A 104,437-nucleotide genomic window follows, 5' to 3' on the forward strand; every position below is an offset into this window, starting at 1 on the left:
GGGGACTGCTGCTCTAAGTTCAGCATGCAGCCCACTAAATGAAATGAAATGGGGTTTTTTTATGAAAAATATCAAAATATACTTCTGTACCAAATGCAAAAAAACCCCCAAAAAACGGCTGTGTATAAAAATATGTGGACAGCTATGTCTATTTTGTATAACCGATAGCAAATTTCAATTGCAAAAGCTGACCCAAAGACTGGAGCCCGTCTGAGTTTGCATGTTCTCCATGTGTCTGTATGAGTTCTCTCCAGGTACGCCAGCTTCTTTCCACAGTCCAAAGAAAAGTGTGGGATCAGGCTAATCGGTGATTCTACATTGCCTGTAGGTGTGAATGTAAGTGTCAGTGTTTGTCTGCCTTTCTGTGTTAGGGCCCAATAATAATATCCTGGTCAAAAACAATTCCAAGATTTCTCACACTATTACTGTACACATAGTTGAGATGACTGTGTCTACATGTTGAAGTCCAAAGTGAGCATCAGAATGATGAAGAAAGTTGATATAAGTCATTTTGAATCTGTCACAGTGGTTGATGACAGACGGGTTGGTCTGAGTGTTTCAGAAACTGCTGAACTACTGGGATTGTCCCACACAACCATCTCTAGGGTTTACAGAGAATGGTCTGAAGAGAAAAAACCCCAGTGAGCAGCAGTTCTCTGGGTGAAAATGCCTTCTTGAGAAGTCAGAGGAGAATAGCTAGACTGCACCAAGCTGATAGGAAGGCAACAATAACTCAAACAACCATTTGTTATAACCAAGCAATGAGGAAGAGAATCCTGAATGCACAAGACGTTGAACCTTGAAGCCGATGAGCTACAGCAGCAGAAGACCACACTGGGTGCCACTCCTAATAGCTAAAAACAGGAAACTGAAGCTACAATCCACACAGGCTCATCAAAATGAGACAATAGAAGATTGGAAAAGGGTTCACTGGTCTGATGAGTGTTTGAGCTACTGTGACATGCTGTAAGCAACCAGCATGTCACAGTTCAACCAGACTGCTGATTTCTGCTGCAGCATTCAGACGGTCGGATCAGAATTAGATGAAAACAACATAAAAGTGTAGATTCAATCTGCCTTGTTACAATGGCTCTGACTGTTGATGGTGTGATGGTGAGTGGGATATTTTCTTGCCACACTTTGGGTCCCTTAGTACCAAATGAGCATTGTTTAAATACCACAGTCTATTGTTGCTGATGATATCCATCCTTTTATCACCACAGTGTACCAGTGTACCCATCTTCTGATGGTTGCTTACCATCAGTAGCTCAAATCATCTCAAACACTTTTCTGTAACATGACAGTGAGTTCACTGTACTCAAATGGCCTCCAGATTTCAAGAGCACCGTTGGGATGTGGTGGAACTGGAGATTCACATCATGGATTAGCAGTTCAAAACCTGCAGCAACTGTGTGACGCTGTCATGTCAGCATGGCCCAAAATGTCAGAGGAATGCTTCCAACACCTTGTTGAATTTATGCCACATAGAAATAATGCAGTCCTGAAGACAACCCAGTGTTAGCAAAGTGACTGATCAGTGCATATCTCTTTAGTATTACAGCTGCTGCTGATTTGAATTTCTTATATATTTGCTGGAAAGCTTGATCTGTGGGAATGCATTTTGTCAGCAATAAAATAAGTATGGATACTTTCAGCTGCTCCCTTATTTCCAGTGTGGTTGCCACAGCAGATGGATCCTCATGCTTGAGTTGGCACAGATTTGACACTGGATGTCCTTCCTGAAGGAACCCTCCCATTTATCTAGGCTTGGGACTGGCACTAGGAATACAATAGTTTGCGATCCACTGACGCTGAGTTTTGTGTCTATTTCCAGCCTCGAAATGCAGATCTTTTGCATATAAGGTGAATGTGTTAACCATTAAAGCTTTACAAAAATGGTACGGAATACAAACTACAATATTTGCATCCAAAATTTAGTAGAGTAAAAGCAGAAAGCAAAACACAGAAATACTTAAATAAAATGGAGCACTGGAGCACTGTAACAAAAAATAATTTCCCCCAGGGATCAATAAAGTATTCTGATTCTGATTCTGATTCTGAAAATACAAGTACATTAAACCTGTCCTTCAGTAAAGTAATAATTTTTTTTACTTAGTTACAATCTTACTGGTTCTATCCATGCTCTAATCCAGTGGTTAGATTAATGGAACTGTAGTACAATGATATTGTTTGGAGGAGGGGCCCTGCAGGGGCCAATCATTTCGGGGAGGTATGTGATACTGCAAATTTCACTAACAATCCAATACCAAGTAATCCAGGTCCAGTATTGCTGATACAAATACTGATACTTTTAAAATGTAAAGGTAGCTTATGGAGGGCAGAGCAGCGTGTCATGAGTTATGAAACGACCACATACCCCCTCTTCAGACATGCCATTGCTGCACCATATTTATTAACAATTCATCAACACAATTCATCCTGGGTCTGCCCTGGGGTCTCCTCCCAGTGGGACATACCCAGGAGGCATCCTTGTCAGATGCCCAAACCACCTCAACTGGCTCCTTTTGATGTGGAGGAGCAAGGGCTCTATTCTGTGTCCCTCCTGGATGGCTAAACTTCTCACCCTATCTCTAAGGGAGAGGCCAGGTACCCTTCAGAGGAAGCTCATTATCGCCGCTTGTATCCCGTTCCCTCCGCGAATCGCTACCTTATCGTGGTGGAGGGGTTTGTGTGTCCCAGGGGCTATGTTGTCCAGGGGCTCTTCTGGGATGATCTGATATCTTCTGTAGGGTCTCCCATGGTAAATTGGTCCTGGGTGAGGGACCAGACAAGAGTCATTCAGAAGACCCCTATGAGTAGAACATCAAAGGGACAGTTCACCCTGCCCGGGATAGGGGTACCAGGCCCCCGCCTTGGAGCCAGGCCCGGGGAGGGTGCCCAAGGGTGAGCGTCTGGTGGCCGGGCCTTAGTCCATGGGGCCCGGCCGGGCACAGCCTGAAAAAGGGACATGGGCCCATCCTCCTGCAGGCCCACCACCCACAGGAGGCGCCGTAAGGGTCTGGTGCATTCTGTGTCGGGCGGCGTCCAGGAGCGGAGGCCCTGGCTGACCGATCACCGGCCACCAAGACTACAACCACTGTTGCTGTTAATATTTCTATTAATTTGCTGGTTACCTTTGTTACTTAATTAACTTATTTGCAATAACTGAGAGGAGACTTTTCATAAATATCCCATCCTTTAAAAATGGGAAAACATAAAAAAATATGACTAATACATATATATATGAGGCCTGTCGAGCTCTGCGTGTTAAAACAGAGACAAGTGTTTAGATGTGTAGGTCAATTTGTTTACAGGCCAACTCATTTGTTTCTACTTCAGTGCTCACACAGGGAGTGACTTGGGTACAGAGAGTAACAACTGGTGACACAGGACCTCGAGGATTGCGCTGGTACATTCAGAAATGAGCTGCAGCTGTGAGCGCTGCTTGTAGGAGCACTTTTTTTCTTTCACAGTCAGATGAGTTGGTTGTGCATGAGTGTTGTTGAGCAATAGCCCCAGCCACGGCCCTGTCGGTTGAAACCAACACCCACACGTGTTGTTTACCACTCTCTCTGTGTCCCCCCCCCCATCCACATTTGCGTATGGAAATCATTGTTGGATGTGCTCAGTCACGCTTGAATCATGTATTGTAATTGGTCTGACAAACCTTGTGCATTTTCTTATCATGCTGTGGCATGAAACTCAATTACACATGTATTCTGAGATAAACTGCAGTACGACAAAAATATCAGGAAGTTGTGGTGTTTTTTCCCCCAGTCCTTACAATGGAATAGGCAGGTACATTTTCCAGAGAATCTACCCACAAACGCACAGCGCCCCAAGGCAATCTAAAGAAGGAGAATGACTAATTGCCTTATGCCCGATGTATGATTTAATAGTTTTCATGGATTTGAAATTGAATGGGTGCTGTCAGTGGGTTCAGTTTTGTAAGGCATTAAATCCTTAGAGGACCTGTTTGTTGCTGAACTACTTTTAAAAATTACAGCTTTCTTTAAACTACAAAAAGTCCCGAGAAATACAGGAAATAAAAAGCAACAGTTTCATATCTGCTGAGAAAAAGTGCCACAGTCACCTTGGGGCAACAACTAAACAACTGTTTATTAAAGGAAACAGTTGAGTACAAACATACACACTTTAAAAATCAAATGTCCTTTAATTTTTTTAATGAAAAGTCAACTTCCATTTGAGTTACCATTTGTTAGACTTCTAAATATTTAATCAATTGGGCAACACGATGCCTCATTCACATCAGACGAATGCTTCTGGTCACAAATCCTGAGTCACTGCTAACAACTAAAGTGTCTGACCCTTAAATTCATGTAGACCATTTTACTGTTCACAGGAAGTGATGTACCTTTAACCTCTCAGCTTTAAGGACTCCACCCACACATGCTTAACTCACAGCAGTGTCTGTAGATTGTCAGCTCTGCTTCTGGCTCTGTGGGATGGGGGCAGAGCAGATGCTGTGACAGGAAGTTACAAACGTGGTCCAGATGTGAGGACAAAGACCACCTCCAACCCAGCTGGAAAACGTGGACGACTAGAGGCGGTGACTGCAGACTAGATGCAAGATCCACACGTGGAAGGAAACCGAATCACACATTTATTCTTGGGATCTTTTTTTTTTTGCGTTTTTCACAAGTATGACTGAACCAAAGAAGAATTTTTATTTGTTCCGGCTGTCTTGTACATCTCTGTAACTGTAAAGCCATTTTTTTCAAAAACTGAAAGCCACATTTGAAAGCAATAAAGAGAAAAAAAAAAATGAGTCTGTGTTACTAATTCTATACTTAATTCTTAGTTAATAACATGTATACGCCCCCTAGTGGTGCAACACAGGCCAACGTACAACAACAACAAAAAAATCCTGCCAGGAAGCCATTTTTGTATTCTGTCAACAGTGTGGTTTTATTAATCAGTACACTTGAATAGAATTATCAAGTCCCAAGTCAACACTGACAAGAACTTGAAAATATACATAAGACTTGTATGCATGGAACAGCATTCAGATAAAAAGTTTAATCTTAGAGTAAACATGATGCACAACCTTCCCAGCATTGATGGATATCTATTTGGGAACCTTTTAAGAACATATGTAGACTAACAAAATTAAAGACCAGCAGAACTTCTTTAGCAGGAAATGCCAATAAATTGTCCACTTGGAGAACAAAAAGAAGAAGATTTGTTTCTTCTCTTTTTTTTTTTTTTTTTTTTTTTTTTACACACACAGGCTAATTTTCCATATGTTCTTTTGGGTTACTTTTTTTTAGTAATCCATTAATAGTTTATCCTGTCTGGACTTCAGGTCTCCAGCGGGCTGCGTGCAACATGCGGGACTTTTAATGCATCTCCCATCTGAAGTTTTACAGCCCATTAAAGGCCGTCTCTAATCCTCCTCTTCCTCTTCTTCAATTAAGACCACGCGTCTTCTCTTCACAGGAGCAGAGATGTCCTCCTTGTCTGAATCTTCATCGCCATTTGTATCCATAGCCGCTGCAGTAGCGGAGTCTTTGTCTGCAAAGACAGCAACGTGTGAGCAAAATGATGAAATGAAATGAATGAATCAAGCTCTGTCATAATCAAACACCAGTGAACCCTTCAAACAAGCAGGAGCACAATACCGTTCTCCTCGTCATCGTCCAAAACTCTGCTTCTGTTTCTTTTAGTTGAGGTGCTGTCCTGGGAACTGATGTAAACATGGATATTTAAAGAGTTAATCCTCTGAGGATTTTCGCCTTATGTTTACTAGTTAATAAAAATCATAGGATGAGACCTCACCTTTCATTTACATCATGTGTGTCATCGACAGGAGCGGCATCTGACTCAGGAGCTTAAAAAACCCCCCCACAACAACAAAAAGCCCAGTATGAACACAAGTCACATCAGTGTAATTACTGCTCCATCCCCGATTAACGGTACACATGCAACTTCTTAATTTTACCAGCATTGCAGCCATTTCCCATCCTGATTCTAACGCAGCTGTACTGCTTTGCCCAAACTGGCACAGCAGAGGACTCTCATCATAACATGTGCTTTCTGACTTTATATTATGTGCACCCTGCTTTTTTCTAGCAATTTCAGATGCAACTACAACAAAAACATGTTTGGCATAACTTGCATAAATAAAATACAAGGCATAGACAAAATATACCCAATACAACATAGCAGTGCTTCACAGACAGATGATAAAACTGCTAAATAGTATAGGAAGCACATTCAACATTAAAAATTAAACTGAGTTTTATATAGAGAGTAGAAAAGAAGTCCTCATCAGTGAAGCTCTGAGACCAGGATTCACCATGGCAACAGGTAAATAAAGAGCAAAGCCTCCATTTAAAATCTGGTGGATTTATCTTAAAAAAAAAAACAACAACAAAAAAACCAAAAGAAAAACGAGGAAAGAAAAGTGTAATTTTAGTCAGTAATACCTGTTAAGTTGAATTTGTACTAGATGAAGCTGGAATCCTAATTTTACATTTATTTTGTTTTTGTAAATCAAATTATTCAAACATAACTTGACAGGGACAAAGTGTAGGCGACTCAAACTGAGGATACAAATCTGGAGAAACAGCTAAGACAACGTTTACCGTTTGATCTTTGACATTAGTTACCAAGAGAGCAACAGATAGATCCGCCCTCAAGTCCCTTGACCTTGAGATTCGGGGGTCACTGAAATGCAAACTTGTCTGAGATTTTTAGCAGATACAGGATCAAAATCTTTTCAGCCTCATCTTCACTCAAGTATTCACATTAAGTCTGAGATGCAGCTCTTTGACCGATTATAGTACGACACATTATAACCGACGATTGATCGGTTATAAACTTATGGTACAGTAAAAGTGTCCAGTGCAGGGAAACTGGCTGACAGTCTGACAGCTGCATTAATGTCCACAGTCACAAAGATGGAGACTATTTTATTCTGAGCTGATAATAAATCACTGTCTCCTTCTTTTTAGGTATTCTAACAACTAAACGATTAAAAAGCGCTCATGTGAGGGAGTCAGGGAAACTCCGTTTGTTGAAATAAACCTGCCAACAACCAGGTTTAGTTCAGAGTCTGCTAAGTGACTCAGGGATGAACATAAAAGCCAAAATTTCCCTCATCTCACGGTTAATAAACTCAGAGTCGTTGGCCAAACCTGCTTCCTGGCATAAGGCCCAGCTTCCACTTCTTTGGTTTGTTTTATATTCAGTTAAGTTTCCACTGTCTAGACTGCAGACCTCCAGAGGGCTGAATTCACCCCCCAAACCACTTTAGGGAGCTTTTGTTTTTCTCAGCTCCTGTCTATAGCTTTTACAGTATACTAAAGATGGCAGCTAATCCTAATCCTCAAACCATCTTCTGTCTTTGCTTCACAGGAGCAAAATGACCCTCGATTTAATCTACAACATCTGCATTAGGCAGCTGAATTCTTTTTTTCAAACTTAAAGCTTTGTTACTTTTTTCCTAAACTACAGATGCAAACAAACAGTGGTCAGTTCTTCACAACCTATGAGAACAATGCTATTGTAACAGATTAAACTACTACATTAATTATTACTCAAGGTTACTGCTACATTGTTGGCTATGTGACAAGCCAAAGTGCTGTAAGCTGTAATTAAATGGTTTCATCCTAGACAGAAAATAAATCTGCCATATATACCTGCATCCTCAGCGGTGTATCGTTTCCTCTTGCGTGCAAGCAACAGAGCTCTCAGGGCCTGAGCTCTCTGTTCATGAGACGCGTCCTCCTCTTCCTCCCCACGGGGTTCCTCTGCTGGGCTCCTGGTCCCATCTTGCTCATCATCATTTTTAGGTTTGTCCTCCTCAGGGCTGAGAGCTGCAGCCGCACTCCGGAGCTGAGATACACTGATCTTTGCAGGGATTCTCCAGAAGGACTCCTAGTTACCAAAAAACAACAACAACAAAAACCCTTTTCAACAACACTCACCTCAAGTTTTTTCTTTTGTATTTAATGTAGTTCTGTGTCATTTCTAAATATAGATTTCTCTAATTCAGCCCAAACTACAGTCGCACAAAACAGATTAGGAGTAGGACTACAGCACAGAATAATGTCACATGACTCATTTGACAGTGAAATATCACTCGCATACAAGCACACACCTGTTCATTTGCAGGTGCTCGCATTCCCAATTTGCGCAACAGTCGTTGGAAGCTCTTGTTTTCCATGGCTTCTTCATTTGACTCTGTGAACGGGGCCAGTGGAACAGGCTGAGACAAACCTGGGAAACGGACCACAATCATTTCAATATCGCGCCAAATAAAAGTAATTACAACATGCTTTAAACGCACTGTGCAGCATGCATCCATATCTTCCTAAAATCACCAACAGCAGAAAAAAAAACAATGTCTGGAAAATGTTTGTTTTTTTTTTGTTGACAGATGCACTCACCGTCATTTTCACGATCATCTGCAGTTTTGTTCAGACAATTCTGTAGCCACAACAAAGGTCCAGACATGCCTATGGGGGGAAAAAAAAAAATCCAGATTTTAATATCTTACTACAAACATTAAATCCACATCATCGCATTACATGTTATCCATTCATCCTCTCTGATCAGTGAGAACACAGGGGCAATCTGGCCTTTGTCTCACCTTCCTGTTTCAGAGCATACACCATTTTCTCTACATCAGGTCTCCTTCCTCCTGTAGAGTGCATGCCTTGGCTCCTCCTGCCACCATTTAGTGGTCTTTCACTTTCCTGCTCTTCAAGGTCCTCTGCCTCACTCTCCTCAGACTCATCCTCTTGCTCATATTCATCATCTCTGTCCACAGGATCATCCTGGGTGCCTTGTGTGAGTTCAGCCAAGAACTCTTCTTCAGTCTGCATCAAAAAATGAGTTTAAATTTATTAAGAAATTGACATTTCTTCAAATATAATTCACTTCAATTCAATAAAACTTTATTGATCCTGAAGGTTGACCCCGAAACAAATCTTATTTGTTCTGAAGTTTTTAATCTCTTATATTTTAAGTATAAAAGACTAAAGTAGCTACCATTCCTTTTCCAGTGCTCTTCCCGTGAGCACTCCGACTTCTCTTCTTATACAGTTCTCGCCTCTCAGACACCAGGCCCATGCTGAGCAGCTTGTCCACCACACGTGCTCGGGAGCGCTTAGCAGTGAGCTTCTTCATGATGCTACCCAGCACATCTGTGAAAGCAGAGGTTTTATCAGTCAAAACTGGACACACATACTGTGAAGCATTCATGCTTAATTTACTGAGATTGGAACAGAGGACAGATGAAAGGTAAAATTTAATTTTTCTGTCATGCGTTTAAAAATAAGAGAATATCTGTTACCATCAGAGTCTCTGTACTCCTCAAACAGCATCTGCAACTCCAGCTCTTGCTCTTCAGTCCACAGAACAATTCCAGTACCTTTCCTTTGAATATGACAAAAATTCTTTAACGGCAGCCTTGTATTATTAGTTTGCATTACATCCTTCATTGAAAATAAATCAAGTACATACTTGGGTTTCTTCAGTTCTTTAGCATTGCCCACCAGGCGCATATGTACCAGCTGCGTCACTACCTGACGCCGAGTGCGGTTGCTGTTGCTTAGTAATGGCAGGAGAGTCTCCACTATGTCTGGCACTATGCACAAGAGTCAGCAGTCAGAAGCTTCATGTACAAGTATATTTAGTAACTTATAACAAGTTTTGGGTGTAATATACTCTGAAGTAACACATTAATGTGGTCACATTACTTTTTCAGTAACACATCACTTACTTAACTCAGTAATCATGTCACAGTTAGAATTATGTTGTTATGGTGCTCCAATGGTTCAATTATTAATAAGCTGGTTTGACAGTCAAAAATGAATTAAAAAGCTATTTCTATGTGTACATATTTCTACAGTAGAACTGCAGTAACAACTGCTCTAAAGTTACTTTGGGTGATTTCTAAATTTGCTTTGATTTCAAGCAATAAAAGGTTTCATGCGTGTTATTATTAGGATGTTGATTTATGTGTGTGGGACTACAGAATAAGATTTATTTTAACTGGCAATTATTTAACTGTGTATTTCAGGCCAAGTTATAGAGTAACACAAAAGGATGTAACAAATACTGTAACAACTTAATTTCTACAGTCATTAAGTAACTCAATGCATTACCTAAAACAAAACAAAAGAAAAGCCCCAAAAGGAATAAGTAATATTTAACATGTTCCATTTTTTTGAGTAATGACCCCAACACTCCTTATAAGAGACAAGAAAAGATGTGCAAACAGCAAACAAAGCCAACCGTCAGAGTCACGGTGCTCCTCGTAGAGTCTGCGCAATTCCTCTTCCTCCTCTTCAGTCCATGCTGGTCTCTTTTCCTCTCTAACAGATTCACAACAATGACATGCAATACTTCAAATTATGGACATAAATACATATGCATGCTTTACATTGTTACACATATGATATGACACATGAACCGTTTTCACACATGAGCGACGAGAAAGTAATTGGGCACACAAGAGGCGCTGCCTAGAAACATGAGATTATTCTCTGTATTATAATGTCTATAATAGTTCAGGGCTGCAGTGCACATGTGAAAATGACTTTACATGAACACATGTATTAAGTCTATGTAAACAGAACCTGAAAAAAGAAAAGCACCCACTCTTTGGTGTAGCCTTCTGTCATCTCACGCACAGCTCCCACATTTTTCCAGAACAGCAGCTCCACATACGCTTTATTGTTCTGTGCTGCCAGTGAAACGAACCGCTTCACTAAATATTTGCCAAGAGTCACTAGTTCCTGTGATGGAGAAGAGGAAAAAAACATGTAAGCGATTGTGTAATATCTAAGCTTTATATCAACAGCTTGCAGAAGAAAGTGTTCTTTTTAATTGCTAGATATCTGACATGCCAGGTGCCCTCCGGTGTTATCAGTCACAGAAGCTTCCCTCACCTGAATGTAACAGCGTCCCCTCCCTTTAGTGCATGTTCTGGCTGCACACCAGGCAACCTTATTTTCTTCTACAAAGAGCGCTTCAGACATAACTGATTTATTATCCACCGTCAGGGTAGTCCCTGAATGTGGATATTCTGGTATCAGAATTTAGCATCGGTAGGAACCTCCCATAGTGAGCTATCTCACACAGATGTCAGAGAAACTTAACTAGGATTACCAAACGCCTTCCTCCAGTGTTGTTACCCTACCTGGTAAGCAGCTGCAGCAGGGTCATTTAAGATTTTGTTGAAAATGTGGAAAACTGACAACTGGAAGAGCAGGGCGTCCATTTTAAGGTCAACAGCCAGGCGGTGCAGCATTCGAGCAATGCAGTGGTTTGTGTGTGGGGTGTTTTTTGAATAGGATTTCAGCAGGAGAAGGTACGGATGAACAATACCGGGGTTGGCAAATCTGTAAAGACCAAGAGAAGGGGCAAACTTCCCATTAGGAAAGTCACAGAACTGTATGCAAACAGACTCTAAGGCAACATTTAGCATGGATTACAGCACAGATTTGCCACAAGTTACTTCTCACCTCTTGATGAAGTCTAGAAATTTGAACTCTGTTTCAGAAACCTGGACAGACTCCAGCTCTTCCTCTTCCATCTCTGGCCCATCCTCCTCCTCTTCCTCCTCCTCCACCACAGCAGTCTGAGATGACCCTGAAGTCAAAAGCAAAGGTTTGAATCCTGCATGGAGGCTTTTGCACAAGAATGATAAATATACATTTCAATACTTACTTGGCAGTTTGGCATGGAGGATCTGCTTAAGGAGTTCCAGTTCCTCTTCAGGTTCCACATCAGCTGAACCAAACACATCTCCCTCTGGCCACACCTCTCTGAGCATGACAAGAAAGGAAAATGTTTGTGTTTTTTTCCTAACTACACATGCCTGCTTAGAAACTTAGGACAACTGAAAGAAAAGTCTAATTTAATAATTGAATAAACAAAGTAATTTTTAACCTTTAAAAACTTCTTCTAGAAAAGGCATTTTTCGTATCCACATGATTTCAAATTGAGTCTCTATTGTGGTTAACTTCAGAAACTGTAAATTTTAAACATTTTGCAGTGGCCACTATAAGATTTAAATAAAAAAATAAAAAAATAATACTGAGTTTTACTGACCTGGCAGCACGCAGCAGCCCCAGAGCTTCTGGGCCCATTCGAGCCAGCAGAGCATCCTGCACTCTCACCATAGCCTCAGTACGCTGATCCTCAAGGGGAGTCTCAGACGTGGCATCAAACGGCACTAAGCTTTGAGTTAAAGATTCAGACAACTGCAAACAGAGGACAAGAGGAGACACTGAGCGTGAGCAAGTTTGTCACATCGATATGTTTTTGACATTTTTAAGACCTCTTGTCTAAAATCAGCTCTGAAACAAAGCTTTCTCTCTGCTACTCCTGATAATAATATTATAATATACTTACAATGCAACAATATTGGAGTGTGAGTGTGTGTGAATATAAAGCACGTAGACATAGATAAAACAGCTATATGGATGTGAGTGAGATCAGGTGCCTGAGAGCAGAAAGGACTCTGAATGCTCACATGGTGTAGAAAGGTGCTTTTTAACTACCAGTCAGGTCTATAAGTTTCTAGATAATGGTAAATTATTTTGTAACTTTCCAACTTCATGTTTCTACATAACCAAACAAACATCTCGAGGCTGAGCTTCACACCAACCTTAAACCCTGCACCCTTCAGCTCTTCCTCTACAATCTTCCAGGTCTCCTCCAGGGCCTCTGGACTAGTTTCTGGAGCTGCCTCCTTTTTCTTACCATGAGACTTTCTCTGCTTCACCCTCTTCCTCTGAAGAGTTAACAGAGCAAATGTTAACATTAAAAAAAACAAAAAACAAAAGCAAGTGAAAATAAAATAAAATAAACAATAAAAACAAAGGTGAATCAAATAGACCAATACGGCAAGGCCGGGACGGTTCATTTGGTAAAGTAAATCCGTTGTGCATCTTTCTTGGCCTTTAGACAATAATTCTGATGGCAAAAGAACCAAATGGGACAGGCGGAAAAAAAACAAACATTGCAAATTAAGCACAAGAACTTACCTGCACCATCAAGTTTCTGCGGCCTTTGCAGAAGCGCTCTAACATTCGCAAGAAGAGGTGAGTTGACTCTACCAGGTCTTTGAGGTAGGATTGAGGTTGCTTGGTTTCATCATACTTTCTCAGCAAGGTCAGGAAAATCTCTCTGTACTCCATCAGGTAGAATATGTTACCTAGAAAGTAAAAGTAAACAGATGAGACAAACTCAAACACTGGGGATTGTCTTAGTGGTATACACGGTTGTGGACAGAAGTTTACATCGGCTCATGATGGGCATGAATGTTGTGGTTATTTTTGGATTTTAACAATTTCTGTGAGTTGTTCTTGTTCCAGGTTGGAATAATTCTACAGTATGTCTTGGGTGAATAAGTATGAATTTATATTTCAAACATATACCACTAATATCTGGCTCATATTAGTAACGATCCTCTAGCTGCTGATTTGAGGGGAAGGTGAAAAATTTGGAGGTAGTCCTCCTTGTTAATTATTCCATCCACTTTGTGCAATGTACCAGTACCACTGGCAGCAAATTAAGTCAAGTTTGAAGACCTTACCTTCCCTCCTCCATACATACCTCTTGACAGCTCAATCTCTGTCTCATCTGACCCTAAAACTTTTATCCAGAAGGCATTTGGCTTGTCTCTCAATTGATGGTGATGTAAAATCCACTTCACTGTGGACAGTGATGCTGGTCTTTCAGCAGTTTCCAGTTTATGGCAGGCTTGAGCCTTGAGGTTCCTGGGTTGTTCCTGGGTTGTTCCTGACCAATTTCCTCTCATCTGAGGGTGACAGTTTGGGTCTTGTTCCAGACTTTGGCAAAGTCTGAATTACTGATCTTAGAATCTGCAGTTGTTTAGAAATGGCTCCAAGAAATCTTCCCAATTTGTGCAAATCTACAATTCTCCTTAGCACGTCTGTGAAGTTCTTGGGCTTCCCCATTGTACTTAACAATTGTCAATCCAATGAGTGCTATCAAGCAAATCCTTTTCATGCCAGTTGTACTCAATCATGACCATGAGCGAGAAATTAATAGGCCTTGGCGAGTTGAAAGTCACTGTAAAACCTTCAGCACCACTTGTTAAAAGAGTGTATTAGTGGTACATATTTGAGACTGTTTGTATACTTTGACCCTGCGTGGTTCAGAGAAAATCCAAAATAAATTAAAACTTGTGAACTAAAGTCTTCTTTTTTAAAATCATTTAAGATTTATGTTGTACAAAAGCCCAAATTTACCTTGACATTCATGCCCAAATGTCTGATCATAACTATACATATGCTAGAAGACCATGTGAAAAACTGTTCACCTTGAACAAAAGTTATATATAAACTTTTAAACCTACAATCTTACTTTTAATGACGCTGGAACTCTGCCGGATGCTTTCATCCTGCGATCTGTCCATCTCATTCACAGTTAGCAGCAGTTCTTGATATGCCTTTAGTGCCAAGTGCATCCTAAAAGGAACAAATCGCAGCAGTGTTGGGCCGACTCAAGTATTCGATTCCATTAACCAGCTTCTAAACGATCGCCTTACCTGCGGGACCAAGAAGTGGCCTCTTTCCGGTCTGTGAGCAGCATCTCATAGTAGTTGGTAATGTTGCGCTCAATAAAATGAAACGCCCGGATTGACATGGTCTCAGAAACTAGGTCGGCACGGAAACAACTGCCTCTGTTGAAAGCCATGAAAAAGCTGAGTGCCCACAGGTAATAGGTCTCATCATGTTGCTGAGTCTGCTCACGAATGAGGCTTTCCTGTTGAGAAGACAAAGACAAAAATCTGGTGAAAACAAAAAACCTTAGATGCCCTTTTTGGATGTTTTCGATGGTTTTAGATGTCGAGGTAAGAAGCATCTTCCTGTTCACAAAAAACCATTTTAATAATTTAGCTGAGAAAAACTTGTGTTCAGCATGTCACTGTGCATCTATACAAAAAAATAAGACACATAACAGCGGCCGACCTTAACGAGGTACATGAGTCGATTGTAGCAGTTCTCCAAGAAGTCCACACAAAACTCTCGCAGGAAAAGTCGAACATTTAAGGCCGAACGTCGTTTCTCCCCACTTTCTTGGGCCTTTCGATGCCTCTTGGGAACACGTCTCACTGCTTTGCCAATGTCGTGAGTGTAATTTTTGAACTTAAAAAAATAAATAAATAAAACAGACACAATAAATTATTTTCTCTTAACACGATCTCTTATTGGAAAGATTTCATAACGGAAATTGAACAGCTCACATTCTGAAGGTTCCTGTGATAGATCACATCTTTGTCCCCTATTGCCTTCAGTCCTTGAACAACAAAAGACCCTCCGAAGCGAGAGTGTCTAAGAGGAAAACAACAGCATATACATTGTGTCTCAGTACTCAGGATGCTATAGTGTTTTTGGGAACATTTTTGCAAGCATATAATGACATTTATCCATCCATCTGCGCTCATTCTAAACCAACTTGTTGCAACTCCACCATGTGTCTTAATGCTATGCTGACTTTTGCCATGAAACTATTTTTTTACCTCTGGCCCATCACCACTTGAAAATCTATGTGCATTTAAACTCTTCTGTAATTGGCAACGGTAAACTTGGCACTAAAGAACATCTGTGTGTCTGCACCTGGTCCCTCTCTGTAAAGTGCGGGAATGTTTCTCTGCATGCTCCTTCTGCCTCAGTGCCTCCAGCTCATTAGAGTCCTTCTTCTTCTCTTCTGCTGAACGAGCATGGCCGGCACTCACCAAAGCTTCTGGAGTCTGTAAAGAAAGAAAACAACAACAACAAAAATAACAAAACCCACTGAAACAGAGAACAGCTAGAACATTTAGATGTGCACTCCCAAAATGGATCTTTCTGTCTAACCTGGTCTCTGAACATAAGGGAGATGATTTCCAACACATGCATACTCCACTGCTGCTCACTCTGTGCTGAGGCCAGGAACTTGATCAGGTCATCAAAGCCGCTCATGTGAATGGCCCACAGCACTTGATCATGGACACTGGCATCATCATCCACTTTCTGCAAATAAAGGATAAAAAGAGAGAGATTAGGGATGGGAAGAACTTGCACTTATATGGAATCAGCATAACTCTTTTTTAAGTCAAACCTTCTCTTCACTGGGGTTTGCAGGTACATGAAGCACATTTCTAACCAGCAGCAAAATCCTCTCTATCAGCAGGTTATCTTCTTCCTGTCTCTGCTCCCAGTCCTGAGTGACCAAAGGTGAGGATGCAGACAGAAAGGCATGAAGAATCAGAAGCATTTTTACTCTGAGTGGAAACTGCTCAATGAAAACAAAAATCTGAACAAGTGAAATACTCACAAGTTGTAGAAGGTTGTACAATGTCTCACTCAAGATACAAAACACACTCTCACTGGCAAATGCCTGAAAATTAAAGATAATGATAAAGTGGCAACAGTGATACTTTTATTGTGTGCTTTATAAAAACATTGTCTGCAAATATTTTGTTTGTAATTACATAAAAACCACTTTTTATAAAATCCTTGCTTTATTGCTCTTCAAATACCTCCTTATAAGCCTGCAAATGAGATGTCACTTGCAAAAAGTGATGCCTGAACACCGGGTCATCTGGGACTTTACCAAAACAGAGCATGGCAGGCTGCGTGAGGTTGACCATGAGTCTAGAAAAAAAAGAAAGAGAGATTTTAAGTAACAGATTGTTTTTTAAACCAACTGGTATTGACAGAGAATCAAATTTATTAATTTTCTAACAATAATGTGTCACCATAGTAACACATGTTACACGAATTGTATTAAAGGACAATATTACTATTTTTATTTGTCACTGTCACTTACCTATCAATCAATCTTTACTCCAGAATCACAAAACATATCACATAACACAAAAATAAGATAAAAAATATACCCAAACAACCTTCGCTAAAATACAGATGAGCATATTTATATATATACACATATATTTTATAGATGAGACTTCTCAGGATTGGTACCTGATGCAGGCATCAAATAAGGCTTTGTCCTGTCTGTGCTGAATGATAATAGGCAGAAGGTCATTCTGTACAATCTGGCTTTCACCCAACTGCTGCCGGACATCACGGGCGTCATCTTCATGGCGTAAATAGCGAATCAAGTCTTTCACGCTCTCTGTAACATAGAGACACGGCAGCTGTGAGAGGACTGTTCTGGATCAAAACAACAACTACATATATATTTACACTTCAAATAGGACTCACCTAAGCAATCAGCCTCCTTGTGATAGGTGTCTCCCTCCAGATAACCTAGAGCACTGCACGTTGCCAAAAGTTCACAGTTCATCATGAATAAGTCCACACACCATCAGGGTGCCTTGAGGTCCAGGGGATCAGCGTAAGTGACCTAAAATTGTCAGAATAATCACAAAAACTCAAGCTGAAATAATTACTCCTTACAAACAAGGTTAGCAAAAGAGCGTCTCAAACGTGTCCTTGAAGTAGATGGCCTACAGCAGCAGAGAACCACACTGGGTGCCACTCCTGTCAACTAGGAAAAGGAAACTGGAGCTACAATTACCACAAGCTCACCAAAATTGGGCAAAAGAAGACCTGAAAATGGTACCTGGTCTGACGAGCCTCAATTTCTGCTGCGACATTCAGACAGTAGAGTCATAATTTGGTGAAAACGTGGTTCAGGCTGCTGCTGCTTGTGTAATAGTGTAGAGGATATTTCCTTGGTATGCTTTGGACCCTTTAGTACAAACTGAGCATTGTTTAAACAACACATCCTACGGAGTTATTGCTACTGACCATACCTACAGTGAACCCACCTTCTGATGGATGATTACAAGCAGGATAACATCATGTCATAAAGCTCAATTATCTCTAACTAGTTTCTTAAACATGACACTGAGTTCACTTTCCTGAATCTAACACAGCATCTTTAGGTTGCGGTGAAACAGGAGATTCTCATCGTGGATGTAGTGCCACCAAATCTGCAGCAAATATGATGCTGTCATGTCAATAAAGACCAAAATCTCATAGGAATTTTTCCAGCAGCTTGTTGAATACTATGAATTAAGGCTGTTCTGAAGGCAAACGAAACTCCAACCAGGTACCAGCAATGAGTACCTAATAAATAAAGCGACACATTTTTCCATATACCTACTCAGCTGTGTTTGACTTGATGACCAACCTTGTTAAGTGTGTGTCGGTACAAACTGAGTGCAATCTAGCTTTACTACAATTACTACTACTTATTTACAGGACCTGCTGAAGAAAACTGACTTATGTTATTGGTGGCATATTTAGAGCTGTATACTATATACTTATAATACTACTATGCTACTATTTCTGCTAAGACTGCGGTCTTCCTTCAGATCGGTAACCTTGTGTCAGAGCAGCTACCTTAGGTTTTACGTTTCATACAGTATAAAGAAAGTAGAAACAACGTACTTACCTTCCAGGTCGTCCAAATGTTGTTTCAGTCTCTCCTTTTAAACAACCACCAGCGCATTTGGCGCTGTCTTTTCTAACAATATACGGCTGTTTTCCACCTGCAGTCACACAACTGCGACAAACCGGACAAGTCTCGCGCCAAGACCGCGAGCGAAAACTCTGGAGGCGGATGTAGAATGTCGTCACGACGTAAAGTAGCTATGCCCTGATTTTTGCCTTTCAGGTAGCGCCTTTTTAAGTTGGGGACTGAAAAAATAATATACACCGCTGACATGGCTGTGTTAAGTTTAAGTGAAGAAGCTTAATACAGAGATTTGAGGCAGCAGGAGTCAAGTATGGCGGAAGCAAAGTTCGCGAAATGTGTGGAAAACAGCTGCAGTCTGCGATGAAGGTTCGCCTGGGAGGTGTCACTCAGGGAAAAGGAAATATAACAAAGGGTCCTGTGTGATGGATATGACCGTGTGCAAAAATGCTAAGAGTTGCATAAACTAAACTATTAGAATTTATTTTAAGCTGTCATTGACTAATACCTTTGTGGTCTTGCTCCCAACTACACCTCAGCTCTCTTACTACCCGATTCACGTACATACTAAAAGTAGCCAGATCGATCCACATATCGATATCATGGATGCTAAATATTGGTATCGGAACTAGTAGCGTAATAGGATCGATAGTTTGCATCTATCCTCTAATTTTATTATGCAACCCACTTCACACATGAAAATTGCAAAATGCAGGTTATGGAGAGACACACAACAACAACACTGATTTGCATGGATGGCGTTTATTTTCACGGATGACTTTTATTCTCACATACATATTTTTTCCTCAGTGCCAGCATTGCAAAGCAAAATTCATATTTTCACTGTCAGAATTTCCTATTGTATTTACTAATAATCCATGTATTTGGTCAATGGTGATTTGCACAGTAAGAGGACAGCAAAGCTTCTAAAACAAATGCAGACATCTTGATTTGTTCTCAGTCGGTTTTTAAGGTTTGTTGGCCAAAGGGCAGTGTCAAGCAGTTTGTTAGTAAGGCATTCATATATATAGAGAGAGATTTATACAACACAAACAACTAAAATGCTGTACATAAATGATGTAGTTTAGGGTGTGGTTTAATACTCTGCTACAAATGTGAGATCATCTTAGGATTGCACTGTAAACCAAGGCCTCTGCGGTTTGTTTATAAAGGGGTTTTACTGCTACAGAAAGCAAAAGTGTTTAGCAAAAATTTGGGTGGTTTAAATAGCACCAGATTGACACTGTCTAAAGGAATTCATCCATGGTTGCACCTATGCTGAGAGACAATTTGCTAAACAGTGAAACTCGTAACTAGTGAGAACGAGAACTACAGATCGGAGTTTGTTTTTCTATTTTTCATCAACATTTTCAGTTTTGTTTCTATCATGGCACTGGCCTTCATATTATGTAATGAGTTTCTGTCTACTCATCCCTGTCATCCTTGTCAATTGCACCAGAATCTCTATCTTTCTCCCTCCTGGATTCCTTCAGCACCTAAAGAGGAACATAATATCCAGGTTAGTATAACTTTTCTATGCGATGCATACTAATATTGTCGTTGTGTTACTTGCCAGTGATCAGTGTTGTGATCTTTGGTAAGCAACATTTTTCTATAAATTGCCTTACCTCTCCATCTCTAGTCTCCACTGTCTTTATCACGACAGTCCTCTTGCCCATGCTATCCGGAGCTTTTTCATAGTCTGCAAAAAGGTTCCATTAAAATGCTGCTTAGATTTCAACATTTAGATATATGTGCACTCACGAAAAGATGAGTTTTACTTTTGAGAGATTTATTAGAAAAGTTGAATCATCTTGATGAATGACTAAAAGAGTTTATTACTGGACAGTGATAAGAGGCAAAGTTCTGGGATTCTAGGCCCCCTTAATCCTAGAAGTAAAAGAACCCATTGTTTTAAATGAGAATCCTAGATTACTTTTACATCTGCACCCGGCATGAGCCTCTCCTGTTAGAATAATCAGTAAAAAGATGAGCTTTTCTTTTGGAAAATGTTTTCTGTGATAAAAGAAGTCACAACACATTTTTATTTCATTACAATTTGTGCCAGTGACTAAGCCAAAGAGAGCAGGTCAGAAACAAAATGGGAATTCTTACAATGCTGAAGAAAGTGAAGAGTAATCAAATGGTTACAGCTTTAATGGAAAGATGTGAGAGAATTTAATCTAATATTTGACTGTGAAAAAATCCCCCAACAACTGTAGCTTACCTCCAAGGTGATTGCTCATGCCAATATTGAGGATGGGAACAGAAATCCTAAACAGAAAAATAACATGATGGTGTTACAACGTGTAATAAAAAGCTAATTGTTTTGTTGCACTTGAGTTGTACCATTATCTGGGGCTAAGCTTTGAAGAAACAGATGATACTGACCATGTTGTTACTAATGAAGACATGGACGCAGCATGTTCTCGCTCACCTGCTCTCCTCCCCCTCCAGCAGTTTGCGGTAAGTGGCAATCTCAATGTCCAGAGCCATCTTGACATTGAGGAGATCCTGGTACTCGCGAAGGTGGCGAGCCATTTCTTCCTTCAGGTGGCGGATCTCATCCTCCAGCCTGCCTATATTATCTTGGTAGTTGGCTGCCTCATTGCCAAATTGATCCTCCATTTCACGCATCTGCCTCAGCAGAGCTTCGTTCTGAGAAAACAAAAAACCCACATTTGGACATCATACTTTAGACGTCCATCCAAAAACATCTCGACTGCTGATACTTGTGTATAGTACATTATGATAGATTAATGCCATCTGGTACTCCAGCTTACCGTGTTCTTCAGTGCATCAATTTCACAGTTAAGAGACTGAATCTGCCTCCTGGACTCGTTAGCCTCCTGCTTGGCCTGCCTCAGTGCATCATTGTTGCGCTTTGCAGACTCAGTCAGATCAACAAACTGAAAAAAGCAAAAGATGAAGTACACACACAAAAAAATACTTATATACTTGTGTATGGCCCATGTGTCTTTCTCTCTGCCTACCTTGGACTTGTACCATTCCTCAGATTCTTGCATATTCTTTAAGGCAATGGTTTCATATTGGGCTCTGATTTCCCTCAGAGCACCAGTTAGATCAGGCCTGGAGCTGCTGTCCACCTCCATCTTCAGCTGCTGGGTTTGGACGCTCACTTGTACATCCTGGATTTCCTGATGACGAATAGAAGCACATAAAAATTGTGAAAACAGTTTTCCTTCTGCAAAGATGCTTTTCAAATTCTTTTCCTCAGTGAGAAACATCTGTGTAACCCTCCATTAATACCACACCGGAGGCCGGGTCTCACCGATAATGGCTAACTCTTAACTCTCAACACTAACAGGAACGTCTCTCACAAATCCTTGCATATCCAATCCTGGAGTGTATTTGCCGGTCATAGCATATGGCTGCCCCTCATTGAATCTGCTTCTTTCAGAGGTTTCTTTCCTGTAAAAAGGGAGTTTTTCCTCCCTACTGTCGCCAAGCGCTTGCTCAAAGGGGGTCGTTTGATTGTTGGGTTTTCTCTGTATTATTATAGGGTCTCTACCTTCAAATGCCTTGAGGCATCTAATGTTGTGAGTTGGAGCTATAGAAATAAAATTGAATTGAATTGTTTAGTGTTATATTCACTTAAGTCATTTAATCTGATTATGATGATTTAAATGCAAATTAAATCATCATAATCAGATTAAATGATTTAAATGACATTCAATCACAGAGGAATTACTTATTTGGAAAGAATGTTACAATTTTAGATCTCCAGAAAATATTCTGTACTTTGATAAGTGAACCCTGAAAGAAAGAGGGTTCACATTTTTACAAATAGAGAGAAGTGGGGTGCTGTGATAGGACCCCATACCTCATCGTGGATTTTCTTTAGGAATTCAATCTCATCCATCAGAGACTCAATCTTCCTCTCCAACTCCAGACGAGACAGTGTGGCATCATCCACATCCTATAAAACAATGGCAATGACAGACATAAATAAAATGCAATAGAAAACATTCACTGTATGTGTGTTTCAATTGTACAAACATCTGCACCCTGAGAGGATACAATTTTTATATAAAAACATGCATTAACTAAAAAATGTACACAGGCTCCTGTGTGCACTGGTGTGGATCAATGCCATTTTAGGAATCTGCCCTGTAATGTTACTGTGGCAGTATTACATAAGTATGGGAGGTGGAACAAAGCTTGTCCATTGTGACCTGAAAGGGGACACTATAATCAGTCACAGTCCACTGAGCCTGTTGTTTACCTTGCGGAAGGCAGTTAGGTTATTCTCAGCATCTGCCCTCTTCTGGGCTTCTTCATCCAACCTAAGAACAAAATGCAATATTTTCAGTAATGATCGATGACAGGTGGACAATTCCCCCCCCCAAGAATACTGTCTGAGTCAAAGGTTGCAGGAGGGCATCAGCTGGCAAAAAGCTTTCTGGATCAATTTGTTAATTTGTTGTGTTGTAAAAAGGATTTTTGGGAGTGCGCCCACTGGGATCAGCTGCTCTTCCTCTTGGCTAATGTGGCATCTCTGCAGTTCAATAAGGTCATGCACTCAGAAGGGTTATGCACACACACACTTATAATTTTTTAACATATTTTTTAAATCATTACACTAGTGAAGCTAGTTTACTGTGATAAAACATTAAAGAGTAGAATTTGCGTGATATCAGAAAACATTTAAATGAATTATAGGTTTCTGCTTATTCATTGGATTTCTTGTCGAACGTATGTTAAAGTTCTATAGTCCTTGACCTAAATGCAGAACATCTAAGTTTGCTTCTGCTAAGTTCTTCTGGGCTGTTAGTGTCTGGAAGTGCAGGTGAAGGCAGGCCCATCTATTATGTCAGACAGAGGTCTTACCCGGGCTGGACATAAAGTAGATTAGTGGGTCCTGCTCCCTCATCTTTAATTCATGTCGTGTTACACAGGGTCTTTTGTCCTAATGGGGTCTCTGGCACCGTCCCCTCAGCACACAGAGGGACACTGAAAATACACCTAATGGAGTCATTGAGTCACATTGATTTTTCCTGACGCTATCCTCACCACGCCTGACACCCAGCCTCTCTTCCTCTGGTCCCATTTCCCCTCTCTCTTTCCTCGCTGGTCCTCACCAGCCCCTCCCTGTGTCCGATTTCTCCATCCTTCTCCTCCCTCTTCTTGTCTCCCTGTCTGCATGAATTCTAATGTGCATTTGTAAAGCACTGTACAGATTTGGCATTCAAGAAAACTTGACATTATTTGGCATCAATCACAGTGTCACAGATTTTTTTTCCCCTTTGATCTCTTTGCTTTTGTTAATAGACATTTTCACCTTACTTTTAGTTACTCAGTCTTTCAAGACATTTATATATAACCAAATATGAATTGCAGATATGATACGATGCAGCCTCCTGTGTCCTCTGTGTCATGCTGCTGCTTTTGTGCCACGCCCAACCTCACCCTTTACACGAGTCAAGTAGCAGCACAGCAGATTCTCTGTCTCCTTTTCGCTTAAAATGGGAGGAAAGAAAACTAGATAATCCTATCTATCTATCTATCTATCTATCTATCTATCTATCTATCTATCTATCTATCTATCTATCTATCTATCTATCTATCTATCTATCTATCTATCTATCTATCTATCTATCTATCTATCTATCTATCTATCTATCTATCTATCTATCTATCTGTCTGTCTGTCTGTCTGTCACCTTGGTACCAACCTTTGCTTGAGTAGGGCCAAGTCTTCTGCCAGGTTATCCCTCTCCAGCTGGTATTGGTCCCTCTCTTTACCAATAGCATCCATCTGGCGCCGCAGCTCCCTCAGCTCCTCCTGGAAGAGCTCAGATGCACGGTTGGGCTGCCCGTGCTGCTGCTGGCCCTTGAACTGGTTGAGCTCCTGCTGCAATGCACCATTCTGCTGTTCCAGGTATCGCACCTTCTCAATGAAGCTGGCAAAGCGGTCGTTGAGCTCCTGCAGCTCGGCCTTCTCATTGCTGCGGGTGGTGAGGAACTCCTGGTTGATGGCTTCAGCCAGAGTGAAGTCCACCTTGTCATAGGAGAGGCGAGGGGGCTGGGGGCTAGGGCGGGAACGCTGTTGGTGGAAGGTGGTGGATCGGGATGTCACCACAGGTGACATCGAACGCATGTAGCGTCCCGCAGAAACAGGCATTCGAGAGGACACGGGGGTGTAAGAGGACATGGAGTGTGGGCTTCCAAAGGTGCGCCTGTAGGAGGTATGCACTGAAGAGTGGCTCATGGTTGGGCTGGTTCTGCTCTCTGCCGCTGAGGATAGATGGAGTGATGTAGGCTTCAAGAAGCTTGTAAAGCAACAGGACATCAGACTGAAGAGATCTGAGGGTTTTTATGCACTCAGGCTAGTTGCCCTATGAGCATCACACCTCCCCCCTCACTCATTTTCCTCACCCCACCCACATGAAGCCTTCCTTACTCAATCAGTTATCAGCACACCAGCTTTGACCACTCCCTACCCTTCAGAGCCCAGCACAGAAAGACTGCCTCTTTCTGTGCTGTCACCAATCCTCTGCCTTGCTCTCTGTTTCGACGGTACCATCCTTTTAACCAGAGCATTTGGCAGAGAGCCACAGCAGCTTCCACAACACTACTTTAAAAACTAAGGTCTCCTCACTCCTGCCCTCCTCCCCTCTCTGATTTTTGCACTCGCTGACATCTTGAACTCGTGTTTTCTCTGTCAGTTTTAATTTCTTATATCTTGCCAGTAACAGTGCCAGCTGAGGATTTTGTTACCTGGTTCTCAGTATAAGAAAATGTGAAATTCTATTCTTAATTGAATCACATAGGTACATTGATCTGATTCTTTCCTTTCCATTTGTCTCCCTGCCTCTCTCCTCTTTGTCTCTCTCTCCTTTTATAGTAATGGGATACTTTATTGATATTCTGGGCGTCTGGGACAGAGCCATGACTCTGCAGTTATGCTATCCATTTGAAATGCACTAAACCCAGTAATCCCTGTTTGAGTATGTCAGAAAAATCTGGATTTTTGTATCTCTGGATTGTAAGTTCATGGAAACACTGGTCTTGCAGATGGAACAGGTGACATACAGTGACTTTTGTTACAGCAAGCTCACAGAGTCTGTGATTTACCAAGAACAAATGATTTCTATTATACTCTAATGCACCAAGCCAATAAAGTGCAGCTTCCCAGAATTCTTCTCTTTACATTTGCTGTTTTTCCTCCAGGTGCAGACACAAAAATAAGCTACAATAGAACAAATATGTGTTGCAAGTATAAAGTGTAATTGCAAGGTTGCAAACTAAAAAGTCATGATATCCCACTGTGCCATTTAAGAATATTAGCTCAAACTGTGAAATCTAAGTTATAATTGAGGATTACATGATAAGCACATGGCACTGCAACAACTATAAAAAGTATGACTCAGTCTGGCGTAAATATTAAGCATTAAAAGAAGATTTGAGGTAATGCCTTCAGATCTCTCAGCAGTCTCTGTATGTGCCTGTTTGTGTAAAGCAATTTTAAGCGAGGTCTGCAGACAGTCCAGCATAAAGTTGATGTAATACAGAGCATGCTCTGTGTCGACTGGGTGTGGCACTCTTTGTGTCTCCGGTGATGCTCAATACCTCTGATAGAATCATAGCCATTCAAGTGATTACATATGTTACAACACACATGTGACACAGTCTATCATGTTATTTCCTCCTTCTAACACATATACCCACACGCCATTACAAATAAGTCAACAGCCTTTATTCAAACTCAGTATTTTCTGATTAGATTTAAATTTGGGTTTCCTCTTCCTGAAGGATCATCTGCAGCACCCTGTAGTGTAATTAGTCTAATCTCTTTTTTTTTACATCTTTCATTCACACTCACACAAACGCACTCAGTTTTGCTCTGCACTTCAGATCTGCAGCTACTGCCGAGGCCTGGCTCTCTGTGTAACAAATGGCCTGTTATCCTTGGCTCTGTAATCTAATCAACCTGCTGTATGATCAGTAATGCTTTCTTCTTTCCCTCCCCCTATTTGCACAGAGCTCATCTCACTTTCTATTGTTTCCAGATTCTGCTCCAACCAGCCAGAATGGCTTCTGTCAAAGTTTCTTATCCATCCTGAGACTACCTGCATTTTTACACTAGCTTTAACTGTGTTTATGTGAGGCACATGCACTTATGCCCACATTTAAAAAAACATCATAGTCAGTGATTTTTGAGGGCGACTGTATCAATAATACTAACCACCAGCCAGATGCTGCCATTAGCATTGATCCTTCTGGTTCTCTGAGTATTCCCGAGGGGGCATGCCCTCAATGCTTCTTCTTTGACACTGTCAGGATAGAATATCTTTTCCCATTTCAACCTGCTGAACTCAGTGTGTGCATCGTGTTTCAAATGAAAGCAGATATCACACTCATGTGGAAAAATAGGGAGTAAATATACTGTGCTGAGATTTCATTATCGGGGTGAAGGGAGTTCATGTATTGGGTGTGGTCTGGGATTAGATATCAGATCAAAGTTGAACAGCAGTGATCAGTGATAGCAGCACAGAGCACTACAGCATAAAAACCTAACTTATAGAAACATTTACAAATACGCATTTTTTTTTGTCATTTTGTCATTTTAATTTCACTTTTAACTTTTATATTTTGCACAGGAAAAAGTCAGAATTTCTGGATGATTCTGTTGAGCTCATTCTCCCTCAGAGTGGTCGTGTTACAAGCAATATCTGACTTAGAAATGTCCCAAATCAAATATGGTAACACTTTTGGAAGTTTCAGGGTGGCAAAAATCAAAATGTGAAGAACTTTCATACAAATCGAGATACATGTGTAGGTTTAAGAAGTGAAAAATGTAGTTGTGTGAAGAATCTGATAATATCAAATGCCTTCACAACTGGTTAGTCAGTAGTTAAAGGTTTAGTTCGTTTTTTAGGTTATTAAACAGAAAGTTGTTGTTGTACTCATACATATACGTTGATCGGAGTGATGCATTCTTATGAACCGATCCATTAAAAATACATAGGAACAGGTGTTGGTTTCTGGAAACATTAATCTGTTAATGTTATGCCAGCCAGTGTTTGGGTCGAGTGTCCCTGATTGCTCAATTCTAAATACAGTATGATTACATTTTGATATTATGTGAGAATTTATTTGCTAAGTCCAACAATGTTAGCTCTACTTCATAGAAAGTTTAGCTAACAATGGCTAACATTAACAAGTTAACAGCAGGAAAAGTAGCGCTTAATGACAGAAACTTTACGCACATCCTAAACAACTCACTTCACTATTACTGTCATCACATGGAAGTGAACTACACTGACTCCTTTCACAATGTTTTGCAGCCTCTTCCAAAAATATAGAATTCAGTTGACTGCAATCTGCAGTCTACTGACATCTAGTGGTTCAATTTCACACACTGTAACTTTAAAGCAGGCATGAATGTTTGGACTGTTAAAAGGTACAAAAAAGCATTAGAAAAGGTTCAAGCAGTTCTGAATAAAATAAGATGTGGTAATACTGTGTTGTTTAGGATAACATAATGGATGCTGAACATGTTGTTATGAATGCAAAACAGTGTGAAAAATATTTTCCATTAATATTTCCCATTAAACTGCTGGATGTGGTGGGCTGCAGCAGTGCTTATCATCATGTCCTTCTTGTAGAAGATTTTGCTGTGCTGAGGATGGATGAAGGAAACTACATCCATTTCTAGATCTGTTGCTAGGGAGTGGTGAGCAATAAAGAGTGTGTTAAATTAATCAGAGCCGTTTGGCTGCCTGGGTGGCGTCACCTCACTGACTCATCTCTGGTTTCACTGTCCGGAATAAAAGTTTGAGGCCATTAATCTAACAAAGAAAAAATGATATTGGACCTCCTGAATCTTTCAGTGGAGCTGGGTGACAGCACCAAATGTATCTTGCTTTGGGACAAGTGGTGAGATTGTAGTAACAGCTACAATGCTGTGAGGGCTGCGATATATATCATCAGTGAAAAACAATGGCCTCCCAGAAGGGCTATTGGGTCGTGTCTTGGCTGAGTAGCATGTCAGGAATGAATGGGAGTGATTGAACAGGACTGAGAACATGTGACCAGGAGACATGTTAATGGCTGAGCATGATTAATGGCTGCATTTGGTCATTAGTGTAATGGAGCAGCACAGTCGTGAGCAAGCTGTAGGAAGGATATTCATTTGGAATCTTGTTTATGCAATTTAAGTGAGACAGTTAAAGGACATGTGGAGCAGTGCACATATGCACATGCTGCATATGCATATTAACTCTTCCCCTTGGCTTCCCTTTCACGCCATGTCTTTCTTCTATATAAAGCCTCTTCCATTGAAGATTGCAGCCATGACGTCAGCCTTTTCTCCTTTACTGCAGCGTGTCATACATGAACCTTACTATCACCCTTGCTTTGTTCCTTCGGTGCCTGAGTGTAGCCTGCTGTGTTATAGTAAATCATTTTACTCCAGTGGAGAATGATATTGATAGTAATCATTTTTTCAGTGCACTCAGCTACAGCGTTATTACAACCACAGTACTTCCTGACCACACATTTCATAATGTTGTAGTCCAAACAAGGCATCCTGCGTATTTTGTCATAGATTTTTGAGTGCCATGTATTAGTTTCTACTTAAGAAAACTGCTGTTTGGTGTTGGGGAAAGTACTTTGAGTTGATTTTGCATTGTTCCAGGTACTTTACATGCGAGTACCATTTTCAATCAGGGCTTTTTCTTTCAAGCTTAACAGGATGTTTTTTTAATTGTGTGGATTGTAGATCTGCAAATTTAAGAAGCTTCTTATCTTTACACATGCAGCACGTATTCCAGCTCTTGAGCTATCGTCACTGTAGCTTTCCTGACCTACAGATTAATGTTATCACTTGAATTTTGTAAACTCACCTGCCACAACACACCTGTTCAGCTGCTTTTTACTGCAAATATCATTCAGTCATGTGGTAGCAACTCAGTGCACTTTGCCATGTAGACATGGTCAAGCAAATGACCTGTAAAGTTCAAACTGAGCACCTGGATGAGGAAGAAAGTTGATTTAAGTGACTTTGAACTTGGCCTGGTTGTTGGTACCAGGTGTCTGAGTATTTCAGAAACTGCTGATCTACTTGGATTTTCAACACAGCCATCTGGTCTGAAAAAGAAAAATATCCAGTGAGCGGCAGGTCTCTGGGTGAAAATGCCTTGTTGATGTCAGAGGTCAGAGGAGAATGGCTATGCTGTTTTGAACCACAATAGTAACCTAATTACAACCAAGATATACAGAAGAGCATCTGTGAATACACAAAATATCAAATCAGCGCCAGAAGATCAGACGGGTGCCACTGCTGTCAGCCAAGGACAGGAAACTGAAGTTATAATTCTCAAGGACTTAATAAAATTAGATAATAGAAGATTAGAAAAACCGTATTTGGTCCGAGTCCCAAATTCTGCTCATTATTCAGATGGTAAGGTCAAAAGTGGGTATAAACAATCTAAAAGCATCAAGCATCAGTTTCAGAATGACTGAAAAAAATCAGGCAAACAAACAATGGTGATAAAGTTCCATTTTATTAGTTTCAGGGTATCAAATGATGTTCAGTTATACATTTTTTCTCATTTATATTGTAAAGACATTGAATGGAAATGTGCTAGTATTGATTTTCCAATAGGTTTAGTATATGCAGGCCACAAATAAGAGAATATGTTATGACTTCTCTAAACTATCAGGTCCAATTAATACAAATATTATGGATCAAAATAAATATCAGTTTCCACTTCAAATGCTTGAACACCTTAAACACACTTTTACAGTTCCACAGGTACTCCTGGTTCCTACATATCTTGTACATGGGGCTTCTTTTCACCTCATTGGTTCTGGTTTAATGGCAGGGAGTTACAGTGTCGGAGACAGTACAGACAGTATTCTGTTTATAGGCGATATGTTAGCAAATATTGTTGATGCTGAGTGAATTTATTAACGACAGTATTCACACAATCCTTCCCTGAAGCAGTGGACGGCTCTCTCCTGGTGACTGTCTACTCAGCAAGTTCCACAAGAGCAAAGGCACTGATGTTACTGCAGAGATGCCTCCATTATTAGCACGGTCTTCTCTCAGTGGCTGGTACTGCTTGAAACGCCTGTTTAGAAAAATTGCACTTACAGCAATATCACTTAGACAATCAAAATCAACATCAATCAGGAGCAAGCTGACAACTGTCTTTTTACACTGTCGCTAACTTGGTTTACCCCCTCCAAAACAAAACAGGTGGTGGGTCTGACTGTTAAACTGATTGCTAATTGGCTAACAACTTGTAAACCAGACAGATATTCCTCGTTTTTGGAACATAGTGTAACTAAGATTTACGATTACAGATAATAATTTTATTAAATATGGCATGAGCAAAGAAGCCCATAAACTTGGCAAGAAAGTGTTTGCAGAGGTCAGAACAGGAAACTGTTTTCCCATAGACTTCTATAGGACTGGAAGTCTTTGTGTAACCACAGCTATCGCCATCTGGTGGCCTTCAGAGAGAATGCAGGTTTAAGGCACTTAAGCTTAAACCTGCTGTGGTTTCATTTTTCTGGTTTTATAATGCCTGTGGGCTGCTCTCAGTCTTTGTGTCAAACTCAGCTAACACACCAGGCTGGCTAAGACACTTAATGTAGGAGACAGAGGCCTAAAGTGGGTCGAATCAGTTTTCTTATCTAATTCTTGCAAAGAGAAACTGTAACTTATTGTATGATTCCACTGATGAAGGTAAAATTTATACTGGATGTCGTAATATATGATTTATAATGCAATAAGCAGCCACTTGTGATGTTCCAAAGGAATCTATCCTTGGCCCTTTACTCCACCTATAACTGTTTATGCAATATTTAAAATGTAATATGAATATTCAGTTTTCCTGGTCAGCTTGACGTGGCTTTTTAAATTAGGAATGCGTGGTCATTGCATGCACATTGATCTATGATTCCTGCGTAACATGCAAAGAATTGTTGACTGTAAGAATGTTTCCTAAGTTTACCTGTACATCAAACCAATACAGCAGACGACACAGGCGAGAACCATAACACCGAGCACCGTAGCAGCAGTTCCAGCTGGTGAACCACCGGAGGCTGAAAATGAAGCATGTAATGAGAAGAAATGAGAAAAAAACCTCTGTAAATTAGCTCATTTTAGTTTCTGGTTGTTGTTTTTCCTTTTACTCACCTACTGACACACTGACTCTTGCACTTGCCATGGCAAGACTGACATCATTAGTCAGAGAGACATTAAGGCAGAATACTCCAGAGTCATTGAAGAACTGACGAAGGATCATCTGACAGTCTGGAGAGGGTGAGGCTGCATTACAGATGGTTTGCACCGGCGTGATACAGTCAGCGTCAGAGATAACAGTGCAGACCTCACTTGGCAGACTACAGGAAGGAGAGATTGAGGATGCAGAGATGTTGTTTCAAGGAAAAAAAAGATGACTTGATGTATTAACTCGATGTAGATAAACAAAAAAAATAACACATAACAGTATATTATGATAGTTTATGTTTGTTGGACTGTGTTGATACTATAATGTTGTTGTCTGTAAATTTGTACATTGATTCATTAAAGTGGTCGGTTCGAGTTCGACAGGTGTTTGGATCGCATGTGTCTCAAGTTTTAATGAGAAGTCACAATGATTAGAAACTTACCTCACTGAATGTTTTTGGATTGAGTGCAGTGTGAATAGAGATAGTCTTTAAAACTCCAGACTAAACTAAACTTCTATTGATTTAGCTTGTGCAGAGTCTTGATGAATGTTTTACTCACCTTCCCTGACAGGAAATAGTGACGTCCACAGCATTTTGATCCAACGCCGTCTCCAGTGACACAACGTTGGCCACTTGTACAATCTCGACACTTTCGATACCCTCTGCAGGTTTGAAACAGGATGAAAGAGAGATTTTAATATTACTAAAACTCTTTCTGTTAAAGCATTAGTGTCCTGTATATTATAGTATATATATCTGGACATGTGCAGAGGAGGGAAAGTGGACATACTGGGAAAAAGGTGTGGAATATGAGGCTACCAGGCAGAAGGAAAAGAGGAAGACCAAAGAGGAGGATCATGGATATAGTGATGGAGGACAAGCAGAGTGTTAGTATGACAAAGGAGGACGCTAAGGATAGGGACCCACTGTAAAGGGTGCAGGCTAAAGAAGAAGACTGTTGTGACTTACGAACAACATCGACAGATGTAGCGAGGGAGCCGTAGCGGTAGACCATACAGTCAGCTGTCAGCTCTGGTGCTTGTCGTTTAGCCACAACGAGGGCAACCTGAGCTGGATCTGCTTCCATTTCAATCTGAACTTCACCTTCGGCTGGCGCAGCCTCGTCTTCAACTGCTCGTGGAAAAAAAACAGAGGATTGTGTTAACAGTTCTGGTAGAAGAGGAATTGTTTCCTTTCTTTATGGGTGTTTGAATTTACAGTATGTGCTCACCTGCTGCAGTAGCTGCAACTTCATTCTCAGTTTCTACTGCTTCCACTTCTGCATTAACTACAGCTTCTTCTACAGCTGTGGGTTCAGTGGCAGCAGGCGCAACAACATTATCAGCAGGGGCTTGTGTTTCAGCTAGCGCAACCTCTGCAGCAGCAGTAGCCTCTACAGCTTCAACACCATCTGCAGCTTCTTCCTCTGTAGCTCCGTCTGTGATGGGAGCAACAGTGATGATGTCAGCCACCTCGACTTCTCCTTCTGCAACAGGGGCAACTGAGGCAGCAGCAGCATCAATCACAGCTACATCTTCAGTGGCAACTGTAACCCCTGCAGTATCATCTGCAGCAGCCGTATCAGCATCTGCTGGCTCTTCGGCTCCTGGTGCAACGGTGGCAGCAGGCACCTCTGCATCAGCTGCCTCCTGCTCTACCTCTGCGGCAGGAGCAGCAGTGTTGGCGGCAACAACGGCTGTATCTATTGCTGCAGGGGCCACCGAGGCAACTACCACGACCTCTGTGTCGGCATCAGCAGCCGCTTCTCCATCGTCTGTGTTTGCGTCTGCGGGCTGCACAGAAGCAGCCACTGGAGTGGCGTCTGTGGCGACAACATCCACAGCTATTGTATCTCCTCCTTCAACTGGGACAGCAGGGACAGCTGCCTGGCTGGAGGCCATAACAACTACTGCTGGGGCAGCAGAGGCATCAACAGGACCGGCTGAAAGAAAGCACAAAGCTACTGAGCGAAACAGCATACATGTAGAAGGTAAAGAGTAGACTGATGAGTTTTGAGATCTCACCAGCAGTGGGGTTTCCACAGTTATTGGGGATGCTCGCCATCAGAACCACCTGAGGCCTAAAGGTCCCGGCTTCAATGTATGTGTGTGTGACCATGTGCTCCCTGGAGATCAGAGTTCCACTGTTGTCACCAAAGTCCCAAGTGAAGCTGATCTCTGCATTGTTAAGGTACTGGCTGGGATCGTGGATGTTGACGGTGAAGCCAATAGCCTGGTTCTGGATGAAGTTCTGGTCGTTCTGATTTACATCATTGATTTGGGCCAGAGATATGGTAAATGGAACCTGGTCTAATGACGGAGCAAAAAACAAAGAGCTGTCATGATGAGAGCTCTGAAAAGAAAGAAATACAGGATCATTTCCCTCAAATCGGAGCTTAGAGACTGTTTCAGTGGTCACCTGTGATGGTGAAGACTGTAGAGGCATATCCGAGGGGGATAAACCTGTTTCTGCCACGGCAGTGATAGATGACGACTTCCATGTTGTAGGAGCCCAGGGGAATGTTGTCTGTACCAATGGTGAGTGAAGAGGACGGTCCATCTGCCACCTGCCAGTAACGCCCTAAAACACAGTCACATTAGGGTGATTTAGAGGACAGTAGCACAATAATCAGTGAAGCCTGACATACAGGGTGGGGTCGAGGTGATGCTCGCCACATAATCTGCACATGATGAACATGGAAAAATGGGAAGCACTTGGTCCGAAATATCTCTTGTTTCAAATAGTGTTAATATCACAACATCAATTTTGTTTTAATGAAAACATTTAAGCAACTTATTTTTCATGACCTGACTGATACAGATGAGATAAAGAATAGTCCCATACAGTGAAGATTTAATTTTTTACATCTATTAGTAATCATTTATACTTTCTAGCCATCACCTTCATCCCAAAGTTGTGAAAATCTTTGTTTACAACAGTTAAAAAATAAAGTTAAGCACAACAAACATTTAAGTAGCTCAAACAAGCAGGTATTATATGAGGTATATGACTGAATATGGTTTCACAACTCCATACACAGTTCCGTGTATGGAGTTGTGAAATCATGCAATGGTTGTGTAGCAGGCAGAGAGAGGACTCAAATGTAGGACTCTGCAGACAGACGTCAACTCACTGGCAAATGGCAGATATAACTAAAAGTAAAAATGTAAAGTTGGAGCAAGCCGACTGAAAAAAGCTAGGATGAAACAGTATAGTACTAGAACATAAATCACTTCATAAACCAGCGAAACCCCAAACACTGGTTCATCAACCCAGGAACCATGACACAGTTTCTTGAAAATTGCTTAAAACTTTCTGTTTTCATAGTAAAAGTTGCTGCATCTGTTCTTACTCTAACCATATGGAATCACATTATGCCATTTTTTTGTTTATTAAATTTTTCTCCCAAGTTTTGCTAATCAGAAAAAAAAGATAATAAAGATTCTGGGATACTGCAGCCTCGTCATTATGGACGGGCCTCGGGGGTCTGATAAAGTCCCTGTGCCCCCTCAGCAGAGTTCTGCTGATAGACTTCGACTGTAAGTTAAGTTAGCAAAAAAAAACCCCAAAACATATTGCTATAAGTTATTGCAGTGCAAGGAGGACACTGAGCAGATGGATGGAGGTCAGACTTTGGGATGCACCCCTTATGTTTCTTTGAAACTTCAAGCATGACCGTACTCAAAATTTCCAAAACGAGTCAATGCGTTGACGTTACTCCACGCTTACACTCAACAGTTCAACTGTGTGATGAATTCACTGAAGCGCTCTGGCACCCGAGGACCTAAGAAGTATATTTATGCACTTTTATAGCTGTGGCTACATCTCCTTATGAGTCTACTGTGCGTATTTGGTTGATCCCTGTGCCCCTCTGTCAGAGTTGGTAGCCCGGCCAGTTCATTCAGTCTTTTGCAGAGGCTGTGTAGTTGTAACTTACCCCATGTTTTCCACACAAACACATAGTGGGGCTTCCCGTTCTGGCTCCTGTTGAAAGGTGTGCCATCGGGGAAAACTCCAGTCCAATCAGTGTCCCGGTCTGGATACACAGCCTGACCCTCCTCATACTGTTTACCTGACACAGACAGTAACCATTAATCAAACATGCAGCAGGAAGACATATCTGGTACATTACAACTATAAGACTTTAGTTTAACTATTGAAAAAACTACAAAATTGGTTCTGCAAAAGTTAAGTTGCTAATATTACATCTCTGGTACTGGCTAATGCCTCTACTTTAAACCCCCCTTGGTAAGAAGGTTTCCTACCATCGACGGTGCAGTTATTTGCCCAGACCACCTCTCCTCCTGGGAGCACCGTCTGGTTTGGTGGGAAATTCAGATTAATAGTGAAGCCTGCTTTTGCTCCAGTCAGGGTGGGGGCATCATTCTTGAGAGCGAAGGTTACGTTACCACCTGAAAAATAACATGTCTTGTGAGTTAGCATCTTATGATCTTAGTTTTTTTTTCTTTAATGAAAAGAAAAATCAGTGAGCTCACCCAACCAGCAGTTTCTGAATCTTGGGTCTCCATCACTCCACACCGGGTACATGCGGGAGTTCCATGATCGATAACGAGTGAAGTGACTTCTCTGCCCTGTAAGAATTCATTGAAACTCTTTAGAAAAAAAATAGCACCATGCACCAAGTGTTATTCTGCCAGCTCCCACAACTTTAATTATGCCCATTAAATGCAGATACACATTCAGCTCAACATTGTAATCAAGTTAAACTTTTACATTGTAGACATAATTCTAAGTATGTGTATATTTGTCAAGATAAGGTGCAGTCTGCTCATGTTTCTTGGTATTGTTAAGGTGGAGGGGTGTCAGGGTTCTTGGCAGTGTGAGTCACAGGACCTGCAATCCCCCTCAATCCCTTTCATGTGACTATCAGCTGAGCAGCAACATCAGTAATCCCAGTGAGAGGAATGAGGGCTCCCAGACACTGACTCACTGCCCTTTTCTCCCAGATAGTGATGTGTTAGTGAATATGAAAAAGACACTGATATCTTTTTTAGATATCAAAGCCTAAAATATACCCACTGTGACATGATTAATGATTTTCAGAACTTAGAAGATAAAAATACCATTTTAGACTTTATAAATCACCTTTGAAATCCTAGAAGTCTAAAGTCATTAATCAAAATTGGCATAAAACATAGTGTAATGGTATGAAATTGGACTGTGAAAATGTGTTTCGGGCACCTCCTTTTAACAGAGTGGAGAGTGTGCTGGCATGAAACAAGCGTTAAATAGCTATCCAAAGAAAAGCTAAGCTTAAACAAGCTTGTAATCGGTGGGCATGAAGAAATGCGTTGATTTACTTCAGTCACAGTAATCCAGAGTAATCACTTTGCCTCTGCTGGTACAAAGTTCATGCATCACACATAGCAAATCACCCTGTCTTAACACGAATTCATATTTAGCTCCCCAAATACTGTATTTTTTATCCCATCAGGTGAATAATATTTTTTTAATTTATTTGTAGTTTTCCTATTTTTCTCTTTCATAAAAGTGGGCAATGAAATCAGTATAATCCTGCAGGCTAAAAAAAACAACAACATTAAAAAGGTGCTTTTAAAAGCCATTACCCTTTTTACCTCCTTATATGATCTTTTCTAAGAGTAAATATCAACGAAGTTACTTTTTTCTTGTTCAGAGGTATACCTTTAGAAGAAAGAGTTATAAAACACACATTAAACAACAATTTGGTGTTCGTTCTTGTCTGTAATTTTGGATGTATACTCACTGGTTGCAGATATTGTAGTAGCAAATGCTAAAACAAGCAGCACCAAAGTTTTCATCGTGTGTTTGGTTTTCTCTCCTCTCTGAGCCCTGATCCTCGCCCTGCAGTCCTGATCCCCAACTCAACTCCCAGAGACTTAACAAAAGTCTCCTTACCCTCTTTAAGAAGGGCCTGGACCTCAATTACCATAAAGTTTCTTCTACCCTCTGACATCACTCTGCAAATTGGCACCTCCCCCTCTTTAGGAAGAGTAAGTTGAGTTTTATTAGCTTCAGTTGTATTTGGCAAAACTGTGACTTTTATTCATAACTTTTGCTATTGATAAAGTTGTATTATTACATTTTTAATCTTACCTGAGCTAGCTGGTTTATTTCCTTTGAACTGTTGTCATTGGAGAACTTCATGTTAGCCATATTTCATCAGCCTTTTTTCAGATTCTGCTTGTTAGTGTCTGAAATCTCCAGAACTCAAGAAACTGTACAGAGAACATATTTGTGGATAAAGTGCATGTTAATAATTCACATCCTTAATAAGTGCATACTGGAAAAATCAATGGATCCTGTCTGGACATTGTAAATACAAATGTTTGCAATACTTGTTTCATGATGGAGTGTGGAGAGCTGTGTGCAAAGCTCGATGCATGTCTGTGTTTGACATATGACCTTACAGTTATGTGGGTATGGGCATCACAAGATGAGTGTGTGGACTGCAGATCAATAGCATCCTTTTATTTCCTCTGTATCCCGGTGTTCACCTCGGGCTGCTGCAGCTCAGAGAATATGCAGCATAGATGACACACCCAAGCTCAGATCTCAGACGGTGCAGAGTTTCATGCAGCAGAGGATCGCAAATACTTTGGCAGAAATGGCGTTATTCTGGAAATAATAATTTTCTCAGCAAAAATAAGTCAAACATTAAAAGTTCATTCTGAAGGACATCTTACTGTAATACCTAGCTCCAACACTGGGAGCTGTTGTGTGAAAATGCTGTTAAGTACACCAAATTATAAGTTCAGCTTTGCCTGTGATCATTTCCAGGAAGACTCTTGTATGGAGACTGGGCTGCTCAGCTGCTGCTGATTTGTTTGGATCTGTGTGTTGTGGCCACTTGAGCTGTTGAAGTGATGCAGTGGTTTCCTCCCACAGTTAAAAGATAGAAACTAATATCTCACAGGCATGTTGTTTGCAATTTTGAAATCAGAAGATATTAAAGTAATTAATAAGGCTATGGTGGATTTCATTTGGGCAGGAAGAAAACCCAAAATTAAATTGGAGACACAACAGTTACCGAAAGATCTGGGCGGGTGGGGAGTGCCAAACAGGAAATTACGTTCTCTCAATACAAGCGAGGATTCTCTCTTCCTGGATACATGAACATTCTGATCTGCCATGGCTAAATATTGAGGAAGTATTATGTAAACCATCCTCGCCTGTTAACTTTCCAGGGAAACGCCTTAATGACTTACCTCACGTAATAAAGCATAACCCACTGATATATAATGCTATGTGGACGTGGGGAAAACTGAGAACACTTTTTAGCAGTAGTCTTCCGTTTAATATTTTGTCAACGCTTATAAATAATCCAGACCTTCTGCCGCAAAACAAAGGATCGAGTTTTGTGGGATGGCATAAAGTAGGTGTAAAGAGGTTTTATGACCTCTTTAAACATGGTGAGTTTAAATCCTTTGAATCCCTGAAGTCCCAGTATTCTAGGTCAAATACTGAGTTTTATAAGTGTTTGCAATTGAGAAATTATATGTTAAAAAATGCTAAATCATTACAAATCTCAACAGCCTCTTTTCGGTTGGAGAAATTTATACTGGTTAATAGGGAGCATAAACATTTTGTATCAAAGTTTTGTCATCATTGATGTTATGACTCTGATCAGGCTGGGACATTATATTGATGCTCCCGAATTTTTGTGGACAAATGGAGGAAACCACTGGATGTAAAGCATAAGGCCCGAGGGCCAGAATCGACCTGTCAAACACTCCAATCCGTCTCACCTGATGGCTTAGGATATTGTGAAGGAAGGCATAACTTTTGGACTTTTAACTATATTTTCACAAGTTTTACAGCTTTTCCTACTGATAAAGAATTTGATGGCAAGACTTAAAACAGTTGGGACATGGGGGAAAAAAGGCTGGAAAAGTAAGTGTTACTAAAAAGAAACAGCTGGAGGAAAATTTTGCAGCTAATTAGTTTAACTGCCAACAAATCAGTTACATGATTGGGTATAAAAAGAGCATCTTGGAGTTGCAGAAGGGAAGAGGAAAAAAGTAAGCTTGAGGCCAAAAATCAGCACCACTGCATTAACAACATGATTCTGTCATGGAAATGACTGCAGGAGCTCAGGAACACTTCCAGAACTCATTATCTGTGAAGACATGGTCCACAAATGCTACCGTCGTCTCTGGGATAAAGATCACTTAAAATTTACTGACGCAAAATTTCAAACTGTTCTGCAGTCAGAGGAATCAAGATTTGGAAAATCTCTGGACTAAAGAGGAGAAAGGGGTTTTTTTTCACTTTAAACAATTTAATGTTTTCAGTTTTAATTGAAAATAAAACGTGAGTTTATTAGATCTGCAAATTTTCTAAATTTGTTTTTATTTTCATTTTTTACAGCTTCCCGACTGAGGTTGTGTTTCAGAAAACTGTTAAAGAGGAGGAAAAACACTTTTCAGACTAATTTTTTACTTATTACACACGAAATTCCTTCAGGTATAACAAGTAACATGTTAAATCAGTAAGAAGGTAAAGTGTTTTTATTATCCCCCACTTTCAAATTTTCTATTTTCAGTTGTTTTATTAATTGTTTGTTTGGCTTTTTTGTTTTCTTATTTCCACTTTGTGTAGATAAATTCTTATACATTATACAGAGTCATACGGAGTCATTTTGACAGTGACTGGTGGCTTTCCCAGTAATGTTCTCTCATGCCCGTGAGACTATTCAGGCTGCACTACATGTGACCCCTCATGCGCTACTCAACAGAGTTCAGGAGGAGAAAACGGCCTCACAAGGAGCACCTGACTTAACATACCACATACCACAAATAGGCTTATTTAGCCTCCACTTTTTATTATCTTAATAAATTTGTTCCTGGGTTTCGGGGAATTTATGGAATTAACACAGAACCTTGTTTTGTGAAATCTGATCATTTTCTGCACAAATTATTTGACATTATAAATATTTCTCATTTGCACTTAATAACAAGGCCAGTAAAGCCTGGAATCCTCAAAAACTATTTCAGCACAATCAATATAGAGCGTGTCAACAAAACTGAAGTCAAACAGTCACACAGGCTTCTCTTTTCACGCACTATTAGAAACCGAGGGATGTGATTTAGAACTGACCCCCAACCAGATCAATAAAGCCATCTGGTATATGAAAAGTACCAGACTAGACAGTCAAATCAGTTCATGACCACAGCAGCCATCAGTAGTCATTCGGTGTGTTCAAATGGCTTAAAACAAACTCTCCTCATTTTTTTTTTCATCGTTTGTTTTTCTACTAGACACAAAAAGAAGATTTGCCTAAAGAGAAACCACAAACCAAGGTAAACACGTACAGCACAACTACTTCTACAAACACGAAGCTTCCACTGATACATGATAGAGCAGAACAATCAGCAGGCTAATCTGCTGTACGCAGGACCTGCGCCAAGGCTGCTTATGATTCACCATCAGATTATTCAGGCTGTGGGAGATCTCCTGACAGGAAACTTGCTTCCTAATTACCTCTGTCCACACAGATTATGAAACCAACTCCCCTAAACTGCAGGGAGAACAGGGAAAATCTGAATCCTCCTCCTGACAGATAAATATTCAGACAAGTTACATGCGTCACTTTCTGTGGATCAGTCGTAATTTTACTGATCAGTGATCATCTACAGGAGAAACTTAGTACAGCCGACACAATGAAATGAGAACTAACATCTTTGTGGTGCTCAAAGACGTCACTTCACATATAAATATGCAACGTGGAGACGTGTTGGGCCTGCGGGCTTCGATCATGTGCAGTACTGGAATGAATGCTTTCTGTGTCTCTTAGCACCAAATGAGGGTGTTTCTTCATGCTGCAGGGGGAACCTACTGACTTAAACACAATTGCGGTTAAAATTTCAGATCAATATTGACCTTCTTTAAAGCGGACATCTGGCATACCAGAGAAAAACACGGGTGTTAGCGATAACATTAACAATGAATGTGTGTCTTTAAACAACTGCAGCATAATCATATAACACCAGATTAGATCTACTCATAATTTTGCTAATGTGATAAGTCAAAAATACTCTTACCATCACTAAATCCTTACAGATTTAAAGGTTTGTGACATTGGTACTGTGAAATAATCAGTACCAACAACCATGCCACATTTAAATTCACCTTACCCACCTGTTTCTCTCATTCTGATGTCTAGTTTGAATTTCCGCAGGTCGCTTTGAACATGTATATGTGCCCAAATGCACTGGGTTGCTGTTATGTGATTGGCTGATATTTATTTGCATTAATGAGCAGTTCAACCTGTTTGCCAAATTAGGATGATGGTGAGTGTATAACTCTATATAACAAAGTGTTGTATTTGACAGATACTTTATCATAGCCAACAAGTCTGATTTAAAAAAATGGTACAGCTTATCCCCTGGTTAGAGGCTAGCTCAGGGTTCCTGTTCACAAACCACAAGCGAGCTTTAACTGGTACCCAGCAGGTCATTTTGGTCCCTGAGGTGAAGAAAGTGTTAAATCCAGTTGCCCCTTTGAAAGAACACAAAGGATCTGCAGGTGGACACACATTACCAGACCTTTTTCAAAGGTATTATTTGAGTACAGATGTGTCCTATTACACTATATCAGATCCATCACTATGTCTGTTAATTAGTTTAGTTTTTCAATCAAAACAGAGAGCAAGAGAAAAACAGTTAAAAAACAGAACTTGGAAAGCATTGCTCCATAATCTAGTGGGTCATTACAAACACTTCCTGCCACTGAAGAGATCAAATTGTTCTCTTTTATTTATTTATTTATTTTTGATCTCACCATGTTTGAATAACTATAGAAAGTAAAAGTTCTTAGGATTAGGAAAACAGCTTTCTAACTTTTAAAACTGCTGTATATATAAGATGCAGAAGATATATCATAGATGTGAAGACAACTAATGTTTTTATTATGCTATACACAATGTTGCTCATGCTTTTTATTTTGCATTTATATTTTGCATTAGATTGTGTATGTGTTTAAATAATTGTTCATATTTGTGCAGTACACATCTATAAAACTGTGAATTGTGGCTACATTCATAGATAGAAAGACAGCAAATAGTATGCGTTCTGTACACTTTATAATCTGTTCGTGTCTTTCCGACGTAGTTTACGTATAGCGACGTCGCCGTTCAACCATGTGACCTGTGAGGGTGTTTGTTAACTGTTTCCTTGTTATCCCGATACAACACCGCTCTATATCACGACTTGCACCCTTTTGTTAAACAGAAGCTAAGAATTTAAAATTAGCCGATAAAAAATGTTTTAAATTTATTTCTTTAATCGATAAGAGCAGTACCATGCACAACAATTTTTCAAATAGGACCCAAGTGGAAGAGAAAAGCATTTAGACTACCGCCCACCTACAACTATCGGTGTGTCTGGAACACAAAAACGAACTCCTCCAGTCTAACGCGGGAAACGCTGTTGTGTTGCTTCTGATTTTTTTCAAACGAGCCGCCACCGCCGCGCAAAACCAAACATTTTACGGATATTGTTATGAACAGGGTCTGCAAATGACTCTTTCTTTTGTTTTTAGCTACTTCGCGCTGACCTGAGATAGTTTATCCTCAGTCAGAATTAAGTCTTAAACCTGTGGCGCGTGCAGACCGGATGAAGAAGCCTTGAGCAGCAGTTACTTACATGGTTATATGTGAGGTTTCCCTCAGTAGCTACCCAGCTTTCGTTAGCTTCGACACAAAGAGCTAAAAGGCTAATTGCCGCTTAAAGACCTGCGCTTGGTACGAGATGGACTCGTTTCAGAAAGTTGAGAAAATTGGAGAGGGCACGTATGGGGTTGTTTACAAAGCCAAGAACAAAGTGACGGGAGAAACTGTCGCTCTGAAGAAAATCAGGCTGGACACGTAAGTAAACAAACTATTGTTGTTTATCCTCGGGTTACCAGGCTAACGTTAGTTTTCAAGTTTTACTGTGCCGAAGAGTTGATGTAATCAGTTTACTCACCTCGTGGCTCCATCAGGGCATGACTGTTTCATCAGTTAACTTCCTACAACCACACTGGACATAAGAGCAAAGTCTTCATGGCCACAGAAGGAGCAGTTCTTACATAGGACACCTACATAACCTTACAGCTCATATGAGCTTGTTGTGTTGTATTAACGTGTAACTTGTTATAATATAAAAACACAATCCGTAAATAACAGTAAAGTGTCCCAGATCTAAATCGCCATCATTTTCCTCAGGCTGCATCAGAAAACCTTACTGAAAATTCAGATGTGCCGTTAGTCAAAGTTGCTTGCTTTGTGACCTTTGTTTCAAACCAGAGAAAACTAAATCATTAGCGTGTCTAATCTGTGCTAATTTATAAGGTGCGCTGCTTAAAGGTGTAGTGTTGTTTCTTTCAGCTTTCAGGACTTGGATCAGCTGTCAGACTGCCAGGATACTAAAGTACATGCTTGGCTTAGATAAAAACCTGTTTCTTTTACCGTTTGTTCATTTCAGGGAAACAGAGGGCGTACCGAGCACAGCTATCCGGGAGATATCGCTTCTCAAAGAACTCAGTCACCCAAATATTGTCAAGTAAGTGCTTATGTTACAGCTATGTCTAAACCATGCTTGCAGTATTCTTGTTTTACTTGTTTGATGTTGCTTTTTTTTCAAGCCAACTTACCTGTCAACATGTTGCAGATTACGCGATGTTATCCACACCGAGAACAAGCTCTATCTTGTTTTTGAGTTTCTTCACCAGGATTTAAAAAAGTTTATGGACTCCTCCTCAGTCACTGGTATCCCGCTGCCTCTAGTAAAGGTAACCACCACAGCAGATTTGAATTCATACTTTCAGCAGTTAATACTGCTAAGAATTGTACTCTGGAAGTCAGGCTTGACTCAACTGAGCATATTTTGCTGTGTTTGCAGAGCTATCTTTTTCAGCTGCTGCAAGGCCTGGCTTTCTGCCACTCTCACAGGGTTCTCCATCGAGACCTGAAGCCCCAGAACCTCCTCATCAACGCCCAGGGTGAGATCAAGCTGGCTGACTTTGGCCTGGCAAGAGCCTTCGGAGTACCCGTCCGCGCATATACACATGAAGTAAGGCGTTGACAACCTACCTAAGTAAATGTTAGAGTTATAAGATTATAAACGGCTAGAACTTCAGATGTGCTTGCTCTGCTTTCATGTGGTCTCTACTATGTAGGTTAATGGCACCTACAATTTCTTAGCTCAGTGCATGCAACAACTGTTTACTCCTGTGATATTTTTCAGGTGGTAACACTTTGGTACAGAGCCCCAGAAATTCTCCTGGGCTGCAAGTACTACTCCACAGCTGTTGACATCTGGAGTCTTGGATGTATTTTTGCTGAAATGGTAACATACTTTAATTATTAACAGCAAAAAAGAAAAAGCTCCAAAATGAACAAAAGACACCAACCATGTCTCCCTGCCCACAGGTCACCAGGAGGGCTTTGTTTCCCGGTGACTCGGAGATAGATCAGTTATTCCGAATCTTTCGTACTCTGGGGACGCCTGACGAGACCGTCTGGCCCGGAGTCACATCCATGCCTGACTACAAACCAACCTTCCCCAAGTGGGCTCGGCAGGATTTATCAAAAGTGGTGCCTCTTCTTGACGAAGATGGAAGAGAACTGCTCGGGGTGAGAACATTTCTGATTTATTGGCACTTTCATTATATATTCATGGCCAAAGAAGTTGGTCTTCTTTCTGCTTTGCCTATCTGAATATTTTCTCCTGTGAAAGTGTCCCTTTCAGACTAGAGAGTTGACCACTGTGCACCCTGAACAGTGTCATGAACTCCACGACTTGTGTTAGTTTTTGACTGAAGCACGTGGCTGTATTCATTGACTGCTTTTCTTTTTTTTTTTTCGATCTTACAGGAAATGCTGAACTACGATCCAAACAAAAGGCTGTCTGCCAAAAATGCTCTTGTGCATCGATTTTTCCGTGATGTCTCCATGCCACTTCCCCACCTCAGACTCTGAGTCGTGCAAAATAACAGGCTCTTTTAATGCCAGCTATATCTAAGCAATAAAGACTCGCCATGCTTCAGGTTCATGACTCAAATGGACGGGAAAAAGTGGACACTACAGAATACATTGGATTCTTCAGTAACTAAAACCAGCCCTCGAGAAGCAACTTGTCGTGAGAGTTTCACTGTTTCAATGTTTATCATAGTTTTGAGGATTTAACTGTAATTTTCAATATAATTATTTTGCATATTTATATGCAACTTGTCATATTTGATGTATTTATGATGGGCTTTGAGTCAGTGCAGGTTGGGTAGACCCATTCTATTTGTATAACATTATATTTCCAAATTTTAATGGTATGTTGTCTTTAGCATGTCCATCTTGAAGTAATAGGTTAGTTAGAATTAAACGTGATCAAACAAGTTTGTGGGGTAGTGCAAATAACGGTGGGTGAGCAGCAGCTGATTACGATGGGCTGAAGTGAATCGGTCACAACTCCAATGAGAGAGTTGAGATGAAAGCAGTGGTTTTCTAGCTTGGTTTGAATCCCAGTTATCGTTAATTGGTTTTAAAAGTGCACCTTCATTTAATTACTGGTGGGATTCAGGTTTAATGGCAGGATTACTCAGCAAACTCAGTCGGGTATAAAAATGTTCCAAATGTATTGTAATTCAGATTTTATGTAACTGTTGCCTCTTTTCTTACTGTCAATTTTAAGCCATTTTTACAAATGTTTATTTACAGTTAGGAAAAAATAAACTTGTTTAAACTTCTTTACTGGTTTTATTGATACATTATAAACTTGACCAATTTTTATTTTGGACGGGTGAGCGAAATCTTACACTTTGAGACAGATGTAGAAGTTTTACCAAGCGCTTTATAAAACTCAAATACCAGAGTCTCACAGACCGTCTGGTTGTGAAATTATTTTCATGCTTCATTAAGCTTTGGCCAATCAAGCATACAAGACCATGTCTGCAGCCTGCAGATGGACTGAAGTACTTATGATGAATGTGGTTTTTAAAAAGCTTGATTCTGTAATTTTATCATTCTTGGAAATGTCAGGCAATCATTAATGATAAAATTATATGAGAAATTATAGCTCCAAAGACTTTTGGACTGGTTAGGAAAGCAGTCTTACAAATTACATTCGATGTGAAGCAAAACGGAAGTTTAAATATTTCACTGGCCACTCTGTTAGATCCACCTGTTCAGCTGCTGAATCAACCAGTCAAATGACGACAGCTCAGTGCATTTAAACATGGTCAAGATGGTCAAATTGTGCTGCCTGTTTTGTTGTGTTGTTGTCAACACGACAAAATTGGTTGACTTCACATTTTAAACATTCAAAATCAGAGATGTGTTGGAAAGCAGTATGGCGTGACAATTTGTCCCTATTGCACCACTTTGTCCTGTGCGGTCTTCTTAACCCCAGAGGACAACACACGTTACTAAAATCAATAAAGCACTCATAATTCAATTAAATTTCTTCAGATTTATTATAATCATGAATAACATAATATTCAACAACCACTATTATTTTCACACCATTTGATATCTGTGTCTGTGGTCCATCTCATTATGACCACAGTGTACCCAGCTTCTGATGGCTGTTTCCAGCAGGATAACGCTCCACATCGCTCAATGCGGCAACTGTGTAGCAGAGTCAAATCTTACATGGATGCTTAAATATTTCTATATCAATCTTTATATACTGTACATAGAAAAACACTGACAGCCTTGTTTAAAATGGTTAGTCTGCCAGTTATTTTTATAATGAACAGTTATTAGGAAAAAATATGATAGCGGGGGGGAAAAGGAGATATAAGTGTAGAAGAAATGGCAGTAAGAAAGTTATGTTCAGATATAAATTAATAAACATCAAAGAATAGTAATCGCAATAGTGGTGCTGTTTGCTCATTTTTTGGGTGGTATTTAGCAAAAATGCACATGTGCTCAACATGTGGGAAGAGTGCAGATAATGCACAGGGTGCTAGCCTGCTAGCGGTTTCTTGCACATACAGTATCCTAATGTCGGAGTTACATTTTTCAGCTCACCTTACACAGTGGTTGTATTTTATGTTAACAGTGCTTATGATATAAATCTGAACACTAAAAAATATTAAATTAACAAGCTACAAAAGATAACATTTCCTAGGGTGTAATTAATGTTGTGTATTTACTAGCACGGACAAGATTACTGTGAATGCTACACAAAACTGTCATGTTAAAATCCAATGGAGTCAGTACAAATGAGCTGAGAAGGAAGATTCAAGAAGCTGGATTCAGTTGATAAGCACTTGGGGTATAAAGATTCATGTTGATATGACAAATATCAGGTATAGAAGTGGCAGGTTTGACAGAGGTTTTATGCTATTAAAAGGATGTGTTGAATATTTGCCTCATATCTGTGAACACACAAAAGTGCCTGGAGCCACTGCAGAAACTTAGACAGCAGCTAATCATGGGTAAGTACAGTATATCTGTTTCGGTCCACTCAACAGCAGATGGAGAAACAACTCTAAAGATGGAAGCACGGTGTAGTCTCGTTAGAAGTGGGGTTAAGGTAGCCACAAAACACCAGATATCACAAAATAAATCTGAGCATTTTGAAATTAGTTCTGAATTTGTGAAAAGAAAATTATGATGCATAATTACAGTCTCACACTCCTGAATCTTGGCTGTTTTCGTCCTCTTTTTTCATCCTGATCATCTCACAAGCAGTATTTTTGTACCATCTATGTATTGTCGACAATAAAGGTTGAGTATTTTCTTCACTTCATATCCTCAGATTTATTTTTCTTGTATTTCCTTTTAACATTTTTTTTTTTTGTAAATATCATATTGTGGCCCACCAACAGTACCTTAACTGCCCACCAGGGTGCGATGGCCAACACTTGGGGAACCACTCACGTTTCCTTTTTGTTGTAATGAAGCTTTGTCACTTCCTAATAACGTCTATGTAGCATGAAAGAATCATCACAGACTCTTGTTCATTTCTTAGGTTTGTCTCCTGCCTCACAGTCCCTACAGTAAATGTTGTGTTATTGCAGCTTCCAGGTTTTATGAGAAGTGGATTACAATGTTAGAGTCCAAGATTTTATATTTAAGCTGTTCTGAAACTCCCTGAAAGGTGAGAAATGATCTTAAATTCTACAAAATCGTTAGTTTTGAGACCTCATCTGTAGTTTAGAAGCTAAAACCTCTCAGAATACAGCGTTAGGGCTGTTTAGAGAAGCTCAGATCTCTAGTTTCTTCTTCATGGTAAGCTTGTACAGGATCTGGTAGCCATCATCCCAGGCGTAGAGCAGCTTCTCGTGGGGATTGTACTTCAGACTTGAGTGAGATCCGTAGCGTTTTGGAAAGTAAACCAGCGGTGCATCTTCACTGGTCACCATGTCGTTGACGTCGAACACACATTGTACTCGTGAGCGTCCAGCCTGCTTGGTGTTGTACACAACATACAGAGTGCCACAGATGACAAAGGCCGCCTCTGCATTCTCTCTGGGACAATTTGTGTCCCACATCTGCTCAATATCCAGTGAGGTGGTGTCCATTTTAGCCAGAGAGATGTACCTTTCATTCTGCTGTGTGGCGTAAATGGCCCACAGGCCTTCCTCATCCACAGCCAGGTCAATCACCGTCTCTGGGGTCAGACCATACACGGGGACGTGGTCCTGCACAGGAAACACTGCACTGTCAGTCAGAGAGTTATTCTGCAGGTCATGTTTAACCACCTTTAACTCGTCAGCCTGACTCATGTAATACACGTAGTTGTTGTAGACCACGTGGCCTGTTCCCCTCCAGGCTGACGGCAGCTTCACTGTACTGGACAGAGACATGCCCGACGAGCGGGTGAAGTCTTGCACAGAGGCAAACGCGTGGATGATGTCGTCTTCCGTCCCATTAAAAATGTAGACCTTCCCAGAGGCCCTGTTGGTGTCTTTAGTCCAGGTGCCCTTTTGCCCTCCGACTCTCTTCAATATCTTCATGGCTTTTATGCTGGAGATCATGTCGCTGCAGTCTGAAACAGAGAGCAGGACAGGCTTTACTCGACACAGCTGGCAGTTTTCAAATATTCTAGTCACGTCTGTACTATTTATAGCTGTGGTTCAGAAAGAACACCTCGTTTTATTTCCATTAGATGTGGCATACACATTCATGGTTCCCATGAAAAACTAATAACATTCCCACCAGTCATCAGCGTCAGCTCTGCTTTCAGTTGAGTGTTAATTAGATGAAACAGCCAGTAGCTAAATTGGCTATAAAGCATCATTTTCCTTTTGTGTGATTAATAAGTTTGTCTACTGTCCATGAAAGAAAAACCAATAAAGAGAGAAATGTTCCTGTGCCCATAGATTAAACTACTCATTTATTAGAAAATTAAAGTAAATTTAGCTCATATGCATTATAAATATGGCTGTCCTCATATTGTGGAAGGACGGGTACTTCCATGAGAAAGCCCATTCAGGGATCAATTTATCCCACAAACAAGTTTCTGTGTTCTCAATTATTTATCATTTGAGGGCCGAAGCATGGCCAAAACTGAAGTTTTTGGCTTTTTTGCTTGAAGAGCTTTTCATAGAGGAGTTTGTTTATTACAGCATGTCAAAATCAATCCTTTGACACAAAACAAAACAAAAAAAATTTGTTAGATCTCAAATATGCACTGTCCAATCTGTCCCAAACTTCATGTGCAGAATCCGAGCTACGTGTCAGTATTAGGTCACACTCATAATGCCACCGTGGTATCTGGAAATCAGCTGTAGGTGATAATCATCATTAAATGTAAATTATCATCAGGCTTTCATTGTGGGTTCCACACATGGTAAACAGCAGCATGACATATAATTAGTGGGTGTTCTCAAACACCAACTAATGGACACAGGACGTGTTAGGTAACTTGTTTATGCAAAACCAGTTACAATCCAGGAAACGTGGCATCCAAATTCGTGCAGGAAACATCTTGACTCCAGTAAAACTCGACATGCATGAAAGTGCAGGAGCACAATCATTGCTGCTTGTATTTTTAATTCTGCATTGTTTTTACATCAGCCAGACACCCTTGCACTGGTGACACATTCCTTTAGTTAACTGTAATTAATTGCTTTAATTTTATTTTCCTGGCTTGTAAATGAATTCTGCATGCAGTCCTGGTGCCATAAAAACGCACAAGCTTACCAAATGTGAGTCTGTCTGACATTAAAGAGAGTTTGCACCATTTCCTCCAGCTTTACACAGATTGCTAAAAACGACAGTGCCAAGCTATTTTTAGAACATTCCTTAAAAACTAAAAGGCACTGCCTCTCAAAACACTTAACACTTAAGTGACACTTGGGATCACTAAATGTAATTTTAAGAATAAAAGAACTTTCATTTAATGCAGCATTACATTCATCTGAAATGATGCAAATTGCAGTAATGATTACTGGAGTTATCAAAAATCGTTTATGATTTTTAATAATAGAATATCTACTCAGTTGGACAGGAAAGAAAGAATCTCTTTCTCTGTCATCTCAAACTGGCTATTTAACATTATTATTGTTATTTTTTTAAAACAACCCAATTCCCAGTGGTAATCGGAGCACTTGGGGCAGTGAACCGTGAACTGGCCGAGTGGCTCCATCAGATCCCAGGAACAACATCTGAGACCTCTGTCCAAAAGAGCACAGTCCTGGGACAGCAAAGATACTGGAGAGGACCCTCAAGCTCCCAGGCCTCTGGCAAAGGACCCAAGCTTTAAGGATAAAGCTCAGGTCCTTGCAGGGCGAGTTGGGAATTTTTTAAATATATATGTGAGTTGGCTCTCATAGACAATGTAATAAATATGCAATTACTGGCAACCAGGTACATGTGTCTAACAGCTTGTTAACCCAGATATCTAATCAGCCAATTACATGGCAGCAATAGCATTTAGACATGTGGACGTGTTTAAGGCAGCCTCTTTAAAAACAGCATCAGGATGGGGAGGAAAGGTCATTTCAGTGACTTTGAACGTGGCAAGGTTGTTGGTGCCAGATGGGCTGAGTGCTTTCTGAGTATTTCAGAACGTGCTGATCTGCTGGGATTTTCCCACACAGTCATCTGTAGAGTTTACAGAGAGGTCAGAGGAGAATAGCCAAACTGCTTTGAAATGATAGGAAGGCGACAACAAATGTACAACATGCGGAACTTCAAAGAAGATGGATTACAGCAGAAAAAGACCACATCAAGCACCACTCCTGACAGGTAAGCAACTGGCAACTGAGGCCTGATTCTACAATTCACACGGGCTCAGCAAAATAGAACAACAGACGAATAGAAAACTGTTGCCTGGTCTGATGAGTCTTGATTGATGTCAGGGTCTGAATTTGCTGTAAACAACATGAAAGCATGGCTGCATCTAGCCTTGTGTCAACAGTTCAGGCTGCAGGTTGATGGTGGTTTAATGGTTTATAGGATGCTTTGTTGTCACACTTTGGGTTCCTTAGTACCAACAAAGGATTGTTTAAACACCACAGCCTACCCCAGTTTTGTTGTTGACCCTACATGACCACAGTGTGCACATCTTCTAATGGCTGCTTCAGCAGTGCAATCATCATGTCACAAAGCTCAAACCACCACAAAATGGTTTCTAGACGATGACAATGATTTCAGTGTACTCAAATAACCTCATCAGTCACCAGATCTCAATGCTGTAGAGCAAGATTTGGTGGAACCAGAGATGCACATCATGGATGTCCAGCTGAGAAATCTGCAGTAACTGTGTGATGTTGTCACGATAATATGGACCAGAATGTCTGAGGAATGTTTTTAGCACCTTGTTGAATTTCTGCCACCAATATTAAAGCAGTTCTGAAGGCAAAAGGAGGTCTCACCTGGTCCTAGTAAGGTATACCTAATAAACTGTCAGCTGACTTGAACTGTTGGTCACATTATTCATGCATTGCTCAAGCATGTCATGTTCATCCCCAATAAAAAAAATCAGGGTATTTAGTAAAGATTTCATTTCTCACCTGAGAGTTGTGAGTATTTGGACTTCTGTTTCTCCTTCACCACAGTCACCTGCTGCTCTATTAGCTTGTCGTCCACATCCACACACGGCTGAGCCCCATTCTGTGTCTCCAGATAGTCTAATTCCCGCTCGACCCGGTCCACCCTGGTCCCCACGCTGTCTATATTCATCCTCAGTGCCTCTTTTTCTTTGTCCAGGTTCTCCAGCTGGGAAACCATCTGCTGCTTCAGCTCCCGCAGCTCGGAGGCATAGCGGGTGGTCTGCTCGTGCCACAGAGAGATCCTGTCCTGTTTTAACAAAGGTGGTTAGTCATAACTGAGATATGATCAGACATGTATTCCCTGTTTGTATAGCACTCAGAATAATAAATAGGATGTGTGTTATACAGTGAGCTTGAGTGGATTTCTAGAGAGCACTGACTGCAATGAAAACACCATAATTTGATGTCCTTTTCAGGCTCAGTAAACACTGTGGTAGAAAGCCATAATAATAAGAATAAAACCCATCTATCAAACAACCGGCTTCAGCCCACATGTGGCAAGTTTCCACCCAGCTCGAGTGTCTATGAGCTGAATGCAGAATACAGCTGGGTGCTTTGTGGTCGAGCCTGACCCATGACCCCGCTGTGGAAGAAGGAAATGAAAAGAGATCCTTCCCACAGGTAATCATTCAACATGACATGAGCTGAGACTGTTAGATGTGGGTAAATAGCATTTTTGGGAGTTCAGTTTAATAAAGTGTGTTAAAAAGGTTCGTGCTTCTCATTTAAATTAAATTACAGACATGACTGACAATCAGTCAGTCTGTTCTTGTGTTTTAGTTTTGTCCAATTAAGCCAAATACATTTGTGTCCATCATAGAAAAAAAGGTTAGCCCTGGCCCTTTTTGTTTTTTAGAATATCTCTTTGTGATGCCAGAAAACTACTTGCCCTCAAAAAAAGTTTTTTCACTGATGCAATTTTGCATAAACTCTTTTTTTTTGTTGGTAACATACGTGCACGTATACCTTGACTAAGGAAACTTCAGAGGCCCATTTCTAACTCACAACTCAGACAAAAATGCCACAGTCCCCGTACCCTTAAAGGAGCTGTATTTTCCAGTAATTTCTCCAGGATTTGGCCACATCTGCATTCCATTGCCTCTGTCCCTAGAAGTTTCCTTTCAGAGGGACTCTGGAGCGCAGGGCTCGGCAGGGAGGTAAAGAGAGTCTTACCTCAATAGCAAGCAGCCTCCGCTCCAAGTAGTCAATCAGTGCTTGGTGCTGAGCTGTGGCAAAGCACGCCAAAGTTACCAAGACAACAAGTCCTCTCATTTTGTGTCAGCTCAGTCTCTTTTAACTCCTGTAAAGTCCTGACTGAAGTTCAGTTAGAGTGTGCCGAGGAGCCAGCAGATTCCCAGAGGTGGGCTGGAATGTTTTACTAAGCTGTCTGGGAGGAGCCAATAACATCTGTGAAGATGGAGGCGCACAGTCTGTGCTTCTTATTTCTACCTTCGACATCCACACCTGACAAACAAACTGAAAAGCTAAACTATACATATCATAATGCTTAAATACATGTTTAGGTTTCAGGAAGTTGGAACATCAGCAGCAACACAAGGAACTAAAATGTGAATTACAGTGATGAGTCAAGGAGGTACAACTTCAGCATGAAGGGCAAGAAACCAGTAGTTGTTTTTGATCTCTGTCACAAAGTCTCTGCAGCATTTACTCTGAAAAATTAAAAGTTTTTTATACTTAGACTCTTTTTTAATGAGACTTTTATTGGGCGTGACCAGGATTAGAAATGTGTACATCAGAGGGACAGCTCAGGTTCAGCAGTTTGGAGACAAAGTTAGAGTGTTAGAAAGTTAGAGATGGATTGAGCAAGTGTAGAGGTGGGATAGTGGATATTCTGGACAAAGGAGGTTGAGTATGGAGCTGCTAGACTGGAGAAAAAGAGGAAGACCACAGAGGAGGTACACGGATGTAGTGAAGGAGGGGTGAAGTTAGATGGAGGCAGAGTATCTGCTATAGCGACCCCTATAGGACGTAGCTGTGATACAAATAAGATTTTTATTGCATGTCTTTAAAAATGCTTACATGCCCAAATGATGCTAAAAGTGCATTTTGTTGATTTAGTCTACTCTCCTGTGCACACTGGTTGTAAAGCAATATGATCCCATTGTCAACTCAACACTGTGATGGACTGACAGTGTGCCCCGCACTCGCTCTGTGACGAATGGGATAGGCTTCAGCTCTGTCTTCAGATGGATGGATGTCCACAAAATTGCATTTTAATAAATAACTATAGTGTGATTCATTTAACTTTACACATCCCCCACATGTGCACTATCTCTGTTATAGATCAATAAGCATAGTTGTGCAGGGTTTATTCGATTGGCCTGCTGTTTATATAGCACTTTCCTGGCCTTACTGATCACTCAAAGGACTAAAAGAGTACTACCCACATAGGCACAGGGAGACATGTATTGCACATTGCTGCAAGTGCAAGTACCATGGTTATACCATCTGTCTCGAGAGGACAGATGCTGTGATTAGGAACTAAGATATTTCAGCTGCAAAAGATCCAGCTTCACTAAGTGTGACATACACATTCAAACTACAGCTTCATTAGCTTATTATCAAGCGTTAGTATTTTGGTTTCCTTTTCTTTTTCTTTTTCTTTGGTGTTCATGTATTTATATATTTATTTATGTATGTCTGAGTCACCTATGTCTGATACCGCAGTACTCCTTCCTGGTTTATATGAAAGCAGTGGCTGAGGGTGGAGCCTGATTCAATACAAAGTTTAAAGAAAAGCTAGACTTTTTCTCCACTGTTTAAAATGGTCTGATCGGTCCGTATATGTGCTTTCCTTTTCTTAACTCAGATTGTTGAGTTAAAATGTGAATATTACAAGTGTGTCTGCAGTGTTTTCCAGCTGTATTAGCTCTCACAGCAATAAGATGTCGCCTGGATAACAGAAACCATAGTTAGAGCAGTGAATTACAGGGAAAGAGAAGCAGATAATGTGTCTGGTCTCCTCTCTAATGATATGGCATACAAACATATTTCTAAAATGTGTATTTATTTTGTTTTTCCAGCTTGCTCTAAAACTATATCTATGTATGTTGTTTTACCCCTGTCATTTAAAAATACAACTATAGTGCAGTGAAGAGGGGGAAGAGTCAAACACTGGGTCGCTGCATTTAACACTGTGGTATATCGTCGCCTGTTAAACCTGTGAGCACCCGTAATTATGAATGTTATAATATATTCTTCCAGTTTTACAGGTGTATACTTCATGAATTTTGAGGGGGGGTTATTCTTTCTTTGTTTGATTTTGTAGGTTACATAAAGCCATGTGTGAAAAGTTGTGGGATTCAAAATATTTTATCCCTTTTTACACTGATGGCTCATGGATATGATGAATATAATGGGTATAATGACACGATTGTGTGTCATGTGGCAATTAATGAAACCAGTAGATCCAGTATACCCAGTATATATGAAATTGTAAATAGATTTTGCTAATCAAAACAGTAACATTTTCATACTTTATGGACCGCAATGGGATCGATTTGCATGTTCATATTTACAGACCTACTGCAGTATGCTGTATGGCTCGCACCCAGCCCACTGATAATATCATCTACTGATGATAGTGAAGGCGTAACATTGATCCCATCAGGATCTCATTTGGATCATTTGGATTGAGAATCCCTTTCTGAGGGGGCAAGTGGACACAAACCATGGCAGCAAAATGTCACTGGATCTCCCCACTGTAATGGTTAGGCAGCTCAGGGTTTTCATACATACAGATAAATAAAATATATACTCTACATGTATGGCTTTCATTTAAATGTGTTTAAATTCTGCACATCAAACTTTACTTTTAACAAATCATGTTACCCTGCAAAGGCGATGTATGTGGGTGTACTAAGAACTGAGCAGGCTGTGTGGAAACTTCCTCTGTGACCTGTTTAAATCCAAAGATTTTTCCTTTCCTGTATCTGAACAGGTAAAATCTGCTGGTAGCACGCTCATCAAACTACTTCATTTTGTAAACAATTTGCTCCTGCTGCTGCCACTCTGTTGTGCAGGGTTGGACTCTTAGGCTTTCACATCCAAATGCAGAATTATGTATATGATTCAGGTCACACCACTAATGCTTCAGCTGCCGCTCTGCATGACTACAACTAAAGGTCTGTTGTGTTTACAGTGCTCAAGGCTTGTTTATGACTTTGCTTTGCTCCACTTTGCACTGTTACCGGTTGAGGTTTGTTTGTGCGGGTTGATTTATTTGAGTCTTTTTTTATGACTGACAAAACAGAACAGGACATTCAAGTCAGAACAATCAGTGGAGATATGTCTATGAAAAAGGTTAGGGGTATATCATTATTAAATGATGTGGTGTTGTGAGTTTGTGAAAAAGCGGCACGTGTACCTGTGCTTGTGCTGATATGAAAATGTTTCCCTGTAGTCCTTCGTGTTAAATGAGGAAAAGTGGGCGGGCTCATGAATGCTCATCACTGAAATTCAAGCAAGAAGCATTCACTTTTTTCACTACTTTTCATTCTTATCCTGTGATTTCACATGAATTCGATTCTCTTTCTGTCCCTGTTACATGATCAGAGCCAAATTTGGTGGGTATCTTCTACCATTAATGACATGAGGGACACTAAAGTGAAAAAAGTGACTTTTAATGAGCCACTCCTGCTTCTGCAGAACTGCTGGTATCACACAAAGGAAAACCACTTTACATGAACCAGCAATGGTAGGTGTGTCTATACTGGCAATCACACTCTCACATGTCTTTTGGAAACAATGTAGATCAAGCAGACTAAATGTGGTGCTGCTGAATAACGTGTACAGCGTTAGCGCCGAGGAAGGCTGGATTTCGGATGGCAGCATGCAGTCTCTTAAATATTTAAATATTTAATTCTCTGAACACCATCAGACTCTCAGAGGACAGTTTAGTTAAAAGAAAAAGTCCTGACGTTGGCAGGTCCCGACTAACTCAGGAGGATGGGTCCACAGTACCAAACAGCAGTCATGACCTCCTGAAACAAAGCACAGAAAATAAAGTTACAATAATCATATTTATTTGTGAGTATTTAAGTTACAATTCCTATTGTAGCTATTACTGCTAATAATATAAATAAATAATTGATGTTAAGGTTATGAGCAACTACAGCAAGTCCTTTACAATCTGAAGTTTTGTCAAACTTCTTTGTTGCACTGTGTGATCCAAGTTTCCCCACTGATGTCATCCCAGTGTGAACTCATCACTGTGAATAAAATTGTCATAAATCTGCTATTAAAAGTTAAAACTTGTTTTATCAGCTGCACTGTATATATTTATTTTTCATTTGTAATGTTATTCTACAGTATTTTTGTACAAGATAGAAACTATACATTATTATATAATGATATGATATAGAAAGCTAATTATTATTATTACCAGTAGCAGTAATTAGCAGTAACATATCATTATCAGATACTACAACACAATTTGTAGTACTACAATATTATTCTGTCCGCTGCACAGTTACAGAATATCATACTTTTCCTCCTGTAAGCTCATTATCACGTGTTTTACTAACACACAGTTTATGTACTCACAGGTATCCATATATGGTGCTAATGTGGCAGTCTTGGACCGAGTGGGCTGGGAAACTAATAGACGTGTTGGTCAGTGTTACTGTGTGTCTATTTGAATATGAGCCAATCCTTTTTTTCATTTTTTCTCAGCACATTTGCCTACAGGATTTCGCTTCTTCCTCAATGATTGGGCAGAATGCTCTGTAACCTCCTGAAACATGCAAAGTGATGCAAATCTTTTCGGAGCACTATCAGGATGAGAACTGAGGGTCTCTGGCTATCAGTCGGAAAATCAGCTGTTGGGAGATCATATAAGCTTAGAGGAACCTCTACAGACAAGGATACTGGGTATGTATGGCTGGATAATTCTTGCATTATGAGATTTAAACAGTATTTCACATGATTTTGAATTGGTTTGTAGTGTGTAAATACGTTTGTAAAGAAGGAAATTATCTTCAGTGCACTAAAATATCAGTTTAGTCTTCCAGAAAAGGAAAACTAAGCTTCCAAAGTGCCGCTGAAACTGAGTGCATCCAGGCAACATGGACCAAACATTTCGAGCAGTAACCCGCAGCCCTGGGATTATAATCTGGAGAATTGAGGTAATTTTAATTGCTGCAGTATTGACAATTATAATATTGTAGCTGTTTAAAAAAAAATCAAAAATCAAAAATCTAATTCAGCTGTTTGTCCTGGCAGGTGATGAGCAGTGATGATTGAAGTAGTTGTTAAATCTGATGTATAGATGTGTTTGGTGAACATGAAAATAAAGACACTATGTTTTTGTTGTTGTGCAACAGAAAATGGAGCTGGTTCAAGTTCCTGAGAAATCTTACGGAAGCTTTTTTGAAGGCGACTGCTACGTGCTTCTGTTTGTAAGTCTGTGATGGCCACTGATGCACTATTACACTGTTAGATTCAAGGACTTCATATTATGTAGTTAATTCTGCTATTGGTTTTCAACACTTTTCCATTTGGTTTTGTTCTTTGAGTAGTCAGTGGTAACTAAATACTCTGATTCCTGCTATACACTACAGTCTTGACACAATTGTGCACTTCTCCAGACCCAGAAGGTGGGCAACTCTCTGTCTTATAACATCCACTACTGGATCGGCTCACAGTCCACTCAGGATGAGCAGGGTTCTGCTGCTATTTACACCGTACAGCTTGATGAATTTTTGGGCTCTTCCCCGATTCAGTACCGAGAGGTCCAGGACCACGAATCTGACACTTTCAAGGGCTACTTCAAACAAGGAATAATGTGAGTGAATGCCAGCACAGTAGTTATTAATATAAAGTAAAAGAAACCACAACAATTATCATGCCAATATTTTTAGCTACAAGAAAGGCGGTGTTGCATCAGGCATGAGACACACTGAAACCAACACATATGATGTGAAGAGACTGCTCCATGTGAAAGGAAAGAAAAGGGTGATTGCCAAGGAGGTGAGCCATACTTCAAAGCAGTTATATAACATTACTGGACAGATTATATCTGACAGAAAGATTGCTTTATGCTTTATTCTTTCAGGTGGAGATGAGCTGGAAGAGTTTTAACCTTTCAGATGTGTTTTTGCTGGACTTGGGCAAGAACATCATTCAGTGGAACGGACCAAAGAGTAACAGACAAGAAAGGCTCAAAGTAAGATTTTATTTTTTAAGTGTAACAGTGCTGTTGGATGGGATACTCATACTGGAATATACATTTAAGAAGAAATAAAAAAAGCATGTGCAAAAAGGGCTTGTGATGAGTAACCTTTACCCTTACCTTAACTGTACCGGTATGGTGTAGTTACAGGTTCAGTTAATCTAAATTACTCATATTAAAATCTCTATACTCTGTGCTTTATGTATGTAATATTTAATACTTTTACTTATTTTGCCAGTTAAGTATCATTATGAAATCTGCTATGAAGAGTTGTGGGTGTGCACAGTTAAAGCTGATTTCCTTCTTCCTGCAGAGGGTTAAAGGGTTTCTGCAGGAAGAAACTAAGATACAGATGATATCATTGCAAAAGTGACTTAAACTTTTAAATCATAAAGAGCCTTTATCTAGTGAATATTTGCATATTGTAATTTTATTCTGTAGGTGATTCAGTCATATTTATTAAATAGTAAGCTCACATGTTCGGACAAGCAAACGTAGCACGATAAAAGAGGTTTCAAACAAATGCTCACAGAAAGTCTGAACTGAAAAGCAAATAACACAGGTGCGCATTAAAAACACAATTAAAAAAAAAGACAAAGTACAAGGCTGGAAGTGAAGTACAGGTACATAATGTTAATTCAAATATGACTTATTTTAAAGGGGATTCTGATCTAAGAAGCACACACAAACAGTTTAACAGTTTATTTCTGCCAGGATGTCTGTTTCTGCAGTGCTCACAAAACCAACTCACATGTTTTTACATGTTTAATAGGATGTTTAAAACAAGGTTTATCTGAGGAATTGACCAAATTATATTCCAGCTTCCCAACTCTTGGACATTGCGACAGCTTGTACTTTAAAAATACTTTTGAAAATAAGATATTACTGCAGATTACGGTACTGAGTGTCCAGTATGTAGAAGTAAACTGTTACTTTGCTGTTTCTCAGGGCATGTTGCTGGCCCAAGACATCCGAGACAGAGAGAGAGGAGGTCGGGCAGAGATCAGAGTGGTGGAGGGTGAAGCTGAGAGCAGTTCTCCTCAGGCCATGGAGCTCATGACAGAGACGCTTGGAGAAAGAACCGTAGCGCTGAAGGACGGACCTCCTGATGAAGCAGTTGACCAAGAACAGAAGGGACAACTCACACTTTACCAGTGAGAAGCTCACCGACAACTGATACCATACCTATGTTAAGATTCAATTTTGCAGTATTTTATTTGTTAACGACTTTCATTTCAGGATCTCAGATGCAGACGGCCAGATGAGGGTCACAGAAGTTGCTACGAGACCACTAGTTCAGGATCTTCTTAACCATGATGTGAGCCGTTAAACAAAAAACAAATATACACATTAATATTCAACCACAACAATGAGCTAGAGCTAAAACTCCATATTTACTAAAATATAATGACTTAGTTTTGTAAAATTACTACGAATAATCTTATTATTTTAGGACTCCTACATCCTGGACCAGGGAGGGGTAAAGATCTTTGTGTGGAAGGGGAAGAAAGCAAACAAAGAAGAACGACAGGCCGCTATGACCAGAGCTTTGGTGAGAAGAACTGTTAAGAGCTTTTACCTAACTGATGAAAGGTGTCATATTTATTTCCTCTGTTGTAATTGAATTGCCGTCGTAGGACTTCATTAAAGCGAAAAACTACCCGATCACTACAAATGTGGAGACAGTGAATGATGGGGCAGAGTCAGCTCTCTTCAAGCAGCTGTTCCAGAGGTGGACTGTGAAAGACCAGACTCAAGGTCTGGGAAAAGTGAACACAAAAGGAAGGATCGGTACGTGTAGCTGTGAATTCAGAGGAGGGGAAAGAAACACACACACATATAACAAAAAAGTCTTCAGATTTTAAAAGAAAACCAACATAAATACAAGTTACTTCTGATCACAGTATCTTTATAACATTGCTTTATCATCATATTTTCTTTAGCTCATGTCACACAGGAGAAATTTGATGCTTCATTGATGCACGCCCAGCCAGAGGTTGCTGCACAAGAGAGGATGGTGGACGATGGCACAGGTCAAGTAGAGGTATAGGAATAAATTAACTTTAAATTTAACATTTTTATCAGTAATGCAGTTGCATCAAACAGTCCTCTGCATCAAAGACTCCTCCCACGTCATAAACAGTCCATCAAATGTAACAATCAGTCATTAAAAACCTAGCTAGAAGTCGAAATAATAATCTCATGGTGTCATTTGAACAGGGTTTCACAGATATGTCACCAAAAATAAATAAACAAAATATCAAAATCTCATGCTAAGTATCTAAAAAAAAGTCCTCATTCTGTGTGACAGCCTACTTTGTAAAACCAGCAATGATGACTTGATTATGCTGTAATCAGTCTCAAACCTGTGGGCCTCTTTAAACCACACAGAGTTCAGTTATTATTTGTTTATTTATTTATTTTTTAATCAGAATTAAAGAACAGGAAAGACTGCTTTCTGTCCTTCAACCACCTATTTCCCCTCCTTCTGGTGTAATTACCGGTGTAGCCTCACGGGGTCACTAACATACTTACAGATTTTAAAACTTTATATCAGGAGAAAATCAAGTACTGCTGATGCTGCTCTATGGTCTGTTTGAAGCTTTCAGCTCTTCAAATTAAACATTCATGTTGGTGATTTCACAGAGAAAGTGCAGATATTCCATGTTAATTTACTTTTGACCTGCCCAGGTGTGGAGAATTGAAAACCTTGAGCTAGCCCCTATGGACCCCCAATGGTATGGATACCTCTATGGAGGAGACTGCTACCTGATCCTCTACACTTACTTGGTTAACAACAAGAAGTGCTACCTGCTCTATATGTGGCAGGTGAGGTCACAGTTAAAGCAATTCACAATCACACACCTAAACCTCTTTGTATGTGTCACTGTACCGTATGAGATTTGTGTCACTTGAAATTTCAGGGGCGTCATGCGACACAGGACGAGCTGGCTGCCTCGGCTTTCCAGGCTGTGAGCTTAGATCAAAAGTACAACGGAGAGCCTGTTCAAGTGAGAGTAACTATGGGCAGGGAGCCGAGACACTTCATGGCAATTTTCAAAGGAAAACTGGTTATCTTTGAAGTAAGACTCTTCTCTCAACTTACCCTTATTTCATTTGAAACATAAACACCCCACTTCTGGTTTTGTAACAGTACAGGGTAACACTTTATGATACGTGATATGGTAGGTAGAATTTCCCTAAAACTAAGTGGAATTTCAATGCATTACAATGAAATTATATTTACCTATAAATTCTCACTGTTAGATACTCTAGAATAAGAAGAGAATCATTCAGTTTTTACAACGTTACTGTTTAATGAAAAGAGTCACAAATGATACTGCAAGTAATTTAAATTACTGGTGTCTTACTTGAGCGTTTAATTTTTTTTATTGTACATTTACTCTGGTGTGCATCATGGATGTTTCACAATTCAACTGTCCTTGTATATTACATATAAAATATGAAAGGACACGGCTTTCATTGCATATAAAAATGTGCTAATAATCGTTCTCCCTTTTCTACTTATAAGAAAAAACAAGCATAGGCCCATGTGATCTTTTATACTGATGGAGCCAAATCTTAATTCATATTTTTTATTTCCAGTTAAAATTACTGCAAAATTACACGCAAACCCAGACTTGGACACAAGAGAATCAACAATAAATTATTGAATATGATATATAAATACATATATTTATGCTTTTTCATTTGCACAGTTTAATAATTTATTTGCTTTCTTTTTGTTATTTTTACACAAAAAAACCCCTGCAAAGTACAACATTTAAAGTTGAAGATGGAGAAATTTTAGTTGTTCTTCCAGTAAATTACCTAATAGTATGCATTCATCAGCATTGCTTGCTCAATACTTCAAATTAGTTATGCATTAGATATAGTTATGGAAAATGACAGTATAATGTCTCCTTTCCTTTTTTATCTGTAAAAAGTTGAACTTTTACCAACTTGATGTTAAATTGTTAATTGTTAAACTACATTGTGATTATAGATGACATACATTGAAATGCTATTAAATTCTATGGGAATCACACCGTTTGTTGCTTGCCCTATTACAAAGTGCTACTCTGCACAGGATATTTTTGTTCTTCCCTTTAGGGCGGCACATCTAGAAAAGGATCTTCAGAACCTGAGCCTCCAGTGAGATTGTTCCAGGTTCACGGGACTGACCAGTTTAACACAAAAACCATCGAGGTCCCAGCCCTGGCCACCTCTCTAAACTCTAGTGATGTGTTTTTGCTCAAGAGCCAAACAGGAATGTATCTCTGGTGCGGAAAGGTAAAAGATACAACTTTATTTTAGACAGAGAAACTGACAGGCCCTTTAGAGCATTTTTGTCTCTTCTTTAATGTAATATAATTCATGATGAAAGATATCTGGAGAGAAATGTCTAACTATTTGGGGAGATTTCTTTCTTCACAGTGAGGGGTGAGTCACATTTCACACAGTATTTTAAAAAAATCATTTTTCTAAATTAAGAGAATAGTCATTTTGAAAGTCTGAGTTTTGGGTGCATAGGTGAGGTCCCTTTGCCGAAAAGAGACTAATAAAAATCCCCTTCTGTCTATCACCTTTACATAGAAAATAGGAACAGATGATGGGTTCTTACGATGAAGCTTTAAGGGCTAATGAGTAAAATATTCTTATCAAACTGATTTTTAAAGGCACCTGAACGAACAGTATTTAAGGTTTAGGTACCCTAAGGTTAGTAAGAATAACAAGCATGTAAATTTTCCCTGAATTAATTAGAAACAGTAAAAGCAGCTGCTCCCTTGTCTGAAGGGGTTGCAACAGTGGTAGCTCCACATGTTTGATTTAGAAGAGTTTAATGGTGGATGTCCTTCCTCCAAAAAAAGAATAAAGTAATGTACAGATAGTAATTTTTGGTTTTTATTAAGATTTTAATATAAGTGTGCTGTAAGGACTGTAGAGAAATTGTTTCTCACAGTTTCGAGCTGACTAACTCAGCAGGCCCAGACAGGCCTCTGCACTTTTTGGGTGGAACCGAAAGTCAGACCTTAGCATCTCTCATCAGGGCTTATCATAGCTAAGACTCTTGTGGCAGAAGAGAATCAAATACCAAAGGAAAGAGGGCATCATTAGAAGAGTGGAGGCTGTTAAGGAAACAAATTGATGGTCAATAACCATGAATGAATATAACTGGTTGGATGCATTTTTTGAGCATATAGTATATATATACATAGTATATATATATATATATATATATATATCAAATATATATATATATATATATATATCAATATATATATATCAAAGTACTAGGACTGATTGGCTTTTCGGTCTGTCTGTCGGTGAGCATCTGCCCTTGCTGTGGTTTTGCTGAGTCAAACAGTTCATCTCTACCAGCTGCTGACTCAGCATTCATGAATTTCCTTCATAAGAATAACAAACATGTCACAAGATTTTCCTCATTTTCTAAAACCAGATTAAATCAAATAAAATGAACATTTTTAGCAAAATATAGGCCTATTGATGAGCTCTGGGGTCGGGGGTGGCATCTTTTTGTAAACCAGGGATCAAGTGGAGATGAGAGAGCCATGGCGAAAGAGGTCAGCTCAGCAATCAGCCAGAACTCACCACGAGGCTCTGAAGAGATTATTGCAGAGGGTCAGGAGCCCATTGAATTCTGGGAACTGCTTGGGGGGAAAGCTCCCTATGCAAATGACAAGAGGTGAGGATAGTATGAACAGGTGAACCAACAGCTTCAAGTGTGACTTTTCTATATGTTTGCTTTCACTTGGTTATGTGCCATCCGCAGATTGCAGCAGGTAGTTTTGGACCATAAGCCACGCCTGTTTGAATGCTCCAATAAGACAGGGCGTTTCATTGTGACTGAGGTGACTCACTTCATACAGGATGACCTCAGCGAGGATGATGTCATGCTACTGGACACATGGGACCAGGTAGGATTTTTGAGAGGTTATTAATATGAACATAACAATGAATTAAATAAACTCCACCACTTTAATCACATCCTGCTTTTTCTCCAGGTGTTTATCTGGGTCGGTAAAGACGCAAATGAGGAGGAGCGCAAAGAGGCACTGACAACCAGCCAAGAGTATCTGCAGACCCACCCGGGTGACAGAGATCCACACACCCCCATTGTCTTGATCAAGCAAGGCTTCGAGCCACCCACCTTCACTGGGTGGTTTACAGCCTGGGATCCCACCAAATGGAGTGTGAGTGTTATGCTTTTGAGCTGAAATGTGGATTTCCATTTATAATTAAAATAATCTTACAAATATTTCTCTCTTTCAGTCAGGAAAGAGCTATGAGGAGCTGAAGAAGGAGTTTGGAGATACAGCGTCACCTGTTAATGTTACTGTTGCAGTATGTAAAGTTTTATTCATTTCTCAAACTCTGTTTAGGTTAAAACTTGCAACAAAGTTCTATGTTAGCATGAAGTTTTAGCTCGTGAATTATTGAATTTAAAAGATTTAAAATTTATAGGCCTTTCCTATCATAATCTGCAGTGTGGAGTGTAGCTATATTAGACCCTCAAGTGTAGGAAACAGAAGGCAAAAGTTCAAAATATTTATTGATGATGAATCAAAATCCAAGAATCCAAACACAAAGAGCAAAGCCAGGTAAGTAACTGGGAGCACTGGGTGTGTACTGCCACAGACACACAACTAAGTGAACAACACAATAAAGAGAACAAGCAAACTGGAGCTTTAAATGGGCACAAGAGATCAGCGAAAGTGGAAACATAAGAGCAACAAGACTCAGGTGAAACTAATCAAGGACAGTGAGACAAAATAAAAATAAGGACAAAGCACAAGAGCAAAATGACTCACAAAACAAAACAAGAACTATTCTGGAGAAGACTTGACAACAATATGCAAAAGGACACTGAGGAGGCAGTGACGAACTAAAACAAGTAAATAAATATAAATGCTCTAAACATGATCAGAAACCAAACAAAATAAAGAATATGAATCCTAAAGGCCAAACAAAAGTTCATAATGAAGGTAGAAATAAGGGCCAGAACCTGCATTAATAAAGTACTGTGATTTGTATGCTCAAAGATTGAGATTAATAATACAATATAAACTAAAATGTTCTTTTAATGTGATTTTCTAGGAGCAGAACGGAGGGAACAGTGTGAAAAGTTTTCAGTGTTTCCCACCTGACGATTTGAAAAACAAGCTTGCCAACGAGCTGCCAGAAGGTGTTGACCCGAAACAGAAAGAGGTATGTACGCGCGTTCCCAATGTTTCCATTTCCCATCAATTCCACATTTAAGTTCAAGATTTGTACGTGTATCTGCTTATTCATTAATTTAGTGATGATTACAACCATCACCAGTAAAACTCTGCAGCTTAAAAAATAACACGTGTGCCATCACCCGCTAAACTTTGTCACCTCATTTGCAGAAATACCTCTCTGACACTGACTTCACCACCGTCTTTGGAATGACCAAAGATGAGTTTGTGAGCTTGCCGCAGTGGAAACAGCTGAAAATGAAGAAAGAAAAAGGGATGTTTTGAGATTTCTTTCAGTATTTGAAATAAGTAGTTACTGATAGAAGCCAGCTGTTGGGGTCTCTTTGTATGATCTTTCTTGCTTTTCATGTTTTTTCACTTATTAATCTTTAAAAATTTATAATCATGAGTCCATTCTGTACATTTTAGTCAAATTACTTTTTTTTTTCAAAACTTTATTTTTGTAATCTGTGCTGCCTTTATGGAGTTAACACTATTTAGGAACTCTTGTGTCAAAATCAATGAACCTAACTGAACTATGAACCACAATGGCTGTTCCCCTCTGCATGTTTGTGCAGTCGAACCCCGTAGGAGGCAACAGTTAACTCACACGTCTTATATTACGATATTTATCAGGATGTCATTTTTTAACAAATGTGATTCTTACCAGGTTCAAATAAATGATTTAAATAAGACCTCAGATAAACAACATTGCACTGTCATTTATTCAATTAATAAAACGTAAGAATGTGAAAAAGTAAGTTCATGTTTCAATAGCTTGTAGAAACACTTTCAGCAACAATGATAATCATTTTCTGTATGACTCTGTATAACTTTCCTTGTTGTGGAGGAATTTTGGCCCGATCTTCCTTACATGCGTTGCTTCAGTTCATTGAAATTTGATTGATGTTCTAGATTGATTTTTTTTATTGTGTCCCAATATGTAAAATCTTAAGACATGGAAGATGGTGCATTTTCTTTTATCCCCATAATGGCCAATAGGATTAATAGGTTTAGAACTAAACTGAAAACTATTTATAAAGAAGAAAGTAATTAAAATGATTTACTTAGTTGCAAACATTTGTGTCACTTACTTTGAAGTTACTCATAATATGAAAGTAAAGATGACCTGATTTTCCATCTTTTGTGCAAATAAGGATGGAACACGATGTGCTCAAAATAAGTGAAGAAAACAGAAATCTCTCCATTCCTGCTTTCATTTGTAAATTGTTATCTTATGTGATTCCCAGAAATCAGTCTGAAAAAGAAAAGGCGACCTTTACCTTTAGTGTACTAAATATACAATCAGTTATACGATCGGTCATGAGTCTCCTAAAAATGAGGTGCTTAACTGATCATCAGAGATTTGAAAGATGAGCAGGCGTCAGCACGTTCCTTGACAATTAGGCTTGAATGTCAAGCTGCTTATTAAGTCATTATTTGTTTTTATTCACTTTCTCCATATTTTAAATGCAAGTTAACAGAAATGGCACAAAGCATTACTCACTCATTTTATTATGATATAAATGTATGGCATTAACATTTAAATCTGAATATCTATTTCAAAGCCAATGACAGAGCTGAAAATATTACAAACAGAAAAAAGGCATCATACATAAAAGGATGTATTTTCAGTACTTTTGTTTGAAATCAAAGAAAAAAACAAACCAATTTGGCTGCACAGCAACATGTCAAAGGTCATTTCCTTTTCTTTTTTTGTATCACCGGGAAAACCTGAAAATGAACTGTCCAGCACCTATGGATGTTGGTGTTCTAATTCATTTGCCATCACCTGACTGCTCAAGAAGTGACCACAGTATCACCACACAGCACTAAAATAACAGTAACCTCCTAAACTTACATACATTTGACAGTCGATGCTACAGGTTATAAAGAACTAGCAAAAAAGTACCTCAGAGTACAAAGTCAACAACCTGTATTAAAACCAAAAATGATACACAGCTAAATGCAGCAACTTCAACATAACCCGTGCAGATTTATTGTTCTGCTTCTGTCTTCTACAAGAGATCCATTTATCAATATATGCTTTTCTAATCATTAAAGTCCAGCCTGATATGTTCAAAACTTTAATTATTTGTCGACTTTGTTAAATCGACTTTGTAAACTGGGGAATAAAAGAATGATACATTGTCTACAAAATAAACTGACACTGAAAATCCCTTTTAAAAAGTATTTGTAACAGCAAATAAGACATATTATTCATTACATGTAGTTGATAGTATTGCATGCAAACACACTCAAATGACACAAACTTGTGTGCATTTTGGAAATCAGTATACATTCATAGGTGCTCGTGCAGGCTACGGATCATAGATGAAGTGAGGAGTCTACTTTTGATTCTGGCACAATTTTTAAAAAAAAGAAAGTAAAAAGGCATTAAAAATGTTACAAAGTGTTTTACAGCAATGAAAGACATCTGAAGAGGCAAAGTTCAGCAAGTTCCACTGCGAATGTGCAAACATGCAGCATGTCCTTGCAGCCAGACAAAAAACATCCAGCCTGCAGTGGTCAGCTCGTCAGGTCTGGCTGACACATTTGGTTAAAAAAGGGAATGTTGGCTTTAATGTAATCTGACAAATAAATGTCACAATATAAGAACTTTAAAAAGTGCAAATGCAGCCAAATCCATTTTCTGTCTATTTTTTTTTAATAAAAACACAAAAATTTTAAGACTTTGAGGCTTTGAATAAATGAACTGCCTATTTGAAATCACCAGACTTCCAAGTCCAAGAAAAACATGAGAGAAACCAGCAACACAGCCTGATCAAAATCCTTATGATCAAATTTAAGTTAACAATAACTTCACAGAAAAAAAAACCTCTGTGTTTGTAATGTCTTCTTCTGGTTGAAGCTAAAACAGCTGCTGTGGAGATTCTTACCGAGACAGATAAATCGTGACTTTTGTCTTGACTGCTTCTTGTGTATAAAATATCCTTCTTAAAATCAAAAAGGTAAACAGTCAAAGCAACATGGAGTATGTTCCATGTATTGCAACGTGCATTAAAAAAAGGAAAAACCCAAACACTTACGACAGACTTGAATTAAATGATTGGCAAATAACATAAAGTAGTCAGCGAAATTTCAGCTTTTAAACCTGAGATCGTTCAGCACTATTTTTAAAAATGTAACTTCTACTACAATGTATCATAACTAGGGCTCTAACTAATCTTTTCAACTTTTCCTTATAGATTAAGCTGCCAATTATTTCCACAGTTATTCTACTAATCATTTTCTCATAAAATGTCAAACTATTGACTAGCAACATCTAATACATCTAATCTCAACTGATTTTTGTAAGAACAGAAATGTCTAACTTCAAATCAAAATGCTGCTGGATTTTATCAAGTTATGAACTATTTTATCTCTGACCTTACTCAGTAGTAGATGAAACATAAATTTAAGACAAAATGCAGCTTTCATTGTTTTTGGTGCCTTCGACCTCACTGTTGAGGGCGTCTCCATTATTAGGCAGGCTCTTCTTTGTGTTCTCTGCATCGTGGGGCAGCTCCAAACTGTCTCCGTCACCTGGAAAGATCCTGTCCTGCTCTGGAGTCTCATCGAATGCATCCTTGTAGGCACTTATGCTGTCCGAGTCGTTTTCATCCAGCAGGGGATCTTGTCCATCTGCTGCCCCGTTTTCATAAGGTCTCTGGTGGACCCCATCCTCAGCGACCAGGCTGCCCAGTGCAAGAGAAGGCTGGTGACACATGGGCTTATTTACCATTCTCCATTGCTTCTCCTCTGTGCCCTCACTCTGTCCTCTTTGCACTGCAGCTCCCAATTCATCTTTGCTGCTGTGAGAGGAGGAGCTCTCGACTTTGTTGGCATCATTTCTTATTTTGTGTCCCTGCATTGTTGCTTTAGCCATCTCACCTGGTCCTGATAGTTTGTTATTCCCTTCCTGCAAGGTGTAAAAAAAGAAAAGCATAAGCAGTGCTCATTCATAGAAAATATAATTACAGTGTTTTTTTAAATGATCTTGAGCCATCAATCATCTCTTTTTGGAAGGAAAACAGGAAATATGTGCAGTAATTTATTGAAATGTGTAAACATACAAATAAAGTATATAAGACACAAACAAAAAGGATTTTGGCTGCCTTTTGTTTTTGCCTCTTTGAGAACCATCTTGTTGGTGCAAAAATATTGTCTTATGCCCCCAAAAGGTGTCACGTTTGGCTTTTTCTGTACATTTTAACTAAATAAATCAGAACAAATGTTTAAAAATGAACTAAAATTGTTGTCTGTTATGTGTAGTCACAGCACTGGTTAATCCCTTGAGTTAGGTGTCTTTTTTAAGCTTGAATGAGTCATAGGTAAGTATTAAACTGCTTAACAACAACAACAACAAAAAACAAATCAAAAATGTCTGTCTCCTTGGAAGCAAAATATAAATAAATGAGGAGTGGCCCCAAGACTTTTGCACAACATTGTATATTTTAAAGCCATCTTAAGAATTTTTATTCCTACTCTCCACTCAGCTAACACTATCTAAACAGAGAAGATAAGAAAAGCAAGAAGTCAGACTCTTGAAGAAGAGCATTACCATCAAGTCCAGGTTTAAAGTAGAATAACCTGTGCAGACTCCTGATTGTCCTTCACACTAGACACTCAGCATAATTAAGTGGGGTACCAGGCTAGAGGTCAAGTGATCAGACTCTTTTCACCATGAAAAATGAAGAGATTACTCCAAAACGTGTTATGCACCACCACAAATTGTTTTTATAAGGACAACACAAGAATGGACGAGGCGTGGAAGTTTCAGGAGTGGAAAATGAGTAACAGTAATTGAAACAATTGATTGTGCCAGTCTCAACAAATGTGGCTTGGATACTTAAGTACTTCTGTACTTTTCTAACTTCTTCATTTCGTTTTCAGGGCTTTTTTCCCAGAAAGACGAGACTCAGTTGCTAAAACCCTTAAGGACAAAACTAAACCACAACACACAGAAAATCTTGTATGCCCAGGCCTGCCGTGTCTCCGGGTTACACACCCAGAAAAAAACAAAACAACGACATAGCATCGCCATCATTCATATTCACGAGCGATCACACGCCTGACAGACTGTTGCGCAATAGGTTCCCTTTACATCTTTATAAACAAATTCGGAGCCTCTGCAAGCTTACATAAACGGTCTCACTTTACCTCTTTTAATCTTTCCACTTCTTGCATCAAAGAGTGCACCATGCTCTCCAGTTTCCTTTTGGCCTCCCTCTCTCGCTCCAACTCCTACAAATGTAAAGAGACAGCAGCAGCTCGTTAGTGTCACAATCTGTTGTAATCACAAACAACGAACTTTACTTACACACACACACACACACGGATTTCTAAGAGACTTTAAGACTTTACTTCGTGTTTTGGCTCGACCTGGACTTACCAAACTAGCCTGTCCAGCTTCTCTCTGGGCTTCAGCCAGCAGCTCCTCTACACCCTCCAGCGTGTCCTGCAGGACGTCCACCTGGAACAACAGAGCCTCTCGCTCGACCTCCAGCCCACGCAGCTCTTGCACAGCCTCTTCATAGCTGGCCTGCAGCTCTAGCTATATCACAAAGTTACACGGTAACAGATCAGTGTAGGCAACTTCAGGAGAATGCATGCCAGTCAGTGGGAGTGCTCGTTGAGCTCTCAGAGGCAACAATCTGTGGGAGGCCTCCTGTGGTAGCGTGACAATGCCTCCCTATGTAAAGGAATATGCTTCACTGCTGTGATTTATTACTGTGAGCACAGCCTTCAATAGCAGTAAACATCATTATATTTATAGCAACAATAAGGAGGATAATGGTGAGAAATCGTTACCATTTCTGGTAGTCCCATGAAGAGGTCCTGCTCAGATTGCTGAAAGGAAAACAAATAATTTTAATAAAAAACATTTGAGTATTTTGAGTTAAAATCAGCACAAAGCAGTTTAAATGAGGCATACTGGATCCTCTCCTGTTGGTCCCCTTTAACTCAAACACGAACGATGACCTTAAAATTTAAAGTTACACAAATTCAGTTATTATAAGCATCAAAATAAACTTTACTGCATCTTACAAAAGGTAGCTTTGATTATTTGTCCACTTTATTCATACGTGTCTCTTACAGGAGTTTGTTACTTATATTTATAAATCAATTAATGCCGACAGCTGCTGTCAAACACGTGTAAATGACTTAATACTGAATGGAAAATAAACATTGTAAATGTTTTCCCTTCAATTCATACCATGCCAAGTCATAACACGGTCATCTCGGGGCACTTTACAAAGTCAGGTCAACAACTTACATAATGAAGACAGAAATGTTCCCTTTAGGAAGCTCTTGGCCGCAGTAGGAAAGGAAATGCCTCCTTAACAGGAAGAAATCTCTGCCAGAAGCACTTCTGTTTCCGCATTTAATATTGTGGCCATTTTCCCATAACTGATAGGCTTTTTACATAATTGATGACGCAGACAAAAGCTCTGCTCTAGTTGGGAGTTATTAGACTGATCTCCTGACCAAAAGGATCCCATTAAGAAAAACATACACAAACAAATTTAAAATCATAACTCAACTCAATGTAGCTGCTTCAGTTTCTGGGTCCTGGGAATGTGTAGCCTTGCAGTCACCCTGTCAGTTACCGAGTAGAAATACAACCATCTCGGTTTTTACAAAATATCTAGTTAACCTGTGACTTTTTTATTTTAATAATAATCTTTTAAAACTGGGTTAGTCATGCTGTACAACATGCTTTCGGAGCTTTCAGATAGACGAGTTTGTTTAGTACAAGTTTAACTGAACTAGTAAAAATAAGGAAGCCATAAAAACACGAGATATCGCCATTTATTGCTGTATTAAAAGTTCAGAAGCAAACCATCTTCTGCAATTTGGAAAGTACAATTTCATGGTTTTACTGCTCCCGTCACTACTGGCAGTCACACGGTTTTCATTTCAAACATTTCTCTCCTAACTACAAAGAAAGACCCAGATATTTACAGATATCAACAGCTGTTTAAAAAACAATTTCATTTACTTTATAAATCCAGTGCCAGAGATGTCAGCAGGATCCACAAACTAATCCTCAAGCCTGGACCCATCATTGGCCGGAATTTGGAGGCATTCGAGTCAGTTAGAGACCGTAAGTCAGTGATCAAACTGCTCTCTGTCATGGACAACTCATCATACCCACTTTGCTCCACACTTCTGACCCAGCAGAGCTCCTTCTCACTGCCATAACAACTCAGGAAATCATTCCCATCATTCTCTATAAAGCTGTATAATAACTCCTCGTTCTATGACAGGTGGTCACACCTGTCCGACATGTGATTCCACACATATTTCTATTATTACCTTCATGCACTTATAGCATACATATTATGTACTAATGCAGTTTGCATTACTCTTCCACAATGCCAGTCCTGCTCTTACTATTTTAAACTGTCTTCATATTTACTTGTACTTGTTATATTATGAGAGAAAGTTTTTCCATTCTATCATAGTATAAGATCTTTACTAGACCCCTGTAGCACTTTAACTTTGTTAAATATTGTAGGCTGCATTATTTTTATTCTTCATCTTGCTGCTGTAACATAATCATTTTTCTTGTGGATCTATAAAGTAGATATCCATCTATCCACTTTTTGGCACGACTGACCATAACTAGACACCACTCTGTGTCACAAGGCACAAACCTAAAAACGCCAAAACACAGACTTAACAATGTGGTGTATGCTGTACAGTGCAGCGAGGAATGCCCAGACCTCTACATTGGAGAGACCAAACAGCCACTTCACAAGCGCATGGCACAACACAGAAGAGCCACCTCCACAGGACAAGACTCAGCAGTCCATCTGCATCTTAAGGATAAAGGACACTCTTTCGAGGATGCCAATGTTCACGTTTTGGACAGAGAGGACAGATGGTTTGAAAGAGGAGTGAAAGAAGTCATCTATGTCCACTGTGAGCGACCATCTTTGAACAGAGGCGGGGGTTTACGACACCAACTCTCTGCCATCTATAAGCCAGTTTTGAGATCCCTTCCCAGATGCCTTAATGCCCACTCACATCCTGGGCCATCTGACCTCAGGAATTTCACAATGAACACACCCGAAACTCTGGCTGATTGGGACCCACACCCAGTTTCACACCTTGGCTCAGGCGATTAGAGGATCATCAGGGGGTCCTTTTGTCCCTCTGTGGGGGGTTACTCCCACTAGGTTTATATCTGGGACTCTCCACCATTTGACCTTAGAATTGAAGAAGCTTCTCGGATGAGAGGTGAAACGTCTTCAAGTAACTTAAAGAAGTCCAGACGCCTTTCTTTGCAAGCTCCTTTGAGTACAAACCTTTAGACTCTCGGCCTATGCAAGCGTCTCATCCCAGAGGTATTAGGTAGCACTGCGTGTCCATCACATATATAATGTTGTAACACTGAGACAACAATGAGTTCATCTCATCGAGTGTCAGTTTTTATGCTAGCTACTACCTGGCTGTCACTCCTCCTCTTCAGGGTGCTCGCTCTGCTGTCGCTTCTTGTCACACGTCTGGAGGAGCTGTCAGTCTGATGAGAAGACGAAAACACATCTCAGGCGGAGTCTGAGCATCACCATCATCATCATCACCTCATCATCATGAGCCACAACAACAAAACAACGAACAGCTAACAGCGGTAACGCCGAGGAAGTGAAGTGAAGCGACGGGCCTGACGACTGCTCCGTTTACCCTAGCCGTCTGTTTATTTTAAGTGTTGAACAAATTAAAAACACCAAACTTATTCGGTTATTTAAAACAGCTGTGACGTTTGACACTAACGTTAACGACGCCGTGATTTTTGTCCTCTCACCTCTTTAATAATACTGCGCAGAGACTCGTCCTCGCTCATTCCCCGAGAAAACGAGCGCTTCTTCGGTGAACCACTGCTGTCCAGCGTGACCGAGTGCATGTTGTACGCGTTATATTACGTTTTTCTTTATATAAGAGACACCTCCGGGCTCTCTGGCTGAAGTGGTGTTTTTTACGTGTTTCCTACGCAGCTACAGGGAGCTACACCCAGGCCCTGATCTACGGAAAGCCGCAGGGACCAAACCGTGTTTAACGCCGCCCTCGCTCCGCCCACTCTCTCTGAACAGTCAAATATCCGTCTTTTTAGGGAGACATGGGTCACGTTTGTGGCTGTGGGGGGGTTCAAATATGACTTTTGGTTTGTTGTAAAGTTAAGGGATAGCATTCTGGTGCATGGCTGGAATTAATCAGTGAAAAAAGCCTGCCGTTTTTTTAGTAAAGTTATAGGTACTTTTACAAACGTGACCAGAACAATGAAAAGTGAGGTTTAACAGGACTTTTCCTGTGAGAAAATAAGAAATCCCTTTTATTCAGTAGCTTATAGAGCAACTTTTGGAAGCAGTGACTTGAAGTAATATTTTTTTGTATGATTTTATCAGTCTCACATCATTGTGGACGACTTTATGACCCATTCTTCTTTACAGCGTTGCTTCAGTTCATTTCATTTATCTTAATGTCTCTTAAGATCTCACCAAAGCCATTTACTGCTTCTGTGCTTGGGATTATTGTCCAGTTGCATTACCCACATTGGGCCAAGCTTTTTAGCTGTTAGACATGTGGCCTCACAATTGAGTATACTTTGGTATAAAGAATAGTTAATGACTGCAAATATCTTTTAGCTGCAAAACAAGCCAAACTCATTACCCTTCCACCACAATGCTTGACAGCTGGTATGAGGTGTTTGTGCAAATATGCTGTGTTTGGCTTTCTGCAAATGTGATGCTGTGAATTATGGTCAAAAACCTACACTTTGGTCTTGTCTATCCAAAGGACATTGTTTCAGAAGTCTTGAGGTTTGTTCAGATGCAACTTTGCAAACATAAACTGTGTTGCCATGTTCATTTATGAGAGAAGACGCTTTCTTATTCTTATTATTTTCTTATTTAATTACGAATTGAAAATGATGAACTTGGTCAATCATAAGTCATTTGGCTCAGAATAGTAAGGATTTCTACCACTTACAGACTCTGAAAACCACATACTTTTATTCCAATAAACTGGAACCAATCTGAGAACACAGACAGCAATGCTTCTTTACAGAGATAAGCCAACTCCCGCACTACTCAACCTTGACAGCAACTTTTATTGATTAAGCTGTCAATTTAACTTTTTCTTTGTCTTTTCACTCTACTTGCATATAGTGATTTTTGCCTTGTCATGGTGTGAAAACACAGGTTTCTGACAAAGTTAACCTCCACAAGACCTGGATGCTGAAACTGAAGTGTTTGTACAACTTTACAAACCAAACTATTTGACAGCTGAAGAACTTAAGATGGCAGTCAATACATGACAAAGCAAAGTTTTTTTGTTTTGTCTTATTGTTGTTGTTGTTGTTTAACATGTGTTACTTATCATTTAAACAAAGGGTGAAAGAGGAAGTGGAGAAAAAGTGAACAACTGCAACAGGAAATGAGGAAACAGTTCAAACCCCCTAAATATAAAATGATATTTACACAGTGTATGACTCAAAAGCTGTATTTATTTATTTAGGACAGTGCATGTTAATGAACATAAATGTAAAAAAAAAATTACATGAATGTAAACATACCAGATTATAGCCAAAGGCTAATTTCCATCTGTTGTCCTTAAGCATAAAAATAGACATAATTCATAAAAATTCATCATTCATTCATAATAAAAACTCCATCACCAAACTTACACATACACACCATTCTGTTCCCAAATAAAACATTAAAACTATACAACTTATACATGATCACACACTGTTATTCATCCCAGAGATGTGTGTTTATTGCACACAGATGATCATGACATAGTCTCATATCTTGATACAGGGTTTCTATAATTGTAGGCAAATGTAGTAATATATCAGCCTACGCACTGGTTAAATAGAAATGTTCATACAACTTCCTTCACCTTTAAGGTGATTGACTGAATACAAAATCTGCACATTGCTCTCGTGCAGCGGACCAGACCCTCAGTTTGGAGCAAAAACTCCAAACCAGGTTTAAATTTTTCCTTGAGCTTTCCTCTGAACTGTAGTTTGTCACTGCGTAGCAACAGTGAGGACTGCTTACTGTAGACTCAGTGCTGTGACACTTTGTTGAATCAATGACTGCCTCATTAATGACTGTTTATTCTGGTGTGCGTGAGATATAACTGTTATTCAAAAAAAGGCTGGCCCTTTTTTTTTTACACCCATCAATGCAAAGACCATGAAGTTTACTGAAACCGGATCTATTTCACTGTGTATATATCATGTAGAAACCTCATTGATCATTTTACATGAAGTTTTACAAAGCCTTTCTGAGCTTCAGTGTTTGTATGTGGGTTTAGTATGTTAAGGCTCGGAGTAGATGTTAGATCAGCAAATCTGATCATGCAAATGATTCACACTTTATCTGCATACGTGAACAGAAAAACATGCAAACGTGCAGAGGACGGATGAGTGGCAACTGCAGTAGAATGAACATGAGTGTCTCATCACTTCAGGACTCATTTGTTTTTGTCTTTTGATCCAGTTTGCTAATGATTTATCTTAACGGAGCAAAAATTATTTTTCTAAAAGGAAGAGAATAACTAAAAGAGTTGAGCACATACCACCAGACATATTACCAATGCTTTCATGTCTGATGTCTCCAAGCCTGTTGTAAAAGGACGCTTTGATACTTTGGTACTGTAAAAATTTGTGAGATGACCAAGTAATGCATTCATTGCAATGAATTTCATTCGTTGTATTGGAGGTGCAATGGAGAATCCTCAGTTCTTTAGTAATGGATGAAATGTACCTAACCAATAGAGTTCCTGCTTTAGAGTGCAGCTCCTGAAGGTGAATTTTACAAAACACAGCCTCCAATGAACAGAGAGGCTCGCAGCTTTGAGACGAGACCTGCAGTCGCAACTATGTTTTTCTCCAGCAGATGTCGGTGTGGTCGCACAGGCTGCTCATCGCTCAAAGAGGTGGTGCTGCAAAACTTTTAGCCTATTTTGGAAGAATAAAGATTTAACTTACCCCCCCTCCAATGATATACATATGAAAATATGTATATGAGCGTGGTTCTTGGGCACCATTTAGATAACATTCTCACATGTTTATATATCGTTGGATGATGTTTCAGGAAAGATTGAAATTCCACAGCTCACTATAATTGCATGCGTCACTTGCTCATTAGTTCATATACTGATTGGTACAAATGGCATTCACACGGGTCTGTGTATACTAATGAGTCCATCTACGTTATAATTGAGAGCTTACAGACGTGCTGCTGCTTAATGGCTCAAAAGTCTCCGAGGTGTAGGGTTATTAAACATAATCTATCAAAATCATGATCAGCCTTTATGAATGCACCCTTGTACATGTGGAGCTATTATTTTTCAAGGAAAACGTGAGTGTGTCCTTTCTTATTGGTTTCAATGAAAACTTTCACTTTCATTTTGAAGAGCCTTACAAGAATATATCTAAATAATCTGCATAATACCATCTGGTCTAGTTACATGATAAATTCTTATCTTCGAGTTACCAGTTTAATTACACCATAAATGCTATGTGCACGCTTCAAGATTGGCTGTGGTAAATTTGCGAGAAATCCATTTAGCTTTTTTCTTTTTGATTTTTCTTTTTAAATTGGCACCATTGAACATTTAACCTATTTTTAAAAAAAAAACCACAAAAAAAAAAACATGCGTAGTGAGCAGTTTGCCATCATCCTAATAACCTAATTGGGCTATAGGTTATCTCTAATGGGAGACATTGTTTGTGCACTGTAAAAACATTTATACTCTCTTAACGGTGCGCACACCCTCCCTTCCTCTGTCCCTCTTGACTTGGTGACAGACCTAAAAGCCTTTTGTTGCAATCTTAGCCAATGGAGGCGGATTACGACATCGGGCAGCTGAGATATATAAAGAGCGCCTTTTTGACCGTACTTGCACATTTTTCAGTGACACCTCTGCACATACTCACACCTCCGTGGACTAAAATTGTACAGAAAACAACAATTAGCTTATACTGCACGTGAGCAGGCTATGCATTCACCAGGCATTTAACTTTCAATCAAAGGAGCTTGTACCGACACCCTCTGCGCGCACTTTTTTTGTTAAAAGAAAAAAAAAGAAAAAGAAAGAATATTACAAAAAGAGAAACTTCGGGGTGATCGTATTGGATTAGATGCATGTCACTTATTCTTTGCCGTTTGTAGGCTAAGACGAGGAGCGGCGCAGATTCGAGAGACGGGATCTAACGGAATAAAGTGCGTAAAAAACAAGCTAAGGAAGGGGAGGAAAAGTTGCGTTTTCTGTTGTCCACGCATCGTCATGCCGAGGTACAACTTCTTACTGTGCTTGATGGTGCTCATCTCCTTGGGACAGTCGGGGAGCGATGAGCCCAATCTGCTGCTGCCTCCTGCCAGCGAGACGCCCACGGATGCCGGGCTATCTCTGCTGGACGAGGACGCCGGTTCTCACGAGTGTTCCGCTTGTGTTTGGAGGGAGCAGAGCAAAGTGCTGAGACTGGAGACCATCAAGTCCCAGATCCTGAGCAAACTGCGTCTGAAGCAGGCGCCCAACATCAGCCGGGAGGTGGTCAATCAGCTGCTGCCCAAGGCGCCCCCGCTCCAGCAGCTTCTGGACCATCACGACTTCCAGGGAGATGCTTCGTCCCAGGATGAGTTTATGGAGGAGGATGAGTACCACGCCACCACGGAGTCCGTGATTACTATGGCCTCTGAGCGTGAGTAATAGTTTACAACCTAACAATGATATTGTCTCCAAATGCGTCATGCGCGTAATTGCGGAGCAGTATAGGTTCAAGTGGCTCAGGCCTGCTGCGGGGACAGTCGGTGACCTAACCTACTCTTAGTGATTGAGATTAAAGGAAACTAACTGGCAAAATTAGACAGCTGTCAAAAAGAGGGGATAATGTGTGAAACTGATAAATCAATAACTGGTAGCACAAAGAACCTCATCACTCTGAACGGACAGCGCCAATATGGCTTGATTGACTTTTGTCTTCTTGACGATGATGATGATGAAGCAGAGTGTTTAATATTTAGCTGCTGGACTCCTAGCTGTCACGTTTAAACTCTCCATTTCTCCCATAACGTTTTAAGAACACGAGGCATGGCAGAGCCGTTTGAATGTCAAGTGCATTATTAATGATAATGCAGCATTTGGCTGGCAGTTGCATCACTTTATCCTTTAATGTCTTCCTTTGCATAAAGACCTTAAATTCTGGAGTTATCACATCTCGAGGCCCTCTGATTATTGTCCTCTAACAATTTGCTTGCCCTCCCATTGTTTCCCATAAATCCACAGATAAACCACAGGCAGGCCCCCTCTGAGACATTTTATAAAATTACTTTTGAACCCTGGCAGCTGTGCTCTATCGCTCTTTTATAGGAGGCTCTACCGGTTCCCCTGCTGTTCATCGCAGTGAGAAAAAGTGTGTCCAAAAAGCTGCTATTGTTCGCCTCATGCAGCGGCCCCCCTCGGCCGCACTTGCCTTTTAAATGCGAAGTTTATAGGCGCAGCTCGTTTTCTTTTTTTTTCACCAAGAGTACACAAAGACAGAGAATCACTTAGGGTCGAGGGGAGTGTGTGACCTTTTCCTGGTGAAGCGCCGGGTTCAACAACATTTACACACGTAATATATTCTGCACAAGGCGGATGAAACACTCTGCAAATAATCCTTTTTTTTCACTCCCTGGTTGAACAAAGACCTATATATATGTGTATGTGTGTGTGTGTGTGTGTGTGTGTGTGTGTGTGTGTGTGTGTGTGTGTGTGTGTGTGTGTGTGTGTGTGTGTTTACTGCCACTCACCTGTAATGGAAAGCACCACCTGTCTTTGTCATTATAAAAACAAAAAAACATTAACTCAAATGTCAGCTATTGAAATGTCCTCTAAATTGCTCTATTTCAATGCAAGTTAGAGGAGGCCATATGTGCTGTTTAGTTCTCACATTATTAACATTATTTTGAACCTCAGACATCCTTCAAGTTTTCTGTTTGCGTTGATTGTTGTAACTCATAAAAAGGATATCAGTGCACAGATGATGTCTTACCGCAGGTGAAAGATTTGATTTGATTTCAAACTGCTTAATATAAGCAGCAGTTCATAAATACGTGAGTGCGGTCCCTGTTTCCCCTTTTGTTACCTGCTCACAAACACATGTAGAGTGTATTTGGTTTGTTATTGTTACCTCTCTGATTGGCTGATTAAGAAATCTCACATTCGACTGCATTGCTGACACACTCAATGTACGTTCTGGGAAACACAGTGACTTCAAATTATATTTTTACCCCCAGTTTCCATCCTCTGCACTACCTCACACGCATACATATTCTGTTTCTAATGCACACACACACACACACACACACACACACACACACACACACACACACACACACACAGTGCAAAGGGATTTGATATCTCATCAAGCCAGAAAAAGGCATTGTGTGAGCTTATTGCGCATTTCTGACAGCCCCACAGTGGCTGATTGACATTACTGCTGAATCTGTCATGTTAGGGAGCAGCACTTCCCCTCTCATCTGTTTGCCTCATCTCTTTACGTCAGCTACCCTGTTTTTTTATCATCAGCTCAGTCTCTCTCTCTCTCTCTGTATTCCCCCTCACACCCGCCTCCACCTTCTTCCCCGTTAGCCCCCTCTCTCCTTCCTCTTTTTTCCCCCCCGGTACTCATGGAAGAATTGAGAGAATGAGCGCATCTCCTTTGCCTGTGGCGCCTTAGTGATCCCACAGGATTAAAAGTGCCCTTTTCTGTCTCTCTGATAGAAGGAAGACTTCAAACACTATTCCCTGTGCACCTCGAACCCAATCACCCTTTCACAGTCGTGCACACTGCCTTTGATTGGGCCACGGGGGTTCACACAGTACATACTGAACTGGACTTGTGCCAGAGTTGCTTCTTAGTATTCACTCAAGGTACGTGGGTGCCGCAGTGGGGGTTGAGAGGGTCCATGCTTCCTGGTCTGTAATTACTATGAAATTTCATGGAAAAGTACATCTATTTATATCATAGTGCGGCACTTTATGTACTGAAACATCTCCCCTCTGTACAGCGTGCTGTTTAGGTAAACCGCTCCGCTTGTTTCCCTCACAGAAAAAGTGACTCGGCTTTGATCAGCGTGTCAGAGAATCTTTATTAACAAATGCATGCATGTGTATCTACGTGTGAGCTGCTCTATTTGTGTTCCTATTTGTTGATTTATGTGTCTAATTGTGTGTATTTTGGGGCTTGGTTTGTTTTGCCCGAGGTGGGGTGAGGATTTGACCCCACTAGTCTCTCATTTGTCACCTGTCCAAAAAACCTTCAGTCCAGACCTTCCTCTGCCACCGGCAACCTCCTCTTTCTTTTTTTTTCTCCCCTTTTCTTCTTCTGTATGTCTTAATGCTAATTTGGCACACTTTATGACTTCTGCCAGCCAGTAGAAAACACCAGAAGAAGCATTACAGTAATTGCTCAGACAGTTACTGCACTTCATTTACTGCAATAGACTTAAAGGCCACAAGAAAGTTATTGTACTGCTGGTCATTCTTTAGATTTAGTGAATGTCTTTTCTTTGCTGCAAAGAGTCTTTTTTTCAGCTTATGGATATATTAGTGTGTCCAAAATGTGAGAAATGACTGGCAGTTTGCAGCAAAACACTTAAACCATGAGTGGGACGAGCACTTAAGGTTTAGAAGAACTCAAGACCACCACATTGAATGCATCCTTAAATAGCACTTTCACTTTTAAACTATTTTATCCCGACGTTTTGTTCAGTAAATAGTAGAGGCCTACATTATGCCATTTTATGCTGGCATTGTTATGTAATCCTATTCAGGTGAACCACATTCAGCCAGCATGAGCATCGGTTTACACAACTCTCGATTAAAGAGAGACATCCACACGCATGTCGAGGTATGCATGTGCCATTTTCCACATGTGCACGCTTGTGTAGACACACAGGGTGCCCACACACACCTACTCACACAGTCACACACACACTCCAGAGAAAAGTTCTCCTATTGACAAAAAGGGTCACAGAGTTCACAGCTATGTGATATATTGGAAGAGGAGACTATTAACCTCATCAGGTCTCTTTCTTTGGCAGCAAAGACGAACCGGTAGTAACTTGAACACTTATCCCCCCACCACACACACACACACACACACACACACACACACACACACACACACACACACACACACACACACACACAAACAAGTCTTTTATAGTGTTGACCCTATAAAAGGGTCATTTCCTGAAGGTGCAGGAACCATAAAAATTAAGAGGGAGAGCGCTAAAAGGACAGAGCACCAGCAGCCGGACTGTCTTCAACTCACTGGTCAGTGTTTGCTGGAAGTTGATGACTATGTGAGGTTTTTATAGATATAGTCTCAGTTTGACGATGACACCTGTTCTCCTTGTGTAGTTGCTGGCATCAGTTCAGGGAAAGATAAACTTTGGTGTTTGAATTGTTTGGGCGCTGAGGCATGAGCGGTTTGTTTAAAAAGGAGTAAAAACTTAAGACACGTCCGTACGACTGTAGAAATTGCACAACGTACCGTCAACTTTATGGCTAATAAAATTTCAAAGGGACCAAAGTCTATTAATATGGGGACAAAATTTCCCCAGGACCTCAGGAATCTCACTCCTTCCACCCTCCTTCCTCTATTCCCACGCTCCTGTGTACCAGTCCCTGCAGCTGGCTTTTCCCCCCTGGCATTTGGAAATATACCACCTTCATCAATAATACAAGAAGAATGGATGTAAGACCGCATTAATCCATGTTTGAAGACACTACTGCACATACATATTTCCTCCTGCTGCTTTTTCAGCTGGTGTGTGTATCGCTGCTGAGTTCCTTGTTGCTTCTTTAAAGGGTTTCAGAGAGGGAGCTGGAGAAAGGTGCACCGTGGCTCATGCTATGGCTCTGGTGGGGAGGCGGAGGGAAGAAGAGAGCAAGTCCACAGGGAGCAACAAGCAGCCCAATCTTATCCTAAAGGGACAGAAATAATGGAAGGGTTTTATAGGTACAATTAAAAAGACCTGAAACAGATGTTACGTTCCACTAATAAACGAAATAATTACTTTGGACCAGTAATTAAGGCCTATATAGGGACGCGAGGGAGGAGGAGGAAAAGGGGAGTGAAAAGATAAAACGGAGCTCATTGAGGGGATTATTGTTGATGAATGTGTTCAGGCTCTGTGTGGTGATGTGTGAGGAGGTGCTGAGGATCAGTTTATGGAAGAGTCCATTAAATCTAAGGCATTTAAGCAAACGAAATGCTGCGTGGGCGCAACGTTGGATCCCACGAGGGAGCCAGTATGTTGGAAAGAGGCACAATTAACAGTGGATTACCTCATTATTATCTGCATGAAAATTTAATCAGCCTCTTTTCTGCGGCAAAAGAGAGCAGCTTCGTACCGTATTTATCACCTGTGGTTGTATTTCTCCTCACCATACCCACATCACCCGAGGACATTCATTATGGAAGTTGTGAAAATGCATGGTTTGAGTAATTTCTTTAGGGACGAGGGCCAAGTTTGATTTATATAATGTACAGCAGAATTGGATAAAGAGAAGCTCATGAAGGGAACTATGGCCATATTATGTTGATTATAACTGAGGAAAAGAGGGAAAAAAGCTTCCTCAAGGGAGGTTTGGCACAATCTGGCCACACTGACTTTGCCTTTTAGAGAAAACTCTTGGCTCAGGCTCTGACAGATTTGGGTGGCCTCAGGGATTTTTCTCAGTAGCTTAGTGAGTTCGAACTTGCAGGCAGAAGTGTTTGCATTTTGTTTAAACAGTTGACATGAATGTGTAAGGGGTAGCAGCTAAGGAGGGATGAGTTTTAAGAACAAAGGAGATTCATATTTCAGGCTGCCGGAGCTGCTGATCGGTCAGTGCGTGTTTGATTATGAAACATTTGATTTCAATTTTAAAAGACTTCACATAGTGTTTCAACATGAAGTTTTTAAAAATTCACAAGACACTTAGTGTAGAAGTTCAAAAGAGGTCAGTGAGAGTTTGCTTGTGTAATATCTGCTAAAAGTTTGAATGGCTTTGTCTGTGCATTCACATAAGATGAAAGATAAATGAGGATGTCGTCTGCATAATTATGAAACGTGATTTCATTATTTCAGCAGGCATCTAAAGTTACATAATAAATCTGAGCCAGTGGCTGAAAATTTGATGAATTCTCACCTCGATTCCTTGCAGCAGTAGCCCTGGCTTTGTTATGTAATCCAGCAACAATTACATGTTGCTGGTTGAAGGGTGGGAAGCTGCTGACAGATTGTAACTTGTAGCTATTTATTTTTATTTTTGTTAACATTACCAACCAAAAAAAAAAAAATTGGAAGCAACACAAAATGTTTCATAATTTGTTTTGGATGAATGATTAAGATTATTGTAAATGGAGATTAAAACTGGTGTTGTTGGGTCTGAATGGTGGATGTACTGGTGAATAGTGATATACTGTAGATCTCAGGGCTTGAACTGGCATGTAAGAGTCCAGTTCACCCCACTGGACACCTTTGGAAAGTATGAAAGTTTCTGAGAAATCAGTCATTAATATTATTTTAAAAATTAATTCTAATATTATTATTGTTCATAGGTATTTCTTTCTCCTACAGTAGTTCAAATTATAAAAATTTAAAATGTTTTCTGCCTTTTCACTATAATCTTTAAATAATAATATGTAATGATTGTAGATTAAATGATTGCACAAAAACTGAGAGATGTGCATCATTTGTTTTCTAAACAGCAAAAATTATATTTTCCGTTATTAACCAAGTGGGGCAAAGCGTGTGTCTTCATTTGTGCTCATGTTTTCAGTTTTGCTTTGCTTTTAAATATCAGCTGTGGCTCAGGTGAACATTTTCAGAATCCAGATTTTCTGAGGGCGGTTTTTCAAATATAAACATACATTTTGATGCAGTGGTTTAATTTCCCATCAAACTGAGCTGTAAGTGCATCACAAACCGCTGCTACGTATCGTTTTCTCACAGCATGTCAGGTGCATTGGAATGAAAAGAGTAACATTGACAATAACTACGAATAATGTATTTTTGTACTATCAGAAAAATAATCTCTAATATCTGAGCTAATATCTGTATTTTGCAGGCTTTGCAGTGGAAGATTTCTGGTGTCTGTTTGTAGTCTGCTTGTAGTCCAAAGAGTGTTGACCAATCAAATTTGAGCAGATTTGGCAAACAGTCTGCATGACAGCATTATACGTGCCAAAATAAAATCTCAGTCAGATGAAAAGATCATTTTTAGTGGCTTTTTAAAATTTTCACCTCAAACACTAAGTGTTAGACCACCTGTGCACCTTCCTGTCCTAGTCAAGAAATATATAGAGCACTAAAGTAGACAGATCACTCCACTGCAGGGACTAAACCCTAATAACTCAGCCTGCACACACACAGTCCCTCTAACTGTGAAGAGTTTAACACCAAATGCACAACCTACTAATGTATGGTTCTCGTTTTATGCCTGTTTTTGTCAGAGAGAGAAAGCACCACCTATTACATGAAGTAGTCTGGTCTAGATAAGCCAAACCAAGCTTAGAGCTGTACCTGGTTCCAGCTCTGGTTTCATGGATCTGCATTAGTGTCATTCTCTGTTTTGTTTTGTTTTTCTTTCCAGCAACTTTCTGTGTCACGGTTATTTCTAGCTATCCAGATATATGGGGCAATTTGGAAAAGTTTCATGCAATGTTTTAAAAAATGAAAAATATTGCTACACTTAATTTCATTGAGAAGCAACAACCAGAATACGCTAGGCTGTAGTTATACTATGGCTGTAGCATGTGGTATCACTTGTAGCAGGGAGATTTAGACAATAAATCCTAAAAAAAAAATAAAATAAAATAAAATCTGTAAGTAGTTCACAGGTGAATTTATCCTTCCCCGTTCCATCGTGTAGTTCAGTGATACATCCCTGCTGAAGAACTCTTAAACAGTAATCTTACACAAGAAATTTCAGATTGTTTTGAGATAATAATGTCTGTAAACCTGATGAATATCCACCTGACTGACATATTTTTGGGGTAGCTGCAGTGAAAAGTTTGAGCTGAAGCACACTCTCAACATTTTATGTGAATAATGTGAGACATTAATAAACAGGAAGTTAAAGGTCTAGAATAGCGCTGTGTGAGTACTTCTGATTGGTAGTTTTTTGTTTTTTTTAAAAAGGTTGGCTAAGGTTTCACATAAAAGTTTTTTGTTTGGTTTTGTTTTTTGCTCTTTGGGTCATTTTAGCTCAACTAGGAAAATTTGCTCTGACTTTCCTTGGAAGTTAAATGTGTTGTTGTATAGAAATGAGTACTGTGCATGACAGTTGGGGGAATTTAATACCTGCAAATTCATTTATTTTTTATTATTTTATGGCTCTGTGTCTATTAAACTAAATAATCATCTGATATTTTAGTGTTCATTCTCACTTAAGTCTGATAGCAATTTTTAAAAAATGCCTTTGAGTCAATTAAAACCCTCTACTTGCTTGTGTAACGCATGAGAAAAGTTTTGCATTTAACAAAGCAGAACATTGTCCTGTGGCTTTAATGTCCTGCATGTATGTGTGGCTGCACACAAACACAAGCAGTGAGAACCGGGCGTGCTCCGTGCTGTCCAGCTGTCCACCTTATTGCTGTTCTCAATGCGCACTCGCTCTCCCCATCCTTCTGCCCAGCAGCCGTGCCCCTTCGCTACAAACATGTGAAACTCCAAAAAAACAATGAGTTTTACTGTGTTTGCTGAGGGCAGTTGGTTTGGAGCTGGTGTATGTTGTGCATTTATGTGTGGCTGCATGTTTCCATGTGTGTGTGTTCACTGAGCTAGAACAGGGTGCATTAGGAGGTGTCTTTTGTTGCTCCTGGGGGGCTACTGTGCTCAGTCCTAATAGGAGTCTTGTGCCTGCCGTTGTCCCCGGGAAGGGCTTCTGAATGAGGGGGTCTAACTTTACACACATACACACACACACAAGTACGCACACACATCCTCCATCCTCAGCTCGAGCTCGGCCTCCCCCACCACCCTCTCCTTTCCCCTGGGACTGGCCGAGAAACAAAGAGGGAGCGGGGCTGGGGTGGGATGGGATGTTTGAGGGGGTGCACTGTGGCCCCTGTCTTATTAGAAGGGTCGTGAACGTGTCACGATGATTAATATGCCGAGGTGCGCAGGGATACCCTAGAGTCACATTTATTCAACACGAAGGCTCCCAAACACACACTCACTACAAAATGGCACATTTGCATTTCCCATTAAGAAAAGAAAATATAGATATATATGCAAATGAAACTCCTATCTAGGGTCATACTATTATGCATTATCCATGTGGACATTAACAATAGGTGACCATTTCTCTCACCACCACATCTGAGCCGCGTACTTCCACCTGATTGGTGTAATCTGCTGCACAGCTAGGCGTCATTGCAATTTCCAATGCAAGTTAGGAAAGGATATAAACAGTTTATGAACTTTGGTCAAACTATGTGGTTATTCACTATTAAAAAAGTTGTTTCTTTGCTTTATTTGACAAGGAACATTTTTGACTGATTTAAAAAATAAATTTAAGATATATAACAGATAAGTTCACATTGAGGCATACTGTGTATGTGACTGAGTGGACAGGTTGCCACAACAAAACAGTAGAAACCTTTGTAATATATATATATATATATATATATACATATATGTATAAATACATGTATGTATAAAATCTATCCTTCTACTGTAGGTGCATTCCTCGGTCTCATATTACTTATTCATTGTATAACTACACCCTAACTTTCCCTCTCCATCTGTTTTCAACAGCTTACCCGGCTCAGTTCTCATCCATCCCTCAGGAACATCACTGTGTTCACTTATTAAAAGCATTTAAATGGGCGAGGACTGTATGAAAACTGACAGATGGCATGCTGAATAAACCCTTATATTCTATAAGGCTCCTCTTACATGCATGTATAGGAGGCTAGCCATGGAACACAGGTACCCAGGGAGTCCACCAGATGTTTGATAGGCTCACCTGCAGGCCCGCTGCGTGTTGGCAGTAAAATCCATGCGCTACATATGCTGCAATTATACCACAGGGAAATAAAGCGCTATAATAATGAAGCAGGCAGGAAACATGAGGAGGAAAATCAAACAAACCTGGTTTCCTTTGCAAAAACACAGTCTCTTTCTTTCCGTCTTTAATTTGGATTTCAGTTTGAATAAAATGAGATGAGTGCTCTTACTGTAAAGTAATTAGTTTCTACTTTTCATCTTCAGTTTAGCTGACGAGAGAGGTGTTTGTGCTCCAGTAGGTGGTGCTGGACGCATAATCAGACTTCTTATCTTGACTTCATTATTGAAGTCAGTGTTAAAACACAGAGCTTATACCTGTGTAAATTGCGCAGGAAATTAAGCCATAAAAACAGTCTCTCCATAAAATTATAAGCTTTTCAACAGCGGTTACTTCAGGTGGAAGGATTAAATGTCCCACCGCTTTTTTTCTGGATCTTTACAAGCTAGACCTGCTCGTTTTGCACACGTGGAGCACTCTGGCAAGGCGTGGGATGTAATTAAGCTGCAGGCATTCATCCTCCATGGTTTTCCTCTGACTTGTGCACTAACAGGATCCATAAAGGCACAAATTGATTTCACCTATCAATGCAGTCATTGTTTAACATGACGTAGCTCATATGTTGTGCATGTGTGTTTAATAACCGGGGACCTCGCTGGATCACGGCGTGCAGGCCCTGCTTCTCGGATTACTCTGCTTGAGAAACTGACCATTTCATCCCCTCAGCATTTGTTGGATTTTTCTCACAAAGGCGATGAAATGTGTTTGCAAAGGAAGTGCTGGTGTATTCACGTCCTCATCTGCAGTGACTCAAAACAACAAAAAGTATTAATCACAAGCAAATTTGCAGAATAATTCATTACCAGTTTTGTGCTGATGAGCAAACACAACACCACCCACGTTAATTGCTGTGACCCCAGCAACCCCCCAAAAGGAACATTGTTTGTCCAGCGTGAGACACTGTATAATTTACACTCACTAATGACTTGGAAATACAGGCTGAAGGACCACGTCTGTCCCTAACTTGGCCCTTATTCAATGCTTGCCTTGGACTCTTCTAATGGACAGTCCATTTGTACCTCAGTGAATTCTTATCCCTCAATGCATGCCCATAATTAAATTGCAGTGTCCTCTCCTGGTTTGATAAACAATTCACTATTGGCTGCAGAATCTCCACCCTAATCAAAACAACAACAAAGTGATTCAGCGTTGTTATGTGTGCGCCTGAGGTTTCCAACGATTCTCTGGTGAAAAGGCGTGACGTGAAGAAAGACATATTACTATTGCCAAAGGGTTGACCTTGACCTTCAAACTCAATCTGGCTGTTAGAGCTGCCCCTCCCCAGCACCCCTGAGATGTAAAGAGGCTGACAGGTTTGACCCCTGATCCCATTTCTTAACTAGGCTGAGGTTCCAAATAACCTTTTGACCCAGGAAGCAGGTTGCCCGAGCAACCTCAGATTTAGCAATGATTGACAAGTTGATACAGTTTTTTTTTCTTTTTTAAAAAGATGGACAACCGCAACTCCTAAAAGTGCAGAATCTGTAGTTTTAATTTGTCCGATTTGCTCGGAGATAATGGACAGTTTAAATAATCTATTGTACTCTCGGCACATTATTATGCCAAATAAGTACAGAATAAATTTCCCTTAGTAAATGAATGCTTTACATGGAAATGAATGAACGAATTCAATGGATGGACGTGTCATTATATCAGATGGAGGTCTATGTAAATGACCATGTGCAGATCTGACATGTGGTGCAAATCACCAAAACACCAGAGCCCGCCCGAGATCATGACAGGAATAAATCTGGCTCTTTAAGGGGACGCCTTGTGTTCTGTGACATAACCCTTAATCCAGACCCCAAATACATTAGTAAGAAAGGGACCCACTCGGAAAAAAAAGAAACCTTGAAATGTTTTAGTTTTGCTAGTTAAATGCAGGGGTGGGCCATTTCATTATGAGTGACCCAGGGGAATCTAAGGTTACCATCTGTCCACTGGCCACCATTACAGATTCTTGTTTTTATATGCAAATGTATCTGTTTTCCAACCTTAATGTAATCACACATGTAACTGAATAGATAACTGACAGCCTTCAAGCAGACAGGCTGAGGATGGCTGTCAGTTTACTACAGACATGCTGCTTTTATTAAAATAAATGTTAGGGGGGGTTTTGTTTTGTTTTTTAACATTGTCATGCTGTAAAATGAACACCAGGTATCTCTCTCGGTTTAGATCACACTGTTTCTGTAAATTATGGGCACTTTTCCAGGTGTTTACAATCTAACATAGTAACTATAGTTTTCCTCAAAGAACCTACAAACTATTACATCTAGAATAAGAAGTATCCTTTCAAGAGTGCAACCCTTTTTAACTAATTCAGTGCTTCTGTTTATTTGTGCCATGCAGGCCTATCACAGTCGTTGGCTTTATGATCCATTACAAAGCATGAAGTAGTGCATATGTGCTTTCTGATGCCTTCACAATGCACTGTTTATTTTTATATTAGAGAGGAGAAAATCCCACTTTTACTGAAGCTTCTGTTTTCCTCTGAGTATTCATGAAAGCTGTTCTGAAACAGTAGAGAAAGAAAGCTGCAGAGTGATGCTGCAGATTCTCCTAATTAATTAATTCTTTGTTATCTTCTAAAGACCTCACATGACTCAGTTGGAAGGATGCCTTTTGTTTATTAGCAGCATATGAACAGAGCGTGCTGGTTTGTCCTTTTGATGATGATGGCGATTTTGCATTTGTACATCCAAAACACTGACCATTAAATTGCTACTACTTTATTTATTTATTTGTCTGTTGTTTTAGAAAAGATGATGATGAAAACGAAAAACCATGCGATTAGAGGTGGAAAACCAGAATAAATATGAGTACTTTTTTGCATTTAGATTAAAATGCAAACACTCTTAATGCTGGTGAAACGACTGTCCACGTGTGCTTCAATAAATCTGACTCTCCTCTGTTTCACAGCGGAGCCTCTGGTGCAGGTGAATGGAAAGCCCAGCTGCTGCTTCTTCAAGTTCAGCCCCAAACTGATGTTCACCAAGGTGCTGAAGGCCCAGCTGTGGGTGTATCTGCGACCGCTGCAGCAGACCTCCACCGTCTACCTGCAGATCCTGCGACTAAAGCCAGTCACAGAGCAGGGCAGCCGCCACATACGCATCCGCTCCCTGAAGATAGAGCTCAATTCCAGGGTCGGCCACTGGCAAAGTATTGACTTTAAGCACGTGCTGCAGAACTGGTTCAAACAGCCCCACACTAACTGGGGGATCGACATCAACGCCTTTGACGAGAGTGGCAATGACCTGGCAGTTACCTCACTGCGACCTGGGGAGGAGGGACTGGTAAGGACCCTCAGACCTGTCCCTGGGATGGGGAGGGAAATCACTTTGTGCACATGCAAATTCAGATTTTATTCAAAGAAGGCAATTAGAAGATCATATTATTAGTCGATAAGTTGGTGTTAATAATCGAACAAAAAAGTGAAAGAAAAAGCTTGAAGGCAGTAATCCTGTGCATCATTTCTGTCTCTCCACATATTTTTACTTCTACAATAAACTCTTTGAAGCACGTAGAGTAAAATTTATACACAAAATATACCAGTCGCTAGTGAGGAGCCACTACAGCTATACCGTGTTTTTTTAATGATCCCCTTCCAAGTTTTACATATATTGTAATATTGTTTCCTAATATCAGATTAACATCAAGTACAACATCAGGATAAACATCCTGAGCAGACTGTAAAATAAAATAAAATAAAATAAAAACATGTGGTATCACAGAGACAAAAAAATGACAAGTATATTTTAAAATATACAATAATGAGATAGGAAGAAAACACAGGGGTGTCTAAGCGGACGAAATTGGAGGTCCACAAAAAGGGGAGTGTATAATGCTGTTTCAGATCGGCCACCATATTATGGATATCAACAAAGTCTAATGACGTCTAATGATACAAAAAGTTCTTTCTGTGCAAAATACTTTTCAGAAAATCTGATTTTTATTCCTTTAGTTTTAGGTAGAAATCTTTTTTTTTTCACTTTCTTAAAGATAACAACACCAGTTAAAGGACTACTCCATTTAAAAATGATCCTGCTAGGACGAAAACATGTTTATTTGCAATGGTTCACCTTGGGGAAAATGTGAAAACTTTAAGTAATTAAGACTAATTTTTACCCAGTGTTCCTTTGAATACTTGGGATTTTTTTCCACACTGCAAGTATGCTTCACTTTTTTCAATGCTAAACCTCTGATGTAATGGATGGAGCTGCTTCAACCTTAAACCTCAAAGGAAAACTCATGAACCATTAGTCTAGTTAGCAATCCCAGAGTTACTGCAACTGACAGTTACAACATCCCTGTTGGATTATGTAGGCCATCTATCCTGGTTAAGCAACACCAAATATTTACCAAGTGATTATTTGGGTCAGCTCTTCACAACACGTATCAGGGGTCAGCTCTGGTGTCTTGGCCAATAAATCGCTGCCTTCTGAGCACACAGCAGTGTGCTATATTATTCTTGGTAACCCAAGAAAAAGGAAAAGATCAAAAAGACATGCAAGTGTACAAAAATAAAACAAAACACAACAAGAAAGAAAGTCAAACTCTGCTTCTTCCTGATCCTCTGGGTCTTTTTTCTACAACAAAAGCCCTAAAGGCCAGGCTGACATGGTCTCACCCCAACAGCCTTTCAGCTTATTTCCTCTTTTCAGTGTGCTCGAGCCCAGCTGGAATCACTGTGAGGAGAAGAAGGCTTTGTAAAACAAACATGATGGAGTAAAATATTTGATGTGCTCGCCTCTGCCCAAAGGTCAAGGTTATGGTAGCCTGCAGATGACCTCTTGGGTCATGAATCAAACCAAGCGTACAGAGTCAGCTATCGATGTTTGAATAGACCAGTTTCTCTCAAAGCCCATGGAGTCAGTGCTCAAATGGAAAGTTGTGTTTCCTATTCAAAGCTGACAAATTAATTCATACATTTTAGTTAATTATGAAATGACTATTCAATTTAATTCTTTTTCTTTTCTTTTTATACTTACAAGTGTGGTTTCTTTGTATTCTTTGTACTCAGAGTTCAGTAGAAAAAGAGTTAGGGGCTGAAATGCTTGCCGTGTGAGCGAAGTGCTATGAAATCCATTTTGTTTCGTTAAAGTAGATCAAAGTCTTTGTAGAGGAAATATATTTGCTCTTACATTATTTAGTATCAGAGATTTCTACTTTCCCATCAGATCCTTTGCACACAGATGTCCAGATCACCACATGAATATTAATGATGGAGTTATAAACCGTATGTCACAGCATTGTAAATGTTTCATTTACGATAGAGTCAAGAGCCCATATGGTTTGTTAGATGAATTGAGCACCTGACATGGCACAAAGCTTACAGAATCTGCAACTGTCGTACAGGGACATGCTATTTGTACAATTACTAGACTTTTATTTCAGATATCAATTGCTTATTTTAGCACAGATATTACTAGTAACAATCATTAAAGTGCCTCAGTAAGACAGTATGACAATTGACAGTAAGTCATCACTGTATGTATACAGCACTCATCTTTATCAAGGATTTTATGATATATCTGTTATTTCTTCTGTGATTTTTAGGCTACATTTGTAACTCTTCTAATGCTCATCATGTTGCTATAACAAAGTGCAAATACTTCGTTACTGTGCTTAAGTAGAATTTTGGGGTATCTGTATCTGTACTCCCTACATTTTCAAACAAGTATCTGTACTTTCTACTCCTTACATTTGCAAAACAGACTCATTACTTATGGTTTTGACAGATTTGAGGGAAATTATTATTTCATGTCACTGCGAGCCCTAGAACATCAAACCAATCTGAGCCTTAACAGCAACACATGAAAAGCAGTCCTGTTAGTCTATTAATCACTAGAGGATGTCGCATAAAAAGAGACAAAAGAGGTAAAACCACGTGTTATAATCAGGGGTTAAACTGTTTGTGTCCAGTTTTTTACAGCTGCTGTATTTCGCAGGGAGAGAAAAAAAGAGAGCTAACTTCACTCGGAGATGAAGAAAGAGAGGTTATATTTAAAAGTAAGGACTGCTCAGTGGTAGTCCTAGTGTTTTTAAAATAGGTATTGTGTCATTATGTTTTTTCAAATTGTGAGACCTGCTGCAATGCAGGTCTCTGAGGGAGACTAACTGTGTCATTTAAAGGTGGCATGAAAAAAAATCAGCAGTTTACTGCAGGATAAACAGATTAGTTTGCTGTACTCTGGTGGGTTCAAAGTAAAGAACAGTGTGTGTAACTGGTGCACAGTGGCTGTGGTGCTCATGGTCAGCGTTAGGTTACATCAAGTGTAGCAGAGATGAATTTGAAATTAAGCTGATGATGTTAAGACCCATAAAGACAAACATAAAGACTGTCATTGTAGAGAATGAAAATAGGCCAGGACAACTCATCTGCTTACATCTGGTTCAATTCAGTTGTGTAAATCCACAAGAAGCAGTAACACTCAGAGCAGTAGCAGACTAGATCAGCTGAAAACAGCCTGTACATTAAGAAAATCCAATAGAGCTCTCAATAGAAATTATTGAGAGTCATGAGTCCCTTTCCCGATGGCGAGCCATTAGAACTGATTTTAGGGTTCCTCCACATGCTGAATCACACTTTAACCTCTTCCTTACTCATTTTCATTTTAGTACTGATAGTCTGTGCTTCTACTTAAGTACAAAATGTCTTTACTTTTGCCACCTCTGCAAATAACTACTCTGAAGTCACTTTGGTGGGTTTTTGTACTTAACTCACTGAATCCATTTTGTGGTGGATTGAGTTGGTGTGATTATTGGTGTCTTTATTTAAAATGCACTGACTGCCCCCTCCCTTGCATGAGGTGAGATGTTTGCAAAGGTTTCTTGGCCATAGCTTACAAATCTGAAGCTGCACTCTCTCTAAAGGGCAGCAGGAGGCGACACCTTAGGTTGAAAAATGCATTGATGATATTCTGATCTCAGTCAGTGGCTTTAAATCTTATTTGTAATATAGATGTTTTAGATTATGAATCCTTTTAGAGTGAAACAGAAGATTAAGCAAGTAAGGGTGGGCCGATTCTCTGCCTGCAGCACCCTGCCTGTCTATGTCAGACTCTTTATTTGTTCTCAGTTCAAGATAATAAAGAAATAGTTCAGGATTTTAGAAAAGAAGTTATTTTTTATTACCAAAGTTTGATTATAATATTTACAGTATTGAGAATATGAAGCTGCTGCAGTTTAGCCTAGTGCAAAGATTGGAAGAAGGGAGAAACAGTTAGTCAGGCTTATTCCAGAAACAGATGTCCAAGGATGCTGATTAAAACACTGCTTTGTTCTTTAATTATGTTTTTTATTCCCACAAATAAATATAGGAAATAAACTAGAACAGAAGTAAACTGTTTCATCACAAATAGCAGACAGGCGTAACGACTTCCCAAAGTGTGGTTTTCTTTGTGTGGTTGAATATGCACTGCACAAAAATGACGTGTGGATGGATAAAATGTTCTAATCAGAGCTGAAGAAAGAAAGATTTGGTTGATTGTAAGAATCCAGTTGATGAATGGTGCAATTCCTATAATACATAGAAAATCCCAACAATCAGATAACTGCCTATGAGCAAACACTTGATAACAGTGAGAAAGAAAAACTTGGTTTTAACAGGACGAAACCTCCAGCAAAGCCGGGCTCAGGGAGGGGGAGCCATCTGGTGCAACTGTTTGGGGGTGTGGGTAGAAAGACAGGACAAAAGACACACACAGAGAGCCGGAGTTTGAAATTATTACTAATGATTACATTATTAAATTCAGAGTGTAGAAGAAATGCTCCGTGCATTATGTGGAACTAAGGGAGAATTTTTTTTATAATTTTATCAGAATGTAAAAGCAGGAAATTAGAGGTCATCCAGGTCTATATGTCTTTAAGACATGTCTGTAGTTTAACTAATTGGTGTATGCCATCTGCCTTCATGTATAGATAAAGCTGGGTGTCATCTGCATAGCATTAAAAATGTATGCTATATCTTCTAACAATACTGCCCAAGAGAAGCATATATAATGCAAAAACATTCTCCATTCACATGAAAAAAAATAAAATAAAATAAAATAAAATAAAATAGATATGATTCATTTAGAAGTATATTCGAAATATCAGTTATCATTGCTGTATGGTAATAGGTTAAAAGAGTTGGTTGCTGTCCAGCTAGACTGACTGAGATGAGTTAAAACAGTTAATAGCACTAACCCCCAGTCACACAGGGCAAGAGTTGGTTTTACAGTACCTGGCAACCACCAGGTATTGTGGTTGCCAGGTAAAATGAGCATTCCCCAACCAGTTGTGAATTGTTGCTGGCAGTTGATGGCTAAAGCCACAATCATGTAGGCAACTTTTTCTTTGAAGGCAAAACTTCTTTATTTCTGATAGTGTCACGCTTTTTACGATTTCACAAGAACTTGTACAGTAGCTGGACAGTTTTTGTAAGCCCTTCACTTCCATTCAAAGTATGATGGCAACTATATGCTAGCTATCAAAGCAATCACAGGGAACCTTTTGTCAACACCAATGACTGGTGGTTTCCATGGACGATTCTCTAGTCCTGATTGACTGGTGCTCTATTCATTTTACCCTACATTATCACATATTCAACATGGTTGACAAGACAATGTGGTTTTTACTTGCAACAGCGAAAACCACACGGAAATGTCAGTATGGGCCCGCTCCTTGTCATTCTGCATATCTATTGGTTACACAAATCTACATTACAAGGTGAAGCTTGACCTCAGCTGGCACATTCTGCTCTGCTTTTTTCAACACTGTGACAAACCATCATTGCACAGCACAGGACATAGAAAAGAATCGCTTCTAGGGTTCTTGCATTCTATGTGAAAGGCCTTAAAGATCATCAACCATCTGTCATCTTGAAATCTGACAAATCCAAGTCTGCTTTACCCATGTCTAGTGGTTAGTATGCCCTGTTACTGGAACATTTGATTTCCTTGACTCATTATACCACCAAAATGTAAGAGTTTAAAAGAAACACATACGAGACACACTAAATTCTCAGACCAAAATGTTGAAAATAACTGATGTTATCTAAATGTTTGCATTAGCCAATTGTCAGTTTATTGTATTTTCCTTTGCTGTCATGTCTCTGCTGTTGTTCTCTTATAACCACCTCTTTCTTTTTGTCCTGCCCCTCCTCCCCCTGATTCCAGCAGCCGTTTCTGGAGGTGAAGGTTCTTGAGACAACCAAACGTTCTCGGAGAAACCTCGGCCTGGACTGCGATGAGCACTCCACTGAGTCTCGCTGCTGTCGCTACCCTCTAACTGTGGACTTTGAGGCGTTCGGCTGGGATTGGATCATTGCCCCTAAACGCTACAAAGCGAACTACTGCTCTGGCCAGTGCGAGTACATGTTCATGCAGAAATACCCGCACACCCACCTGGTGCAGCACGCCAACCCGCGAGGCTCCGCGGGGCCCTGCTGCACCCCAACCAAGATGTCTCCCATTAACATGCTCTACTTCAATGACAAGCAGCAGATCATTCACGGCAAGATTCCAGGGATGGTGGTGGATCGATGTGGCTGCTCTTAGGCTGCTGGAGGAAGCACATTTGTGTAAAGCCCACATTAAACCACCTGAAACCCTTTCTGAGCTCTCCCCTGGCACCAGAACCCACTCCTCGGCACCAGATTTCACTTCTGCTCAGCCACAAAAGCATTCCACTGGGTTTCCATTTGTCCAGTAATTAAACTGATTCTAACTGTACAAAAAAGTTATAAATGAAATAAGAATCAAAACAGAACTGAGTGATGGAAATACCATACATTATGAATGATTTAAAGAGGCTGTACTTGTGGAGCAGCTTTCGAAAGTGGTAAATGAGGCGCTATAGGACATATGTTAGTTTTGTGGGTTTTTAAAATATTTTTTTAATGACATCTTTGTGAAATATCCAGGTTAGTGGATTGAAATGACAGGAGACAGGAGTATTTACACTTTTAAGAGCAATTCCAGTTTTGAGGTGAGTTCGCAAATACTTCATTCCACAAATGCGTTTACTTCCAGTGTGATAAAAATGTTCTCAAAGGGGCATTATCAAAATTATTTTGCAATCCATCACTTTAACAAAAGCTCAGAAACAAAAACAAACACGATGTGAATAGGTTTAACTTCTGGACGTACCATTAGAGGAAATCCAAAATCTTCCTAAGAGTATTAGAGATATCCAAAAAAAAAAGAAACAAACAAACAAACAAAGAAAATAAAACTGCACCCTCTTTTAATGTGTATTACCTGAGTTTGACATTTTCAAGTATCTCCAAAATCTCTCCACGGCAACTTTGATTTGTTTTGTTTGTTTGTTTGTTTTTAGATTTTTGTAATTAAATATTAAGAAAGGGTTATACAGATGGTCCATAACATGTTATGTAATATGTAATTTGGCCTCTGTAATGAGAGAGGCTTTCAAATCAAACCCTTAGGATGTGATTCAAGTTCAGCCTTAATTTAAGGGGTTTAACAAAAGTATGGCGTTAACTGTTTAGGAGCTATTTTCATATATAGTTCCCCATTTTCAGTGGTTTAAAATTAACTGCATAAATTATTATAGTTTAAATATAAGAATTGTTTTAATAGTTGAATTTTTGAATTGAACTATTGTTTGAATAGTTGAATACTAAAATGCAGTCTACAGTAAAAGCTACCCTCTGAGATGCATGCTCTACTGCAGTGATGGGGAACTCCAGGCCTCAAGAGCTGATGTCCTACAGGTTTTAGGGCTCACCCTGGGTCAACACACCTGAATCTAATGGTCAGTTCATTACCAGGCATCTGGAGAACTTCAAGACATGTTGAGGAGGTAATTTAGCCATTTAAATCAGCTGAGTTGGATCAAGGACACATCTAAAACCTGCAGTCCGTAAATTGTCCAATTACTTTTGAGCCTTTGAAAGCTATGGAAACTATGGGTATGAGAACTATGATAAAAATGAATGAATTCCTAAACAATTAATTAATATCCTGAACTTCAATCACATCTTGCTTGTTTTATTTAAAATCCATTGCAGTGGTGTAAAGGGGCAAAAATCTAAAAACCATCTTAGTCCAAAAATCTATGGACCTAACTTTACTAGTTCAGCTCCACATTTAAAAACAGATACATAAACTCAGTATTGCTGTTAACCATTTGGCAAAAAAGAGTTTACCTTGCACACTGAAGTCTAAAGAAAAACTGAAATCCAGATGCACCAAGTTATTCAGTACTGTTTTGGGGAGAAGGAAGAGGGCAGGCTTTGCCTTTTTTTTTGTTTTTTTTGTTTTGTTTTGTTTTGTTTTTAATTTATCCAACAAAGGAAAATCTCGTTCAGCTTTTGCAGTAAATGTTTAAAACAGAGAGTTAAATGCACTGTTTTATAACTTGAAGAGGCTCGGGACTGAATATGTAATAAAAATAAAAAAAATAACAAAACAACAAAATGCATACCCTGAAATAAAAGACTCAATGCTCACTATGTCCTAAGTGAATAATTGAGCTGAAATTAACACAAACCACGATTACAGTTTTATCACTTTAAGTTTACATTTCTTTTTGTGCAGTGTTTGTGGTAGATGCATTACTCCTGACACACCAGTTCATGCTTCTTCTTTTTTTTTTTTTTTGCTAGTTTCAGAATGGATAAAAATACAAATGCAAAAGTGCAGTAATGTACTAAGACATTTTAGCTTTTATGATTTACAGCAAAGAAAACAAACAAAAAAAAGATAATTTAACTCAACCACTGATTTTAGCTTCGAAAACATATTTGACTGCATTTTGAAATGCCCCCATCCACATCAACCTCAACTGTATCATCGCTGTCATAATGGGAAAAAAAAGTATTTGTTAGTGCTTGAACGCAGAGTAGAATTAGTATGCTTGAAGCTTGTCTTTGTCTCCTGGGTATCAAAGCAAAGATATCCTTTTGTTATAAACGAAAGCACTATGCTGTTGGATAAAGGAAGAGCCTTCTGACATTATATATAAATGATATATGTATATATTAAAAAAAAAAGAGGGGTACAAAAACCTTTTTGGGGGCACTCTACCTTACCAACAATAAATTTTGCACTATGGGACGTTCATGGCGTGAGGAGGTAAGTGTTGTGTTTTACCAAGCACAAGAGAGCTTGTACAGTATAGGTTAAAAAAAAAAAAAGAAACTATTCAAGCGATGAACCATAAACTAGCGAGGTTATCACTTCTTTTGGATGCCATCACACTTTCCTGACTTTGTCTGAAGCGGGGGCCTGTCCATACACTCACAGATCTCTATCAAATCTTGAACCTGGATGTACTGTAGCAGCGGCCTGAAAGGCCTCCACGCCCGCTTTGGCTGATAAGTCTTGTGCGTAATAAGTGTCTGGATCAATGACTGTAGAATGCTTTAACTGGAAAAGGCCCGCCCATCAACTTTAACCTGTCACCGCATTAGAGAGACTTCATTCTTTTGACGTAAAAAAAAAATGAGTCGAGTGTCTTACGTAGAAGTTTGGGGGGGATTTTATATTTTTTGGTTTTGTTTGTTTGCTTTTGCCTTTGTGTGTGTTTTAAGTGAAAGCACCCATGTAAGAATGGGAGGAGTACCCAGGGACTGTTAGCCAAAGTAGAGAATGACATGTTGTGTGCTGTAACTTTTATAATTGCAGGAATATGCTAGAAAATTTCAAAGGGAGGGAAAAAAGTTGGTTTAGGGGCAGTGGTTGGGTTAAAAAAAAAAAGAAAAAGCTGGTCCATTTTTATTTATTAATATTAAATACAATGCATTTCAAAGTCTGTCTACCTCACGTTAGCCTAAAAATTTGCTATCAGTTTATCAGAAACTTTTACTCATAAGAACATCCCCACCCCCACCCCAACCTTCCAAAAACAGATGAAAACCACAGGGTCCCCTTGCTCTCAGGTTCAGATTGAGTTATTGACAGAGTGACTGATGGTACCAGTTCTGGTAACGCGTGGTCAAAATATTAACTATGGTTAACGCTGTTGAGAAGTTACATTTTGAATTTTAGTCTTTGTATACTGGTATATGTAAGAGGGGTTTTTTTTCCATATAATTATATGAGAGTAAGAAATGTAAATACCAACCCAAATGTTGACATTTATGATGTTTTGGACAGGTTCACCGCTTCTAATGTTTTTCTCTCTTTCCCTCTTCATCCCTCTGTTCTTTGTGTAGTTAAAGAAAAAGAAAAATCACCCCACGTTTGTAGTTCTATGGTTGTGCATATGAGTAACTGTTCAATTATTTTTGCCTTTTGTTGTTTATTTACTGTCATTTTTCTTTTGTACAATAAATCATTTATTTAGCTTATGCTGCTTTTGTTGTTCTTAAGGTTTGCATCTGCGCAAATGGGAAACTTCGGACCACGCAGAATAAAATGAACTAGTTCACAATCAAAGTCCACGCTTTAAAATACAGAACCAAGTTCACAAACTAAAAATGAATTAGTCCACCTGCATGTTTTAGCTATTCTTTTTCAAAAGAACCTCAACCTGCCATCCTAAATACTCTATTTTCTCTTCAAAAATGAAATAAATTACTGTTTACTACTATAGAATCACAGAAAGATAAATGCAAAGAAATGTACAAAACACAGTCTTTCAATTTTACATTTTTATGTATCAGGACATAATAATGATCCAGCCCTTAGCAGCTCTTACAATTATGTAAATACACTACAGTAAGAAAGATAATTCAGAAGTGGAAAACATTCAGTTTCAGGGAAACTGCAAAAAATCTAAGAGCTACAGGCCTCAGTTAGCATCTTAAATATTAAAGTTCATGACAGTACAGTTCAAACAGACTAAACAAGTATGGCTTACTTGAAAAGAAGAAAGCCTCCTTACTATAAAAACACCATGTCAGCATGGTTTTCAAAGCACTGCTCAGGTTTTGCATTTAAACAAACCACCAAACTTCTGGAACAGTCTCCTTTGGACAGACAAGAGAGTCGAGGTGTTTGATGCACAGTGCTGTATTTGGGGAAAACCAAACACAGCCTATCAGCACAAATACATCACATCACCAGTCAAGCACGGTGGTGGAGGGGGTGACGATTTGGGTTTGTTTAGCAGTCACAGGACCTGGGCACCTTGGAGTCATTAAGTCTGAAAGGCCATCTGTCCGACAGGCAAAGCTTGGGCAAAATTAGGTCAAGCAACAGGTCAATGATCCCAAACACACCAGCAAACCCATAACAGAATGACTGAAAAAGAAACAAATCAAGGTGCTGCAACAGCCCAATGTCCAGACCTCA

General features: G+C 39.8%; 8 protein-coding genes across 12 annotated transcripts; 3 read left to right on the forward strand and 5 right to left on the reverse strand.

The window, feature by feature from the left end:
- Nucleotides 1-4,902: 4,902 nt before the first annotated feature.
- Nucleotides 4,903-18,588, reverse strand: timeless (timeless circadian clock). Its single transcript, XM_026168199.1, has 30 exons — nt 18,418-18,588; nt 17,220-17,361; nt 16,977-17,130; nt 16,532-16,646; nt 16,327-16,389; nt 16,111-16,212; nt 15,867-16,022; nt 15,627-15,760; nt 15,254-15,341; nt 14,979-15,155; nt 14,555-14,772; nt 14,371-14,474; nt 13,026-13,195; nt 12,647-12,772; nt 12,088-12,239; nt 11,704-11,801; nt 11,499-11,625; nt 11,174-11,375; nt 10,633-10,769; nt 10,267-10,346; nt 9,493-9,616; nt 9,323-9,405; nt 9,019-9,173; nt 8,618-8,846; nt 8,415-8,483; nt 8,126-8,244; nt 7,665-7,902; nt 5,800-5,851; nt 5,643-5,707; nt 4,903-5,535 (listed from the first exon to the last, which is right to left on the reverse strand). Exons 2-30 carry the CDS (start codon nt 17,302-17,304, stop codon nt 5,408-5,410), a joined length of 3,750 nt encoding a protein of 1,249 aa, XP_026023984.1. The 5' UTR covers nt 17,305-17,361; nt 18,418-18,588; the 3' UTR covers nt 4,903-5,407.
- Nucleotides 18,589-19,191: 603 nt separating this feature from the next.
- On the reverse strand, nt 19,192-24,785 carry prph (peripherin). The gene is made up of 9 exons (XM_026168200.1): nt 24,134-24,785; nt 22,685-22,745; nt 22,283-22,378; nt 21,432-21,596; nt 21,222-21,347; nt 20,876-21,096; nt 20,666-20,712; nt 20,067-20,140; nt 19,192-19,934 (listed from the first exon to the last, which is right to left on the reverse strand). Exons 1-9 carry the CDS (start codon nt 24,748-24,750, stop codon nt 19,863-19,865), a joined length of 1,479 nt encoding a protein of 492 aa, XP_026023985.1. The 5' UTR covers nt 24,751-24,785; the 3' UTR covers nt 19,192-19,862.
- A 5,164-nt stretch (nt 24,786-29,949) lies between these two features.
- On the reverse strand, nt 29,950-44,083 carry pmela (premelanosome protein a). Of its 2 annotated transcripts, XM_026168201.1 has the most exons (15): nt 43,613-44,083; nt 38,057-38,264; nt 37,743-37,864; nt 37,393-37,628; nt 36,143-36,238; nt 35,912-36,058; nt 35,584-35,718; nt 34,065-34,226; nt 33,671-33,955; nt 32,878-33,588; nt 32,616-32,777; nt 32,206-32,308; nt 31,612-31,817; nt 31,427-31,517; nt 29,950-30,538 (listed from the first exon to the last, which is right to left on the reverse strand). In XM_026168201.1, the coding sequence occupies exons 4-15, from the start codon at nt 37,445-37,447 to the stop codon at nt 30,388-30,390; spliced, it is 2,304 nt and encodes a 767-aa protein (XP_026023986.1). In that variant the 5' UTR covers nt 37,448-37,628; nt 37,743-37,864; nt 38,057-38,264; nt 43,613-44,083; the 3' UTR covers nt 29,950-30,387. The 2 variants fall into 2 exon arrangements, with proteins under 2 accessions (XP_026023986.1, XP_026023988.1); XM_026168203.1 differs by lacking the exons at nt 37,393-37,628; nt 43,613-44,083 and having other exon boundaries at nt 38,057-39,165.
- Nucleotides 42,811-46,331, forward strand: cdk2 (cyclin dependent kinase 2). The gene is made up of 7 exons (XM_026168205.1): nt 42,811-43,512; nt 44,111-44,188; nt 44,297-44,417; nt 44,528-44,698; nt 44,873-44,974; nt 45,058-45,261; nt 45,502-46,331. Exons 1-7 carry the CDS (start codon nt 43,397-43,399, stop codon nt 45,604-45,606), a joined length of 897 nt encoding a protein of 298 aa, XP_026023990.1. The 5' UTR covers nt 42,811-43,396; the 3' UTR covers nt 45,607-46,331.
- A 738-nt stretch (nt 46,332-47,069) lies between these two features.
- olfml3b (olfactomedin-like 3b) lies at nt 47,070-53,981 on the reverse strand. The gene is made up of 3 exons (XM_026168204.1): nt 53,802-53,981; nt 52,590-52,875; nt 47,070-49,618 (listed from the first exon to the last, which is right to left on the reverse strand). Exons 1-3 carry the CDS (start codon nt 53,898-53,900, stop codon nt 48,834-48,836), a joined length of 1,170 nt encoding a protein of 389 aa, XP_026023989.1. The 5' UTR covers nt 53,901-53,981; the 3' UTR covers nt 47,070-48,833.
- Nucleotides 53,982-58,443: 4,462 nt separating this feature from the next.
- Nucleotides 58,444-67,767, forward strand: avil (advillin). Of its 3 annotated transcripts, none has more exons than XM_026168206.1 (20): nt 58,444-58,520; nt 58,648-58,774; nt 58,973-59,047; nt 59,237-59,433; nt 59,510-59,618; nt 59,704-59,814; nt 60,769-60,974; nt 61,060-61,138; nt 61,274-61,372; nt 61,458-61,611; nt 61,764-61,864; nt 62,512-62,649; nt 62,745-62,903; nt 63,934-64,113; nt 65,370-65,527; nt 65,615-65,759; nt 65,847-66,035; nt 66,115-66,186; nt 66,940-67,050; nt 67,233-67,767. In XM_026168206.1, the coding sequence occupies exons 2-20, from the start codon at nt 58,715-58,717 to the stop codon at nt 67,344-67,346; spliced, it is 2,457 nt and encodes an 818-aa protein (XP_026023991.1). In that variant the 5' UTR covers nt 58,444-58,520; nt 58,648-58,714; the 3' UTR covers nt 67,347-67,767. The 3 variants fall into 3 exon arrangements, with proteins under 3 accessions (XP_026023991.1, XP_026023993.1, XP_026023992.1); XM_026168208.1 differs by having other exon boundaries at nt 58,653-58,774; XM_026168207.1 differs by lacking the exon at nt 58,444-58,520 and having other exon boundaries at nt 58,601-58,774.
- A 791-nt stretch (nt 67,768-68,558) lies between these two features.
- LOC113022621 (leucine-rich repeat flightless-interacting protein 1) lies at nt 68,559-76,116 on the reverse strand. The gene is made up of 6 exons (XM_026168209.1): nt 75,877-76,116; nt 75,520-75,594; nt 72,876-72,914; nt 72,457-72,618; nt 72,225-72,308; nt 68,559-70,983 (listed from the first exon to the last, which is right to left on the reverse strand). The coding sequence occupies exons 1-6, from the start codon at nt 75,973-75,975 to the stop codon at nt 70,480-70,482; spliced, it is 963 nt and encodes a 320-aa protein (XP_026023994.1). The 5' UTR covers nt 75,976-76,116; the 3' UTR covers nt 68,559-70,479.
- Nucleotides 76,117-79,932: 3,816 nt separating this feature from the next.
- Nucleotides 79,933-100,967, forward strand: LOC113022640 (growth/differentiation factor 11). Of its 2 annotated transcripts, none has more exons than XM_026168254.1 (3): nt 79,933-80,784; nt 93,114-93,487; nt 99,353-100,967. In XM_026168254.1, exons 1-3 carry the CDS (start codon nt 80,370-80,372, stop codon nt 99,731-99,733), a joined length of 1,170 nt encoding a protein of 389 aa, XP_026024039.1. In that variant the 5' UTR covers nt 79,933-80,369; the 3' UTR covers nt 99,734-100,967. The 2 variants fall into 2 exon arrangements, with proteins under 2 accessions (XP_026024039.1, XP_026024040.1); XM_026168255.1 differs by having other exon boundaries at nt 79,934-80,784; nt 99,356-100,967.
- Nucleotides 100,968-104,437: the final 3,470 nt, after the last annotated feature.

This window comes from Astatotilapia calliptera, chromosome 5 (genome assembly GCF_900246225.1).
Source record: "Astatotilapia calliptera chromosome 5, fAstCal1.2, whole genome shotgun sequence".
Lineage (NCBI taxonomy): Eukaryota > Metazoa > Chordata > Actinopteri > Cichliformes > Cichlidae > Astatotilapia > Astatotilapia calliptera.

Coding starts and splice junctions, on each gene's coding strand:
- timeless (XM_026168199.1), bottom strand. CDS start 17,304: ATGATGAACTGTGAACTTTTGGCAACGTGCAGTGCTCTAGGTTATCTG. Junction 16,390..16,531: donor ATTTGCAGGCTTATAAGGAG/GTATTTGAAGAG, acceptor TTTAATTTTCAG/GCATTTGCCAGTGAGAGTGT. Junction 8,847..9,018: donor AGAGCACTGGAAAAGGAATG/GTAGCTACTTTA, acceptor TTTTTGATGCAG/ACTGAAGAAGAGTTCTTGGC.
- prph (XM_026168200.1), bottom strand. CDS start 24,750: ATGTCCTGTTGCTTTACAAGCTTCTTGAAGCCTACATCACTCCATCTA. Junction 21,597..22,282: donor TAAAGAAAATCCACGATGAG/GTATGGGGTCCT, acceptor ATTCGTCATCAG/GAAATCCAGGATGTACAAGT. Junction 19,935..20,066: donor TGGAGACTAGAGATGGAGAG/GTAAGGCAATTT, acceptor GTTCCTCTTTAG/GTGCTGAAGGAATCCAGGAG.
- pmela (XM_026168201.1), bottom strand. CDS start 37,447: ATGAAAACTTTGGTGCTGCTTGTTTTAGCATTTGCTACTACAATATCT. Junction 36,059..36,142: donor ATTCAGAAACTGCTGGTTGG/GTGAGCTCACTG, acceptor GTTATTTTTCAG/GTGGTAACGTAACCTTCGCT. Junction 33,589..33,670: donor CTGTGGAAACCCCACTGCTG/GTGAGATCTCAA, acceptor GCTTTCTTTCAG/CCGGTCCTGTTGATGCCTCT.
- cdk2 (XM_026168205.1), top strand. CDS start 43,397: ATGGACTCGTTTCAGAAAGTTGAGAAAATTGGAGAGGGCACGTATGGG. Junction 43,513..44,110: donor AAGAAAATCAGGCTGGACAC/GTAAGTAAACAA, acceptor TGTTCATTTCAG/GGAAACAGAGGGCGTACCGA. Junction 45,262..45,501: donor ATGGAAGAGAACTGCTCGGG/GTGAGAACATTT, acceptor TCGATCTTACAG/GAAATGCTGAACTACGATCC.
- olfml3b (XM_026168204.1), bottom strand. CDS start 53,900: ATGAGAGGACTTGTTGTCTTGGTAACTTTGGCGTGCTTTGCCACAGCT. Junction 52,876..53,801: donor GGAGGCTGCTTGCTATTGAG/GTAAGACTCTCT, acceptor TTGTTAAAACAG/GACAGGATCTCTCTGTGGCA. Junction 49,619..52,589: donor CAAATACTCACAACTCTCAG/GTGAGAAATGAA, acceptor TCTCTGTTTCAG/ACTGCAGCGACATGATCTCC.
- avil (XM_026168206.1), top strand. CDS start 58,715: ATGGACCAAACATTTCGAGCAGTAACCCGCAGCCCTGGGATTATAATC. Junction 64,114..65,369: donor TGTATCTCTGGTGCGGAAAG/GTAAAAGATACA, acceptor TTTGTAAACCAG/GGATCAAGTGGAGATGAGAG. Junction 67,051..67,232: donor TTGACCCGAAACAGAAAGAG/GTATGTACGCGC, acceptor CCTCATTTGCAG/AAATACCTCTCTGACACTGA.
- LOC113022621 (XM_026168209.1), bottom strand. CDS start 75,975: ATGCACTCGGTCACGCTGGACAGCAGTGGTTCACCGAAGAAGCGCTCG. Junction 75,595..75,876: donor TGCGCAGTATTATTAAAGAG/GTGAGAGGACAA, acceptor TCTTCTCATCAG/ACTGACAGCTCCTCCAGACG. Junction 72,619..72,875: donor TCATGGGACTACCAGAAATG/GTAACGATTTCT, acceptor TTTGTGATATAG/CTAGAGCTGCAGGCCAGCTA.
- LOC113022640 (XM_026168254.1), top strand. CDS start 80,370: ATGCCGAGGTACAACTTCTTACTGTGCTTGATGGTGCTCATCTCCTTG. Junction 80,785..93,113: donor GATTACTATGGCCTCTGAGC/GTGAGTAATAGT, acceptor TCTGTTTCACAG/CGGAGCCTCTGGTGCAGGTG. Junction 93,488..99,352: donor GACCTGGGGAGGAGGGACTG/GTAAGGACCCTC, acceptor CCCTGATTCCAG/CAGCCGTTTCTGGAGGTGAA.